The sequence below is a fragment of the Barbatula barbatula genome, assembly GCF_947034865.1.
Source record: "Barbatula barbatula genome assembly, chromosome: 18".
Taxonomy (NCBI): Eukaryota; Metazoa; Chordata; class Actinopteri; order Cypriniformes; family Nemacheilidae; genus Barbatula; species Barbatula barbatula.
The window spans coordinates 4,484,401-4,586,099 of NC_136781.1; the positions used below are offsets into that span (position 1 = coordinate 4,484,401).

General features: G+C 37.7%; 17 protein-coding genes across 33 annotated transcripts; 10 read left to right on the forward strand and 7 right to left on the reverse strand.

Moving 5' to 3' along the window:
- Nucleotides 1–1,104: 1,104 nt before the first annotated feature.
- Nucleotides 1,105–7,355, reverse strand: rmnd5b (required for meiotic nuclear division 5 homolog B). 4 transcript variants are annotated; one of them, XR_013787915.1, is made up of 11 exons: nucleotides 7,280–7,354; nucleotides 6,136–6,311; nucleotides 5,661–5,803; nucleotides 5,420–5,557; nucleotides 5,235–5,335; nucleotides 4,971–5,137; nucleotides 4,647–4,812; nucleotides 3,501–3,603; nucleotides 3,065–3,219; nucleotides 2,828–2,974; nucleotides 2,264–2,531 (listed from the first exon to the last, which is right to left on the reverse strand). XR_013787915.1 is itself a non-coding variant. In XM_079479796.1 (10 exons), the coding sequence occupies exons 2-10, from the start codon at nucleotides 6,272–6,274 to the stop codon at nucleotides 2,911–2,913; spliced, it is 1,176 nt and encodes a 391-aa protein (XP_079335922.1). In that variant the 5' UTR covers nucleotides 6,275–6,311; nucleotides 7,280–7,355; the 3' UTR covers nucleotides 1,105–2,910. The 4 variants fall into 4 exon arrangements, 2 of the variants coding, with proteins under 2 accessions (XP_079335922.1, XP_079335923.1); XR_013787916.1 differs by having other exon boundaries at nucleotides 2,265–2,531; nucleotides 6,136–6,330; XM_079479796.1 differs by having other exon boundaries at nucleotides 1,105–2,974; nucleotides 7,280–7,355.
- Nucleotides 7,356–7,715: 360 nt separating this feature from the next.
- On the reverse strand, nucleotides 7,716–23,676 carry nsd1a (nuclear receptor binding SET domain protein 1a). The gene is made up of 24 exons (XM_079480582.1): nucleotides 22,192–23,676; nucleotides 21,207–22,069; nucleotides 19,170–19,311; nucleotides 18,574–18,746; nucleotides 16,410–18,195; nucleotides 16,212–16,324; nucleotides 15,619–15,823; nucleotides 15,453–15,544; nucleotides 15,323–15,376; nucleotides 15,118–15,160; nucleotides 14,846–14,997; nucleotides 14,574–14,705; nucleotides 14,227–14,350; nucleotides 13,917–14,117; nucleotides 13,500–13,679; nucleotides 13,175–13,331; nucleotides 12,890–13,095; nucleotides 12,680–12,792; nucleotides 12,254–12,523; nucleotides 11,991–12,107; nucleotides 11,743–11,884; nucleotides 11,443–11,549; nucleotides 11,007–11,208; nucleotides 7,716–10,291 (listed from the first exon to the last, which is right to left on the reverse strand). The coding sequence occupies exons 1-24, from the start codon at nucleotides 22,250–22,252 to the stop codon at nucleotides 9,603–9,605; spliced, it is 6,324 nt and encodes a 2,107-aa protein (XP_079336708.1). The 5' UTR covers nucleotides 22,253–23,676; the 3' UTR covers nucleotides 7,716–9,602.
- Nucleotides 23,677–23,968: 292 nt separating this feature from the next.
- Nucleotides 23,969–26,596, reverse strand: LOC306907880 (UPF0461 protein C5orf24 homolog). Of its 2 annotated transcripts, none has more exons than XM_079480369.1 (2): nucleotides 26,541–26,596; nucleotides 23,969–25,358 (listed from the first exon to the last, which is right to left on the reverse strand). In XM_079480369.1, exon 2 carries the CDS (start codon nucleotides 25,353–25,355, stop codon nucleotides 24,756–24,758), a length of 600 nt encoding a protein of 199 aa, XP_079336495.1. In that variant the 5' UTR covers nucleotides 25,356–25,358; nucleotides 26,541–26,596; the 3' UTR covers nucleotides 23,969–24,755. The 2 variants fall into 2 exon arrangements, with proteins under 2 accessions (XP_079336495.1, XP_079336494.1); XM_079480368.1 differs by lacking the exon at nucleotides 26,541–26,596 and adding an exon at nucleotides 25,867–25,997 and having other exon boundaries at nucleotides 23,975–25,358.
- On the forward strand, nucleotides 26,565–30,434 carry ppp2caa (protein phosphatase 2 catalytic subunit alpha a). The gene is made up of 7 exons (XM_079480367.1): nucleotides 26,565–27,234; nucleotides 28,000–28,209; nucleotides 28,329–28,502; nucleotides 28,668–28,757; nucleotides 28,873–29,034; nucleotides 29,173–29,291; nucleotides 29,394–30,434. The coding sequence occupies exons 1-7, from the start codon at nucleotides 27,133–27,135 to the stop codon at nucleotides 29,464–29,466; spliced, it is 930 nt and encodes a 309-aa protein (XP_079336493.1). The 5' UTR covers nucleotides 26,565–27,132; the 3' UTR covers nucleotides 29,467–30,434.
- Nucleotides 30,435–32,584: 2,150 nt separating this feature from the next.
- On the forward strand, nucleotides 32,585–38,997 carry sfxn1 (sideroflexin 1). Its single transcript, XM_079480342.1, has 11 exons — nucleotides 32,585–32,707; nucleotides 34,284–34,453; nucleotides 34,848–35,018; nucleotides 35,208–35,306; nucleotides 35,395–35,470; nucleotides 35,676–35,761; nucleotides 35,866–35,993; nucleotides 36,302–36,351; nucleotides 36,507–36,556; nucleotides 36,656–36,703; nucleotides 36,820–38,997. The coding sequence occupies exons 2-11, from the start codon at nucleotides 34,290–34,292 to the stop codon at nucleotides 36,914–36,916; spliced, it is 969 nt and encodes a 322-aa protein (XP_079336468.1). The 5' UTR covers nucleotides 32,585–32,707; nucleotides 34,284–34,289; the 3' UTR covers nucleotides 36,917–38,997.
- An 836-nt stretch (nucleotides 38,998–39,833) lies between these two features.
- septin8b (septin 8b) lies at nucleotides 39,834–44,233 on the forward strand. Its single transcript, XM_079480341.1, has 10 exons — nucleotides 39,834–39,955; nucleotides 40,891–41,005; nucleotides 41,100–41,295; nucleotides 41,435–41,621; nucleotides 41,753–41,914; nucleotides 42,100–42,196; nucleotides 42,404–42,572; nucleotides 42,721–42,853; nucleotides 43,036–43,208; nucleotides 43,706–44,233. Exons 1-10 carry the CDS (start codon nucleotides 39,926–39,928, stop codon nucleotides 43,707–43,709), a joined length of 1,266 nt encoding a protein of 421 aa, XP_079336467.1. The 5' UTR covers nucleotides 39,834–39,925; the 3' UTR covers nucleotides 43,710–44,233.
- A 796-nt stretch (nucleotides 44,234–45,029) lies between these two features.
- On the reverse strand, nucleotides 45,030–56,599 carry zdhhc5b (zDHHC palmitoyltransferase 5b). Of its 2 annotated transcripts, none has more exons than XM_079480039.1 (12): nucleotides 56,265–56,599; nucleotides 53,577–54,812; nucleotides 53,370–53,491; nucleotides 53,085–53,242; nucleotides 52,808–52,980; nucleotides 52,272–52,374; nucleotides 51,098–51,189; nucleotides 50,894–51,008; nucleotides 50,510–50,618; nucleotides 50,300–50,406; nucleotides 49,042–49,790; nucleotides 45,030–47,886 (listed from the first exon to the last, which is right to left on the reverse strand). In XM_079480039.1, the coding sequence occupies exons 2-12, from the start codon at nucleotides 53,711–53,713 to the stop codon at nucleotides 47,775–47,777; spliced, it is 1,977 nt and encodes a 658-aa protein (XP_079336165.1). In that variant the 5' UTR covers nucleotides 53,714–54,812; nucleotides 56,265–56,599; the 3' UTR covers nucleotides 45,030–47,774. The 2 variants fall into 2 exon arrangements, 1 of the variants encoding a protein (XP_079336165.1); XR_013787930.1 differs by having other exon boundaries at nucleotides 45,764–47,886; nucleotides 48,735–49,790.
- Nucleotides 56,600–56,629: 30 nt separating this feature from the next.
- On the reverse strand, nucleotides 56,630–59,225 carry clp1 (cleavage factor polyribonucleotide kinase subunit 1). The gene is made up of 6 exons (XM_079480041.1): nucleotides 58,956–59,225; nucleotides 58,543–58,820; nucleotides 58,342–58,449; nucleotides 57,990–58,109; nucleotides 57,750–57,887; nucleotides 56,630–57,624 (listed from the first exon to the last, which is right to left on the reverse strand). Exons 2-6 carry the CDS (start codon nucleotides 58,816–58,818, stop codon nucleotides 56,929–56,931), a joined length of 1,338 nt encoding a protein of 445 aa, XP_079336167.1. The 5' UTR covers nucleotides 58,819–58,820; nucleotides 58,956–59,225; the 3' UTR covers nucleotides 56,630–56,928.
- selenoh (selenoprotein H) lies at nucleotides 58,789–61,519 on the forward strand. Its single transcript, XM_079480042.1, has 6 exons — nucleotides 58,789–59,225; nucleotides 59,746–59,856; nucleotides 59,996–60,113; nucleotides 60,487–60,629; nucleotides 60,776–60,899; nucleotides 60,984–61,519. Exons 2-5 carry the CDS (start codon nucleotides 59,835–59,837, stop codon nucleotides 60,880–60,882), a joined length of 390 nt encoding a protein of 129 aa, XP_079336168.1. The 5' UTR covers nucleotides 58,789–59,225; nucleotides 59,746–59,834; the 3' UTR covers nucleotides 60,883–60,899; nucleotides 60,984–61,519.
- Nucleotides 61,507–63,136, reverse strand: mif (macrophage migration inhibitory factor). The gene is made up of 3 exons (XM_079480043.1): nucleotides 62,176–63,136; nucleotides 61,752–61,924; nucleotides 61,507–61,644 (listed from the first exon to the last, which is right to left on the reverse strand). Exons 1-3 carry the CDS (start codon nucleotides 62,281–62,283, stop codon nucleotides 61,578–61,580), a joined length of 348 nt encoding a protein of 115 aa, XP_079336169.1. The 5' UTR covers nucleotides 62,284–63,136; the 3' UTR covers nucleotides 61,507–61,577.
- Nucleotides 63,122–67,047, forward strand: LOC306907719 (uncharacterized protein). Its single transcript, XM_079480040.1, has 4 exons — nucleotides 63,122–63,880; nucleotides 64,056–64,237; nucleotides 64,592–64,691; nucleotides 65,328–67,047. The coding sequence occupies exons 1-4, from the start codon at nucleotides 63,586–63,588 to the stop codon at nucleotides 66,185–66,187; spliced, it is 1,437 nt and encodes a 478-aa protein (XP_079336166.1). The 5' UTR covers nucleotides 63,122–63,585; the 3' UTR covers nucleotides 66,188–67,047.
- A 622-nt stretch (nucleotides 67,048–67,669) lies between these two features.
- scocb (short coiled-coil protein b) lies at nucleotides 67,670–69,658 on the forward strand. 2 transcript variants are annotated; one of them, XM_079479375.1, is made up of 4 exons: nucleotides 67,670–67,764; nucleotides 68,087–68,185; nucleotides 68,487–68,567; nucleotides 68,906–69,624. In XM_079479375.1, exons 2-4 carry the CDS (start codon nucleotides 68,167–68,169, stop codon nucleotides 69,046–69,048), a joined length of 243 nt encoding a protein of 80 aa, XP_079335501.1. In that variant the 5' UTR covers nucleotides 67,670–67,764; nucleotides 68,087–68,166; the 3' UTR covers nucleotides 69,049–69,624. The 2 variants fall into 2 exon arrangements, with proteins under 2 accessions (XP_079335501.1, XP_079335500.1); XM_079479374.1 differs by having other exon boundaries at nucleotides 67,685–67,764; nucleotides 68,091–68,185; nucleotides 68,906–69,658.
- Nucleotides 69,659–69,975: 317 nt separating this feature from the next.
- Nucleotides 69,976–81,432, reverse strand: LOC306907729 (alpha-1,3-mannosyl-glycoprotein 4-beta-N-acetylglucosaminyltransferase B). 11 transcript variants are annotated; one of them, XM_079480058.1, is made up of 16 exons: nucleotides 80,070–80,097; nucleotides 79,671–79,767; nucleotides 78,655–78,804; nucleotides 78,453–78,578; nucleotides 78,155–78,288; nucleotides 77,871–77,917; nucleotides 77,660–77,773; nucleotides 77,333–77,408; nucleotides 76,593–76,707; nucleotides 75,799–75,929; nucleotides 75,615–75,722; nucleotides 75,274–75,467; nucleotides 73,968–74,046; nucleotides 73,450–73,525; nucleotides 72,547–72,659; nucleotides 69,976–70,629 (listed from the first exon to the last, which is right to left on the reverse strand). In XM_079480058.1, exons 2-16 carry the CDS (start codon nucleotides 79,756–79,758, stop codon nucleotides 70,612–70,614), a joined length of 1,569 nt encoding a protein of 522 aa, XP_079336184.1. In that variant the 5' UTR covers nucleotides 79,759–79,767; nucleotides 80,070–80,097; the 3' UTR covers nucleotides 69,976–70,611. The 11 variants fall into 11 exon arrangements, with proteins under 11 accessions (XP_079336184.1, XP_079336187.1, XP_079336186.1 ...); XM_079480061.1 differs by lacking the exon at nucleotides 80,070–80,097 and adding an exon at nucleotides 79,939–80,044; XM_079480060.1 differs by lacking the exon at nucleotides 80,070–80,097 and adding an exon at nucleotides 79,935–80,029.
- A 150-nt stretch (nucleotides 81,433–81,582) lies between these two features.
- Nucleotides 81,583–82,964, forward strand: LOC306907334 (saxitoxin and tetrodotoxin-binding protein 2-like). The gene is made up of 6 exons (XM_079479385.1): nucleotides 81,583–81,749; nucleotides 81,851–81,993; nucleotides 82,084–82,148; nucleotides 82,222–82,332; nucleotides 82,656–82,760; nucleotides 82,857–82,964. The coding sequence occupies exons 1-6, from the start codon at nucleotides 81,633–81,635 to the stop codon at nucleotides 82,907–82,909; spliced, it is 594 nt and encodes a 197-aa protein (XP_079335511.1). The 5' UTR covers nucleotides 81,583–81,632; the 3' UTR covers nucleotides 82,910–82,964.
- A 2,342-nt stretch (nucleotides 82,965–85,306) lies between these two features.
- Nucleotides 85,307–87,775, forward strand: LOC306908032 (saxitoxin and tetrodotoxin-binding protein 2-like). The gene is made up of 6 exons (XM_079480613.1): nucleotides 85,307–85,473; nucleotides 85,587–85,729; nucleotides 85,820–85,884; nucleotides 85,959–86,069; nucleotides 86,410–86,514; nucleotides 86,611–87,775. The coding sequence occupies exons 1-6, from the start codon at nucleotides 85,357–85,359 to the stop codon at nucleotides 86,619–86,621; spliced, it is 552 nt and encodes a 183-aa protein (XP_079336739.1). The 5' UTR covers nucleotides 85,307–85,356; the 3' UTR covers nucleotides 86,622–87,775.
- A 1,200-nt stretch (nucleotides 87,776–88,975) lies between these two features.
- On the forward strand, nucleotides 88,976–91,566 carry LOC306907892 (saxitoxin and tetrodotoxin-binding protein 2-like). Its single transcript, XM_079480384.1, has 6 exons — nucleotides 88,976–89,238; nucleotides 89,351–89,493; nucleotides 89,584–89,648; nucleotides 89,723–89,833; nucleotides 90,162–90,266; nucleotides 90,396–91,566. Exons 1-6 carry the CDS (start codon nucleotides 89,122–89,124, stop codon nucleotides 90,446–90,448), a joined length of 594 nt encoding a protein of 197 aa, XP_079336510.1. The 5' UTR covers nucleotides 88,976–89,121; the 3' UTR covers nucleotides 90,449–91,566.
- A 3,534-nt stretch (nucleotides 91,567–95,100) lies between these two features.
- Nucleotides 95,101–97,816, forward strand: LOC306907893 (saxitoxin and tetrodotoxin-binding protein 2-like). The gene is made up of 6 exons (XM_079480385.1): nucleotides 95,101–95,268; nucleotides 95,351–95,493; nucleotides 95,596–95,657; nucleotides 95,732–95,842; nucleotides 96,181–96,285; nucleotides 96,382–97,816. The coding sequence occupies exons 1-6, from the start codon at nucleotides 95,152–95,154 to the stop codon at nucleotides 96,432–96,434; spliced, it is 591 nt and encodes a 196-aa protein (XP_079336511.1). The 5' UTR covers nucleotides 95,101–95,151; the 3' UTR covers nucleotides 96,435–97,816.
- The last annotated feature ends 3,883 nt before the right edge of the window (nucleotides 97,817–101,699 follow it).

Below are 101,699 nucleotides of genomic sequence, written 5' to 3' on the forward strand. Positions count from 1 at the left end.
AAGTGGTTTCTTGTCACAAAGTTAATTGACCCACCAGTATAAAAAGCTGTTGATACAAGTTACTTGTAAAAAAAACATTTTATATCAACCTCTGGGTGAAAAAAAACTGAAATATACACATCTTATTTCAACCTTTGGGTAAAAAGTTTTCTAGGTATGAGTTTTATTCCTTTTTTAGACAGACAAGGTCAACGGGATTGAAGTCCTTGCTTTGCCTCATAGGTTTCATTATCTGGTCACGCTTTTTTTACCGCCCGCTAGAATGCAGGGGTCACAGGTCATTAAACTTTGTGTGCAAAAATAGACTGGACTCCAGTTGTGCAAGGAGCAGGTGTATCAATGGAAACTCTCAATGGCCCGACACATATGTCCATACCACAAGTGAAGTAGGTACCTGTAAAGGTTTGTGAGATACAGAATGAGATCCTCAATGAAAAGACAAATTAGCGTTGTACTATACGCTGTCAAAAGCTGAAGTTGAAATGATAGTCATAGATAAACTACCAATCATTATTCAGCACGAAGATCTTTTAAATCTGTCATATATGGAATAAACAGGAAAAACTGACAAATATCAACACTGTCATTCATAAGAAACCTACGAGCTCAGTTTTTGAACTGAGGTTTCCCTCTTGTGGGGGTAAATTTCAACATTTCATTTAAATTATTTTTGGTTTCCTGCTGTTCCAAGTCTATGAGTCCTAAAATATACAGATCATTCCAAATAGTTATTTAATCGGCTTTAGATGTGGCCGTTCCAGTCCAGTGTCTGTTGAATTTCAACAAAATCAAACCTCAGGAGTGACAAAGTCATCCAACAGCAATGTGAAAGACTGACAGCATAAGACACATAGAAACTGCAGGTTATCATATCAATAATGTTTTTACTTTACCTAAATGCACGCACAGATATTACTGTTGTATTGCATCAAAGTGAATAGTAACTTGTTTTCTTTGAAGAGGTCTGAAAAAAATGCAGAGCATCTTTTCTGTTGTTTCGGACGGTTTTCATTTTCTGCAAATAGAAACAATATTTTTATAAAAAATTATTACATTTTATTGTTTATATTTTATGTGGGAAAAATACTGATAGTTCACAGAATTAAACAAAAATGATCACTTTATTTTACTTTATTTTACCTAACCCACCTAAACACATACTATCTATATATCCATCACATTGGATTTTTCAATGTCATCCAACATTGGATTTTCTTATGTCATATTTAGCTTCAGTCTGTCAATAAAAACCTCAGTATAGATTTCCATACACCTTCGGTGGACAGAAAACCCAAATAACAATTGTGTATAAATCTTTTTTATTATTTAGATGCAAGTATAATAAACATACTGTCAGGAGATAAATATGTACAATAGTTGCCTTGCAGTTGTTAGTACAGAAAGCAGAGTCGTTGTCACTAAATGAAATCAGGATCTAACACACAGTACTCAGCTTTGATCTGAAACATTTCAGGTGATAAGAAGTCATAAATGATTGTCTGCTAATGCAAAGAACAATTATCAGCACACACATGGCAGCTGCCACATTAGCACTCCTACGCGTGTTCTTAAAATAAAAGGCCTCAAAATTAAGAAATGCTTTCTTTGCTTTTATCAAATTGTGTAGCATATTAAGACAAACAAAAAAAGTTTAGTGAAAAACAAATGCAGACATTTTTAAACTCTGTTGCTTTGCTGGTACATTCTCTAAATCTGACAATGTTAACAGGTTTAGGTTTTCTCTCTCTCCACTGGGTCTCTGGATCACACCTGTCAGAGACACTTCAGCTGTGCAGGGCTTTGAATTATACTTTCATTCAATCAGTCCAAAACTGTATAGACAAATATACACATTTTGACTCATCATGCATGTTTGAAGATATCGATCCTAAGAGTGAACAGTATTTTAAAGGATAAAATATTCCACGTCTCCTTTCACCTAGATAAACTTCTCCATTTGAAGGGCAACACTCTGTGCATTAACGGACACAGTTACAGTACACTGTATGTTATATGCTGGCAAGGGATCAATAGTCCCCATTTTGCGTGCAGCCCGTTTTGCAACATATGCAAATTTGCTCATGGAAAATTATATTTGTACACAAATCACTGCAGTATACCTGTAATAATAAGATTTTTTCATTGCTCGCAAACAGAGCAAAACACGTGGCTCGGACACGGAGGTTTCTTTTGACATCAGACCGCCGCAAGGAACAAGATCGTCACGAACATATCATCAAATCTCAGAAAACTCAAACTGATGCACCGTTCAATCCAATTACAAGCTTTATTATATTGGAAAGCGAGACTTCATTCGTTTACAATCAACATCTTGTTCAAAACACGCATCAACCAGCCCTCCACCAATCCACCAACCTTCATTCTGTAATTTTTAATATACATTTTGAAAAATCGTTTCTATTGTACACGTGCAATAAGTCTCCGTTCAGTTATTTATACGCTAGCTTTAGAGAGGAAACTGTGGATATATTCTGGCTCACCCACGCAGACGCATTACGCCAAATCGCTTGCTAAAAGTCACAAAAAAAGAAAAGAAAGATGTTAAACCCGGGAAACTTAAAAATACTCCGCTATTAAATCTGTAATAAATGGAGAGAAACGCGCACACACGTACATACTTATAAAAGCCTGTTTATACTAGACCGTGTTAACAAATAAAGGATTCGGTCAGATCTGTCCCTCGTAAGGTACGCTTACAGGTTCTATGGGTATGTTGCCGTGACCACAGGCCTCTGTGAATTAAAAGCTTTGGAGAGGGAGGTGGCGTTGCGGGTGGGGAGGGGCCGGCACGGAAGGCCCATAATACCTGCGAATGAGGATCATTCTAACTGCGGCTGGAGGCCTTCAATGTTTCATTCGGATTTGCTCCAAAAAGACATCAGAAGTAGATCAGAAGAAGATCTGTTTGGCATCTGTGGGATTCTGCTCCATTGGACAATATGGGCATTTGAGCCTGAGAAAAGAGTTTTGAAGTTGCATTAAGTTCATTCATCAAAGTGATTTCAATGGATTTGTATGTGTGACTTGTGAGTTAGATTCTTACTTCCCGGCGTTGGTGAGTTTGTTAAGGGCATCTCTGGATATGACATGCCCACAGATAAGCTTCATGGGTGGATTACTTTCTGATGTCTGCTGTCTCAGGATTGGACAGGCAAACACTGAGTGATACCAGCACTTTTTTCCCAGGTCTATTTCAATCTGCGAGCGAACACACACAATGTTTATGCATTAATATTTCCAATTATGTAATAAAGTTTTTCATCATCAATTATGGATGAACCAATACTGCATAATCATTCTGAGACTTCATGTTGGAAAGGATTTCAACCAATCTTTAAAAGCATCCGAGCCATAAAATAGATTGTACTGAAATAGTTAAAAAATGTAGATTAAAAAAAAATTAATCTATTAACATGAATTGCCGAGGTACATTCTTAGCACTCAGCTCAAGACAGGGAGAGGGAGAGAGAGGGACTTACTGGCAATTCATCCTTATGTGTCCAAACACCATTGTACTGTCTCTGTTCGATAACCTGTTTGATGTTCATGAGCACAGGCAGCGCCATACAACCAGACGCAAAACTGTCGGAAAACAAAAACAAAAATGTAAAAGTATCACATCAATCCCTCTGGTTTTAAAGGAGTCATATGACACGATTTTGTGTTTCCTCTATCTTTGGTGTGTTCATGCATATATTAGACATGTAAAATAACAAAAATGAAAGTGTCAAACAAAAAGAAATGTTTTATTTAAAGGCTCCTCAAAACCTGCCTAAAACGCCTCTATTAAGCATGCCCCCACACTTCTACGTCAGTTTATGAGAAGCGTTGAAGAACACCGCCCACAATTGATACGCAAAGGAAGAACTCGTGACTATTCCCGCTGTAGTTTTGTTGTTGTGGAGACGCTGTTTGTTTCATCAGAAAAGAAAAATTACTTAGTTATGTCTTCCGAACGAGGAAACAATTATAAATTAGTGGTTACGTTTTATTTACAAGGCTGTTCCAAAACAGACTCCGAAATCCGAGTGTGTGCATCACATTAACAACTGGTGCACAAAGGCTGTTTCTACGAGTGTGGCAAATCCAACTTTGTAAGGACGGTCTGCCGTTTCTCACTCATAGCCTGCAAGTACGTTTTCATTATTGAAGAATTTGCAACTGACTATGGCTAGAAGTTAGCTAATTGTTAAACCTTATCTTATTTTTTTATAAAACCTTACCGATCTGTTACACTCTGCTGGCAAAGTCGTGCTAGCAAAGTTGATTAATCCGCTTGGTCAAATGTATTTTCCGGATCATATTCGGGCTTCAACTCACACGGTACCTGTGACATTATTAGCTGTTCAAGGTTGAGCTTCCAAATATGGTAAGGGGTGTTACAGTTTTAATCGAGGCGTTTCAGAAAGGCGGGGCACAGAGGAGCAACAGTAATGCACGGTATGTGAAAAGTAATGCTTTTTTTTTAAGGTAAACCACGTCAACACACTGTATCACACCAAATACACACAATAATGTTATTTTCGACCCCTTTATGATTACAGTGCGCATCGCAAAACATATTTACAAAAGCTTCAGAATTGTAGAGGGCAGACAGCAGACATGCATTAAATATAACGTCTGACCTGACACTAAGTGGCGACTCCACAGACAGTCCGAGCAGTGCGCATGCGTCTCGTGTGAAGATGTTACAGATCTCTGCCCACTGATCCGTCTCCAGCAGATCACGATAAGGCGAGTTCTCAATCCCGTGGCGGAGGTACACCAGACTGCCCATTAAGATTTGAATATCTAGTGAGCACACAAAATACATCAGAGTCAGTTTAATATAGCAGCCAATCCATCAAGTGCTATTGATGTACAATATAATCGCTTTTATGGGCCCAAATGGTAGCCCGGTGGACTCCAATTTTAGCTGCGCCTACGCTTACAAAAGTCATAAACTTTACCTCTCTGGTGCTGTGAGGCAAACGGTTGAAAATGTCGGGCGTACTGTAAAGCCTCCTGCTGTTTGCTGATGCCCCCATTGAGGAGGCTAATGAAATAGAGTCTGTGCAGCTTAAACTCCAGGGTGCTGTTGAGATCCAGCAGACGCTGACGGTTCGTCACTGCCCACCTGCAATCATACAAAGAAATAAATGTACTCCACTGAATACATACTTCACAGACAGTGTTCTAAATTTAACGTGTTTGAAAGAGAACATGGTGCTTACTCCAGTGCTGGTCGCAGATCTTGTGTTCTCAAAGCCTCTAGAATGCGATTGAGCTCCAGAAAAGGCTGCTTCATGCTCATGTCAATTACTACACCAGACTCCTGTGATGTCAGAAAAAAGACAACGATGTTAGTGCTGACTCAATGCTGTCAACAAACTTTAGTACTTCTCTACAAAAACTGTACCTGACACAGGTCTTCAGCAACACTTAGCATGCCTTGTCGATACAAGTGCTCTACGATTGTTTCACTGAGGTATTTTTGTCTCTCTGGAGAGTCCCAGACATGCTCGGCTATAACTGCGCTCACCTCCGCATCAAAGTTCTGCACACGACATTGGAGCATTTAAGAGAGACAAATCCAGGTATATATTTTAAACAGCCTCTTATATTATACAACATATAAAATGAAGATCTCTCGAACGTACTCTGTCAATAGCTTTGCCCACTTTCGAAACGCTGCCGTGGATGTCCTTGTGCCGCGAGGCGAGCACCTGTACGGTTTCTTTGATCTCCTTGCAGCATTGCGCCATCGTTTGATGCAACACTGACAAATCTGCATCTTGCACACCTAGAATGAAAAACAAGAGGATGGTGAAATGACACTTGGATTTAAATAGGCATATACTACTGTGATTCATTGTTGTTACAGAGTTAGGCTTATTTAACCATCTACAAACCTAACGTGTGGGATGGGGTCATAAACACAGTATTTCTGCTTTGGAGTGTTTGTTTGCTCCGCGGGCTATTATTGACACAGGAATCTGAAGTACACCTATTGTCCATTCAATAAATAAATAACACCTGGTTGACTTCGTTCTCTTTTCTTAAGACCCAGGTGTGCTCTCAAATATATAATAAGCAGATGATTATGTATACAAGTAGATTTATTTTGTTACTCACCGTAAGCAACCAAACGACTCCGCAGCTCGCAGACGTTCCTGAGCAGTTCGTCCAACCGTTCCTCTGACTGGTGTCCGTATGTCACGAACCTGTGCAGCACCTTCTCCAGCTCTCGCTCCACACACGCACACTGCTCCATCAGAACAGCTCTATAGCTTCACACACAACACTACTTCCTGCAAAAAATAAGAACATCTATCTTATATTGTTATTTTGGCATTGGTACAAAAATTATTATTGGGCGCTGAATCAAAGAACTATGGATTGTGTTTAGAGAAATATTACGGATCAATTATGTCAAACTGTTTAAATGAACAATACCACAGTTGTATACTTCAGAATACAGATAAGACAAGCCGGCCTGTCAGGTTTTGTTTGTGTCATATGACATCTGAATGGTCTTCATGTTTGTATGAGTTAATTCAATTGATTAAATCAAGCCAATAGGTCAGTGAGTGCTCTCCAACACCACATGTCAATCCATCTGCCACCTTGGGTCAAATCTAAAAGGATTTCGGTCAATCGGGATTTTATCTGATATTTTATATATACACTCAGGTCTCCTGAACAAAACTTCAGCAATGTATGCTGACAGGCCTGTCCCTATTACAACAAAATCTATAAACACTGTCATGCCGAGTGTTTGCTTACAATTTATTAAAATAATAATATAAAAAAAATAAAAATATACCACAACATAATAAAGACACATGAATCAAAAAACGCAAAAATGTATATATATTATAAATGCATCCGTGTAACAGTGAATTATCAGGCAGGGTCATTGGCTATGCAGCCCAAACATTGTCTTATTATGTAATAAAACAACCAACAGCTCCCATTTTCACGACGTACAAACTATTTTGAGAATGTCTGTGAAATGACATTAATGTTTATATAAAGATGCATGCAAAACCGTTAATATGGTTTATGTATACGAGGTACTGTTTCATCAAAACAACCAGTTAGCCTGTTAGCATAACCGGGGCAACATATATTCATCTGTACGGCTATCAAACCCATAATTTAAACCTGAACGTTGACACTTAAGATGATTAAAACTCTGCTAATTTAGTATTTAAATGTAATACATTTCAGGTGGCAAAATCGTAAAAATATATTAAATAAAACATAATGTTCTTGCCTGTTTTGACAGCACTCTTCCAGCAGACGTCCCTGAAGCGATGCAGTCACCGAGTGCTCGTCGCGCTTCCGCCCCCTGTGGCCTGGCGGTGTCAGTGCTTATACCTCAATTCGTAAGATTACGCTGAAATAAACTATTTACAGTTCTGAGTTTATCACCCCAAAGGAATTAAATACCCATTTTTAATTAAAAAATAATAATTGATATGATTAAGTGACTTCAATGCAATTTTATACTGTATATGTTACATGATTTAATCCTTATATTATAATATTTTTCCTGTTATTTCATTCACTTTGAAAACATTGAACGGAAAGAAGTTATTGCTGCATGCTGTATTTATTTTATCACTTCAATAACTTTGTAAGTTAAATGTTACTTAAGATCTATCCTTTTCCTTCATACAAGGCCTCGATAAAAACCAGAGGAGAATGTTGTGTCTATTGTAAAATTTTACTTATAATATTTATTATGCACAAGGTACAGTACAAAATCATGGGGTCTCTAACATTGCAGCAAACATTTCGCCCAAATGTCCTCAGGAAGCTATCATCTGCATTTCTATCTCTTCGTGGTATCGAGGGGCCAAAGCGTGCCGACACACAGCAGCAGACTTGCCAAACACGAGAAACACAAAACCAAGAGTAGAAGATTACATGAGTTCCATAAATACAAAAGAAAAGCATGACTTTGAAAGAAACACAGAGCTATGAACAGAAGTACAAAGGCTGTTGATGTAATGAAAGAAAGTACTTTAAAAAAAGCATTCACGTGATTAACGTTTGAAAAACATCATTAGAAATTGTAGGGTAAGGCCAAAAGGCATTGAAACAGCCCCAGTAACGGTGAGACAAAATCTACTTTTCAATGTTTTACACATGATTCCGCTTTTTAAAAAAGGATTTGTATCTGGTGCAGAATACTAAAATGGGATTGACATTTCTGAGAGCATATGATGGTGAGAGATGTTTAAGTTATAAGTAACTTGTAACAAAGATAGTCTTTGTATGAAGAAAATGGGAGGAATTTTTGCATATTTTTAGTAAAATATGCAGGTTTAACTTGAGTCTAAATAGAAAATGACTTGAGAAGCCACGATTAGATGCTTTCTCTTATCAGATTGCATCTGTCACATAACTTTCAACTTTTAGACGCATTAGGATTTCAGTCGGTGCATAATAAAAAATAAAAAAACAGTATAAAAGGTGAATGGTTTTCCTTAAGGGTTTTATGAAAACATGATCAAGACTCCTCATTAACTCTGAAAGAGTGCAAAACATTCATACATGCCTTTTAAAGACACAGACACACAAACATAAAACATACACAGGTTTATAATGGGGCTAGAATTTTCGGATCTTAATAGTTACTACAGTGAGGCACCTGATCAAATTTCAAGATGGAGACTGAAATTCAATAACTGCGCAAAGCAGAAATGTAAACTTCCTGTAACATCAAGCTTATCTAAGAAGCACAAACTCATCATTCCTATAAGTCTCAAGCCCAGACGATTATCATTACTTCTCTAGAATTAACAAAAACATACAAATTACTAAGTTTCTTGACCCTTTCTTCATTTATGATATTAGCTTTTGCTGAGAAATTGGAATGTGATATTTCCTTTTCTTTGACTCTTTAACACAACTCAATCATTTCATGTTGATACTCCGGCATATTAACAGACAGGTCCAGTTGAACAGAGAAAAACCAATTTAAGTGACATGATAACCCTTGGTGAAATTTAGAGCCATACTGTTGTGACTAGGTCATTTAAATCCTCAACTTGGTGGAAGGCCAAAATGTCAATTTCCCGATACATAGCTTGTTTCAGTTTTATAGAAACATACTTTTTTTTTTAAATGGACAAGTTACAAGGTTGCTCAACAGCATGATCAAACATCTGTGTTTCTTAAGACACTGCACGAGAGTTCCTGGCATGATGCTTCCCATTTCTGCCCAATGTGAGGTCATCCAATCTGTTTAGATCAGAGTTTGAGAGAATGTAAACAGTTTGAGGAGGAAATTAAATGCACAAAAGAGCACCAGACATGAATTATATACCAACAACAGGACTGAGCCAGACACAGTCACACAGCACCATGTCCAACCCTCTAAAAGTACATTTCAAAGAGGACTTGGACTGAGAAGGCAAGCCGATACCAACAATCTTGCACATGTGCATTGTTTTCAAAGTTGCAGTCGGGCAGTTTCTGCTCTCTGCTCTGCCGTTACCGGATGTTCGCTGTGCTCGGACAGCTTTGAAGCTTTCCTCATCATAGTTTTTTTGTGCATGAGATGTATGTTTAACAAAACCGAGGCGAGTTCACTTTTCTCCTTCGATGACCTCGTCCCATGATGTTTCCTGGTCATCCCCCTCCACTTCTCCCAAGTCCTCTTGATCTTCAAATTCCTCGTCCACGCATTCATCTCCCCAGTCCTCCTCCTCCTCCTCCTCCTCATCCTCAAACCCCAACGTGCCACAGTCCATATCTTCCTCATCATCATCATCATCATCTACCACCTCAAGGCCTTCGTCGTCTCCCTCGTCTCCTATGACCCCTTCCACCACCTCCCCCTCATCGCTGACATCTTCTTCCTTGATGTCTTTACAAGGGGATGAGGATGGCAAAACTACACTGTCCATCTCGACACTGTCTGTGTATGGTTCGCTTTGGGCTTTGAATACAGGTCTGTTCGGGGCGGGGATGAATAGGGGTGCTGCAGGTGGAAGGGCGGGTTGGGGACTCCTGACTGCGGAGAGGCCCGCACCTGCCAAGTTGGGAGGTGTGTGTAAGATGGGAGTGCCGGGCATGAATTCTCGAATCTCCCCAGGCTCAAGAGGATCGGGGCCACACGGATCATGTTCGCTACAGGACAGTTTGCCATCTAGTTTGGAGATGAAAAGCATTCCCTCACAATGCTGTTTACAGTAGGAGATGGGACACATCTCGCAGAAGGACGCTGCCTCTCTTCCGCACTCATTACACTGATGCCAAGGACACTCCCAGCGACCTGATAAAAAAAATGCAGCAGGTAGTTTGAGACATGACTGCTTATGAATTACAAACTAAAAACTTTACGTTCAGCTTTAAAATAATAAAATCTCATTGAGGTTCCAATGAACCTGTGAGGTCCTTTGAGGTAAATATAAAATCAAAAATTGACCGTTGTCTGAATTCTTGTTCCAGGGCATGTGTATAATCTTACAGTGTTATATGTTATATATGTTATAAATCACACCACCTCCAAAACAAGGATACAAAAGAAAATGCAATTTATTTGGGTCTTTAAGGGATAGTTAAATGAAAATGAAAATTCTGATATCATTAACTCAACCTCTTGTCATTTCAAACCTGTATGGTTTTCTTTCATCCACACTGCGCAGTACACAAATTAAGCTATTTTGAAGAAAGTTGGTAAACCAAACAGCGACGCTACCCATTCACCTGTATTGTATGGGCACTAAAACAATGCAAGTCAATGGGTGCCGGGTAACAACAATCTTCAAAATATCTCCTTTTGTATTCTGCGGAAGAAAGAATGCCATACAGGTTTGAAATGACAGGAGGGTGAGTACATGATGACAGAATTTTCATTTTAGGGTTCACTTTAAAAGTGGACCATCTTGAATGGATCTTTATCAAACAAACACATTGCAGTAGAACTTCAAGGCATCGCAAAACAATGTAAAAAGAAACAAACCATATGACAATAAAATCTTATTTACCTGCAGGTCTCTTGGACAAATTCAGACAGTCAGCATGGTAAACCTTGGGACAGCCGGGCTTCTTACAAGATACAATCTGCCCTCCATCTCCACAGTAGAAACATTCATCTTCTCTTTCCTTGGTGACCTCCAACTGACTCTTCCGCTTTATTGCAACCTTCTTCTTCAGTTTCCGGTTCTTATCATCAGATGGAGGCTGATTCTGAAGAGAAAGTTTGTCATATGACAAATGAATTTAAAAGCAGTCACAGAATAAAGTTGACCTTCCCTTATACAAATGTATATTCTACATCAGGAATATGAACATAATTAATCATTTAGTCTCTGACTTCCCTTGGAATAAACAGAAATCGTGTATAAAACCATATACAGCTAAACTTGTATTTAACTTGCCATGTTCCTTAAAAAACAAAAATATGTGTGCAACCCATCATACCTTTGGTCTTACACCAAGGAATCCACTACAGTTAGGGGCTCCACATTTACAAACGGTCTTCCCGTTTCCCAGACACTCCAAGTTATAGTTAAAAGTAAGCTCCACACCTGACAACAGTTGACAAGAATATTAAAAAAATTCACTCATTTTTTACAACCACATTACTTTTGCATTCATGCATTTGCAAGATTCTTTCATCCAAAGCAACTTAATGCACTAAATACACATTTTATCAATTTGTGTTTCCCAGGTATCAAACCTATGACCTTCATCATCATTGAGCTAAAGGTCTGAGCCCACCTGTGGGGATGTCCTCTAAGGCAAACAGCCCGACTCTAGTGTCTCCATTCACCGTCCACTTTTGCGTCTCGCAGTTCGGCTGGCAGCAGTGGTTCATAAAACGGGCTTGGTTTCCCTTCGGCCCGGCATCGATGATACGATCCTGCACATACATAGATAACACATGTTACTGCACATACATAGATAACACATGTTAATTGAGATCAACTATTTGCAAAGATTTGTGACACGACCCAAGTGATACCGACCTTATCCAGAGTAAGCATGTAATAGTTGCATATGTCATTTTCCTGCGCGTGTTTGATTCTGGCACGACACTCCTCTTCGTCAATCACCTCACCGACATACTCACTCACAAAGGCTCCCTATATTAAATAGAAGAATGAATTCCCAGGGCAAGACGCTTGTTGATGAAATGCCAAATACCTTTGTTTTAATTCTAGGCTTTCTAAGGATGGCTCCTATGAAGATGCAGTGATGATAATATTGGTGATAAATGAAACAAGCTTACCTTTTTAATGTCAGACACACTGCGTAAGCCCCACCCACGTGACAGCGTCCTGAATATCTCCACCTCAGTGTACTGCCGTTTGTTGAAGCACTGGTTCTGACAGCGTTCCCCTGCTGGACACACTTGTGGATGACACTCGTACATCAGCATGCGATTAATGCACTCGGAGTCAATGCCGCACGGACTCTCATCCGTGGCCTTGCAGTTGCACCGAGGTATCTCGGACAGATCGGCTGTGATAATCTGTACTTTCCCAATAGGGCGGTTCACCTGGAAATCAATGGATGTACAGAGATGACAGCATGAGATAAAAGAACTAACAGAACTAAACGTTTAAAATGAAAGATTTACAGAACAGATATAAACCAAACAATACAGATCAAACACATGGCTTGTCTTGAAATGGAAGGATTTACACCGTCGTACCTTGATGTGTTTGTACGGAGGAGGTTTTTTGTCGTTCTTTCTGTCTTCTTGGAGTTGTCTCATCTCCTTTTCTGCCAGAAGTTCCCTGAATCTATCAGCTGCTTCATTTAAAGCTGAGAGAAAGTTGAGAACATAGTTCCACTTTTTTAATATCATACAGTTTTCTCTTTTGTTACTTTTAATTTGTAAAAGAATATATTTTTAGTGCACCTTTTTTATAGATGGCATCTGCGCCCTTTCCCATTTTCTCTTTATTGTTGGCATCGCCCTCCATGTAGGGGAAGCAGCGGGCCTGGTACGTCCACACGTAGTCTTTGGAGCCAAAGAAGTGCACAGGAAACTCACCCACCTCGTGCCTCATGCGGTGGATGTTCTCAGGGACGCTTTTCGGTTGAGTAACTTCAGCGGGCCACCACCTGCAACAAAGAATCAGAAACTTGAAAACTCCTATTTGTGATTTTGGTACAGCTTGTACTGGTGAATCAGCACACAAACCTGTAGCGCCCCACTTTCACCCACAGAACATCTTTGTAGTGGGGTTTCTTTCCGGCCCGGCAGTCATTACAAAACCAGCTTCCTTGAGGCATGTCGATATTCAGACATTCACGGTGGAAAGCAGCAGGACAGGATTCACAGCAGAGCAGACTTCCTCCTGTAGAGAGAAGATGTACATTTTAATCCAAAGACTATGATGACAGGGTCATGCTGGTTTTAAGAAGTTGCTAAGGCATTGCTAGGCGGGTGCTAAGGGTGGCTTCTTACTTGACAAGTCAAAATAATTAATGCATCAAAATTATTAATATTAAAAATGAGTACAAACCTTCAGAACACACAAAACACCAGCTGACATTAATGTGCTCGTGGTTTTTGCACCCTTTGCGTGGAGTGAAGTGGTTGGGACACAGGAAGCTGTTATTGGCCAATGGGACGCTTCCGGCAGCCATACAGTAGTCATTGGCATGGTAGGCCACAGGGCAGCGAACACAGCGTGTTAAACGGCCTACGAAATAGACATGTTATGAACAACAAATCAGTTTGTAATGTTCCCGACAAATTTATTTGATCATACTTTGACATCCCTGAGCTTTAATTGCATTTCATTTCTATAGCGCTTTTCACAATGTGCATTGTTCCAAAGCAGCAACATTTACTGACTGACAGTGAATTGAGGCTTTACATCCTTGCTATCAAACCCCTTAAAAAACAGGTGGATGACTTGGAAGTGAATGACGGTCACCTTTTGAGATGCCAGGGTTGGCGGGGTTGGTGATGTAGCAGGCGAGGCAGACGTGTAGGGAACAGCGGAAGCCGCGGTTCTGAGCGACGGTGGGGGAATGTTTCATAATGCAATCCATGTGGTAAAACTTCCCACACACAGGGATCATGCACCTCCGCACCTCTTTATCAGGCTTATTACACACAAAACACGTGTGCACACCTGGAATGGAAAGACGCTTCAAAATATTGCAAACGTGCGAGAGTTCACTGTTCATGCAAGTTTGCCTTGTTAAATCGAGTGGGCAGGTGTCACAGGAACGGTAACTTACCCGTCTTGCACTCGTGGCAGATAAAGCGCCCTTTAGGTGTCTCAGTGAGGCCAATGCACTGCAGGTGGAAGGCACCACAGCACTGCCCCTCACAGAGGAGCAGCTCACCTGTCTTCTCACAAACCTAAAAGTATACACAAGAATGTATTTACACAGTAAGCAAAGGAGCTTCATAAAAAAATGGTCAAGCGATGAGCTGTAATAGATTAGATTAGATTCAACTTTATTGTCATTACACATATACAAGTACAGTGTAACGAAATGTAGTTTAGGTCTAACCAGAAGTGCAATTAGCAAGTGCAGGATGGAAGCACATGCATGTGGCACTTGATCCAGATTGGATTTACCTGGCAAACATTCTCCTTCAACGACGCACCTCCGCCCCTTTCCACTGACTTTTTACTGGTTGAGAGTCCCAAATCACCCGATAAAGAATCTCTGCTTGAAAAAGCACTGTCATTGAGTCCCGCACCAAAAACCTGAAAGAAAAATATAACAGAGAAGCAGGTTAATCAGTGAAATATGATGGATCAGACTGCTTTATGTTTGGGCTTATGTGTTGTGTACTTGTCTAACTGTTCATAAGTCACTGGGGTGATGAGAAACTTGTAATACTGACTTCGGCGATCGGACTGTCCTCGCCGTTGGTGTGAGGCTCTTTTGTTTGGGGCTTGGATGGGCTGAACGGTTCCTCATCCAGCTGGATCTGACAGGCAATGGGGGTGTCGTTCTGAACTGGAGACGATGTTTCAGCTTCACTTTGTGCCACTGCTGTAGACAGAAGTGATGTTATCATAGACATATTGAAATGGAAGTAGAATATTCAAAACATACACAAATGACAACAAAAAAGTAAACAAGAGTCAAACACATGGATAAAAACAGGCTTACCTGATGCACCAACTGGGCTTGATGTCATTGGTTCAGGCACTTCCTGTTTCAAAAAACAAAACAAAAAATGATAGCACTGAAGAAACAGGTTGTTCAAAAAACTATATCATTGAATATTCAAGTATACTAGTAGTTCAGGCCACCCACTTACTAGTCCATTCTGTATTTTTGCACATCTCTAACACAGCACAGACAAGAGTGTTACCTGCAAATCTTTGACAGCCGCGTCCTCTTGGGTGTCACCTTGTTGTTTACTCTCCTGGTATAACAAAGTTAAAAATAAGTTAAAAAAAACAACTGTAATTCAAATGAAGACCCCTTTTTTTATCACCTACCCTTTTCTTTGGGATCTTTGCAGATTCCCTCTCAAAAGTCCAGTCCAGAATCCTATGTAAAGGCTTACGTGGTCTCCTTCGTTCAGAGGATGCTGTAAAATAATAATAAAATGGTTATAAATATTAAACCGCAATGCGTACACCATCCTAAACAACATACTCTTACCAGGCTTCTTCTCAATCGATTCTCTGTCTGGTGAGGTGTCTCCACAGGATGCAGATACTGGTGTTGAAGTTTGGACATGACTATCTGATGGTTTTAACTCTTCTGGTGTGGACTTCTCTGGTGGGTCTTCGGGTGGTGAGTCGAAAGCATCAACTGCATCCATCTGTTCTGATGGCGGCTGTGCGGTGGTAGTGATCCAGGGGCCCTTCAGAAAACACATGAGGAAACTGTTTACTCTCTGTTCAAGTGACATCGTTTTGTACCCTATACAGTTCACCCATAAATTGTAATTCTGAACTTGTTTATTCATGTTATGTGAAACACAAAACATGTTTAGCATATTAGTAAAAAGTAATATAGCTGTATGTTATGTATTTGAAGCCTTTAAGAAAAAAAAATATTTCAAGGATTATTTATTGGAAATCTTGCCCTCTTTTGTGTTTCAAGGCATATATGATCTTGATTTCAAGACATGATGTTGAATAAATTATGATTTATGTAATTCCTGGTTAAACCAACCTTAAATACAGAAATAAGATATTATGAGCAGTGTCTATAAAACATTTATAGAAACTGATTCTGAAATAACTTACTGTTTTACAGGATTCTTTGAAGGGCTTCATTTTCTTCTTCGTAGTAAATACTTGTTCATATTCTTCGCTAGATTCAATCAACCTCTTACTTGGTTTTCGAAGTCTTTTGTTTTCTGAGACAAAAAAATCTAGATTAATTTAATTCACAATAAAACATCATCTGATTTTAAACTTCACATAATATTTGAGTGGACTTACCTGAACTATCTTTTTTATCTGGGATGTCTAAATGTGGAGTCTCATTACTTTCTTTGAAGACTCCATTGAGCTCTGCGGACACCTGCATTACATCTTGATTCAAACCGACCGTATCGCTTTTTGGCTTCAGGCTGTTGTCAACGGTGCACTCAAACGTTTGCCATCGTTTCTTGGGCGCGACTTTAGATATCGTGCCCTTGCCACAGACATCATGAACAGCATCGAGATGAGAGTTAGAGAGTCCTCCTAACTGTGGCAACACCTTCTTGTGTGTATCAAAAACTCCTGATGTGTTGTGCTTCTTCACTTGAGAGACTAAATTGCTCACATCCTCCAGTTTTGGAGCCTCTTTTTTCACAAATTTCGGCTTGGACTTGATTTGCTTGGAGCTGTTTGGTGTTGACGTCTTCACCTGCCGACCATTCTGATCCCCAATAGTCTTCCATTCTTTTTCGCAAAGTAACTTAGCCGTTGCGTTTTCACCGGTGGGGATGAGAGAGGGTTCATCCCTAATGAGAGAGGATGGAGAAGTTGGGGGGAGCGTTAAAGGTTTCCCTTCCTTCTCACGGCTGTCATGCAGGTCCTTCAGCAGCATTAAGAAAGTGCTGAATTTATAATTCGAGTCTGCACGGAGCGAAGGCTCTCCTGAGTTGCATTCCTCTTTGACTAGAGACCTGAAAGAAAGCTCCTTAGTATCATGGAAGACATCCATGGGGGAGATGGAGGGAGAGGGGGCAGACAAAGACGATGCGTCTGAGAACATGTTCTCGTTGTTAAGCTGGGTTCCATTGTTGATGCCATTTTTCTCTGCGCGTATTCTGGTCAATTTGATCAGTGTTGGGTTTGGGGGTGTGTGGCACAGCGATTCATCGGTGGAATCTTCACCAGTCTCAGTTTTTACCAGCCATTGTTGTTTTGAGGACTCCGATCGATCATTGGGTGACGTACACTTACTATGAGGATCGAGGCGGTTGCCTCCAGCACACGGCGAGTGAGACTTCGGCTCTTCAGGCTCCTGATTTAAGTGTTCAATGTCCTCGGTTTCTTCGCTGGCTGCAAGCGCTCTTGACATTAAACCACTGCTGGCGGGCAAATAGAAAGAGTGCATGGCGAAAGATCCGTCTGACCCGGGGGAACTGCTTTCCTTCTGTCTGGAGTTTGTAACCTTAAGTGTTTTGTCTTTGGGCGTTGACTTTTTCTGCTTACTGTTCGGTGTGCATTTCGAACCAGACTCTGTCTTCTTAACCGGCTTTTCCGTGCAAGCTCTTTTAGTCTTTTTACTGGGCTGATTTTTCATGGGTTTAGTGCTAGATTCTTGCGCCACCTCTTTATGGGGCGATCCCTCTGAACGTTTGGGACAAAGAATCCTCGGAACGGAGTCAATATCTGAATACGGGCTATCCACAGGGTCTGATTTGCACTTTGCGTTTTTGTAGGCGTCTGAAGCATTTGACAATAATTTTGAGAAAGAGCTGCTGTTCGACTTAACAGGAGTTTTTACAACGGAGTTATTTTTCTTATTTGAACACTTCTTTTTGTTTGCAGTGCTAGGTTTGGCTATGCTTTTAACAGATGGATCTAATCCATTACTCAAAGATGTGCTTGATGATGTGGATATTGTAGTAGACGCTGGGCAAGTAGGGCTTTTTGGTGCCTTGTCTTCTGAAACAGTTGTGTGTACATCTCGAACCAAGGTCAACGGTGCCTCACTGTTTAACCGTTTGGACAGCGCTGCTTCTGCCTCCAAGACGCTAGCTTTCCATGATGGAATGAGACGCTTAGGAACCTGTAGAGAACAAATATCATGAGTCTGATAAGAACCATTTATTGTTTAACATTTTATATAACAAAGTTAAAGGGACAGTTAACCCAAAATTTAAATTGTTCCGAATCTGTATACATTTCTTAGCTGTGATGAAGACTGAGAAACATATTTTGGAGAATGCTTGTAACCAAACCGTTCTAGCCACCATCGACTACCATAGTAAGAAAATTATAAAGGTAGTCAAAAAGTATACCAGAATTGTTTCTACGTGCTTCAAAATATCTTCAACAGAAAATAAAATTACGAAGTCATTTTTCCTTTGATGGAATTTTCCTTTTTGGGTGTACTGTTCCTATAAATGTAAGACAAACGCCACAATCATTTGTATACATTCCTTACCGTGTATTTGTAATCTTTATCCTTCTGTCTTCCTCTCCGTCTCAACACCGGCAGTTTTTCAAACTGATGACCTCCTTCAAAAGGAAACGTGGCTTTTGCTGGCACCCATGCTTGGTCTACTATCTCCCCAAACATCTTGATAAAATAAAGGCGACACGGCCGACGACTGGGATCTGTAAAATGTATATGAGATCATCTAAGAACCTCCAGATATTTGCAACAAACCTCTTACGTTAGGAAAAGACATATCATTAATAATAATACCATAATAATTCCCCTAAAACTGAATCTAAACTTTGGAACTTGGGCACTGACCTCCAGCATCATTCTATCACAATAGGACAACAGTAGAAGCTTAAGGTCTAAATTATTTCATGGGATCTTTTTTTCTTTAAAACATACACAAATGTTTTTAAAATGAAATCAAAAGATCTTCAAGATTTGTGTAGTCTCTGTCAACAGTGACGGGAGAGGAAAATTAAGTGCATAAACAAAAACAAAGATTTTGCAACCAAAACAATAACCAGTATATCACATCAGAAAACAAAGAAAAGCCTGAAATTATAACTGGTTCTCATCATTTCAAAAGTAATCACCTTTCATTTTGGTATGGACCTCAATCTGTGGATCATTCGAAACTTGACAGGGCCACCATGGTCTGCGGTTGAATTTGGCCCACACGACCTCTCCAATGGAGTACCTTACACTTGGAAGTGGCCTCTTCTTTGGGCTGTTGGACTGGAGTAAAAAAAGGAATGGCATTAAAATGTTATATACATGAGTGAAGTGTGCTTTCATCAGAAGTTGGGTTGTTTGTGCTACTGTTTCAACATTTCAAACAGTCTTATGGTTACAAAGGCCTGTTTGTGGGCAGAAGCCCAACTGCAACCCACACGAGCGAGTTAACTAAATGCGCAGTGCATGCAATGCTTACCCATATAAACCAGGTAGCACTATGCCCATTGACACTGGGAAAATGAAGCCTAGGTCGAAAAGTCAAAGAGCTATGCTGTTTTGTGGTTAAAGAAGAGCAACTCTCAAACATCCGTGACAACAGCTTTTATGTTACGAAGCATTGTTACTGCTGTAAATAACTACGCTACATTGAGTGTTCATCAGATCCGATTTTCAGTTTGTGTAAATGTTTTATCAAGTCATTGTTCTTTTGAATTAATAGGAGGAATAGTTCACCCAAATATGATGAAAGGGTACATTTGTGAGAGAAAACAAGTAATATTTTATGCTTATTTAGCGCAGTTTACATCACATATAAATGTAAACAGACCTCCAAAAAGTAAGTTCAGATATGGTGGCACGCCAATAACATCCAATATCACTGGTTCGTGTGCGTCTCGTGAACAGTCATCATAAATTAAAAACATCTATCAATTTCTCCCACAATTTATTTCAGTTCAGAGGACGTTTATTAACCAAATAAAATCTTAGGGATTCTTTTTTTATAATAGATTTATAATAAAACCTAAACCACATTCAATGGCATTAAAAAGATAGGATATTGTTTTTATGAGATGGAAAATAAAGGAATCCTATACGATCATATATATCAGGGATGATATCAGAGTGAGCAAATTATGAAAGATTTTATCATTTAGATTTATCATATTTGGGTAAACTATTCCTTTGATACAATAGGGTTTTCAATGTTATTTATGTTACATATATACACTACCAGTGTAGAGTTTGGACACACATAATATTTGTTAATTTTAACATTCTATAATAATAGTGAAGTCACAAAAATGACGCAACTGCCAAACAAATGCTAAACAAACATTTTGCCTTGTATAAAGTAGAAAGCCTTTGCCCAGGGTGGGCATGACTTCAAGGGATAGTTCACGCAAAAATTAAAATTCTGCCATGAATCACTCACTCCAAACCTGTTTAAATGGCTTTGTTTGGTTGAACACGCAGAAAGATATTTGGACAAATGCTTGTATTCAAACAGTTCTTTGACCCCATTGACTACCATAGTAGAAAAAATGACAATGGTTATCAAGAGTTCCCCGATACCGTTTGCGGTCCTACACTCTTAAAGAAATCTGCTTTTGTGTTCAACAAAACCAAAAAAATATATAAACTGATTTTTCCTACTATGATAGTAAATGGTGTCGAAGAACTGTTTGGCTATAAGCATTCTTCCAAATAACTTTCTCTGTGTTCATCAGAACAAGGAAATGTATACAGATTTGGAACAACTCGAATGTGAGTAAATGATGACAGAATTGTTATTTTGGGGTGAACTATACCTTTCATCCAACTTCATGAGCCTGCAGGTACTGAAGGGGGGTGTTCTCTGTATGCAGGGCCCTATCTGGCCCATTACATTTTTCATTTCAATTTGTAGCTTTCAGTTAAGTAGTTCTTCCATAATACAAAAAAAATAAGTATAACTTTGGAAGATGAAAAACAGTGTGCCCAACGTTTCACAGGTAGTGCAACATCTATATATAGGCTAGTAAATAACACTTTGTAATGAAATAAATCCCCATTTCATTTTGCTATTTAGTTAAAGGTAACATGTTGCCATGTTATTAAACTCCCACATCAGTAAGGACGCTGAATGCAAAACAGGCAACATTACAATAAACCTTCTTAATATATAAAGATCTTACAGGATTTGAATGGGAGTCACTGGGTGAATGTGATCTTTTACAGAGGCCAGAGTTGAATATTGAAGCACTGTTCGCAGTACTGGGCAAATCACAATCGCTGTCTGAATAGTCATCCATACTGTCAAAATCCTCCATCATGACCTCAACAGGCAAATGTGAGGGACTGGCCGAAGGCCCGACCCGCACCATATTTTTAGCAACAGGGTTACAACTTCCATGTTTGTTTGTACTTAGGTCCAGTTTCTTGCTGTTGAGGGCTTTCGTAACGGCCAGACCTCTTTTCTGGCACTTGGTTGGTGTACCTTTAAACACCGCCACTTTATCTCCCCTCTCATCCTCATCTTTGCTATCCCCGCTGTCAAACAGCGTCGACTCAAAATGCAAAAATCCATTTGAGATGGACGGAAAGTGTTCCAAGCTATCCGAGCTTACGGGAGAGAACCCATTCTTGTCCAGCTCCTGAATGGTAGTCCTGTCAGCATTTCCTTGGGAACTGGAGGTGTGGTAGAGACCTATTCCGAACTCACTACTTCCAATGGGATTGTGAACGTGCAATTTATTCCTCCCGTCCTGCAAACTCACGTCTACGTGGTTCACCATAGTGGTCAGGTCCTGAAGTCTTCTCAGTGGACTGTAGTTGGGGGTGGACTCTCTTTGGGCGTACGAAAACGGGGATGCGGAGAGTTTGTAGCCCGAGTTTAAGAAATGCATGGCAGACCCCTGGTCCCCCTGTCGCTTTGTGCCTTGGTGTCCACAGGAGCTGATGCGGCTATCAAGTGCCTTGGTCTCCTGCGGATCACGACACTCCGAGCCATCCTTGCCAGCCACTTTGTATGACTGATTCATGTTGTCATGGCTCCATCCTGGGACAAAATAGAGAGGGAAATGGTCTTAAAAGATCTGACAGGCTTTGAGAGGAAAATGAAGTGCATTGAAGTAACGGTGATTTCATGGAAAATAACAAATGCATCTATGAATTACACACCGTAAACAGTCGAAATGTAATGTTGTAACAGCGACACGCTGTAGCGTTGTATCATGCACATGCTATGTTGTGTTATGGCTACCAGGTTTGAGCCGCAAGCCGTCTTGTCAAGAATCCGTCAAGACAAAGCTTGAGAGCCAGAAAAACTCCACACAAATCGCTTAGCCCAGCACAGGCACATCGACATGCCCCCACTGGACTGTTTTAAATGACCTTTGGTGCTATATCAGTGCGAAAACGCCGGCAAAGTAGGTTACATTATCCTCATGTGCCATCAACAGTTACCATAGTCGCAAGGCAGTAAAGTCACCCATTAAAAACCCCACGACGAATAACGCACCAAATACAAAAGGTACGGCAGAAAGATCGCCGGATTCTTACCATTTACGGCTCGGTCACGACAAAACCACCGGAGAGCCCCTCAAACTCGAGCACGAAGCGCTACTTTTTCTCAATTTTTGAAAGAGGATCTGCAAAATCCCAGCAGCATTTGCAGCAGTAGGCCAGGCCTCGGCACTCATTTCTCTCCCTCTCTCCCTCTCCACTCTTCACCATGAATAAATACACGAGAACGAAACGCCTGTCACTCTCCCCGAAGCACCACGTCAAGTCATCGAAAGCACGTTTTTTCATCGGCCACGATTCTATTTAAATGCATGATTGTTTGCCCCGCTTGCCGAGTGCCCCTGGTTGTGTGTATGTGTGTTAAAACAAGCCCTGATCTGACTGCATGTGTGTGTGTCTGCTGGCGAGAGCGACCAATCGGCACAGCACACCCAACCCCCAGTCTGTATACGTTCACATCCACTTAACCCGACTCACTATGTCTCAGGTAGATCTCGCGCTAAAAAGAATCTAAACGAAGCGAGCGCGAGTCGTTAAATGCATCGTGCGTGCACTTTAACATTCGACGCCTTGCGCGTTTAATGCCGAGAAGTACACGACCGTGATCGTTTGCTTTTTAACCCTCACGCCATTTGTTTCCTTGTCCTAACAAAGGCGTAACTTCCTCCATTTTAGAGAGACGGCTCGTGCTCGGCAAGGTAGCCGATGCGAGTCTTGTCGGGGAAACACTTTTCGATGGTTTCTATTAAAAAGTCACAGGCTGTGACATGCTTGCTTTCCTTTAGCGCATTTCGGGGGTGGTTGGAAATTAGGCCATGCCACGCGCGTATGCGTAATGTGTCAGACATGCTGCAACCTCCATTGTGCCATCCGATCAAATGTAATGCGGTTGTCGGCCTACCTTACGATTTCTCTCAGGAAACTGATATAGCGACGACGCGGTTGGATTAAAGACACTGTTTGTTCGGTTGACATTAACTGTTTCAGAATTGAATCATTTGTTGAGTCTTATCGGCGTTCAGTGTTTGTATAGAAAGTGTTTTGAAAGCAGAACAATGAGGGGTCATTATTTGCGTTTTTGTAAAGTTGCGACACGCATTCATTCGCGGATACGCGCGCCCCTGTCAATTCCACTGTAACGCATTGGCTTTATACTAAGCTTTTTTTAATCAAATGCATCTGACAGTCCCTCTATAGGTGAAACGAGGGGACAGCAGACATCTAAAATTTAAACACCCTCGTGGTAACCTTCTGGTCATTGCAAAAACACTATCTATGTTTATACGTATTACTCCAAAACAGTTACAGTTTTATAATCATTCTTAAATTACATTATGATGGAGGAATGAACCGCTCACAACACATGATATACAAATAATTAAGTTCATGATAGTAATTTCAACATTTTCCCCACACAACATTTATGTTTTTTGGAGTGACACTTGTTTATTTTTTGCAGATCAGGTGTATTTAATAACACAAAACTGTGATACTTAAAAACAGAACAAAGTCAAAACGTGTAGGAATGTTTTTTTAGGTTCAGTCATTCATTGGCTCGATTCTTTAGATTGGAACACAACACGTTGCCTAATATAAGTGAACAGTTATATTTACTGCCTAAAATCGGACCTCATATAAAAACACAATTTTCTGTTTCAAAAGGGCACCAGACATTCCGTAAATACAACACAACAACAAAAAAGATAAACATACCAGTAGGACAATACAAACTTAGCACTTACACATACACATCAGCTGAAAGGTGTCATTATTACTAGGTAAAGTCAAATGTGTCCCAGAATCTGAAGTGAAATAGGTCATGTGTTGATCCCATTGAAGAGTTCACATCAAAAACATTAAAACAAAAGATTAGTTAAATGTAAACAACACAATTGCAGTTCTTTCTACACTTCACTTGAACAAAGTCTAATGACCGAAAAGATTAATATTTGATTTGATACTGTAACATTATTTCACAATACTACCATCATGCACATCTGTACAATAAGTTAACATGGCAGTAATGCTAAAGGTCTTTGGAAAAAGATACACAAAAGGATCAAATGAATAACACTGGCACATACACATACTTTTAAGTATCAAAATCTCTCATTTTTCTTTGCAAAAGTTTGGCTGTGCAAACACAATTCACTGTGACTTTGGACATGCACCCACATCCCGAGTCCCCCCCCCCCCTAAATAAATAGAAAAGACCTTTTTTACTCAGTATCTTTTTCTTTCACAGTGGCTTCGCACAAGGCTCTCTTCTGCATCATGGTATATGGAAACGGAGCACCATTGCAGCCACTATAGTCCAGTTTGTTAAGTCTTGCCAGTGTCTTGATACTGCCTGGAGGCCTACCTGGGCTCACTTTGTAGCCTGCAGCTTTGGTGGTGCCCAGCGGCCTTCCAGGGCTGGTTTTAAAGCCCGCTGCTCTGGTGGTCCCGGGTGGCCGTCCTGTGCTTGTCCTGTAGCCAGCGGACTTAGTTGTACCCGAGGGCCTGCCTCGTCGTCCGGACTTGCCAAGACCCTTTTTCTTCTTGGATGCCTCTGGTGCCTCTGCAGCCCTCATTCGAACGGTTTGGGAGTGAAATTCATTTTGGGAGTCCTGCATCTGGCAAGACATAGGCTTGATCAACCCCTGTGGCAAGGGAGGCAAATTAGGGAGTGGTAGCTGATGCGAGGAAGGTGGGGCAGAGGGGTAGAATTTGTTGGATTGTGAGCTGCAAAGCTCAAAGTGACTGACTTGGTGTTGACCATCATCACCTATGCTACCCAAACCGTAGTCACTGCTGTTGCTTGCTACTTGGTGCATCATTTTCTGTTGAAATAAAATACATTTAAAAATATAAATTTACAAATGGATGTCTGATGCATATTGAATTGTATTGCAATTCATAAACGGGATATACAAACATTTAATATCATATTTATTTATATAAGTATTGTATATACCCCAAAAGTCTGACTGCTCAAAAACGGGCCTGCAAAAATAACTACAGTGAACGCAGAGGGAGAGAAAGCCCACAATGACACTCGCAAACTACGCAAACAATTACATTTAATGTAGATCGCATCGCTTTACCATTAAATAAAAAAAGCATTAAGTCTTATAATAAAATGAAAATCGACCGAAGAATTTCGTTTATGTGCGTCCATCGTTGTTCTGTCATTCAATATCTTTAGTAACGTTATGTCTTCTCGCCCCGCGTGATGCCTAAATGCGGTTTAGAAATAACTGCAAATAAAACCCGAGGTGAAAAAATAAGAATGTCCCCTAAATATCTGAATGAAGCTGCATATTATGAAGGATAAATAACGTACTGTACCTCATCTAGAACGCGGATCACGGAAGGTGAAGGGTTAAAAATAAAACAGACATTTCTTCCATCCCTGAAACCAAAAGCATAATGCTATTTAACGCAAAAACAAGGACATCCTTGAATCGCGTGGGATTTCCTTATTAAAAAATAGTGATAATTGTGGTTTGTGTAATGAATATTCCCCCCCTGAACCGTTTAGGTTTAAAGCTGAAAGGCAGCCATTTTCGCTAGAAAAAAATAATAAAATAGTACAATGGCTTTTACGCATGCGTCGGATGATGGTGGGAATTTATTTTAATTCTATACCCCTATATTACATAAACTACCACAAAAGTTGGGTGTTAGATAAAAAAGCTGCAATTTAATTATAATTTAATAGTATTTTATAAAGAAGGTAATCATTTATTATTATGATTAGCGTTATTGTTTTATTTATTGCTAACATTCGAACGTGTTTATACACGGACATTCTATTGCATGTTCAATTCTTATTATTGTGAAAAAATCATGTAAGTATCAGGTATGTCTAAGTAAACTGCCCTCTTAATAAAACCCTCTAGACTGCCCTAAATAACGCACTCTTTATAATAACATATCTATAGGCAACAATCTGCCCCAAAACACCTCAAATGTAGCGGTTCTCAAATATGAAAGCATACTAATTGCTGTTTCACTCTTACATCAGATGGCGGCACCAAAAGCACAGAAAACAAAGCAACGCGTCTGCCATGATTTCTACCGTGGTTGGGCGAGAGGGTGTAGCCTATTAATATTAATTAAACCTTTCTGACGTTGTTCCTAATCCGAAAGCCTGCTTTTGAATACTTGTTGGCTAATGAAGCTTCTCATCGATTATCTACCAATGGCTAGCCTCGACTCATGAATAGTAAAAAGGCCTTATCAATTGTAGCCTTCGTCATTTTGAATGCGGATTAGGTGACGTCAACGTACATGAAAAGAGTCTTCATCGCTGCTGCGCACCATAAGCAGACCGCGAGCGAGCACGTGAAAGGAGATTTCGAGCTTCATTTGAACCGTGTCGTGTTTACAGAGGACAATATTATCGTTTTCATAATCAAGGAGTAAGCTAGCAACGCGTCATTTCGTTTTGGTCCCATTCTCAACGTGTTTTAAGGAGAGTCAACAGTTTTATTTCAAACAAATCCGAACTGCGCTTGCTCACTTTGACGCATGACGCCAGACCCAAATAAAGCATCTGAGTAATAGGCGATTCTTTTGATCATTACTTTAATGCTTAGATAGTTAACAAACATGGACGAGAAGACATTTACGAAAGACTTGGACCAATGGATCGAGCAACTGAACGAGTGCAAGCAACTGTCGGAAAACCAAGTGAAGATTTTATGTGAGAAGGTGAGTAACGTGTGACGGCCATCATCACTGTCATTGTTTCATCAAATGTACAAACACGTGTTATGGTGGGCGCATTAGCAGATTGTCTATATTTGTTAGAAGCTCAAATACAGTTGCGGTGCGCTCTTCCCACTGGCCGCGGATCAGAAGATGGCGGTGCCGAATTATTCTATTATTGGCCCTCTGTGCCCCATGGATGTGACTATTGGTTGTTGGCAGCGAAACGCAGTTAGCAACCAGAGCACGGGTTATGCCCACTTTAGTGTTATTCGTTGTCAGGCAGAGAGTCTTAGATGGGGCAGATGCGCCTTTTGGTAAAAACGCATCAGTGAATACAGATGGAAAACTAACTAGCCAGAATTAGGGTTTCAACAACAACAAAAAACTATTTGTTTTTAAATTGCGTAATGGGAGTATGATTGCTCAGACCAATATGTCCCCATTCTGTTTTTCTTCGTTGCTATTTATATCTTTTCCTCCTCACAGTGTACAGCAGTGAAAATAAGTGATTTGACACTTGAAATGACTTTATAGGTGTACTCAAACGTGGTTGTATCATCTACAATATTGTTTACTTGAATGAACAAAATTTACCATTGATGTGACTGTGCAATTGTCCCTTCTTCTAAGGAAGAAGTTTAGCCATTAACCACATGCTTCACCGGTCGAGTCAACATCTGTGCCTTCCTCATCCTGTTAGAGGTTCAGATCGGTTTAATGGCTGAGGCTGTTGTTTAAGTGCGTCTGTCTGTTTATCTTTTGTAGGCGAAAGAAATTTTGTCCAAGGAGTCAAATGTCCAGGAAGTGCGTTGCCCAGTGACAGTATGTGGAGATGTACATGGCCAATTTCACGATCTAATGGAGCTGTTTAAGATTGGGGGTAAATCACCAGATACAAATTACCTCTTCATGGGAGACTACGTGGATAGAGGTTACTATTCAGTAGAAACAGTCACACTTCTGGTGTCTTTAAAGGTACGTGCCGTCAGCTCAGAAGACACAATAGACTTTTGTAATATAGTCTACGTGGCGTTTGGGTCAGAGTGTTGATCAATATGACTGACACGACAACTTGTTTTGAACAAATCTTTCAGGTTCGATATCGAGAGAGAATCACCATCTTGCGTGGCAATCACGAAAGCAGACAGATCACACAAGTCTATGGCTTCTATGACGAATGCCTGAGAAAATATGGAAATGCAAATGTTTGGAAATATTTCACAGACCTCTTTGACTACCTTCCGCTTACAGCCCTTGTAGACACACAGGTAAATTGCTTTGTAGATAACTTAAATAACAGTTAATCATGCTATCCGTTTTTTTTTCATTTATGTCAAAGAAGAAAAAAATTGCACATTAGATTGATGAAAAATCTGTTGCATCTGGTGCACAAACTTTCAGATAAATTCTATGGTTTATTTTTGTGTACACAGATATTCTGTCTCCATGGAGGATTATCACCTTCAATTGATACTCTGGATCACATTCGCGCGTTGGACCGTATCCAAGAAGTTCCCCATGAGGTATAAATTCCACCTGTTAATATCGAACAGATGGCTAGTGTTATTATTTTATTGAAAATCGTTAAGAGCACCAGCTGGAATATAACTGACTAGCTTTACAAAATCGTATTGGCAGGGTCCCATGTGTGATTTGCTGTGGTCAGATCCGGATGACCGCGGTGGCTGGGGAATTTCCCCCAGAGGGGCAGGGTACACATTTGGCCAGGACATATCAGAAACTTTTAATCATGCCAACTGCTTGACTCTGGTCTCACGTGCCCACCAGTTAGTGATGGAGGTAAGAAAAAGGAGGAATTTCTATGCTCTATTTAGAAAAGAACACATTTGTTTAGTCAATGATAAATAAATATATAGACATGAAATGATCAACTCTTTTAATACGATGACAATCATATTTTTTCAAATTATTTTACAGGGTTATAACTGGTGTCATGAACGCAATGTTGTTACGATCTTCAGCGCACCCAATTACTGCTACCGATGTGGAAACCAGGCTGCCATCATGGAACTTGATGACACGCTCAAGTATTCCTTGTACGTTTATGAGCAAAAACAAATAGTGTGACTATGTAATCACATTTATCTAAATCTCACTTTTCGATGTGATTTGTTACTTAAAAAAATGTTTTGTTACAGTTTACAGTTTGACCCTGCGCCACGTCGAGGAGAGCCCCATGTCACTCGTCGCACTCCAGACTATTTCCTGTAGGACGGGAAGGCTTTTTAGAACAGTATTACAGCACTGCCTGGCCAGTGGACAATGATCATTCATAGAAGACATTACATTACATGTATGCATTTGGCAGACGCTTTTATCCAAAGCGACTTGCATTGCATTATACTATACATTGTGTCTGAGCATGTGCAATCCCCTGGGATCGAACCACTGAGCCACAGGAAAGGACCAAAACGTGTGCCATATATGTCATGCAATAAGATGACAATACATGCAGTCATCTCACAAAGTACACAATTACATAATATACAGTAGTACACTCCCATCGGCACAATGTGTTTTTCACTAGAAATGTGTCACTCTACTTAAAAGCTGTTGTTTTTTCAAAGCGCCGTGTGTTTTAGTTGTAAAAATATTTGAATATACACTATAAATGCGTTTTGCTGGACAATGTACAATTTGTGGTGAGCTTCAAATAGTGCTGAGTATTTTAACTGCATTTCCATGCTGCATGGCCTCGGGTACACAGTGAGCTGTCATCAGGCACATTTCCGACTGCTGTTTAAACGAATGCCTCCTGCAGCTTTTTGTGCAGATGGGTGCGAGACGCTTTAGTTTTACTCCTTTTTGAATATTCTTAGTACTTTTTCAATACGTTATTCTTAGTGCCAGGTTACAGAGCATCGGTTTTATTTGTGTCCGCTTTTGTAAATGTTTGCATAATTTCCCTGTAATTGGTAAATGAGAGCACAATTAAAAGGGATGTGGGGATGGGCAATAAAGACCTGTGATATTTATATTAAAATGTAAAGACTGTTTGTTGGACATGGGGCACTTTGGGTATTCTGGGGCTACATTAAGGTCCCAGTGGAATTTGTACTTCCAGGAACTCTGGTTTCTTAAAGATGTGTGTGTGCCATGTGACTGTTTTGTCTGCATTTGGCCTGTGATAGGCTCCATTGACCCGGATAAGGATGCTTCTTAAAGGGATATTTCACCCCAAAATAAGATTCTGTCATAATTTATTCACTCTCATGTCGTTAAAACCTGTAGCCTATGTGACTTTCTATTTGTGGAACACAACATTTATTTTGAGAAATGTCAATGGGAGCCATGTTGTTGTTTGGGTACCAACGTTCTTCAAAATGTATTTTGCGTCCTATAGAACAAAGAAATCCATACGAGGATAAGTAAATCATGATTTCCATCATGAACTATCTCTTTACGAATATAACTGTAATCTTTAGCTCTTCCTCTGCCATAGGGTGGTGCAAAAGAGTCATCGTAAATGATGATTGATTTTTATTATCGTTGTGAAAAAGTTTCCAAAAGATGGCGCTATATTCATAAACAGTTATCTGTTCAATGTTTTTTTTTTGCTTTGGCACCCTGTGAATGAACCTCTCAGAAATTTTAACTCCTAGAAACTGGGATCAGAAAAGGTTTCTTAAAGATTTATTCCAGGAAGCATGGTTAATTTACCGTCAGCTAAACCCTGAACCCCGGGTTGATTAACCCAAACCTTGCTTACTCCAGATGTTATTGTCAAAGATTTCGCTGTCTGCGTTTAGGTTTATTTTAACGTTTATTTTATACATGTACTATACATTTAGTTTTAAAATATATCACTTTATTTGCTCAAATGTCACACAAAGTATAGACATATGCGTCTAGAAATCATTGAAGGACATTTAATAACAAATAACAAAATCTCAAATAAACATCAAATCTAAAAAAAATGACAAAATCTCAAATAAATGACAAAATCTCAAATAAATTACAAAATCTCAAATAAATTACAAAATCTCATATAAATAACAAAATCTCAAATAACAAAATCTCAAATAACTAACAAAATCTGAAATAAATAACAAAATCTCAAATAAATAACAAAATCTCAAATAAATAACAAAATCTCAAATAAATAACAAAATCTCAAATAAATTACAAAATCTCAAATAAATAACAAAATCTCAAATAAAGAACAAAATCTCAAATAACAAAATCTCAAATAACAAAATCTCAAATAAATAACAAAATCTCAAATAAATTACAAAATCTCAAATAAATAACAAAATCTCAAATAACAAAATCTCAAATAAATAACAAAATCTCAAATAACAAAATCTCAAATAAATAACAAAATCTCAAATAAATAACAAAATCTCAAATAAATAACAAAATCTCAAATAAATAACAAAATCTCAAATAAATTACAAAATCTCAAATAACAAAATCTCAAATAAATAACAAAATCTCAAATAACAAAATCTCAAATAAATAACAAAATCTCAAATAACAAAATCTCAAATAACAAAATCTCAAATAAATAACAAAATCTCAAATAAATAACAAAATCTCAAATAAATAACAAAATCTCAAATAAATAACAAAATCTCAAATAACAAAATCTCAAATAACAAAATCTCAAATAAATAACAAAATCTCAAATAAATAACAAAATCTCAAATAAATTACAAAATCTCAAATAACAAAATCTCAAATAAATAACAAAATCTCAAATAACAAAATCTCAAATAAATAACAAAATCTCAAATAAATAACAAAATCTCAAATAACAAAATCTCAAATAAATAACAAAATCTCAAATAAATAACAAAATCTCAAATAAATAACAAAATCTCAAATAACAAAATCTCAAATAAATAACAAAATCTCAAATAAATAACAAAATCTCAAATAACAAAATCTCAAATAAATAACAAAATCTCAAATAAATAACAAAATCTCAAATAACAAAATCTCAAATAAATAACAAAATCTCAAATAAATAACAAAATCTCAAATAAATAACAAAATCTCAAATAACAAAATCTCAAATAACAAAATCTCAAATAAATAACAAAATCTCAAATAAATAACAAAATCTCAAATAAATAACAAAATCTCAAATAAATAACAAAATCTCAAATAAATAACAACATCTGCATTCCTTTCTTTTTAAAACAATTGTCTCCGTTGATAACACTACGTTTTACCAGTTAGTGGACGTAAGCAGCAAAGATCTGTAGAGGAGTATATGTGCTTGTGTCTTTGGTTTATACGTTGTCACATTTCCCAATTCCTTACGAAGATGTTCTGAACTTTTAATTTGAAATCTCATAAATCGGTTGGTTCGTCGCATAGGGGTAGCGTGCGTTGCGGCTTACTTCACATTCATTCGTAAATACCAAATTAGCCCTAGTGAGCGAGACTGATATCTACTGCGGAGAGCTGTGATCGTGTCTGACGGCGGGCTTTGCACTGTTGCACTGTAAGTATAAGAACCTTTATTTATATATTTTTTCCAGATGGCATTAAAAAAACATCTTTTTTTATAAGCACAGTTTAGATTGTCAATCCCATGTTGTCAGTAAGTGGATTTGTGATGTGGCATCCAGGGGTTGACATGGAGGTGCACAGCTGCAGCTGCACAGATGTTTTTTTTGAAGATATAACTGTCACATAATGCTTGGCATCCGCAGTATCACTCCATTTTTCATAAACACGAGATTTAAGCATGGTACAATTTATATTTGTCTTACACAAAACCTAGTGGAGCCAGCCAACCGGTACTGACTGGTTCTGGACCCTATTTGGCTATAAGGTAACAATGATAATATTTCAACAAATAATCCTCAGAACGAGACGCGTCCTAATCACAGCGCAATACATAAGAATAACATTTACAATGCATCTCAGAAAATATTTTCCTTTGTTTTTTCTTTAAAACGAACCAATGCAAAAGGTTGTAATAGAAACTATTCAATCTAATCCAAACATTTAACACAAATATTATTGAAATAATAGCGAATTTGTAGGGATCAAATGAGGCAGATGAATAAACAAAAAAAGCGAAAGTGTCACATCATCTGTGTTCAAAGTTCAGATCAAGGTTCCTGTGGATCCTTGAATATCTTATCACCGCGATCGACAGAAAGCATAACATTGTTACTTTTACTTTAATGATTAAACTTGACATCAAAGGCATGCGGTCTCGTGCCTTCTTTCGTTTTAAAGAGACACGCACCCAGCGATGTAAAATGCTTGATTTTCTCTCCCTCCTTCTACAGCCATCTTTGGTGCATTGTCAAGACGAAAATCCGAACATTTAATGCATGCACGTCATTACATTTAAATCATTCTGCCTCGTGAATGAATGTCTCGGCAACACGCAAATGCGTTTAAATGGTTAAATACGGCTTCGTCGTCTTTGGGTTTTATCTGCAACCTCGGTGAAACCTTTCATACAGAAATCGCTTTTCTATTGGTCACTGTAGAAGAAACGTATCCGCCCAGTGCTATAAAGATGGATTATCACTGCTTCTGCCCTGCTCGTGAATTCAATGAATCGACCAACCCTCCATTCACACGAACTTTCAGATCATTATTTGCACAGAGCAAAGCGATTATGTGAATGCACGTGTTCAAGCATGCAACAGCGTTTATGCATAGAAGATGCGGAGACACAGCAGCACATGATGTAATGTTCAATCAGACAGATTTTCGAGCAGGTCTCTGGATGACTGGACAGATGGGACAAGTGCATGCTGATCCAGCACTGGCTGAGAGGAATTTCATGTCCAAGCATTGTTCAGTTTTCAGGGGGGGATGTTTGTGGACATAGTTTTGTCCATATAAAGGGGAAAACTGGAAAGGAATCATACGTTGTAGTTACACAATATTAGACAGGTCATTTTGAACCTTTTAGACCATTCAAGTCAAAAAGTGTTGTGGTCCATGACATTCTCAATACTGTGTGCGGACATCTTTAAACTATTAAGTGCATAGCCAGAATGATTTGTTCTGTTTAGATAAGATCAAGTTTTAACAGAGGAATATGTTCACAGAGTACCATGGCGGCCGAGCTCTCCACCTCCATAAATGTAAAAGAGCCTCGCTGGGATCAGGGAACATTTGTGGGTCGAGCAAAGCATTTCTTTACCGTCACAGACCCCAGAAATATCCTCCTGTCAAATGAACATCTTGAAAAAGCACGTCAAATCATTCAGGATTACAGGTAAACGAAAAAGACAGTCTCATTTTATACTACACCTACGATATTAAAATGTGAGCAAAAGGTCTGGGACCCCTTAGAGCTTCCACTGAGATATGCATGTATTTTGTATGATTTGCCTAAATTATCATAAAAAATATATAATTTGTCCAACCAAACGTAAAAATTCTGTCATGATTTTGTGGTATTGATTCAAACCTATGTGACAATTGTTTTCCCGTGAAACGTGAAAAGATGACATTTTGAAGAATTTCTCTGTAACAAATACTGTACGACTTTGACTTGATTTTCAATATATGATGACTTAGATTTACAGCTCCAATCCTCATTCACTTTCGTTCTACGAAAAAGAGTTTGCTAGATAACAAAATACATTATCACCATCTTCCACTTGAAGACAGGGGGTAGTAGCACCAGGTCTAACAGAAGATGAGCTCTGGAGGGCCAAGTATATTTTTGACTCGGCATTCCATCCGGACACAGGCGAGAAAATGCTCCTGATTGGTCGCATGTCTGCTCAGGTCCCCATGAACATGACCATCACTGGATGCATGATGACTTTCTACAGGTGCATTATGGTCTAGTTTCTAGTCTGGTTCATGTACCGTATGTAACCCATGTGTTTATATTATGTAACTTTTAACTCAAGTACAATTTGTTTTCCACATATGCATATTAATGTGCTGTGTTGTCATCATTTAAAATACACTTTTTTTATTACGACATTGCATAATAATGAATTTATTCTTGCTTTCAGGACAACTCCAGCAGTTTTGTTTTGGCAGTGGATCAATCAGTCTTTCAATGCAATTGTCAATTACACCAACAGGAGTGGAGACGCTCCCATCACAGTAAAGTAAGAGTTAAGATCTTACGATTTTTCTTCTGTGCGAGTTAAAGTGACCGAATTTGCGTTATTCATACATCATATTGTTTCCTTACAGCCAGCTCGGCACAGCATATGTATCAGCCACCACAGGTGCAGTGGCTACTGCTTTAGGACTAAATGCTTTGGCAAAGGTAAAGATCTATTGTTATTTACTATAGATCTTAATAATAATTCTGTTCCCTTTATAGAATTATAACACAATTCAGTTCAACTTGTTATGTGATCATGACATTTGTCACAGCAGTTATGCTATGATTTCATAATGTAAAATGTATTTATGTACATCCATATGTGTGTTTATTCCGTTAATAAATCTTCAAATGTTGTCTGTTTCAGCACGTTTCTCCGCTCATAGGACGGTTTGTACCGTTCGCTGCTGTAGCTGCTGCTAACTGTATCAATATTCCACTTATGAGACAACGGTATATAATGATGAATACTAAAGAACTTCATGTCTGTTTCACGTTATTTGTGTTATGATGGACATAAACAGTTTACATGAGTGCTTCTCTTGTGTTTATATTAGGGAACTCAAACATGGCATTCCAGTAACAGATGAGAATGACAACAGGTTAGGAGAATCTTCAAAGGCAGCTGAACAGGCCATCACACAGGTGGTGGTGTCCAGAATCCTCATGGCCTCTCCTGGAATGGGTTTGTTCTACACTTCTTGTGTAGAAGATTCATTAATTTTAACTGTTGGCATGCAATGAATTAGGCTATAGACTGTTTCACCGAACACAGGCCCCAGGCCCAAAGTAAAATTCTGGTCTGTGTTTGGTTATAACATCATTTATTTTATATTTAATTTATATCAGTGTTAGTTTGTATTTTAAACATTAAATGTATCTAATATTTATATAATATTGTATATTCATTGTATTAAATTAAATTAAATTATTCTATACACTAAATTTACGAAAGACCTTCACCACACATATATTTTGCTTTTTTCCTTGTAGCTATTCCTCCCTTTTTAATGAATGCTTTGGAAAAGAAGGCATTCCTCAAGGTATTTTCAATCATCTCTTTACATCTTGCTTACTTTCCCAAGAACTCCTCAATCGGTTTGGTGCAAACTGCAACGCATACATTAGACTTTACAATGACCCCATAGAATCATCTGCTTTGTTCTGATGTTGCTTTTACCCCTCCTCACCTTTTCAGAGGTTTCCGTGGATGAGTGCACCCATTCAAGTCGGCTTGGTTGGATTTTGGTGAGTTTCCAGTTTGGTGATGTTCAAAAAAACTGTTATTTTTGGAACAAACCGAGACATTGATGATTCATTAAATTGTGTACACCTCTTTTTTCCTAGTCTTGTGTTTGCAACCCCATTGTGCTGTGCGTTATTCCCGCAAAAGAGGTGAGCAAACTTTCACAATTTTGCCTGTTAACCTTTACTAACGTTATCTTGCACATCAGTTTGTAGCAATTCTGTAGCGCATAATCGTTGCAAATCTTCTGATTAAACACGTGCAGCTCAATGGCAGTGAGCCGCTTGGAACCAGAACTGCAAGAGAAAATTCGAGCCAGTCATCCTGGTGTAGAGATTGTCTATTTCAACAAAGGACTGTAAGACCAACTTCGGTAAACCTTCACTCTACTGTAATGATTTCATTTCCCGTGAATTTAAGACATCTCCTTTTGTGCCAAAGTCTTCTCCAGGACATTAGTCATTTTGTAAGATGCTTTACATTTTTGACTGTTTTAGTGATTTAAAATGAAATGGATTTTGTCATTAGCTGTGTTAGTCAATTGTCTTACGGTGCTCATCCAGACTACTGTGTGTACATGTAATTATTTTCCACATTCCTGAAATAATCGTGTTTGCTGCCATTCAATGTTATTTTAAGGATCAAAGATTATTGTCTTGTTCTCTTTGTTAGCATTGCAATCAGTATTTCGTGTTAATCTTTTCACGAGGGTTGCTGTTTATACAGTACTGCCAAATTTGAACTTCAGTTTAAAGTTACGTGACCTCTTTGACAATAGTGCAATCTGTCGAACACATTGCCAAATACAAACCTCTGCTGCACATTTCCTTAAAAACAGGTTCAATAAACAGAGAAACGATCGCATGGTTTTAAAGAAGAGTATTATATTTTACTATCCTAAGTATTTTGAGTTTAAAAACCCCTTTAGATGTGATCATAGTGTGTATGTTCATCAAATTTTTTCTGCTTGCCAGTCGTGCATGAACAAATGTAAAGTGAAAACAGAGTGAGGTTAAAGTTCAAAGTGTTCTCATTGACTGTTCCAAAGTTCACTCCACTCTCAGTTTAAAAAAATTTTGTTGCATAAATGAATTCTGCCTGTTTTTGTCATATATATGTCATATTTTCATGCTCAATGTTAATTTGTTTATACATTTGTTAATAAACACAACAGTAACATAGAACAAGAACAATATTAACAATAATAACAAAGACTAATCTAAGCTTATGTGCTAGAAGACATAAGCTAGTTATCGTCTTCTAGATCTTTTTCTACAAATTGTAAGTCTGTACAATCCAAACAGTATTTTTAAGTTCTTGCTAGAGTACCGGTTTATATTTCTGAAGTATTACTTTGCCTTTCCTTAGACATCATGTATTCTATCCATCTATTTCTTAATGTTTTTAATGGTGTTAAACTGTGCACATTCCGTTTTATTGACAGTCTTCATGTGTTGAGATATTTTATATGTTTAATGTTTAATATGTTGGCTTGAAACTGTATAACAATAAGAACTCTTGGTTAGCTGTGTGTTGACCGCTCAGACCTTGATGTTGTGAGATTGTTGATGTGCCACATTAGTTCAGTTAATGAATGTCTTGGAAGTTATGAAATCAAACTTATCTTCCTATGAGTACAGAGGTTGGTTTGTTGAATTGTGACAAAAGCACAACAGCTGTTATTTAAGTTTTTCAGTTTTCAACCGGTTTCATAACTGTATGTTTCACACTTCTCAGTGGATGTTTATGAATGAGTAATTCAGTTTTTTAAATAATGTACTGAATATTATTTTGTAGCTAGATCAGGACTCACAGGGGCTCTTTCATGGGTGGGGCCCTTCTCTCCCCGACCCAATGAGTTGTCTATACCACACAGGACCTTAGTGGAGCCCCATCATTAGTCAGGACAATGCTCCTGGTAGTGTTCCCATGACGACGGCCCTTGCCAGATAGGTGCTATATGGCCAGATTTTATTTGAGATTCGTGACCTATGTATTTTATAACTGATTTCAAAGGAGTCGTCATCTTTTAGTTACAGTATTGATAATACACTTTTATTTAAAGCTTCTTTATGAGGTTGTTGAATTCATTGATTATATACTAAGTAAAATCCACTGAATACAATGATTTCTTGACAAGAAAGCATCCATGAATTAAACATTTACTTTCCGATCTTATAATTTATATGATCAACTATTTAACAAGGCATCTTGGTAACAAAGCAAATGAGAATATTCGTGTGAATAGGTGTCAGTCAACTCTCTTAACCGAACAAGTTCCTCAAAATCACAAATAATTTGTTTACAATAAATGAGATGGGGTTTTGTTTTCAAGATGACTATTTAATTTTTTTTATTTTACAGTGAATGGGGATATTGTACTGTGTAGATTACACTGTACTGTGTTGATTACCTAAATTAAATAAAGACTTCAAAGCAACTTATATTTATTTATTCTACTGTATGAAATGCACGCATCAATACGTATTTATTTCAGACTTTAAGACTTATTCAAGCGGATGAGAAGACTTTGATCTGGTGGTGGAACATGCTCGTATTTATTAATGGTATTTATACATTTTTTAATGGTATATAATTGTTCCAAAGCTGTTTTAATTTATTTGTTCTGATGAACTCATAGAAAGATATTTGAAATTTTCATTTTTGTGTGGAGTATCCCTTTAATGTCATGCAGTACACCTGCTGTCACTGAGCTGCAAAAATAAAAATATAAAGAAGCTACATTTTAAATATATAAGAAATTCATAGGAGTTTAAATATGAGTATAGAAATACTTTACATTGCTTGTAGGATGAACATAAAGCTTGCGAAAGGCGACGACTAGTGGCCATATATATGAAGCTCTTCGTGTTTTTCGGTTACTAGGCAACAATTTCATGAGTAAAAGTTCACGTTCAAAACATTAGACTAAAATAAATATTAAAATTGTTTAATAGTATGACAATTACGATACAATCGTATAAAACTAATTTTACTAAACGAAGGGAAATTTCCTTATTTCAAAACGTGTCTAAAAGGAAATAACAAAGTTAAACGACTTTTTCTTGTTTACAGCCAACGGCTGAAACAGAAAACGATTAATGGGCTAAATTGGACGCCGTACTTTAGACTTGAACAAAACAGTTTACTATTTTTATTAAAAAATAAATAAATGCAGCTTCTCACTAGCAGAATCATATATTTAAGTATGTAGTAGTCATATATTTAACAGCGTCATCTGCTATTTCTTCTGACATGAGGCGTTCCCGTCAAATGAGTAAGTGAGTGAGTGAGTTAGAGAGAGAGAGAGAGAGAGAGAGAGAGAGCTCAATAAATGAAACCATGTCGTCAGTACTATCCTTTATATCTGCATGGCTGCCACCGATGTAACTATATATCCAGTAAGATATAACTCTCTTTTATTTACGTTGCATTCTTATTATCAGTACGAAATGCGAATAGCTTAATCATTTATGAAATGTTCATAAACATTCGTTTGTAAACGGAACAGATGCGGTAATTTATCTGGTTGCAATAATGTATGCAATGCATTTGATGGATTTAGGATTAAGGGAGCTTTAGATTTATACTTAAACACGTCACTTTTAGTCCTGCACGAAACTTTGCAATGCTGCAGTGACGTTACCTAATGCATGTCATATTGGTACCATGAGAAACTTTTCTGAAAGTGTAATTTTCTTAATAATTTATATATCAGTATAGTTCAATTTCACTATTTATAGTTGTTCTATTGTTATATGTATAGTAGGGTCTTTCTGCGGGTAACTTCACTCTTAACCATCACATACTTATAAGCAGATAAGAAGCTCTTGGTTGTTTCTTCAGTCAGCATGTCCCAAACACTTTAATGTTTACCTTTCTGCATTATAAATGGGGGTTTAGACTAACATTCTACTTTTGGAGTATGTGAACACCACACTTGAAATATATTTCTGAGGGCGAGGGCTGTGAAAATCTTCAATTACTTAGAAACACAGGCTCAATAAAGAGCTCTTTGTGTCCCAGTGTGTGTGTTCAGAATACTGGGGCAGTAGAACAGATGAAGACTGTGTGAAACACTTCCTGGTGTTTGTATAAAGTCAGCAGCTCTGAATACCACAGCATGCTGTTTTTCTCTGTGATCAACACTCGTACCAGGATCCATGCATACCAATGTTCAAGTGCGTCTGAAAGTCTGTTTAGATGATGACATTTCTTCTCTGGACTTCAAATGCAGAACCATTAGCATTTGCATTTATATCCTGATCCCCTAAATGTGATGCTTTGAGTTCTTAAGCCAAGGTTTCACCGTTGTATCAATGTCATCATATTTCAGTGTGAGGAGATGAGGTCTCTCGCCCTCAGTGGTCATGTTGGTTTTGACAGTCTACCTGATCAGCTGGTGAGTAAAACAGTGAGCCAGGGATTCAGCTTCAACATTCTCTGTGCAGGTGAGCATGAACATCTTTAATACAACCCCCATAAAAATGTTTGAATTGTTGCAAAATATTGTGAAACCAACTTCATTTTGTATGGCTTTTACAGGTGAAACCGGAATTGGCAAGTCAACCTTAATGAACACCCTATTTAACACCACTTTTGAGAATGAAGAGGTCAGCCATTTCCAGAACGGCGTGTACTTACGGCCCAGAACGTATAACATGCAGGAAAGCAATGTGGATTTAAAGCTGACTATTGTGGACACTGTGGGATTTGGGGACCAGGTTAATAAAGAAGAAAGGTGATGCATTCCATGTTTGGAGAGGGATTCCTTTGATCGCGTTGAATTACATTTTTTTATTATACATTTTGAAGACTTCTTCGATTTTTTTGTGTGGGTCTAGGTGTGTCTAGAATTTGTTTTGTCTCATTTTCTGCAGTTATAAACCTGTTGTGGACTACATTGATGCCCAGTTTGAAAGCTTCCTAGAGGAGGAGCTTAAAATCAAACGTTCTCTTTACGACTATCAAGATTCACGCATCCACATCTGCCTCTACTTCATTTCTCCTACCGGGCACTCATTGAAATCTCTAGATCTGGTCACTATGAAGAAACTAGATTGTAAGGTATTGTTTTCCAAGCACTCATGTCATTCATGATGTATTCTGTAGTATGCATGCTATGTTCACTGAAAAAGCTGATGCTATCGACCACACATTGTTTCTAATGAATGTGTCTATTTTTACTACATATCTAGGTCAACATTATCCCCATCATCGCAAAGGCAGACACTGTTTCCAAAAGTGAACTTCAGAAATTCAAGATGAAGATCATGAGCGAACTGGTCAGCAATGGTGTTCAGATATACCAGTTTCCAACAGACGATGAAGCTGTTGCGGAAATTAACTCTTCTATGAATGTAAGAGAAGCTTCAGACAAAATACTGAGTATGATGTTAGGGGAGCATTACTTGTTCCGACTTGTTGATGATGATGTGGTCACAATGTTTTGCAACAATTCTGTCATCGATTGAAAAGGATAAACACCATGTGTACCTTAGAAACTCCCGTCAGACAGGTCAGACATGTGTTTGTGTTGCTGCAGGCACATCTGCCGTTTGCTGTGGTTGGAAGCAGTGAAGAGGTTAAAATTGGAAACAAAATGGTGCGAGCCAGACAGTACCCATGGGGAGTGGTGCAAGGTATGTTTTGCACAAGCCTTTCGTCGTATAAACAAGCCTCTTGTTATATATCATAGCTTCGTTTTCAATACACAACAGAATGCAAAATGCAAACAAACTACTTCTAAAGTGAACACGCAAAATGAAAGCTTTTTTATTGCAAAATTATCTTAACACAATCATATCCTAACTATGGGAGATTATCACATTCTAATGTTTTCTCCTCAGTGGAGAACGAGAGTCATTGTGATTTTGTGAAGCTCCGAGAGATGCTAATTCGTGTCAACATGTTGGATCTGAGGGAACAGACCCATGCAAGACACTATGAGCTGTACCGTCGCTGCAAACTAGAGGAGATGGGCTTCAAAGATACAGACGCTGACAGCGAGCCTTTTAGGTTCTAATGATGCATCTGTGCTACATCATCTAACATAATGCTAATTTCTTTCAAGTACATTATGTAACAATGTATCACGTAATTGTCATGAAACAGTTAATTTCCAATGAGGTCATTTGAGGATCTGTTAATGCTGTTCAATCTCTAGTCTGCAGGAGACATATGTGGCCAAGAGGAAAGAATTTATTGGGGAGCTACAACTCAAAGAAGAGCAGATGAGACAGATGTTTGTCAACAAAGTGAAAGAGACAGAGGCGGAGCTTAAGGAGAAAGAAAGAGAGGTAATGTAACATTTATATCATTTTCTTTGGTAGAAAATAATATTTGTAACCGAACAACAGCGGTACCCATTCACTGTATGGACAAAAAAAACCATATATTTTGTGTTCTATGAAATAATGTCATACTTGTTTGAAATGACAAGGGGTGAGTAAATTATGCTTGTCACTATACATTTTCCCAGCTTCATGAAAGGTTTGAGCTGCTTAAACGTACTCATCAGGAAGAAAAGAGGAATCTGGAGGAGAAGCGCAGAGATTTAGAAGTTGAGATAAACGCCTTCAACAGGAGGAAAGTGGCTGCTGAAACCCTACAGTCTCTTCAATGTTCCTCTGCCATCAAAAAGGACAAGAAAACGTAAGTCTCTAATGATTCTCCTGCTTTATGTGAGGCTGTCTGTTCCTATCACTGGTGGTCACTTTCTGCCTCTCTTTGGTGAATGCAGACCGATCTGATTTCTGTCAGTGGTGCTCTCTGTGATTCACTGTGGGCCTTTTTGTTTGTCTGTGTCGACTACTGAAGCCACAGTAGAGCATTCTGGGACAGTAAAGCTCAATGGCAGACATTTGGCAGGGATGCAGAGATAGATGATGGCATGTGGACTCAGACTTGGCAGGAGGCAGTGGTTGCCTGGTACCACTAGATGCCTTCATCAGTGTTGCGTGTTTGTTAGCACACTTTGTTGGTTAAACATTTAACTAGCAATACTTTAAAGCTGTGATGAAAAGGGATTTGTCCATTTTAAAATAAAGGGCAATACCACCCTAACACTTGTTTTAAAAGGAACTATGTAAACACCAGAACCATTGCATGCACCATTTTATTCATATTTTATCTCCTCTCTTTCTTTCCAGTTGATTGGACACCCAAAGGAAATATCAGTAACTACAACATGTAACTGACCAGTTATCTACCAGCTTTTTATATGTGAAAGAAGACTTTCACTGGTCACTACAACCTTAAGGCTATGTGAACATTCATTGATACTTCTCTTGGTTTACATTACACTTCCAGAAACATGAAACACTGTATACAAAGTACCAGAGAGGAGCATTAATTCCATATAAATAGCATCACATTAGAGACATTTTTATTTGAAACGTTGTTAATAGCCGTGCTTTAGTATGGTAACTGGACTGCAATTCTAAATGTGTTGTAGATATTCGTTCATTAACAGTTTTACTAGTTTACAAAGTATTTAGCATATTAACTAGAATAGTGTCACATTATTTTCAAGTTTAAATATGTCCTGTTGGTTTTTGGCTTTTTTATCCATATGTATATTTTGAAATAAAAATAACTTCCTAATTATTTTGAGTACATCCTATATGTAACAGTCACTGAAATTAAAATGTATATTTTTTGCATATTCCTGTAACCTTAAAAAGACTCTCAAGTTGTTATTCCAATAGTGACCCAGCTAACACAGTTACGTTGTGACGACTTACCTGGACCTGACCATATGCAACCATAATAACGTTCCAGCGACGTAACTTTGTGATTCCCATATTCGTCGAGACGACGTAACATTGCAAGTTGTTGGGACATGCATGGTGATGACCTCCCGAAGACATACCTGGAACGTACCATTTTCGTCGCAGCCACGTACCAAATAACGTTTCTTGGACGTGGTGAGCATGTCCTAACGACCAAACAGTCACGTGGTTAACGTTATTAAAATGTAATTTAAACAATTATCATTCCTCACATGGAGGATGACATTAATTTGTGATTTCATCTATTGGTAAAATATACATAATTGAAATGATTATTTATTGAAATAAATAAATCTATATTTTATTTATTCTATAGTACATGACATAAACAATCAAAGACTTCAACACAATATAGAGGATTTAAAGCAGATGTTTATTTACAAAGATTAATAAACATTATTTTAAGCTTAACATTATATTGGTGTTTTGCCGCATAAGTTTAGCAGGTCTTCCGTTTTTAGAAACACAATCAAAAGGTGGAATCGTGAAAAATCGATCGAAAATCGCTCAAGTATGTGTTTACTCTCACATATGAAAGGTACAAATTAAAGAAAGAATATTAATAAACCGCTAAGGTAATATCAGGCAGTGACGTAAAAATGACCGTTAACGTATGATGCAAGCCCGCGCATATATCAGAGGCGCGCACTAAATAAACAGAAACGCCGTTTTAATTGTGGTATCGAATTAAACTCCTGTTTATTTGCTGTCAGAAGTCGTATTTATTGCATTCTTCTTGACATTATAACAGATTTGACTCAGATCATACATTTTCCATACATTAACATAATAAATAGAAATGACTAGATTCGTTAATCAAATGACCAGTGTCCAGGTTATCTGAAGACCAGTACATCACGTCTCTACCACGTTCACCATGGGATTAATTCACGACGTTATTTGAGGACGTGGCTAGGACATCTCTGGAATGTATGCAAAAATTCTTGCAGAACAGAGCAAGGGGTGCATTTGTGTTTATAAAGCATATACATTTGAATTTCTTTTCGAAAATGACTGATTGTTTCGCTAGATAAGATCCTCAATCATCGTGTATCATTTAAAGCCATTTGAAGCTGCACTGAAACTGTAATTTTGACCTTCAACCGTTTGGAGTCCATTGAAGTCCACTATATGGAAAGTAGTCCTGGAATGTTTTCATCAAAAACCTTCATTTCTTTTCGACAAAAGAAGAAAATACATAAAAATCTTGGATGACAACAGGGGTGGGTAAATTATCATGAAAATAAATGTTGAAAGTGAACAATTCCTTTGAGAGTTGTTCTACCACTTAAATAATTATCCTTTATAAATAGACATTATTTTAAGGTCGAAAAACTACAAAGTGTTGCTTTAAGTTTAAGGTGTTAACAAATGCCATTGTGCTAATACCAAATAATTTCAAGCTGTTTTCAGATTCAAGATGTGACAGTAACACTCCGGTTTATTTATTGTTGAAAATGTGTTGCTCATGACTCAAGACTGGATTATACTACACAACGGTTTAAATGGAAACGACTTTAAAACAATACACATCATACACTTGGGCAGCTTTACAAAAAGCAACAGGAAAAAGGAGAATCACTAAATCACAAAGCATCAAACTCTTGACCTTTACTTTCATTACCCACACATTGCATTTCAATTGGGTGTTAAGGGGATTCGATTTTTGTACCATCATACAAATTGATTCTGTTCAAAATATTAATATATTTGATATTCACTGATTTTATGGGGGGAAAAATCTGAATTGTCTGATTTGGTTGCCGTGATTCAACCTCTACAGCAATTTAGGGGCAAAAATTGGGATTCAAGTTGTGTAGTGTAATCTAACCATTAGAGCCATTAGAATAAAAAAGGAATACACAAGGGTGTAAACAGTCTGCATTCTGTCCATTGCACAACTAAGCATCATTACAGATCACAGCCAGTGTGCAGACTAAATCATACCCATGTTGGAAATGACAAACATTAAAAGGTCTAGGGGGATTTAAGGGAAAATGGGGCCCCTTTTGGATATTTTTCTCAATGAAAAGGGTCCCAAAAGAATCCAGCCTGTGTTTACATTCAACAATGAAGCAAATACGGACGCCTCTTAGCTGAACCAAAAAGGTTGTTGAAACCTGCTCATGTTAAACAGTCAGATAAGAACACAAACATAAATCTTTAACTGTGATTCTTGTTGTCTGTACTTTGGCTGTTTATTTGAACCAATGTCCAGTTTAAAACAAAACATGAAAGGATAAATTTCAATATCAACACTATTGTGCATCCATGAACTTGCAGGCGACCAGAACAATGACATCATCTGGCTCAATAAATAAACTCTCTTTTGATTGGCGGACCTAGTGTCAAGAGAATATGGTTCTCGAATGGACACTACGTTAAATTTAGCATAAAATCTCTTTAGTATAAGATAACAAAACAAACATTTTGTGCTATAATAACATAAATGATGCGTCTTTGTAAATACATTCACCCCATCTGTCGAATGTGCTGTCAGGTCCCTGACCCGGCTTGTCTCTTTGGAATTCCATCAGGCTGATGCAGCCATATCAATCTGACAAACACCATCCACCTATCATAACAATCATACATCCTATGCCTGCATGTCATTACTATTATCTTAATAAACTTAATACTCATGATAATACATCTGTACCTGTATAAAATAATATTTTAAAAAAGTTAAAAAAAGTTAAAAGGAATAATTCACCCAAAAATGAAATCAAAATAGATACATGAATATATGCACAGAGATCCGAGAGAGAAACTCAAATTGACACACAAAGGTATTTTAAGGACATCAGATAATAATATAGCACATGAGTGTTTTGGACTACTTTTTAAGCAGCTCAAACGGTTATTTAAAACATTTTACGCAACATTGAAAATACAATTGGGTTTTGTAAAAACGAGAGATTTAAAACAATATTCATCGTGGGTGAAGTATCCCTTTAAGACAAAAAAAAAAACTGTGAAATATGCAAGAATGAACAGTGATTCATGTAGTAAGTATTTCAAACGCCTATTGGCTATCTGTTGAGAGGCCTGTGGTTTCTGGTTTCTGTTGAAGTCAATGAGACATCAGACATTAGTCATGACAGCACGTCTCATGTTGTCCCGCCTACTAAGGCTGAATATCCGTATACCATTGGACAGTCCTGTGTATAAACTGATGATACATTTTATTACCAAATGATTCTTTAAATTAGAAATTTTGTGTACCCTTGATGTTCAGAAAACAAAACGTAGACCAGTCACTGGTCCATGTTATCACATGATGTCCTCCACAGTGACTGATGAAGTTTGAGAGTAAATCACTTAAGAAGTCTTGAATGCTTTTTTTGCATGTGGTCGAGCAGCCCTACATCCATCCGATCGGAATTAAAGGTTGAAAAAGGAGAGGATCCTGATTCTCATCTGTCATTCACACTGAAATCTCATAAGTTGTTCCTCCAACCCCAGTCACTTTCTTCACCCCTCCTGCGGGTTTGTGCGCGTATGAGTTATGATTGTCTGTGTTTTGTCTAAGAGTCGAGCTGATTGGTTGGAGTGGAGGAGAAAGAGCGAAATGTAAGTAAATTTATGCACACGAAACATTCATTAAAATTAAAGGGATAGTTCACCCAAAAATGTACATTCTGTCATCCTTTACTTACCATCTTGTATACATTCTTTCCTCTGCGGAACACAAAAAAAATATTTTGAAGAAAGTTGGTAACCGAACAACAGCGGAACCCATTCACTTCAACTGTATGGACACAAAACTAATGCAAGTTAATCGGTGCTGGTTTACAACATTCTTTAAAATATCTTCTTTTGTGTTCTGCAAAAAGAAAAGGTCAAGACAGGTTGGAAATGACAAGAATTTTCTTTTTTGGGTGAACTGTTCTTTTTATACCACACTTACATTAATGCATTAAAGCTTTGTGATATTTTATGAATTATAGAGATTTATCACAATTCTATGTAATCAAACACCAGAAAAATAAGGCCACCAACCAAAATAATTTATGTCCCAGCATTGTATAACTGAATATGTTTTTTGTTAAATTATATTTCTAAGTTTAAGCAATGCACACTACACAAAGGGGAGCCTTACAAAGAAAAAAGTTTGAGAACCTCTCCATTAAAGGTTTGGCAGTATATTAAATGCAACAAAGACAATGCGAGCACATGATGTATTTTCATACACTAGGTTTAAAGCCATCGTTACCTATTCGTAAACCAAATTTAGTTCCATTAAGTGTGTTATTTCTGAGTGCATGGATGAATAATTTACAATAAGAACGGATTTGTATTTTGAACTGATTCATTTTAAGGAAGAAAATAGAATTTACTTTCATGTTGGCTTTAAGACATTAAAATTATGAAGAAAGAGACAAACCTTAGCACAGAGACAAAGTCATCCTTATGGCCACAAGGCAGGAGGGGGAGAGAAGAGAGGACAAACGTAATGGAAAGAAGAGGAAAAAGGACAGAAAAAGATGGACGGGGGTGTACAGTAATTAAAGGTAAAAACAGCCATGGGTTGCAAGAAGAGAGAGACAGTGTTACTGGACACAAAAAGAACAAACCAAAAGAATACAAACACGAACACCGAACCTCTTAGATCTACTTGATCATCACACACGTGCAGGTTTTTTTAGGGGGGGGTAAAAAGGAGAAGACTACAATCTGCAGGCACTACTCACTTTTGCATTGGAGTCCCGCCCCCTGAGCTAGCTGGGCGGTGTTGTAATTCGGCGCCACCTGCATAGGACACTGATTTGCCAAAAGGTTTATGGCCAGGGGCGGGGCCAGGAGGAGGGGAGCCCAATGAGCGAGCGCGAGGTGAAAGGGGCGGAGCCCGTGAAGGGGGTGAGCTTGTTGGGTGCAGGAAAGCTCTGTTGGGGGAGGGCCTTAGGGGGGCAGGGCAGGCCTGGAGAGACCCCTCCCTCTGCTGAGCAGACAGGTACGGGGAGGTGTAGCCCAGAAGAGGCGGGGCCCCTGGTGCTGTGCTAAGAGAGTGTGGAGGGTGTGGTCTGGGTGGGGACAGTTCATGAGCAGCAGACTCGAACTCCGGGCTTTCGGAGGGCGTCAGCAGACTTTCGTATGACAGGCTACCGTTGCGCGTCTGATTGGCTAGGCTCTTATAGCTAGTGGACGTCGTACCCTCAGAAATGAGTGGTCCGAGGGCATTGTGCGCTGTGTGGGCGGATCGAAGGCTGGAGGAGCACGAGGCTGCAGCCGATTGGAGGAAGGTGTCGGTGAAAGAAGGATAAGAACGCCCTCCAAACGCGGAGGCCCCACCCAGTCCCCCCGAGCCTGCTCTACCCCCCTCCCCTCCCCCACGGCACCCTGCACCACCCCGGCTTGACAGACTGGGGTCTGAGCGGTAGCTGGGCTGCCCCGTGGGGACAGGGACTGAGGGAGATTCGGTCATACTGTTCCCTCGGGTCATCTGAGAGGAAAAACAAAGACAGAGAGAGTACACCAAACGGTCCCAACAGCTGAAGCATCACCAGAGAGATGAAGCACAAGCACACCACATCGTATAAAAGGATAAAGCATGTATGAAAGCACAAGAATAGTGTTTAATTCAACTCAAAGGTGGACTTGACACCAGATTCATGCCATCTTTGAGGTATGGGTGAAAGAAAGGGGAGAGGTATTCGAGAGGGGCAGACAACAGGAACGAGTCCAGCTTGAACCAAACGCAACAATTGAAGAGCTTAGATGAAAACACACAGCATTGTGCACAGTACACCATAAGAAAACAGATGGCTCACATCTAAACTTACTCGCTGACTGCCTGCCATTGATTTGAGATATTCAAGCAAAATAATAAAAGAAAGGAATCAATGCATTTACACAATAATTAATGCACACAACAAATCTAGTGGATAATGGTTGTCTCCCAAAAGATTCTTGTAAGCAAGCAAGTGTAGGTGGCGCTGGAGAAAAGCATACCTTGCTGGAATGTGCTGAGGCCGTGTGGTTTTTTCCTGGGCTGCTGTAGGCCTGCTTGTATTTATACAATGAGGGTGTGGGAGGAGCATCTGTCAGCAAGCTGCACTCTGATTGGAAGAGAAGAGTGAAATGAATATGTTACTTTATATTAGACATAAAGTTGTGTGTAATGTGTTTGTGTGTAAAATTGTGTGTAATGTGTACACTAACCTTCATTTTGTGTGTGGGGCAGCCCGGGATATCTGTGCTCTGGTTTTGGGGGTGGAGGGGGGTCGGCATCAGTGGACTGGCTCTGCATGAGTTCCAGACTACTTTTTGACTGTGATACACACAAAGTGAAAATGTCTTACTCACGTAGAGGTTTCATGAGCCTACTATTAATATATTTACAGTCAGATGCATAACACAGCAGCTGCTTCAAATGTCTGTTTAGATTTTTTAGAATGCGCAATACAAATAAAAGTGACTTTGCTAAATAATCATTTATTTAAACAATATATCAGTATATATAACTAGGTATATTTGGAAAGCATTGTGGCTGCTTACCACGTATATTTTCACAATGAAAGCCAGTATGAAAGTGTGTTTTTGTACCTGCCGGATGCCATTATCCAAGACTTTAGCTTCTAGTTGGGCTTCAGATAAAGGTGGACGCAGAAACGGAGGCTGGACCTGAATGGAATGAGACTTTCTCAACCGTCCCATATACCTTCACACAAAAACCCGTTCACTGACAATTAGGACAGTATCAAAGGGACAAACCACATCACTCTTTGTAAGGAAAATAAGATTGTGAACCTGGGAATCTGCGAGCTGCAAAGAACGTTTGCAATGTTTTTCATACATCCGTGCGTGAAAGGGTTAACGCCACCCCTGAACTTTCCAGTCACCTGAGGGTGAAAAGATGACAATTGAATAATATACGCATTGACCTTTATCACAGAGGAATTGAACACCGGAAGTGCTCGATGGGTGCATCGATTTTTCCTGTTGTTTTTATTTGATTAAATGCCTCTTGTAATCAATGTCCGCAAAATTATTTAAAAATCCAGAATGTTTTTTTGCAACGACTGACAATACTCTTTATGTAAATACGTTTTTCTCTAAATAAACCATCAATAATATCTTAAATAATTGAATAAAGGTTTGGAAATAAATAGAGTGGTATATTAGTTAAAATAATATATACAATATTTTAAATAATACATAAAGAATTGACACTTTTCAAATATTAAGATGCACTTAAATGAATGTATTATGTAATTTATATATTTTCGTTTCATAATGGAAGGAATTTCATAATGGATAATAAATCTGTATTATAGGCAGTTTAACAAAGGGTACCCATTTTGCTTAATTTTTGTTTGATTTTTCTTTTGTGCTCTATGTTCATTTGTATGCAAACAATGACTCAACTATATATACAAAATTGTATACAAGATATACAAACCACACCAGACTGATTTATTTAACTTAAAAAATAAATATTTTTTACTGGGAAGAAGATTCATGTATCAATCAGATGCTCAGTGTTTTAAATTTAATTCTCGCAAGGATTGGTGCAATGTTTTGAATACGCATAAGAAATATTCTCTATAATATTGCTTTTGATTTATGTATTTGTACGTATAGGACATGTTTCTGTGTGTTGTGCACACTGTGCCCCCTTAAAATAAATGGGTGCATGACACGCCGGTACTTCCGCATGTTATTTGAAAAGAACGGCACTTAATTTCGCAGCATCAATCTCACGCATGCTTTCCTCAATTATTTTGGGTCAAGAAATTATGAAAACTGGGGTAAGGAGGTTGTAGTTTGGCCGGGTGCTGCAGTAACACCACTGGTAAGCGGATTCAGCCATTGGTTTTAACTGTGTTGCTATGCTGCTGGAAAAAGTGACACAATGCTTTGCTAACCGGATACAGGAAAGGTGATTAAGTTCATTAACATAATTGTACACGCACACACACACCTGTTCGTTGGTTGTTCTCCCTCTTGCTACAAGGACAACATGGAACCCAGTGAGTCCTGCAACTGGAACTAAGAATAAACCAGATACACACATTACTGCCACACTGAGGGAAGTATTAAGGATACCAACAAAGCTGAACAGATGAACTTTTAATGTATGCGTCAATGACGTATACGGACATATCAAATAATGCTGCTCGTTCCAAGGCAATGAAATGGGCCTTTAGAGGCAATGAAATGGGACTTTAGCATATTGTCTCAGAGATTCATATTTTAGCATATATTGTCGCTCTACTTCCAAAACCTTGTATGTATAAATTAGCTGTTTTTCAAGAAATGGAAAAACTGCACTGTACTTTTAATGACTAAATGCTGTGTTGACAAAGTTGACAAGCACTTTTTATTACTATTTATTGATTCGATTTTTGCAAAATTCGGGAAAAACATAAAAGATGACTAATAATAATGATTAATGACAAAAAAATGTAAACACAAATAAATTGAGTTTTCAAAAAGACAACAGCGTGTAAAGGATACGTGACACCCGCATTAACCTGGTCCAATAGTTTAGTGTGATGTAGGATGTATAGCAGACTGAAGCCAAACACATCCATAATGTGAATAGTGAGCGAGAGCAGAAACAGAAAAAAATAACGATAGTTCCGCCTCCCGATGCAATTGTTCACCCATGGGCAGTGATGGTCGAAGTCCTAAACACGACACACACAAGCACAGTTTAAAAAATAATATAATAACAAAAAAAGCATACAAATGAAACATTCAAGACTGTGGGTATGTGTAGGTTTGTGTGTACCTCTACACAATTGTCACACACGGAGCAGTGCGAACAGCGTGGTGGTCTGTAAAACCGACATGTCGAGCACCACTTCATGCGCACTTGAATGCCCCTCACATCCACGGTCTTATAAAGGGGAGCTCGGAAATCATCGTCTTTATCCTCATCTTCTTCCGCTGCAAAACACACATTAAAATATCTGCTTAATTGTTATGAAAATCACAATACACCAAATGTTAAATGTCACTCAAACAAGATAGTAAGGTGGGTTTACTTATCTCCTGGTAAATGTGAATAAAATACCTCTGGGAAAAACGCCTGGGTCCATGAATGTGGCCATACAGAAGTTGGCCAGCGTAAAGAGGAAGACCACCGCATTATAGAGAGGAATGCAGTAGGAAAATTTCTCTGATAGCCACGGACACCTGCAGAGAGTTGACTGCCTTACACTTAATTTAACACTAATGCATTCATACAAAACAAATCTAAATTTATGAAAGTTCTCCTTACGTGAAACAGAGAAACAGAGTTGTGGCTCCCACAAGGAAGGCTGTTGCTGCAGACACAGGCACATATCGACTGGGCCGAAATGGGTGCGATGGGGAGGGGTCTCCAAGAGCCCCGCCCACACTGAGACCCACAGGCATTTGTAGGCGTCACAAAAACAGGGAATGGGGGAGGGGTCAGAGAGAAAAGGAAATCTGTCTCCCACCTGAGTGAGGATGGTCGGTAGCCATAGTAACAATAATTTTCACAGCATATGTGCAGGATTGTGTTCCTAAGAAAAGAGGTGCATTTCTTTCCTTATTTAAAGATGTGGTGAAGCATAAAAAAATAGACAACAAATTTATATACACGTAATGTATGATCCTATGACTTCATGGTAATACAAAAATAGGTCTAGTCTCATCAAAAATAAGTTCATAAGGTTTGGATGTAACAAGATTTGGTCAATAAAAGGAAAATCAAGTGACGACAAAGCTCTTTTAGTGCAATCTCTGGTAAGCCTGTGTTACACAGAAAAGAGCTCAAGGGAAGCAGCAGTTGAGAAATATTCATTCAGTATTCATACATAACTTGCTTACAGACAGATCTCAAATCTTTTAAAGCATCACCAGATGATAGCATGTGATCATGATGTCAGACTACAAAAAAAGTAGATAACAGCGTTTTGTTGAGAGGGATACAATAACCATAAAACAAAAAGCATGTGGGAATAAAACTATAGAAAATATGACTTTTCTATCAATGGGAGTCCTGATTCCTCCAGAACAGTTTCAGTCTAAAAAAAGACTAGAAATATAAAATACAAAACAGAGCTCTTAATGTCTTGTGCCCTACATGAGAGCTTATTCTCCACTCCAAAGTGATCTATGGTTGGACTTTGATACTGGCCAAAAAGTGAGCAGAAGAATTGGTTTCCTAAGACACAATCTTGAATCTTGCGAGGGGGGAATTCCACATGGTAATGTGGCAGAGTTGGTTTTTAAATGTTCATACACAGAAATACTGCGCCTGCACGCAAGCGCGTATCCAGCATCGTAAATGCACTCGATCAATCTGCGTCCAGGCTCGAAAACTCCAAATCATGGTGACAAATCAGCGCCCAAGACCATTTTAAGCCTGCATAGTGTCTCCAGAGGCCGTTCTTCTTCCTTCGAGGTGCATGGATGACATAGATGCGCGTGCGTTTTTAGAACATTGCCGTTCCCCTTTCCGAGCCCCGTTCACAGGCCTGAGCGCTTTCTAGGAGATAATTATAAACATAAGATATGAACTTATAACCTGACCTTAACCTGTTATTTACAAAAAGCTCCATAACAGTCCCATATCTGTCTTTACAAGGTAAAACATACACGTTAAAATGTGGACAAGACGACTGTATTGTGCAACCTACATCTGTGTACATCAGTGTACACATATTATGTCGAAACATCATGCTTTAGCCGTCTGTGTCACAACTCCTGACTCAAAGGGTGTGCATTTATCACACTTTTCTGTATTCTTTCAAACAAGGTTTTCTGTATACCATTTCTTAAACGTATCCATCTACAACCCCCCATTTTCTCTGTCACACTGACCAAACAGTGACCTTGCGACACAATCCTTCTTACACGGGTCATAATCTTCTTTTCTTGCAGCTACATCTGCTGTCTATGTTTTCATTCACAATCCAACCTGATTGTTGAATCCACATTTACACATTTAGCAGACTCTTCTAACAAAAGCGACTTACGGTGCATTATAGTTAGAAACTAATCAGTTCGTGTGTTTCTTGGGATTTAAACCCCTGACCTCTGCGTTTTTAATGCACCACCAATTGAGCTATAGAAACTCGATCTCGACACCCATTGACTCCCATGGTAGTCAAAAGTGCCCCAGACCTGTTTGCTGTCCTACATTCTTCAAAATGACTTATTTTGTGTTCAACAGAACAAAAGAAAAAGCCAGCCGGTCTATGCCTTGGTTGAATTTATATATTTATGTCGCTTTTATACAAATGCCTTGGAAAAAAACATTACTGGTGTGCATCTCAAAACAAAGGCACAGACATATTTTAAGAGATTTCTGGGCAAGTTATAATCAGTTAAGACAGGTCACACTTTCATTTTAGTCTGGGACTAGCCTTCTTAAACCATGTCTGTGAAACCAGGCCTACAAGTCTAGATTACTGTAATAATAAGCAGGTTGAATACTGTCTTATATACATTCACCTTAAAGGATCACTAGGTATACGTCTCACTATCTTTTTGAGATACATTCATAACCTAAAGTCACAAACTTACGTTAAACATTCAACGACATGAGTTTTACCATTTATATCAGAACACAAACATTGTAATCTGTCTAAAATGCAAAGACCTACATATATAACGTTACTCACACATTCGTTATCAACTTATCTTAAGACATCGCACTTTAAAACACAACCACATTTTTTCCACAATAAAAATGTTATTTGTACTCTAGTACACACGAAAGGGATAAAAGTATTGAATGTTATGGTAAATTGCGTATTAATTACGCCAAAATACGACAGTTGAACTCTTCGTTTCTGTTTAGTAGGCCGCCGAGTGAAGCCTGGGACTCGCGTTATCACTCCCGGGCTGAAGGGAACTCAAACTCGCATAGCACTACGCAACGCTTTCACGGTAAATTACGAAGCAATATTAATGTAATCCGCTGATGTATACTTACTCAGCCTGCGTTTATTTATATATCCCGTAGTCTGGAGCCTCGGCTTCTCTTCTGTATCTCGACCCGGGCCAGTGGTATTATCTGATGGCAGAGGAGCTTCAGCTCTCTCAATCCTCTCTTCCTTAATCTCTAACTCTGTCCTCGGCTCGGGAAACAGCTTTTGATCTGTGTACGCCCGAGGCTGAAATCTCCCGATGTCGTTTATGCGATGCTGTGTGTGATAAGCCAAAAATAAAGCCGTCTAACGAGGCACCAACATCATTTTCGACCCCAGCATCGTTTAAGGACACCGGTATAGGACATTCAAGGCTGAGATCCGGAAGAGCTTCGTGTGTACACAACATACCATCAGTGTGAAATGTCTTAACAATAACAATATTTGTTTATTTTCATTTATAAGTAATGACATTGAATTGCAATGAAATTTAAAAACATGCAGTCAAACTGGTTTGGGATTGTTTTATTTTGTTCAAAGGGACAGATGGAAATCTGACTTAATACAAAACTATAATACAGTAGCTTTTAGAAATGTACAAAATTAAAATTTGCGTTATGAAATACAGCAATTAATACTCAATCTTACAATAGAGATCTTCAACTGACCTTATTGAACACAATGTCTCTGTTTGTTAACATACAATCCCCATTAAAATTTGAGATTAAATTACTTGAGATCAATGAAACGAATATCCATAATGAGCAGAGTGTGTCGTGGCAGTGGTCTGGGCGCTGGTGAGAGAACAGTCATCACTTGAGCCTGTGTGTCTACCGCTGTCACAACTATAAACCCACAGACAGGACTCTCGAGGATCCCTCTACTCTCACCGTCCCCTGGCTCGGCATCATCATCCACAGAACTGACACTCAGAACGTGGTGGGTCAGATCCCGACCTGGACTAACTGGGACAAGTTTTAGCTGGGTGTCATCTTGGGACATGCCCAATGGTAGACATGAGTCTGGGATGGATGGTGCTCCGATCTTGAATATGCGCACGTCTGAAAAGCGCACATCATAGGCGTGAGGGTAAAAGCTAATACCACGGAATCCGTAGAAGTATTCCCGGATTTTTTCATCCCGTGACTCTCGTCGGCAGTCCTTGGAGCGTTCAACCACGCCACCGGACTTTGGCAGAAGGACTACACGTACAAAGTGTGGCAGGTCACGTTTAAGCTCATTGTAGAGACGCTCCTGGTCCAGGACGAGAACAACATCCACCTCAAAGGCAGAAGCGCAGTGGACCAGAGCCTGGTAGCCTGAACCTTTGACCCAGCCGCAGCTGTTGATAATACAGCCACCCACACTCGCTTTTCGGTTCACCTCACAGCGCTGGGAAAACACTTCTGCGAGGCATGAAGTCAGCTACACATCACCCAAAAAGAGATATTAATGATACATTATTTAAATGATTGATTAAAAGTGATCTCAATGACCTCCATCTTAGGCCCAGCTTTAAACTCAATCATTGAGAGATATTTTGTTATCACCTTGTTGTAAAGTTTGATGTTGGTTCCTGGTGTTGTGGATCCAAAGTGAAAGACAAGCGGAGCCTGGACAGAGAAGCCTTCTTCTACATCAGCAGGACGTTCAATACACAGACCTGACATAGTGCCAGGTATAGACACCTACAGATGAGAACGATTACATTAACAGAAAGCATTCAATTTATTGTAAGTGTCCAATGTTAAACAGATGTTGCATTGATTGTTTAGGCATTATTTACTTACACTGCTTTGGCCAACATCCAGTTCTACCAGGGTAGGCCTTCGTCCCAGTCGCACAGCATAGTTCAGCAACACCCGACATACTGTTGACTTTCCTACATCAGTTGGACCAACAACCATTACCTAACAAACAGCAAAATAACTCATGTTTACAATAATGCATTTGGCAGACACCAATTTTCTAAACAATTTTGGAGTCCATGGAAACCCCTGTAAAAACAAATCATTGACTCTTAAGTTAAGCCACATCGGTGTTTGTGATTATTTGCTCATCATTCACTTTCCATGTTCTTCTAAATTTCTCCTCTTGATCTCCACAGAAGAAATTTTATGAGATTTATTTCTGTTAACATACCCTTGGACCTCTTTCATTTTCTCTCTCCGCTTGACGTCTCATCTGCTCTAGTGCTGCATGGGTGTTAAGGTATAACATCATAGGTGTGTCTTTTGAGATATACGCCACCTGTATTCAATAGAAGCGTTAACTTTGAACAGCACCTTTTTCTTTTATGAGCCACAGACTATTCAAGACTATTATCTATTCAAGCTCACTCACCTCTGTTTTGCCTGTGAGCGACACGCTGCAGCAATGCCAGGTGAACACAGCGATCTTAGAACCTGGTCCGAATGTGTATTTCTTATTTTTGTTGAGCTCGGATCCGAACACCTCTGCCATACCAGATAACAGCTCAAGCTGGACTCGTTCTCCTGCTTCGACCTCGAAACGCAGTTCTGTCTCTTTCTCCAGGTCGAAACGTGTACCCGAAGTCCCAGCACCACCCGCCGAGCTCAGGCCCTCCTCGGCTGACTTTTCTGGGGCTTCTGCAGTCATGGCTTCGATAGGCAAAAGACAAGAACGGTCCACGTGAAATGTATTTAAACGACTTAAACCGCTTGTTATTACGTTTTGGTTATGTAAAACAATGTAAGATTTGAAATTTTAAAAAAAAATTATTTATTGCACTATACCTTTCGGAATTCGTCCCCGTGTGGTGTAAACAATCCTTTATATGGAGGGTTAGCTTGCTACTGTTAGCCCACAGATACAATTCAGTTGTCTGTGCTTTTGATCTCTTAATAAGTATGTTTTAAATATAACATAACACAACAAGAACTTCTCAAACATAAGCTGATTTCAACACCTCTAGTGTTTTTTTTACAAATAACCTATAATTTTCACAAACATGCGCTGTGTTTTCAAAGCACCACACAGCAACGACGATGCGGGTGTGTCGCGGGGTAAGTGACGTTACGCAATGCTATTGGTTAACCATCAATTCTTCCTGTCACGCTTTCCATGACTGATGAAGAAATTGTAATCATAAATTCATATTATAAATCTTATTATTTTTGATACTATAGCATACGAACTATAGCATGTTATGGTCTTATGTAGCATTAACTATTGTAAATATAAATGGTAGTAAACACCATATTATACTTTAATTTTTACTATGTTCTATATTGTTGAGGAATTTTACTACAGCTTACTATGATGAATACTACAGTGTACTACAGTATTATTCATTTGATAATCGGCATTTCCCTGGTTTGATGTAGGCTTGCGCCCTCTAGTGTATATATTTTTTCTTACTATTATTAAGTATTTGTTTCATGACTTTTTTAATTTAAAAATAAAAATCGACGATGCAAGTTGATAGTGTGTCCACCAGAATTGTTGGATCTTTGATACGAACAAGCCACATGAGTGAACACATTTAATCAAATGTCGACTTGGTTTGTGTTGCGTGCACTTTAGTGTCCACACCAATAGGGGTCAGTGTCTGCTAGACTTTTCAACCCCTCCTCAATATAACACGCCAAACTTGTGTAATAAATCGCTGCGCAATGGCGTCTCGAGCCAAGTCAGGTATGTAAAATGTTCTGTAATTCTTAAAAAGTACATTAATAATAAAAACACACAATTATGCAAGAAATGCACTTAATGTCGGTTCTATAAAAGTAAGTAATGCAAGACTAAAACGCTGTGATGGAATTGTAATGTGCAGGTCGGAAGCGCAAGGCTGTGGATGCAGTAGCAGCAACAGTGGAGGAGAAGAAAGAAAAGCTCGATGAAGTTGAAAACGAAGAGCAAGAAACAGCACAAAGGGTGGTCATCGAGCACTGGTAGGGCATGAAGAAATAAAAACACATAAAAGAGAGTGCGAAGTTTCTTAACAGGCGGAATCAGATCTTTCCTTTTAGTAACCTTTTAAGATACAAGATTGTCTAGATCATATTTGGTTCATCAATCAGAAATGAACACAGATTTAAAGCAACAATTCCAAAAATGTGGCACCGCACCAGTTAAAAGATACACAATATTTCATTCTAAGTTAGGTCTTTGTACTTTTGGGTTTAGTGACCTGTAGCTGCCAGGTCTCTCTGATCATTATTACAACAGGTGTTTAATCGTTGGTTTTAAAATGAAGTGATTTTTGGAGAAATAAAATAACTTTGATGATTTACAATACATCATATTGTCTTTGCATTTTTACAGTAAAAGCTGACGAGTGTATGGGCGGAATGCTGAAGGCGTGCGTGAGGCACTTGGGGCTTCACACCCTGAACTTCGCATTGTACTCAATCCACAAAAACCAAGACGTAACAGCTTTGAGGTCACACTAATGCAGGGGGGCAAAGGTAACATGGCCATTTCAAACAACCATGGCTTGTCCCAGAAAGTATTTATTGTGCACATAAAAGAGGATATGAGAACATTTGATAGATGATTCATTTATTATTTTCATACTGCCTCATTTTTTCTTTCTGTCTATGCTTTGTTATAGAGGTTGTTTTGTGGACTGGTATTAAAAAGGGTCCTCCACGCAAGTTAAAGTTTCCAGATCCTGCTGAAGTGGTGTCTGCGCTGGAGGAAACACTGAAGACCAAGTGAAGCTTATAAGGGGACAGGTAGTATATTATCATTTTGTTTTAAAAATACATTTAGTTTAAAGGAGACATTGTGTATTTATTTTGTTTTCTCTCTCCCTTTAGTCAGTTTTCTGGTTCCTGGACATTGGATGCACAATGATTTTAATGGACTCATGGGAAAAACCTCCCAGTCTGTTTTCTGATGGCCAGCTCTGTTGTCCTGGACAGATATTTGACATTCCCTTTTTTGTTCTGTTAAGTGCTCAATCTCATGTGTTAATGTTGCTTATTTTGCTATTGTGTTTTTCTATAGATGAATTAAAGTCTACTATTTTCATTGTTTGACTGATGCAAATAAAGCCAACATGTTTCTCAGTCTTGGCACTGCTACAGTGAGGGCGTCGTAGTTCTGTCTATCCAATCCAACTTTAAGGATAGTTGGAAATTGTTTTTAAGTAACACGAGGGGGACTATCACCCATACTAGTTTCTGTTATAAGGGTGTCTTACACTAGCAAAATCAATACCATGCAAGGCAACATGTGCACTGGTACTGGTACAATTTGTTACACTACAAACAAATACTACAAACATTTATTTGATTTTTTACTACATTTATTGTGAAAGCAAGTTGGTGTCTGCTGCAAGCAGTGCTGAGTCTTAATACTCAATCTTGTGGAAACTGCAGCCTTTTCAGGCAGCCATAAATACTAATTCTTTATCCAAAGGTGGTGCTGTTCCATGCCACATTAGCTGCATCCATATCAACAAAGTTTATATAGATCCTGAAAAGCAATGAGAGTTTCTTAAATCATTGTGGCATTTACAACAAAGCAAACACCACTAATATCAATAGTAGAAACGCATAATACGTCAAATATGTTGGTTCTACCTGTCAGGTGAAATGCCAAGGTGTTTATTGAGAAAGCCCATAATAAGTTTGGAGTATTGCTTATTTTGCGGGTCCCCAATCTTGCCAATACTGGTGAGAGAGCAGAGCGCGCACGGGTCTGCTTTGCCCCCGAACATCATCATCTGATCCGGGACAATGTGCACGGCGACGTACTAACACAAACAAGCACAAAAAGTGTTCAAAAGAACCAAAAAGGTTAAAGATTTATCAGGACAAAAATGATACATTATATATTTTACAGACTAGATCCTCCTAACCGTAACGTCACTGACATCATGTTAAAGTGTTTAGAGTATGTGCGCTGTATATGCAGGTCACATTTAAAACCTCCATTTCATGCACAATAAAACGTAAAGCATGGAAGTATATAAGATAGTGTTTTAAATATACATAGCACGCTCACCTGCGCGGGTTTGCCCATCGCTTTAGAGAGTTCCTGCGTGGCCTCCGACAGCAGTGCAGCAGGAACCGCTTCCTTTGCCACATTTGTGTTTACCACGAACATCGGCATGATCACAACACTCAAGGCAGAAAGAGGGCCACGAAGAAAAGTCAATCGTTTCGGGAATGTGATGCAGATAAGTGAACCTGAGCACTCGAACAAAACAGTGCAAGTAAACGCCGTGCCAGTGCTTCTTCTGGCTTACCGTAAAGACTCCTCATATGGCTCCAATACAATTTTATAGCACATACTGGTTAGCTTTACTAAATGGCACATAGCCCCTTTTTTAAAATATATTTTAGAAAACGTTTTGACCACCAACACTTGATAGTTTAGTTGATTGATAACACATTGATTGATTTGTTTATTCAAACATTGTAGGAGCATGAAGTAAACAAAAAAAGCTATTTATATAGGTTAACAATGTGCAACATATTTTACAGTTTGCAGTATCAAGTGTGTGTTAATGTTAGTTAACGTTTGATTTTAAATGAGCACTAGTAAATGTTAAAACGAACATTTAGTAAGATTAAGATATGCTGTAGAAGTACTATTTATTTTCATTGTTGATGTTTAATTATCTAGGCCTAGTTCACTTATGGTAACAAATTGAAATGTACTGCGAACTGTGACCCAAGTAAATGTGTGACGACTGCATACATGGTAATACAATGCTTAAGTTTTAAAATTAAACCACAACTATAATTAACCAAAAGTATTATTATTACCACTAGCATGTTACTAGCACTCCAAAACAGGCTCTGGGGAAAGAAAATATGCTCTCTAAAAGAGTAATGCTGATTTCTAATGGTGGTGGTGTCCTATTCTACCATTTGTTATTTCTGGTGCTTGGTTATTACGGTAGCCCCGCGCATGCGCATAACGCGACATCCGGAAATGATATTGTAGGCGAGAATTGAAAGCTCATGAGTTGAGAGGGTGGTCGAGACGCGGTACGTGTACTGCAGCCTAAAATGAATAAAGACCACGAACACGAATTTATATTTAAGAGGACAGTACCGTCGCTGTTATCTGGTGGAGATATCCCAATTTTTTGAAGATTTGAATTAAGGGATGTCCGCGTAAAAAGGGTCGATTTGGATAGAGGAACAGAACACGGTTTGATCCATCGGCTGTGTATAAAGTTGGGTTACTTTGGGTGACAGCTGATGTCATAATTCAAAATTGTATTTCACATTATTTTAACCAGATACTCTTGGCGTTTGAGCTGAAAGGATGGTGAAGACATAACGTTTGACTAGTGGTGTCTGAAATCAAAAGAGAGCTTTGTTACTTAAGTGATCTGTTTATTAGAAAACTACGCTCCTTGTAAAACTTAGTGTATGTGTGAAATCTAACGGCAATAAAGCCATGGCGGAATCGGTGAAGACCTTTCAAGCCCACCTGACAGCTGTCATGGATAGTTTGGTTCGCGCATCAGTGTGCGAGATCACCAAACTCTTCCAGGACACGGTGAACGACTACCTGGTGGAAATCTCTCTGAACAGGAAAGAAAACGAAGCACTGAAATTGAGACTCAGACTAACGGAGAATAAGCTGAGAAATGAACGCAAATACGGCATGTGTTGGGCAGCCTGTCGGCGCGCTGCCGGTCTACTTGGCACGGAGGAAACATCGCGCAAGACGCGCAGGATGGATCTCCAAAGTAAGTCACTCGGGTTGTTTTGTTTTGTCGTGTAGTCAAAATGGAAAGAGGAACCATGATGGCGACCTGCTCCTCAGTTTCAGGTTTCTGTTTCCCTCCTCTCCTCCTCTTTTCCATTCCTCCCTCCCCCTCCTGTTCTCCTCTCTTCCCTCTCCCTTCTTTCTCTCTCTCTCAGGAGGCAAGCAGGGGAAGGAGTGGAGTGGTGATGCGTGGGAGGAGGGGACTGCAGGAGCGAGGGATGAGAGGAGGGACGTGTTCTGTGTCCATCTACCAACTGGAGCAGTTGGAGGGGGGGAGGAGGAGGAAAGGATACGTGTTTCTGGGGAGAGGAAGGAGGTGGCCAGCATTAAAGAGGAGGTGAGCAACCAATCAGATGTTAGCAAACAGCTGCAGGGAGTGAAGGGGAGAGAGAGGAGATGTATGTTAGGAGATTAATTTGAACCCAGAGAACCTTGAAAGAGCACAAACTTTGCACCAATAAGACTTAATTCACAACAATGATTATAACCGTAATACAGTTTTAGTGCAGATCTGTTTTTTATACAGTCTTGTCTCTTTGAAAGCATCTGGTAACATTGTCTCTGTAGTGTAAATGCACGTGTGTCCTGACATGCAGGGCTAGTTAAAAAAAAGCTCAATTATTTGGCAAAAGGTAATACATTTCACACGTTGTTCTTGTTTTATTCTGTTGTTGTGGGATGATGGATGAAGGTGGAGAGCTACAGACCTACTGACTCGTTGAGGCTGTTGCAAGAGGCTCTACAGATGAACCAAAGCGAAACCAGCCCTCGCACATCCAGTCCCACCCACGGTAAGCTCCGCAAAGCCTTGTTCGGGACAACTGGCTATATTTAAAGGTATAGTGCACCTAAAAATGAAATTTCTATCATTTACATACCCTTCTGTTATTTCAAACCTGTATGGCTTTCTTTCTTATGGGGAACAGAAACATAGATATTCTAAACAGAGTTATTAACTGGCACCCATTCCCTTGCATTGGTTTTTGAAGTAAATGGGTGCCGGCACTGTTCGGTTACCAACTTTCATTTTTGGGTGAACTATTGCTTTCATGTCAGATTTTTTCAATTCAATAAAAATTCATAATGATCATGACTTTTAAGCTCCAAAGAGTGGAAAATCATCCATAAAAGCACTATGGGAGTCTTTACATCCAGTGACTTCCAGATATTTATTATAAATCATATTAGACAACTTTCTACCTACTTTTACACATAATAATTTTTAGTGCTTTCCAGCCATGGTCTCTAAAATGTCATTGTTTGAAATATAAGCATTTACACAAGTCTCTCCCTTTGGGTTTCACGAAAAAGCAACAGCACACCAGTTTAAAATGACATGAGAGTGAGTAAAGAATATCAGAAATGATTGGGTGTATACATTTTTTAATGTGCAAGGGATTAGTATACCTGTCTGTGTATGTCTGCAGGTGAAGTGGGTCCCGCCTCTACTTGTCCTGAATCTGCTCCCGTTGGAGTGTCGAAGGAGCAGCCGCCTATGTCCGAGGAGCAAATAACCAGTGGAGATGAGCTCAGCGGACTAGAGACCGCTCTCAAAGCGGAACGTGAAAGGGAGGAGGCAGAGTCTGGCTTAGGCAGCCCCTCTCAAGAGGTGAGTGGAACCGGGATTGCGTTCATCGGACTAGACGGCATGTGCAGCTCACAGCAGGGTATGTCCTCCTCATCGCATAGAACTGACCCTCCTGAACTACAACTCCCATTAGCCCCTGTGAACAAGGAAGAGGAAGATGGGTCCGGAGGAGACTGTGGGGACATCCTGAACTTTTGCTCACGGTGCGGCTGTGGCTTCAATTCCGCCTCTGATCTGGCAGATCACACGTGCCCTGGTGTCGAGGAGCGCCCGTATCAGTGCTCGGTATGCGGGAGAGCGTTCAGCCATGCCTGGAGCCTCAAGAGCCACGAATGCGTGCAGGTGGGAGAACAGCCGCATCGCTGTGAGCTTTGTGGTAAGCGGTTCACGCACTCACGCTCCCTCGAGCGCCACCAGCTGGTTCACACGGGTGAGCGCCCTCATAGATGCCCACAGTGCGGCCGCAGCTTCAGCCGTCTTGGCAACCTGGAGAGGCACCAGCGCATTCACACGGGAGAACGACCATATGAGTGCAGGGCGTGTGGCAAACGGTTCAGTCGAGTGGAGTACCTGAAACGGCATCAGCAGATCCACGCCGGAGAACGAGCTGAGCAAAACTCCCATCACTGCTCTCAATGCAACCAGACATTCAGCGACACCGAGCAGCTAAAGCAGCATCAGTGTCCCTACAGCGTTTGATGTTTTCAGTGCACAGACCTCATTTATGTAACACGTCCTATATATTCCCCTCACAGAAAGCGGAAACTAGACCGTGCTAGTCAAACCTAAAGCTTTTATAATAGCTCCAGAATACTCTCTCTGTTAAAAGGCTTGTTTGATGAAGAAATGCTATCATCATTCACTCACTTTTCTACTGCTTTTCTTCTTCAATGAAAAACATTGACACTGACATGGCTCTTTTTCCATTTGTTTAAATAAATGGGGACTGGGGTTGTCCATCATTATCGTTCTGCAGATGATAAAGAGTCTGGGGAAATTATGGTTGTTAAATTGTTGAGGTTTTCTCTTAACAAATTTTCTTTTAACACACTGTAGACAAAGATTTACTGACCTTTACTGTCTCCAAACATGAAACTTTTAACGTTAAAAACAAAGCACACTTACTGGTATTTCAAACCAGTGCTTGAATGACCTAAATATTATTAATATTTATAAAATGTCTGCAATAATCTGTTAAGTGATTTCTCAGATTATATTTTATTACCTACATAACAGGCACATCTGTTGCAACTCTCAAGAATGTAATAATACGAATAACTTTATATCTGTTAAATCTTGGGTTTTTGTTTAAATATTTGTACATTGTGTACTTTTAGTTTTAGTTTTTGTTTAGTCTTGAGATGTTTATTCATACGTTCTCCTAAATTCTTATTTTAAACTGAACATGTTTTTGCTTTCTCACTAGACAGAATAGAAGTGAAATATTTGTTTTGTATTTTATGTATATGTTATATATTATTTTCCTATTTTCTTATACCAATTTCATACCATATTAAGAAATGTGGTAAATGTGAAATAAAAATCCTCCCAAAGTGCTTCTATACACAGTTTTGACCTAAGGTTGATTGTACAAAATTAAGTGTTGCACATTTAAGCGAACTGCATTTCGAAATTTGTATTCTGCTTATTGTGTTATCAAATGCGATTATCCCTCTACATCCATCATATACAAATATGTGCTAACAAAATGTTCTTCAGCAACTACATTTATGTCTAACGTGAATATGTTTTTCTCTCAGCTGTTGTTATACAGCCCTTACATCTATAGTGGAGGTGTTTGAAAAGAGTAAATAACATTGATGAGCATTATGCCAATAATCAGTTAAACCCATCTGAAAAAGCCATAAAACCATCATAGAAATTCTAATAGATTCAACATTTACAAAAGGAATTATTTTGGTTTTAATGGGAGCTAATGGTCCCTGTGGATTTTGTAATGAGTTGTGTTCTGTTGGTGGGATGTTATCTGGTGGATGGGGACCAAATGAACACTTTCAAATGCTTACACTTCATAAAGGAGTTTTGTAATGATATTAATTGTAAACAACGGATGGTTCATATATTTGTAAAGACAACCATTAACGTTTCTATTGCGTTTTCAATAGGCACATGTTTAATACCAGCACAGTTAAACTCTATTACACGATTTAAACGCGTGGCATGTAAAGGGTGCATAGTCCATGATGACGTAAGCCTCCGGACATCGCTGTGGTAGAGAAACACCTCTTTTGCCGGCCTATTTAAGCATTTCAAAGGTTAGAATATGACATTTTATTTTTTATAACATACATACCTATAAGGGAATTACATGAATTGTAGTTTTAAACACGACTGCAAAAGGCGTATTGGTTTGTTTATCTGATCAGCTGTGGGTCAGCTAACGGCAGCTGAACCGCTATACGCATTATTTTGTGCACTATTCCTTAGATGTTACAAAATATATAATTGTAATAGTCTACAAATGAATATAAAAGCTATGCATTAATTAATTTTCAAATGCATACGCTATTCAGTGTTAGCAATTGATGGATAAGCTTCCATATCATGATTGTAATCTCATTGTTTGTGTTTTAATAGATAGATCAGGTTTGGCATCCTGAAGAGTGTCTTCTTGAGTCGCAGCCGTGCATTTGAAAGACGAAGACACGTATTTCACCATGAACTGTGACATGGACGGTAAGAAACTGAGGCAATGCTGCTAAATATCTATATATATTATGTTTTAAAAGTGGGAATCCGATATTGTAATGGATTTCATTAGTTGTATTGGTTTTAAAGGGGAATTATAATGGTTTTTTACTGGTAATGTTGGTTGTTCTGTTGGTGAGATGTTATCTGGGAAGTCTCCAAATACACTATTTAAAAATTATAATGGTTTATTGATGAACAGCTGATGGTCCATGTGTTGGTAAGGGGGATCATTATAATTTGTTTTATTATTATTATTATTAATAATAATATTTTCTTTGTTTTACAGGTGACATGGAAAATCAGGTAGAGCTGGAGGAGAAGTCCAGACTTATAAACCAGGTCCTTGAGCTGCAAAATACTCTTGAGGGTAACATAACCATGACACATATAATACTGACGTTCATTTGCTCCAAAAACTATTCGGGATCTTAGGCCACACTAAAAAAATCAACCACACCTGTGGTTTCTCAGCTTGGACACCTGTGTGAACTTGTGGGAATCTTATTCATGCATCCACCAAAAGGATCCTGAGACTGATCTTGTTTAAAAATTATTGCAAAAATGATTCATTCAATGATGAATCATTCTATTTTTTAAGCATCAAAATACATTTTAAATCCAGTGATTGCTTGTCACTCTGTTTATTAGGTCATTTTACATATTGACTGTAAGAGCATGTGCTAAACTTCTCTTTCCATCTGGTAGACCTCTCAGCGCGAGTGGATGCAGTTAAAGAAGAAAATCTCAAGTTAAAATCAGAGAATCAGGTTCTTGGGCAGTATATTGAGAACCTCATGTCAGCATCCAGTGTGTTTCAGACGACTGACTCCAAGAGCAAACGAAAATAAGAGAGTACCCCCAAGCCTTCTACTGTAGGTCCATGAATAAACCCTTGCCATGTCAGCTGTTTTCCTTTGGGATTCAGTTTATAGACGCCACTACAATAGCTTACATTGTTTGTATTATCGGTATTTGTGTTTGTTTTATTTTAGTCTTAAGTTGCTTTGTAATACATTTTTAAAAGTATTTAACTAAAAAGATTGTGTGTAAAAAAACATTATAGGTACATTATGATGCATGCGATATTTAGGCAGGTTTTAAACAATACTTTTTAATGTCTCATGATTTAACACACTCATAATTGTTTCAAAATATATATTTATATTTTAAATATTGAATTTATTGTTGCGTTGTAGATCAGAGCACAGCTGTAATGACATAACAGTTGCTCTCTGTTGAACTGTTTGTCTTTATCAGCACTGGATATATTGACATTGGGAGAAAATAATTCAGGTAAAACCTATAAGAGCCTTCTGCTACCAAAGGGAGTTTTCTAAAATGCATTACATCTGGGCTTCTGAGTATTTTAAACTTTGTGTTTTTGTAGAATTTTACCATTGTGTGGCATTGGAAATGCCTGTTTTAATAAAGAATAAATATACATTCGCTGTGCAAGCCCTTCTGCTTTTTAGGACCCTGTGTTTTTGTTCTTCATTTGGTCACATCACTTCCTCTAGGATTCTGGGTTTGCATGTATTCCACCAGTTGAATTAGGCAATAAGGAACTTCAGGCCTTATCGCCAACCCTCTATCTATCTGCTCTCTTCACAGGAGTGAGGAACTGAGTTTAATAGTATTATTATCCACCTGCCTTCCTTTCCTGTGGTTATGTTTTTGAATTTAATCTGAATATCTATTTCTCTGTATCGCAGGGATAACAAAGTGTTCGGAAGGACGACTGAGACAAACACGTGCAATAATGAGAGCTCAGAGTCCCAGCTCAGAATATTTTTTATGTCACATATGGATCTTTCACTTTATAATGTCATACCAAATACAATATTTGACACAGTATTGGTTACTTCAATATAAAATATTTTCAAACCATGTTGGATATATTTTTGAATCACCAATACAGATGATAAATATCATATCTATTAGGTGCGAAACCATTGGACATAAAAATAAAAACAGCATTTAAAATGATTACATGACAAGCTTGCATTACAAACGGCTGGTATTATTGTCATTTGTTGGAATGAGGTATTCTCTGACATTAGCACGAATGCCAAATGTTTTCATACTTAAATGGTATATAAAACGGTCACATTTCTTTATTGCATGCTTTGCCATTGTTGTAATATAATGACAATTATCACCAAGAAATGATAACACAACAGAATAAGTTAGACAACAAATAGAATAACAGCTTTCATGGACTGTAAAACAATCAAATGACCACGTAAACACATTTACATTCACTTCATGAGGAAAGAATCCTGCTATGCAGCATTTGTGTTTGTCCTTCAACAAGAAAGTTCTTTCCCAGAACAACAGGGTGCACTGTTGCCCACATCACGAGATATGACGTGTTACCATGCAGCTCCTATTTCTCTTCTCTCTCCTCGTCATCAAACTTTAATCAGGATCTGTCAGAGAGAAGTAACTTTTAAGCAAACCTTAGATACTGTGTCACAGCTGCACAATTGAATGAGGTTTTAACTAAATGGAGAATGTGTGTCACCCGTGTTAAAATACATTAAACCCTTGTTTAATGTATTAAACAAGACTTAAAAATGAAAAGGACTTTCAAACAGAAATCGTTAGCAGTGTTTAAATAGAAGGAGTGTTCTGAGGATCGTTTCAAACCGCCTTTGTTGATAGTTTTTCCTTGAATGAATTTGAATGAATGGAGTCGACAAGGATTTTGCATGGCAAACACATGCAAACTGGACATTGGCTATGACTACGATTGGCTTATCAGAGGCTTTCGGCCTATTTGAGGTTTATCACTTCATTAAAGAAAATAAACAGCTTCAAACTTTTAAGATTACAGATGCAAACATTTACAGAAGCTTGGTCATGTGTCGTTAGAAGCTTGGTCATGTTTTGTTAGAAGCTTGGTCATGTTTCGTTAGAAGCTTGGTCATGTTTCGTTATTTAAAACACAAGCCGCAATGACTAAACTACATCTTTCGTTTAGCCTATGGTTACATTTACATTAAATGTGTTAAAGAAACGAACCACCAAGTTTTAACCGAATACTTCGGCAAAATACCCTGATAGCACAATCCATCTGTCTTATGTCTATTTGACATCTGCATTTACATCTTTAAGACATCTACAATACATAGTTTGCTCATCTGCAATACGTCTCGGAGATGTCTGCTGTCATAGACATCTAGATGTCTGTAAGATGTTTAACAACTACTCTTTCTAAGATGTTTAGCAGATGTTTTTACTCAGCGGATGTTTTTAGATCTCCAGATCTTAAGCAGACGTATTACAGACGTCCAGACATCTCCGAGACGTATAGCAGATGAACAAACTATTGCAGATGCAAATGCAGAAGTCAAATAGACATAAGCCAGATGGATTGTGCAATCTGGGTAGAAGGTGTAAAAACGTCCCTGATATATAAAATAATAGAAAACGTTGATTTAATGTTGATTTAAACAACAATATCGTTTTATTATAAAACTGGCTGTCACTATTTGAGTTTAGCTGCACACTACACGTTTTAAACAACAAACTGCCCTAACACGCTCTATAAATGTAGGTGTTTGTTTTGAATAGGACGATGACATTCTCCTTACTTTTGGTTTATTCAAGAGACAATGCTTTGCTAACAAGCAGGTGCATCGTGTTTTTATGTTGATCGCTTCCTGTCTGGTTTCATTAACCCTCAAGTGTTGTTAATTACAACTGCTCTAATCTGCTGTTAGTGGACACATTTGTCCACTTTGTGGTTCCATTTATATTTTTCATAAATGTCATACACCTATCTTTTTACTTTTTATAAAATGTAAAATCTTATACATCTTGGTGATTTTCATGTTATTTTCTACCTCAATTATTCAATTTATTTGAATGTAAAATAAGCAGTTTAAGTTTTTCACCCACAATTCACCCGAAAACATTCTTTTCTTAACATTGTTAAATCAAGTCCAATTTTTTGGGGGGTATGCTTTGGCAAAAGGAAAAGTAGCAGAGTTTTGAACCGATCAGATTAAGAGAAAAAAGTTATTTAAGAAAACTAAATAATTTTGCCCACATTGGTCCCCAACTATTATCAACAAGACAGGTCATCTAATTGTCACATTTTTCTGAACCAGGACTGGTTTAGTTAAATGGGAAAACTGTTCCCTGCATCCTGCAAAACTGCAAAAACTTCATAAAGGCCAACAAACGACAAAGGCCAGTGAATCATGACATAACTCTTTTCAACTCTATAGCAAACAATTTACTTTCAAGAGTTTCAGCTCCTCCTGGAAAAGGCTTGGTTAGTTACATAAAGGACAGTCAAAGATATACTGTGGCTGTCTGCTACGAACAGAGCAACTCACCTCGCTGAGAAGAACCCAGACATCAGAATCAGAATGAACCAGGAGCCGTATGGCAGATAACTTCTGTAGTTCTACGTCTACCTCGCCTGTAGCCACTCCATTCTTAAAATAACCTACAAACAATACCATTAAACTCTTTACACATCATATCAACATTAAACCACTTATTAATTTCCACTTCTGATCCCACTCTGTTTTCTTCACAGAAAAACCCAACTAAAACGAAAAGTGACAAAAAATGTATCATCTAAAATTGTATTTTGCATTATTGCTGTTGCTTGTTGTACGGTAGGCAACTGGCTACATGTGATATCCAGCTTTGGACATTGACGTCTTAACCCATGTGTAGCAAACTAGAAATCAACTTTGAAAAGAATTTAAGGAGGTTTGGCAAAAATTACATGAACCATTATGCACAAATTTAACTCAGACCACAATAATGACTTTTAAATAAAAAACAAGAGAGAACAACTGAAAAATGTATGCTTTATTTCCTATAAGCTTTTTGTTTTTCTGTGTACTCTCTTCATTGTATTTTATAATATAGCCAATATTCTGCGTTATGCTCTAGTCAAATATCTAAACCATAATTACGGTTTTCTCCATTTTGTACCATACACCTCATATTTTTATGGTTTCATCGAAACTGAGGGGTCATTAAAAAGAAATAAGTCTGTAAGAGTGAAAATATGCCCTTCTGACATCACTTTTGGACATGTATATTGTAACATACACACGTAAAATGAACCAGCTCATACCTCTCAATGAAATCATGCTCACCACAAATGTTCTTCTTCATATTTAAATTTTATACGTTTATCTTGCACCCTGCATACACATGCCTGTGTACTCACACCCAGTCAGTCAATGAAAAACAGACAAGAGAGATAAATGCTTGCGTACCCATCACAACAAAGCCATTAGCTGAAGGTTTACAGCAGGGAAGTTCCCCTCTTTCCACCTTCTCCTTCACAGTGCTCTGTAAAAACACACAGACATGTGCATCTGAGACCTTCGATGCAAATAAGAGTAAAAGATAAACTACCTTGGTGAAAAAATGTCATCTACCCTTTGAGGTAAGGGTAGGCATGGGTAGATCAAGGACAAGATTTTTGAAGAAGCAAAAGCTACAGGCTTTACCAATATTTGTTTCTTAGATGTGATTTCTAACAAGGCAAGCAACTACAGTAAAACAGAAATAAAGAGGACAGAATGGGTGTAGTCTCATAAAAACACACCCGAATTTGTTTTATTGTTATTGAACCATGAATCACATTTTTAAAACCCTGGAACAAAGTTTCACAATATTTGACTGATAGCCAACTTTATGACATGTGATGATTATTGTAGTTCGTGATCGTGCTAACGTACTGCCTAAAATAAAAAATTGCTTACCGGCATAACAAGAGCATTTCACTTACGTAAACAGGTAGTCCTTCCACTGTTGTGTTGTAAAACCTGTCACCATTTGTTTCAATATTACCACTTCGAAAAAGGAACCTGTAAATACATGGGACAAAAAAATTTACATGCTTACACTCAACATTCAGTTTACAACATACAAAGAGATAGATGAACAAGAATACATAGCCTAATAGAAAGTCTGTTTCTGTCATTGTTCGGTTTTGTTTTTTACATTTTTAGATAAGACAAGTTGAAATTAGTTATAGGTAACCCATAAATGGCCACGCTCTTCTCATTTCTAACCTGTATGAATTTCTATCTTCTGCAGGACACAAAAGAAGATCATTTGAAGAATGTTGGTAAAGGAAAACTGTTGGTCCCCAATGACTTTGATTTTGTGTCCATACAATAGAATTAAATGGGGACCAAAGTTGTTTTGTTACAAACATTTTTCAAAATATCTTCTTTTGTGTTTTGCAGAAGAAAGAAAGTCATACATTTAAAATGTCAAGAAAGTGAGTAAATGATGACAGGATTTTAGTTCTACTGAACGTAAACAACACTGTTTCCAAAGCACTTCCTGTTTCACACACACGTTAGAACAAAATGCAAACAACAAAACATTTACAACTTATTTGAAATGTTAATCTGTCTGATCTGGGATGGAGACATCGATCATGTTTGATAATCATAATGTTCAGTTTCTTCAAAAGACTACGTCATCTTTTTCTAAAACACCACTAATATATCCTGTATATGTTTGATTTAGGGAATTTAAATGACAGAGCTAAAGCGGTGTATTCAGTTCCTAAACAAACAGGGTCCATATAGAATATCCTGCTCAAAGGAAGTGAATCAGAAACCACTGGTTCACATTAAAACTCAGTCTTATAACTAAGGACTGAAGCTTGTTTATATGTAAATTTACACTGCTTATGGGTTTTCCTTTTTACATAGATTTCTACACAAACAATGCGATATTTAGCAACAAAAGCCCTGGCTTTAGGCTTAGAGAACGAAAAGGTCTTAACCAAATTAGGGTTTATGAATTTCGTATTGAATGTTTAGGTTAAGATTTTAAATATTAAATGAAGCAACGAGCCACCATCGGCTGACATTTACAATGGCTTTACATGCAGCTCATTCATTCAACACCTTCCGTTTCTAAATCAAAAGTGATCCGTGTTTCAATTTCTTGAAGTACATTATTTCCTTCGATTCTAAGCTTAAATGCATTACTCATCCATAATGACATTTTGAAGGAAAATGTAGATAAGCAAGCTTGTGTACTCAGCAAATACATCACTTGTTGTGTTGCCTCACCCTTTGACTGTTTGAGGATTAGAAAACTTGATGACAATGTAATCTCCCTTTTTGGGTGTGAGACCCCAGAAGAAGTCCTCTCCTCTGTACGCCCCCTCTAGAGAGTGCGTCTGATAGTGCTTCAAACTGCTGCTGAGCTCTGCAGGTGGGTTGTGATGGGATTTGAACAACACCTGCTTCACAAAGTCTTTATCCTACACATCACATGTACAAACACACAGATATGCACTTAATCCCAAAACCTGAAAAACTGCTTTATTGTCTGCTGTGTATTCTGAATCAGCATCACAAGTTAAACGCAACCTCATGGATGGCTCACCGAAAGAGGCCATTTTACTTACTTTTAGGTTTTGCATTTTTCCTTGGAGGGACGAATGCAAACCAACATGTTGAAACAAAGATGGCTTGTGGGTTCTTTTTAGTTTGGCCTTCTCGGTATTGCAGTGCGCCTGTGCAAATACCATCATAACGATGAACAATGAAGTGTGAACAAACAACAAGACAAAACTTCATAACATCACATACAGAACTTTTCTCTGGGTTGCATGCTTTGACCCACAGGATGTGATCGAGCAGCCAATCAATAGGCTTGTCGTTGTGGAACATCAGAATGAACTCCACAATCATTTGCAGATCCGATGACCGGAAAAGCTTTCCTGAAATATAAAAAAACCCACTCAATTGCATGCTAGGTCACAAGTTTATACAACAATTGGTAATAGTATGTGGATTATATGTAAACTGAGAGTAAACTCATTCAGACAAAGGTTCTTAAAAGAACCATCTCTTTCTTGTTTTTTTTATAATCCGAAGAACCTTCAGATGTTTTTTGAAGAGCCTTGTGTAAACACAAAAATATAATGGGTGTTGTTTTAAATTCCTTGGCTCTGCATAAAGATAAATGATGTTGATTATGATCATGCTATATCTATAATCTATAATGAGGAAACACATTATGGATATTCTTGCAGAACAGGTTTTGGTTTTCCAACCATGAAAGCTCATGTATCATTCCTTTCGGTTCTTGCTCCAGCATACAAAACAATAAGAAAAACTTAGAGATAGTTCACCAGAAACTTCTCGTGTCAACCTCATGCCATTCTTAACCTGTATATGACTCTTTTGTCTGGGGAGCACAAAAGAGACATTTCTAGAAATGGAAGTCAAAGGCTCTACGCTCTTGCAAACTATACAGCTGACATTACACAATAGCCACAATTTAACAATAAGGTATAAAAGTGTAAAAGAAACTGCCCCAATGAAACTCCTGAAAAGGAAAATGGGAGAGGTTTGCAAACAGGTCTCATCCAGACACTGACCAATGAATCCCAGCTGCGAAAACTCCAGGTAAAGCCACTCCTGGGAAAGAACCTGCTGTGTAAACGTTTTTATGTCCTCTAAATATCCTTGCTTCGCAATGATATCATCCTCCAGCTGAAAGACATTTACACAAACAAAGTTTTATAAAGATAAAAGCAATAAACCATTTAAGCGATAGTCCACCCAAAATGTAAAATTCTGTTATGATTTGCTCGTCCTCACGTTGTTCCCGACCTGTATACATTTCTTTGTACGGTTGAACACAAAGTATATTTGGAAAAATGTAAGGAACATTTCTGGGGCATCATTGACTACCATAGTCGGAAAAATAATCTGGTGCAAATCTCAGTGGCAAGCATTTTTCTAAAGATTTTTCTTTGTGTTCAACAGGAAAAAAGAAATGTATACTGCTCTACAAAGTCAAAAAGCAGTACACATTTGGTCAAATTTAAGATAAGGTTTGAAATGTGCTTTGTCTTTCGACCAGTCTACTGGTTAAATTTCAGTGCAACAAGAGTGTCAAAATTGCAGTAACTGTTTGCAATGACTGAGAAAAATTACTTAAAAGTTTTCACACCAGCCAGTTTAGTGTTTGTGTAGTTACTGCACTTTGCCTTTGTAGGGCATTATACAGGTTTGGTTAGGCTGAGGTTAAGTCATTCATGACAGAATGTTAATTTTTGGTGCAGTAACCCTTTAAGAGTTGATATCTGTGACATCACAACGTTCAGGTCCTCACCTGGACGTACAATTTCCCCTTATTTTGGGCATACAGCATGAGAAAACTGTAGTCCAGGTTCTGCTTGGTCCTCCATCTAAAGCCCAAAAAAAAATTCTTTAAAAGTTAAAATTATTATCAATTATCCTTAAAATTATTTGAAAATTACCATTCTAAGGCTCAATATTTAATATCTTCATTAACCATTGCTGAAAATGCATAGCAACACACAACACATAAACCTCCAAAATGTTACATTATAATAATGTTAATCAAAGACTATTTAATGTGTTCATTGCATTGGGAAAGGAAACATGCATTAACGTTTTAGAAAAGTTAAAGTCTGACCTGACTCGCTCTTTGGAATCCCCAAAAGTTTCCTTGAGGTCAGTGAAGTCTGGGTAATAGTGAAGAGAGGGTGAGATAACTTCTATTGTCCCGGATCTGACATCATCAGGGAGACTGCACAGACAGAAATACACTTATTGAACACCTTTTTACATAATGATGTTGAGCTTTCAGAACCCATAACCAAAGCAGAGATGAACAAACAACTCACTTGTTCTGAACATTCTGTACAACACTATTCACAAAAGTTGCATTAGTCTAAAAAAAAAAGAGCAAAAATGCAAGTTAAAAATGAATCGCAACAGTTTAGTTTGATCATTTAAAAAGCTCTTTTAGTTAACAAGATGTTCAGTCTAAATAGTTGGAACTTTGACCGCCAACATTAAGTATCATAGTTCACGAGTGTGAATAAAGGCTGTTGAATATTAAAAAAGTAATTAAACAGATTTGGCAGGGGAACATATGAGAGGACAAAGAATCCAAGGACAGGGTTACCTCGGCAACAAACACTATAATGACAATATCCCTCCTCTCGGCAGGTGAGAGGTCATATAAGAGAGATTGGAGCGTGTTCACGAGATAACTCTGTTTCTGCCTTTGCACGGTAGGAACTCCTAACACCAGGGACACTGTGTAAACATTTGACATTGTGTTTTAGTATCTGTATAACAATGACAATCACAAGCAAGACAGATGTTATCGTACAAGAAACTAAATAATTGAGTAAAAATAAACACATCACATTAATCTGAAACAGTGAAAAGAACAGTATAAAGCAATCTGTAAAGTTTACCTGCAGAGCGTCCTTGCCCCAGGTGAATGATGGGTGTCAGACTGTCCGGGTACTGATTCAGGTGGGGTAAGTAGAGAAGGGCATTAGACTGTAAAGAGCCTGGAAGTGCCCTCTTATCCCTTGTAGCTGAAAGACAGATCATAGTTGTACTGAATAACCAAGGGGACGTAATTTTACTCCGAAAATGTGGTTGTTGGCTCACCTGTGGTTTGGCTGCATGTGAGATTAAAAGATGCGCTGTGGCTTCGAAGTTGAACCATTACTTTACGCAACTCACGCGATAAGGCCTCCCCGCGTTGTTCTGCCTGTAGTAATCTCTCATACACCACACTGAGCTGAAACAGTTCGTTATCTGAAACACAGTACCAACAGGTGTTCAATGTCCTACCAACATCCTTCAACAGCATATGTGGCATGTTGAAAATAACCTCACAAACAAGAATACCTTTCAAAAGCTGAAATTCCCAAGTTTTAGTTTTTGTATTTATTTAAATAATCCTTTTATTTAATTTGACTGCAATAAGTACTTAAGTGGCCAAAGTCAAGGAAAAAGGTTTTAAAAGTTTCCTCCATCTAAAGTCAAATTAATTTTAAGTAATTATTTAAGAATTACTCAAAAAGCAATACATCATTAGACATATCAAAATATTAAATAATTTAATTTAAGTTTAATAAGAAATTTGCATGGTTATGGAAATTGTCCATGGTTACGTTTTGCCATTGTAACCAATGGAAACCACAAATGAACCACGGTTTTAACTAGATCAACCATTGTATTTATAGTAAAATAATGATCATTCAAATTGTAATCAATCCACCAAAAACATGGTTTCTTTACATTTACTATAATAAACCATGGCAAGGTGTCCTGTTCCAATGCTTTCAATATTTCAGCAGGCAGCTGTGTACATTTTAGGCTCATTAACTCACACCAAATATTAAAAATAAAATGTTTTTTTCTCAAAACTAACCATTGGGAACTCTCTTATCTGAGAGGAAGCATGTCTTTTTGCTCCAAGCTTAAAACTGTCAAAACTCACGGACGCAAAATCCACAGGCTACATTTAAAACAAAACCATCAACATTCACAGACGTGTCTGTCACTGAAGTTGGTTTTAGACCTTTCACCAAATATCAATTCACATACTTTAAAACTTTTCCTGACAATAAATGCCACATCATCCACCGCAGTTCATTCATCAGAATAATCGCACTCACCTGGTTGCGCTCCGTGCCAGGAGGTAAACATAAAGAAACATCCAAAAAAAAATAAAACGAGTACAATAATGCCATTCCTGGGCCACATCTCATTTATCTGGAATACAAAACACTACAGGTATACTTTGGCACGTAAACACCTCAAAAGAAACGTCTGTTTCCTGGCGTTTGGGTGCGATGGAATATATTTTTACAATGTGGCAAAGTCATTATAAAAAGGTAACGCTCATCTCTCCAAACCACACCGACTACATTCATTCCTACCTACGTGTTGTGTGACTGATGCCAAAGCGTGAACAAAATAATCCGATCACACCTTTAGACAGTAAATCGCACCACCCTCCACCTGTCCGGTTCATGCATATTTATAGGTTGAATGCGTATTTATGAGAAATGTACCTGCTGGTTCAAACTCTTGTTAGTTGTGAACTGGGAAGATGGACAGTAAAACACCCACATATATGCAATTTACAATAATGCGTGCTGTTGTTATTGGCCATTAAAGAATGATTTAAAGTGAACACAATACCAGATGAAATTTGTGGATTTCCCATTTGCTCAATTTGAGGACTTTTGATGTTGAAGTTTGATCAGTTAAAAAAGTAAAACATTTGCGCATCAACACAGAACATTGTGAAAGTTATTAATGGTACATGACATTCTAAAGGCAATCGACCATTCATATCCGCAGTTTTCCAGCAGATTATATTATGTATTGCACAGCTTTGTATTACTCTTTTCTATTTTACCATTAGGCAGATTAAATTTGTATTATTTTAACATGAATCATTTGCTTGCTTGTTGTGATTTTAGTTTCTTACATATCCGTTTGGCTGCTTATAAGACCATAAGAAATGCCTTCGAAGGAAAAAATAAAAAATAAGACATTTTGATGAATATAGCACAGCAAACAGTTCTAGGGCACTTCTGATATTTTTCCTACAGTGGTAGTCAATAGGGGATGACATAATTTTCACTTTTGGCTAAACTATTCCTTTAAGTATATATATTTGAAGAGACAGCGACCCCTGGTGGTTTCCTAAGGTAAACGTAAACGTCTTTTTAAGTGTTCTTTTTTAGTATAACGTTTTTAGTTTCTAATAATAACTTCATTTTTATACACATTTAAAAAAAATAAACCTTCGTACTGAATTAAAAAAGTAGATATGTAAGTATTATCAATACTGTATGGTCTTACAGTACACCGGTGAAAGCCACGATAACTAGACCAACGACGTCATGGATGACGTTTGAAGGCCAAGTGGTTCTGTAGCGGTTCGAAATCTTCCCGCAACATTTTGACAGCTATATAAAAAATACAGACACATTCACTGCCCTCTGCCCAGTTTAGCCGAGACACTTTCCAGTTTTAGAATAATAATATTGCCCCTTATGCCTATTATGACCAAATCATTGTTTTGCACACATTTGATAGCCCCTTTCATTTCAAGTCAATACATTCATTATATACGACCAGAAAATACACATTCTATTCACATAAAAAGTTATACAAGTAATCTTCACCGTTATTCCTAAACCTTAACTTTCGTAAAATACAGATAAGCATCACAGACCACATCAGGCACATCTGTAATTGTGAGCAAATTAAGGCCCGAGAAAAGAACCGATTGGCCAAAAAGGGTCAATGCTTCATGGGTCATCACCTCGCCACTTCTATTCTTTCCCGAACCAGAGCACTACCGCTTTTCCTGGGTGAGGGCTCCGATATCGGTGTTTGTAGGCTACTGAAAAAATGTAGAGTGAACGTCGATTTAACTATTTAAAGAGTTTGCTCTGAGTTGGTCGGACGGGGGACGTGATTGCTAATGACAGGCAGCTGCGTAATTATGTGCACGTGCTCCTCCCAAACTTTGTTAATAAAACATCATGCCTACATAAGGCACCTGTACCGCACTGGCAATACGACAACATTATCTGAATTGGTCTTTTAGAAACGCTGCAATGTCTAACTGGTTTGTCTCAGCGGCCCTTCTGTGCCTTTTCTGTAGAAGTCAGGCCACGGTGTCGGAGTGTGAAGAGGTCACAAAACCACTCGACCTGAAAGATGACTACAAAAGTGTAAGTGACCTAATTTTTTGTCCATTAGGACACTTGTCTATTGGTTAGCCATATCACAATTTTCAGACTGTTATTGCATTGATGTATTTTCTTTTACCCAGATCATGGGGGAATGGATCTTCCTTGAGGGCATAGCTGATCACCATTTCTACACAAGCATTCTGAAAACAGTGACCAGCGCCTGGATAGTTTTTGGTCCCAGTTCTCATGAAGACACTGTGACCCTCAGTGAGGCGATTATGCAGTAAGAGTTTAAAACGTTACGTTCCTTGTCATGCGTGTTCTGGTTAAGTCAATATGACAAATGTTCTAATATTTGATTGGTCACTTTTAGAGGAGGAAGGTGTGCTTATGAGACCATTAACATGACTATTGAAGACAGTACAGGTTATTTTATTGGTAAGTTAAGAATCTTTTTATTTAAGAGTCTGTTCTGAGCTTTAATACATTTTATGCTGTTTTTGGTTTATAGAGAATGATGCATCAAGAGAGGGAAGATTGTTGCCGTCGTGTCATAACTGCCTCACCATTAGCATGAACGACACAATAGAAAATGAGACCATGAAGTCGCTCTACTTTTTCAGTAAGTAACTTATGGCATGTAGACTGTTCGTTACATAAGACTGATGAATCTGGACAAATCTAAAGGCTAGACTAAAATGAATGTTTGAACTGTCTACCAATATCTTGCCCTGACACACCTTAAAACATGTCAGTGCCCTTGTTTTGTCAAGATGCACACTAGCAATGTCTCATGCATTTTTATAAATGCCATACATCTCTTGGTTTAGCTTTAGCTATGACTAGACCCAAGTTAAACAATGTCTGTCGGGCCATTGTCCAGTAAGTTAATATTATATGCAGTGATTGACTGTTGTCTATTGACTTTCTCATTTGGTGCTACAGCGAGAAAAGGTCACCAAAATGAAACTGATTTGTCCTTGTACTGGAAACAAGCTCAGTGTCTTGGCTTCAGAAGAGAACCCAAGTACTCGTATGATGGTGTATCAGGTTTGGCCAAAATAAAGCCTAATTCACTTTAGAAATTGTTCAAAATATAAACTGAATTGCAATGTAAATTACATGTTTTTCTTTGACTTTCTGCAGACTTATGTTATATGGAAGAGACTGACCAGGAGAATGTGGACAAATTGGGTTGACTATAAATGCTGGAATCTTTTTGACATTACAAAAATAAAATGATTAAGAAAATGCTTTGGTTTTGTCCTTGTTTTAATAAGCTGTTTAAAGTAATGAGTTGTCTCAAACTTGCCGCTCATCACAGGTTCGTCTAAAAAAATTGTCATTTCAGAAAGGGAAACTCATAATTTATAGATTCATTACACATTTCCTAGAAGATGGCTGAGACACTGGTCTTGAACACCGTGGACTAACTCCAGCAGATGACCAGGCAGCCCAAATCATCACTGACTGAACTTCACACTGGACTTAAAGCAACATTGATTCTGTGCCTCTCCACTCAAGACTCTGGGACCTTGATTTCCAAATGAAATGCAAAATTCCTTTCATCTGATAAGAGGACTTTGGTCCAGTGTTTTCTAAAGTATATATTGTATATGGGTTTCACTTTCTGTATTGAGTGACAAAAAATATTGACCTTCACTATTTTTGGATATTTGGAATTTCACTTATGCTTCTCATAGTCAGATGGTTTAATATATGAATGCCATTCAAACATTATTCAAAGTGAAAACAAAATGTACTATTATGTAGGGTGGATTTCCCATGTGCTCAATTTGACAACTTTATTATGAAGTTTAATCCGTTAAAGTAAAACCTTTGTGAATCAACATAGACAATAGCGACTCTACAAAACCTCAGTCGCTATTAGATTATTAATGATAATTTTAAAGTAACTTTTTTATTTTGCCTTGTTGTGAAAGCACTGTCGAGCTTGTGCAGAGGCAGCAGTTTTTGCCAGAGGGGAACTGGAATCCCCTGGTTAGGCCTGGTTTCCCTCTGAGGTTTTTTTTCTCCAATGGAGTTTTGGGTTCCTCGCCACCGTTTGCATACTGTTTTGCACTGTTTGCCTGGCCGGGGGGGCTGCTAGAAATTTTAGTGTCTTATTTAATTAACACTGCATAATTTATTGTGTGTCTGATATTTGACATGTGTTTTCACTTCCATAACCTTTTGTTTTACTTGTAGTCAATGTTTTCTCGTACAGCTGCTTTGTAACAATGAAAATTGTAAAAAGCGCTATATAAATAAAGCTGATTTGACTTGACATTGTGAGTAATACATTCAACGGGCAATGTGACATTCCAAGGGCAATAGACTATTGACGGTATTTTATATCCACAGTTTAGCAGCAGATGTTATGCATTGCAATACAAAAGACAACAGCATGCTATTTATACTTTTATACTTTACTCTCTATTTTATTTTTAGGCAGATTTTTTTTATAATCATTTGCTTGCTGATTGTGAATTATTTTTTTTACATGTACTAAAATAAATGTAAGAGCTGTCCATATGGAAAACAACTTGCACTGACAAATCTTAAAATACATAATTGTCTTGTCTCAAAATGCACACATGTAATGTTTTTAGGAAGGGATGTTTTGTATTAATCATTTAAATTTCCTAGTTAAACTAAGACCTAGTCTTGGTTTAAGATAATCCACCCCGTTATGAATGGAATCACTTTTTGTGCAAGAGATCTTTTGATCTCAACGTATAACACAATAAAAAATTTAAAATGTAATATTATTTACATGTGTTATTGCCACTTTATTTGGCACAATAAAGACAGACGCACTTAACTGTTAATCATTAACATTGGGTCATTTGGTAGTATACAAAACCAGAGGAAAATCCTGCAGGATTGACCTATCCTCAAACTTCCCAAACCATCTGACCACTGTATATTTTCATGACTTTGTCATTGAAAAATCAGTTTCCAGCTGACAATGTAGTTTTAATCTGAGCATAACTAGAACACAATATGCTCATAAAATGCAAATTCCATGACTTGTCAATGACTTTCAAGAACTGTTTTCAACTTTCATTACATTTGTAGTGAAATTTACTCACTTACTCACTTCAATGAGGCTTCCACTGAATTGTCAGAGGAGAAGAGAGTGTCAGGGTTAAAGGTTATTCCACGAATACGAATGCTGAGGCATGTAATGACCTCAAAGATCTCACAGGTTCAAAATGAGACAGCTTTGCAATTGGGCAAATTATGGAATCAACACACTTTTAGATGATGTTCATCAAGGTTTTTTACTTTATAGCAAACAGAAAAATCACAGATGTGACACAAAAAGGTTTTTGTTAAATTGCTTTACATTCTGGCTTCATTGAACATGCCTTCAACAAAATAACTAATATATGTTTAATTAATGGCTTATGTTTTTACAGATCAAGTCGAGGAAAAAGTATAGAATCACTAAATGTTGAGTAAAAATTGTGGAACGTAGCACCGCCTGTACTGCTGTGATTGCTAATGACAGGCAGCTGCGTAATTATGTGCACGTGCTCCTCCCAAACTTTGTTAATAAAACATCATGCCTACATAAGGCACCTGTACCGCACTGGCAATACGACAACATTATCTGAATTGGTCTTTTAGAAACGCTGCAATGTCTAACTGGTTTGTCTCAGCGGCCCTTCTGTGCATTTTCTGTAGAAGTCAGGCCACGGTGTCAGAGTGCGAAGAGGTCACAAAACCACTCGACCTGAAAGATGACTACAAAAGTGTAAGTGACCTAATGTTTTTGTACATTTTAAATTCCTTTGGACACTTGTCTATTGGTTAGCCATATCACAATTTTCAGACTGTTATTGCATTGCTGTATTTTCTTTTACCCAGATCATGGGGGAATGGATCTTCCTTGAGGGCATAGCTGATCACCATTTCTACACAAGCATTCTGAAAACAGTGACCAGCGCCTGGATAGTTTTTGGTCCCAGTTCTCATGAAGACACTGTGACCCTCAGTGAGGCGATTATGCTGTAAGAGTTTAAAACGTTACGTTACTTGTCATGTGTGTTCTGGTTAAGTCAGTATGACAAATGTTCTAATATTTGATTGGTCACTTTTAGAGGAGGAAGGTGTGCTTATAAGACCATTAACATGACTATTGAAGACAGTACAGGTTATTTTATTGGTAAGTTAAGAATCTTTTTAATTTAAGAGTCTGTTCTGAGCTTTAATACATTTTATGTTGTTTTTGGTTTATAGAGAATGACGCATCAAGAGAGGGAAGATTGTTGCCGTCGTGTCATAACTGCCTCACCATTAGCATGAACGACACAATAGAAAATGAGACCATGAAGTCGCTCTACTTTTTCAGTAAGTAACTTATGTCATGTAGACCGTTCGTTACATAAGACTCATGAATCTGGACAAATCTAAAGGCTAGACTAAAATGAATGTTTGAACTGTCTACCAATATCTTGCCCTGACACACCTTAAAACATGTCAGTGCCCTTGTTTTGTCAAGATGCACACTAGCAATGTCTCATGCATTTTTATAAATGCCATACATCTCTTGGTTTAGCTTTAGCTAGGACTAGACCCAAGTTAAACAATGTCTGTAAAATCGGGCCATTGTCCTGTAAGTTAATATTATATAGTGATTGACTGTTTTTGAAAAACATTTGCATATGATATTTCTCATTTGGTGCTACAGCGAGAAAAGGTCACCAAAATGAAACCGATTTGGCCTTGTACTGGAAACAAGCTCAGTGTCTTGGCTTCAGAAGAGAACCCAAGTACTCGTATGATGGTGTATCAGGTTTGGCCAAAATAAAGACTAATTCACTTTGCAATTCAGTTTATATTTTGAACAATTTCTAATGTAAATTACATGTTTTTCTTTGACTTTCTGCAGACTTCTGTTAAATGGAAGAGACTGACCAGAAAAATGTGGACAAATTGGGTTGACTATAAATGCTGGAATCTTTTTGACATTACAAAAATAAAATTATTAAGAAAATGCTTTGGTTCTGTCCTTGTTTTAATAAGCTGTTTAAAGTAATAAGTTGTGTCAAACTTGCCGCTCATCACAGGTTCATCTAAAAATTGTCTCTTGAAAGGCCAATATTTTGTCATTTCAGAAAGGGAAACTCATAATTTATAGATTCATTACACATTTCCTGGAAGATGGCTGAGACACTGGTCTTGAACACCGTGGACTAACTCCAGCAGATGACAAGGCAGCCCAAATCATCACTGACTGAACTTCACACTGGACTTAAAGCAACATTGATTCTGTGCCTCTCCACTCAAGACTCTGGGACCTTGATTTCCAAATGAAATGCAAAATTCCTTTCATCTGAAAAGAGGACTTTGGTCCAGTGTTTTCTAAAGTATATATTGTATATGGGTTTCACTTTCTGTATTGAGACAAAAAATATTGATTTTCACTATTTTTGGATATTTGGAATTTCACTTATGCTTCTCATAGTCAGATGGTTTAATATATGAATGCCATTCAAACATTATTTAAAGTGAAAACAAAATGTACTATTACGTAGGGTGGATTTCCCATGCGCTCAATTTGACAACTTTATTTTGAAGTTTAATCCGTTAAAGTAAAACCTTTGTGAATCAACATAGACAATAGCGACTCTACAAAACCTCAGTCGCTATTAGATTATTAATTATAATTTTAAAACTCACTTTTTTTATTTTGCCTTGTTGTGAAAGCACTGTCGAGCTTGTGCAGATGCAGCAGTTTTTGCCAGAGGGGAACTGGAATCCCCTGGTTAGGCCTGGTTTCCCTCTGAGGTTTTTTTTCTCCAATGGAGTTTTGGGTTCCTCGCCACCGTTTGCATACTGTTTTGCACTGTTTGCCTGGCCGGGGGGGCTGCTAGAATTTGATAGTCTTATTTAATTAACACTGCATATAGGAATTTATTGTGTGTCTGATATTTGACCTGTTTTTTCACTTCCATAACCTTTTGTTTTACTTGTAGTCAATGTTTTCTCGTACAGCTGCTTTGTAACAATGAAAATTGTAAAAAGCGCTATATAAATAAAGCTGATTTGACTTGACATTGTGAGTAATACATTCAACGGGCAATGTGACATTCCAAGGGCAATAGACTATTGACGGTATTTTATATCCACAGTTTAGCAGCAGATGTTATGCATTGCAATACAAAAGACAACAGTGTGCTTTTTATACTTTTATTCTTTACTCTCTATTTTATTTATACGCAGATTTTTGTATAATCATTTGCTTACTGATTGTGAATAATTTTTTTTACATGTACTAAAATAAATGTAAGAGCTGTCCATATGGAAAACAACTTGCACTGACAAATCTTAAAATACATAATTGTCTTGTCTCAAAATGCACACATGTAATGTTTTTAGGAAGGGATGTTTTGTATTAATCATTTAAATTTCCTAGTTAAACTAAGACCTAGTCTTGGTTTAAGATAATCCACCCCGTTATGAATGGAATCACTTTTTGTGCAAGAGATCTTTTGATCTCAACGTATAACACAATAAAAAAATTTAAATGTAATATTATTTACATGTGTTATTGCCATTTTATTTGGCACGATAAAGACAGACGCACTTAACTGTTAATCATTAACATTGGGTCATTTGGTAGTATACAAAACCAGAGGAAAATCCTGCAGGATTGACCTATCCTCAAACTTCCCAAACCTTCTGACCACTGAATTTTCATGACTTTGTCATTGAAAAATCAATTTCCAGCTGACAATGTAGTTTTAATCTGAGCATAACTAGAACACAATATGCTCATAAAATGCAAATTCCATGACTTTCAAGAACTGTATTCAATTTTCATCACATTTGTAGTGAAATTTACTCACTTACTCACTTCAATGAGGCTTCCACTGAATTGTCAGAGGAGAAGAGAGTGTCAGGGTTAAAGGTTATTCCACTAATACAAATGCTGAGGCATGCAATGACCTCAAAGATCTCACAGGTTCAAAATGAGACAGCTTTGCAATTGGGCAAATTATGGAATCAACACACTTTTAGATGATGTTCATCAAGGTTTTTTACTTTATAGCAAACAGAAAAATCACAGATATTACACAAAAAGGTTTTTGTTAAATTGCTTTACATTCTGGCTTCATTGAACATGCCTTCAACAAAATAACTAATATATGTTTAATTAATGGCTTATGTTTTTACAGATCAAGTCGAGGAAAAAGTATAGAATCACTAAATGTTGAGTAAAAATTGTGGAACGTATCACCGCCTGTACTGCTGTGATTGCTAATGACAGGCAGCTGCGTAATTATGTGCACGTGCTCCTCCCAAACTTTGTTAATAAAACATCATGCCTACATAAGGCACCTGTACCGCACTGGCAATACGACAACATTATCTGAATTGGTCTTTTAGAAACGCTGCAATGTCTAACTGGTTTGTCTCAGCGGCTCTTCTGTGCCTTTTCTGTAGAAGTCAGGCCACGGTGTCAGAGTGTGAAGAGGTCACAAAGCCACTCGACCTGAAAGATGACTACAAAAGTGTAAGTGACCTAATTTTTTGTACATTTTAAATTCCTTTGGACACTTGTCTATTGGTTAGCCATATCACAATTTTCAGACTGTTATTGCATTGATGTATTTTCTTTTACCCAGATCATGGGGGAATGGATCTTCCTTGAGGGCATAGCTGATCACCATTTCTACACAAGCATTCTGAAAACAGTGACCAGCGCCTGGATAGTTTTTGGTCCCAGTTCTCATGAAGACACTGTGACCCTCAGTGAGGTGATTATGCTGTAAGAGTTTAAAACGTTACGTTCCTTGTCATGCGTGTTCTGGTTAAGTCAATATGACAAATGTTCTAATATTTGATTGGTCACTTTTAGAGGAGGAAGGTGTGCTTATAAGACCATTAACATGACTATTGAAGACAGTACAGGTTATTTTATTGGTAAGTTAAGAATCTTTTTAATTTAAGAGTCTGTTCTGAGCTTTAATACATTTTATGCTGTTTTTGGTTTATAGAGAATGACGCATCAAGAGAGGGAAGATTGTTGCCGTCGTGTCATAACTGCCTCACCATTAGCATGAACGACACAATAGAAAATGAGACCATGAAGTCGCTCTACTTTTTCAGTAAGTAACTTATGGCATGTAGACTGTTCGTTACATAAGACTGATGAATCTGGACAAATCTAAAGGCTAGACTAAAATGAATGTTTGAACTGTCTACCAATATCTTGCCCTGACACACCTTAAAACATGTCAGTGCCCTTGTTTTGTCAAGATGCACACTAGCAATGTCTCATGCATTTTTATAAATGCCATACATCTCTTGGTTTAGCTTTAGCTAGGACTAGACCAAAGTTAAACAATGTCTGTAAAATCGGGCCATTGTCCAGTAAGTTAATATTATATGCAGTGATTGACTGTTGTCTATTGACTTTCTCATTTGGTGCTACAGCGCGAAAAGGTCACCAAAATGAAACCGATTTGTCCTTGTACTGGAAACAAGCTCAGTGTCTTGGCTTCAGAAGAGAACCCAAGTACTCGTATGATGGTGTATCAGGTTTGGCCAAAATAAAGACTAATTCACTTTGCAATTCAGTTTATATTTTGAACAATTTCTAATGCAATTCAGTTTATATTTTGAACAATTTCTAATGTAAATTACATGTTTTTCTTTGACTTTCTGCAGACTTGTGTTATATGGAAGAGACTGACCAGAAAAATGTGGACAAATTGGGTTGACTATAAATGCTGGAATCTTTTTGACATTACAAAAATAAAATGATTAAGAAAATGCTTTGGTTCTGTCCTTGTTTTAATAAGCTGTTTAAAATAATGAGTTGTATCAAACTTGCCGCTCATCACAAGTTCATCTAAAAAAAATTGTCTCTTGAAAGGCCGCTATTTTGTCATTTCAGAAAGGGAAACTCATAATTTATAGATTCATTACACATTTCCTGGAAGATGGCTGAGACACTGGTCTTGAACACCGTGGACTAACTCCAGCAGATGACAAGGCAGCCCAAATCATCACTGACTGAACTTCACACTGGACTTAAAGCAACATTGATTCTGTGCCTCTCCACTCAAGACTCTGGGACCTTGATTTCCAAATGGAATGCAAAATTCCTTTCATCTGAAAAGAGGACTTTGGTCCAGTGTTTTCTAAAGTATATATTGTATATGGGTTTCACTTTCTGTATTGAGTGACAAAAAATATGACCTTCACTATTTTTGGATATTTGGAATTTCACTTATGCTTCTCATAGTCAGATGGTTTAATATATGAATGCCATTCAAACATTATTTAAAGTAAAAAAACAAAATGTACTATTACGTAGGGTGGATTTCCCATGCGCTCAATTTGACAACTATATTATGAAATTTAATCCGTTAAAGTAAAACCTTTGTGAATCAACATAGACAATAGCGACTCTACAAAACTTCAGTCGCTATTAGATTATTAATTATAATTTTAAAGTAACTTTTTTTATTTTGCCTTGTTGTGCAAGCAATGACGAACTTGTGCAGATGCAGCAGTTTTTGCCAGAGGGGAACTGGAATCCCCTGGTTAGGCCTGGTTTCCCTCCGAGGTTTTTTTTTCTCCAATGCATTTTTGGGTTCCTCGCCACCGTTTGCATACTGTTTTGCACTGTTTGCCTGGCCGGGGGGGCTGCTAGAATTTGATAGTCTTATTTAATTAACACTGCATATAGGAATTTATTGTGTGTCTGATATTTGACATGTGTTTTGACTTCCATAACCTTTTGTTTTACTTGTAGTCAATGTTTTCTTGTACAGCTGCTTTGTAACAATGAAAATTGTAAAAAGCGCTATATAAATAAAGCTGATTTGACTTGACATTGTGAGTAATACATTCAACGGGCAGTGACATTCCAAGGGCAATAGACTATTGACGGTATTTTATATCCACAGTTTAGCAGCAGATGTTATGCATTGCAATACAAAAGACAACAGCATGCTATTTATACTTTTATAATTTACTCTCTAGTTTATTATTAGGCAGATTTTTTTATAATCATTTGCTTGCTGATTGTGAATTATTTTTCTTACATGTACTAAAATGTAAGAGCTGTCCATATGGAAAACAACTTGCACTGACAAATCTTAAAATACATAATTGTCTTGTCGCAAAATGCACACATGTAATACTTTTAGGAAGGGATGTTTTGTATTAATCACTTAAATTTCCTAGTTAAACTAAGACCTAGTCTTGGTTTAAGGTAATCCACCCCGTTATGAATTGAATCACTTTTTGTGCAAGAAATCTTTTGATCTCACCGTATAACACAATAAAACCCGCCACCTGTCCGGTTCATGCATATTTATAGGTTGAATGCGTATTTATGAGAAATGTACCTGCTGGTTCAAACTCTTGTTAGTTGTGAGCTTGGAAGATTGACAGTTAAACACCCACATTTATGCAATTTACAATAATGCGTGCTGTTGTTATTGGCCATTAAAGAATGATTTAAAGTGAACAATACAATATGAGATTTCTATTTTAAGCACAGTGAGTGTGGATTTCCCATGTGCTCAATTTGAGGACTTTTGATGTTGAAGTTGAATCAGTTAAAAAAGTAAAACATTTGCGCATCAACACAGAACATTGTGAAAGTTATTAATGGTACATGACATTCTAAGGGCAATCGACCATTCATATCCCCAGTTTACCAGCAGATGATATTATGCATTGCATCAGTTTTGTATTACTCTTTTGTATTTTACCATTAGGCAGATTATTTTTCACTTTTGGTGTTAACTATCCCTAAGTATAAGTATATATATATTTGAAGAGACAGCGACCCCTGGTGGGTTTCCTAAGGTAAACGTCTTTTTAAGGGTTCTTTTTTAGTATAACGTTTTTAGTCTGTAATAATAACTTCAGTTATTGTAATTTTTTATTCATTTTAAAAAATAAACCTTAGGAATAAATAAAAAAGTAGATATGTAAGTATTATCAATACTGTATGGTATTACATTACACTGTTTTTTTTTTTTTTTACATTACACTGATGAAAGCCACAATAACTAGACCAATGACGTCATGGATGACGTTTGAAGGCTCACTTAAACTTGGATTGTGACTTTGACACCAAATGCATTTTTTGTCAGAATGACACTAAATCACTTTTTCACTTGTTTTGGTCGTGCAACGGTATTCAGCAACTTTGGAAACATGTTGGTTTGTTTATTTCAAATACTATTTTGAAGGTTTTTTATGAACCCAAAAACTTATTTTGGGATTTTTTGAAGGTGACCAAAATGCTTGTTTTATAATCAACCCAATTCTTTCTCCATGTAAATTTTCTAATAGCAAACTATAAAACTGCATTTATAAACAATTATGTTTTCTTCCAATATGAAAGCGCAAAGGACTTGTAAAATTTGCTCGGTTTATAAGCTTTTCAACCTATTTAATTTGTAAGAGAAAATTATTTGTGTAACTCCTTCTCCTTCTCCTGTTTTTGTGTTGTTTTTTTGTCTTGTCTGTTTCGAGCCATGGTAATGTTTTATTTTCTCTCTTTCATTAATCTAAGTGTTTCTTTGTTAACTTTCTGTTGTAACATTGTTTTCTTATAACAAAATGTTCAATAAAGCATTTTTAAAAATAAAAGGTTAAGTAAGCGATTCGAATCTTGCCTATTATGAGCAGATCATTGATTTGCACACATTTGATAGCCCCTTTCATTTCAAGTCAATACACGTATTACACAGTTATGTTATACAATCATTATATACCACCAGGAAATACACATTCTATCATATAAATAGTTATACAAATTGTTTAAAAATAATCTTCACCGTTATTTCTAAGCCTTAACTTTCGCAAATAACAGATTAGCATCTAGTGATGTTACGTATGACACTGAAGCTTCGACGTGCGTATCGCAAATGTGACACAATTTCTAGCGAAGCCCCGTATCGGGGTGTGTATTGGTTTCCGAGAGTCACGTGATCTATGACAAATGAAGCCTCACTTTCTGTCCAATCACGTGTGCGAAGGGTTCGTGAGGAGAGTACTATACTTTGAAAGTTAATCAATACATTACATTTAAATAACCAGCATTTTTTTTCACTACTGTTAGATTTAATTTCTGCATAAATTAATACAATCCCGCAAAATAATGGACTGTGAAGTAGTTAAGCTCACTGAATACATTCCTGGCTAAATAGTTGGAGGAAGGGATTCCTATCTGGTTATCTTTGTGGAGAAGGGGATCCCCTCTAAGCTAAACATTCTTAATTTTACAATGCTGTACCTTATTGGCAGGGCCAGACGGAATCCGCGGTTATCCGCGGAATAGTACCGTGTATTTGATTGAGTCGCTTTAAGTACTCTGCTGTTTAGTGTTGCAATCTGATGATTTTATGGCTTGATCGATTCCAAAGACATCCACAGTCTACTTCTCATGCGAATCTTATAGATCGTGATCGTTTCTAAAGTAGGCTGCAGAACAAGCGAATTTTACCTCACGCAAAGCAAAAGTAAAAACCACTCATTAAGCAGCCTGTCTATATAAATGTCCACACGATATGGTTGTCGTGTTCGTATTGCATCACGTGTTTTTGTTGATAAAAGCAAGCTTAGCCTACACATTATACTTTAAGAAGCGCTGCGTAGTCAGACGCAGCAAACTCACACATGCAATGAGCGAACAAGTTTGTTAAAGCGCTTATGTTTTTTTCCACATTAATTCCTTCTTCATCTCATGTGCTGAAACAGTATCACTGAAAGATCCATTAAAGTAGTCAAAAACAAGACTGAGATCGTCATAGTTTAAAGCTGTGAACAGCTCATATCATCATTATAAAAAGATGTCATTCTGCATGTAAAATGTAGGCCTATATTATAAATAAACAAGTAGGTATATTCAATAGTGGTGTTTATAAAACATGTCCATAACGTTTTTATTTAGGTTTAATTGCAATTTTGACAGCTGATTTGTAAATGTTTTTATTTTGTTTTTTAGGTAATTTGGTGTTGGTATTTGGTGAAGGGTTTGTAAGGCAGCAATGGCAGCAGCCAAAAAAGAAAGATTTCTCCAATCTAGGAATATTTTGAGTTTACAGCTTCCAATGTTTGTATGCGTTAAAAAAAGATTACAATTTGAAAAAAAACTATATATATACTATATAAAATGTATGTATGTATTAATTTATTATTTAATATTTAACTTAATCTTTTCCCGGAACATTCACTTCATTTGCCCATCCCTATATGAACGTCGATTTAAGTATTTAAAGAGTTTGCTCTGAGTTGGTAGGACGGGGGACGTGATTGCTAATGACCGGCAGCTGCCTAATTATGTGCACGTGCTCCTCCCAAACTTTGTTAATAAAACATCATGCCTACATAAGGCACCTGTACCGCACTGGCAATACGACAACATTATCTGAATTGGTCTTTTAGAAACGCTGCAATGTCTAACTGGTTTGTCTCAGCGGCTCTTCTGTGCCTTTTCTGTAGAAGTCAGGCCACGGTGTCAGAGTGCGAAGAGGTCACAAAACCACTCGACCTGAAAGATGACTACAAAAGTGTAAGTGACCTAATTTCTTTGTCCATTAGGACACTGATTTATTGGTTAGCCATATCACAATTTAGTATTTTCTTTTACCCAGATCATGGGGGAATGGATCTTCCTTGAGGGCATAGCTGATCACCATTTCTACACAAGCATTCTGAAAACCGTGACCAGCGCCTGGATAGTTTTTGGTCTCAGTTCTCATGAAGACACTGTGACCCTCAGTGAGGCGATTATGCTGTAAGAGTTTAAAGCGTTACGTTCCATGTCATGTGTGTTCTGGTTAAGTCAGTATGACAATTGTTTTGATAAATGTTCTAATATTTGATTCGTCACTTTTAGAGGAAGGTGTGCTTATAAGACCATTAACATGACTATTGAAGACAGTACAGGTTATTTTATTGGTAAGTTAAGAATCTTTTTAATTTAAGAGTCTGTTCTGAGCTTTAATACATTTTATGCTGTTTTTGGTTTATAGAGAATGACGCATCAAGAGAGGGAAGATTGTTGCCGTCGTGTCATAACTGCCTCACCATTAGCATGAACGACACAGTAGAAAATGAGACCATGAAGTCGCTCTACTTTTTCAGTAAGTTACTTATGGCATGTAGACCGTTCGTTACATAAAACTCATGAATCTAGACAAATCTAAAGGCTAGACTAAAATGAATGTTTGAACTGTCTTCTAATATCTTGCCCTGACACACCTTAAAACATGTCAGTGCCCTTGTTTTGTCTCAAGATGCACACTAGCAATGTCTCATGCATTTTTATAAATGCCACATCTCTTGGTTTAGCTTTAGCCAGGACTAAACCCAAGTTAAACTGTCTGTAAACTGGACAATGGTCTGTTTAAGTTAATATTATATAGTGATTGACTGTCTTTGAAAAACACGTGCACATGATATTTCTCATTTGGTGCTACAGCGAGAAAAGGTTTCCAAAATGAAACTGATTTGTCCTTGTACTGGAAACAAGCTCAGTGTCTTGGCTTCAGAAGAGAACCCAAGTACTCGTATGATGGTGTATCAGGTTTGGCCAAAATAAAGACTAATTCACTTTAGAAATTGTTCAAAATATAAACTGAATTGCAGTGTAAATTACATGTTTTTCTTTGACTCTCTGCAGACTTGTGTTATATGGAGAAGACTGACCAGGAGAATGTGGACAAATTGGGTTGATGATAAATGCTGGTATCTTTTAGAAATGATGGAAAATAAAATTATTATAAAAAATTGCTTGTTTTAAAAAGCTATTTGAGTATCTTAAACTTGCCCCTCATCACCACATATAGTGGTACATCTCAAATTTGAATATTGTGAAAGGTCAATATTTCAGAAAGTGAAACTCATATAATGTATAGATTTATTACATGTAGGGAAATATCTGTAAACCAGCGCAATTCCAAGAAGTAATGTGAACCCCAAATTCTGTCTCCAATTACATTCTATTTTAAACAGAAATGTAAGTCTTCTGAAAAGTGTTCATATCACTCATTATTTGGTTGGGCCTCATTTTGCTTGAATTTTGCACTCTTCAAGACAAAATTACTTTTATCTGAAAAATGGACTTTGGTCCAGTGTTGTCCAAAGTATATATCATATATGGGTTTCACTTTCTGTATTGAGACAAAAAATATTGACCTTTTTCACCATATACAATTTTTTTTAGATGTACCTGTAAGTCTAAGCACTTGTGCAGATGGTTTGAAATCTGAATGCCATTTCAAGCATTATTTAAAGTGAAAATAATATGTTAAGTAGGGTGGATTTGTGATGTGCTAAATTTGAAGACTTTTGATTTTGAAGTATCATATCCACAGTTTAGCAGCAGATGATGTTATGCATTGCTATACAAAAGACAACAGTGTGCTTTGTATGATTCAACTTTACTCTCTTCTATTTTATTCTTAGCCAGATTTTCTTTTAATAATAATTTGCTTGCTGATTGTGCTTTTAGTTTCTTACATATGCTAAAATAAATGTAAGAGCTGTCCATATGGAAAACCACTTGTACGGACAAATCTTAAAATACATAATTGTCTTGTCTCAAAATGCACATGTAATGTTTTTAGGAAGTCATGTCTGTTAAAATCAAAATATCCCAATTAAACTAAAGCCTAGTCTTGGTTTAAGATAATCCACCCCGTTATGAATTAAATCACATTTGTGCAAGAGATCTTTTGATCTCAACGTATAACACAATAAAAATCTCACAAATATTAAAATGTAATATTATGTACATGTGTTATTGCCACTTTATTTGGCACAATAAAGACAGACGCACTTAACTGTTAATCATTAGAATTGGGTCATTTGGTAGTATACAAAACCAGAGGAAAATCCTGCAGGATTGACCTATCCTCAAACTTCCCAAACCATCTGACCACTGTATTTTCATGACTTTGTCTGTCATTTAAAAATCTGTTTCCACCAGACAAAATAGTTTTAATCTGAGCATAACTAGAACACAATGTGCTCATAATATGCAACATTCCATGACTTGTCAATGACCTGTAAGAATTGTATTAAATTTTCATAACTTTTCCACATCTGGAAATCCCAGTTTTATAAACGGACCATTCCAGGTTTTACATGTCCTATTAAAAGGACACTGTACATAAATACAACTTTGTAACTTTTAAAGTTGTCTTGCTTTGATCAGAAACTGAATGCCAAGTTCCTAAAGTTGTTGTGTTAAAGTGACAGTTAAAAAGTCATAGTGAGCAGAAATAAAACAAACAGTAGTAACAGAAAGTGTCCAGTTGGGATCACTGCAGTGTTCAGACATGGACAGTCCCAGTGATGATGTTTATCTCGGTCCGATCGTCCGATCTGATTTACATAACAAACATAAAAGTAGCATAAACTAGATGTTAAAGGGTGTTGGACTACTGACCACTAATAAAGATGATGGCATGATCTGCGTGTCTCTCCAGAACAGCTCGCAGAGGAAGAGACTCTGCTCACACCCCACATACTCTGCCCTGAAGAAAGAATGAGAGAGAGAAACTAAGTTTATATTAATCTAACCGTTAATTTTTTAACGCTGCAATCTCAAACTGTGGCTGTATATCGTAATCTTGGGTTGAAACGTAAAATTGCATGTTTTTATTGAGAGATGTATTCAGCGACACATGAGCGCAAATGTAAACAAAAATAACTTTTTTCTTATAAGCCTTGGAAAGGTTCAGATCGGGCCTTTCCACAGTAGGAACATTACTGTAGCTCCAAAACATAGTTTTTCAGTATACTGCCTAAATAGGCAGCTCATGAAGTGGTACACTGAAAAATATACAAAGAGAACACAGAAATATTGGGTCAGTATCTATTGATCAACGTAATGAACATTTGGACATAAAATATATTTTACAGGGTTAAAGAATGTGTGATGGTGATTTATTTATCCAAAATGGATCATCATAAAGCCAACAAAAGGAGGTTCCTTCTCAATATTAGAGGACAACATCTGTAAATGAGTTAAAGGAATAGTTCACCTTCAAAATGAAAATTCTGTCATTATTTACACGCCCTCTTGTCATTTCATACCTGTATGACTTTCTATCTTCTTTAGAACACAAAAGAAGATATTAAAAAAATATGTTGGTAACAGAAAACCGTTGGTCCTCATTGACTGGCATTGTTTTGTGGCCATACAATAGAAGTCAATGAGGACCAACAGTTTTTGGTTACAAACATTTTCCAAAATATCTTTCAGAAGAAAGAAAATCACACAGGTTCAAAATGACAACAGGGCGAGTAAATGATGACAGAAACCCCTTTCAGAAGATCAGCGTACCCGCTTCCGGTTCTTTCTCTTACAGCTATCTTAGTAGTGGTTTGTATGCAGAAATGATTGATCACGGAATAATACAATCGACCAATAAGAAGCAAGTAGCCGAGAAAGCTGTGCATCAAATAAATGTATATAAGGGTATACAACAACACCATCACAAGTTGATAATCTGAAAGTCCAAAATGACATTGCATGCTGTACATGTACTTCAAATTGAACTTGAACACTCTTAAAAAAGTATTATCAATGTGACACCGTTATTTTAGGTCTAATATTAATAACAATACACAAAAATGTGCTGTGGAATAGGAAATGTAAGCAAAAAAAACCTACATCAAATCAATTATTTGCAACAGAATTCAAACTAAGGCTATTATCTACAGCGATAAGCATTAATGAATGCTTATCTGAATCCTTTTAGACTACCAGAATGAAAGCAGATGAATTCATCTTCAACTGTTTTGCACTGTTTGCCTGGCCGGGGGGGGGGGGCTGCTAGAATTTGATAGTCTAATTTAATTAACACTGCATATAGGAATTTATTGTGTGTCTGATATTTGACCTGTGTTTTGACTTCCATAACCTTTTATGTTTTACTTATTATAGTCAATGTTTTCTTGTACAGCTGCTTTGTAACAATGAAAATTGTAAAAAGCGCTATATAAATAAAGCTGACTTGACTTGTGTTTATCTGTAAACCAGCGCAATTCCAAGAAGTAAAGCGAACCCCAAATTTTGTGTCTCAAATTACAATATTACATGGGATCAATAAACAATTCTATTTAAACAGAAATGTAAGGCATCTGAAAAGTGTTCATATCACTCATTATTTGGTTGGGCCTCATTTTGCATGAATTTTGCGCTCTTCAAGACTCTGGGACCTTGATTTCCAAATGAAATGCAAAATTACTTTCATCTGAAAAAAGGACTTTGGTCCAATGTTTTCCAAAGTATATATCATATATGGGTTTCACTTTCTGTATTGAGACAAAAAATATTGACCTTTTTCACCATATACATTTTTTTAGATGTACCTGTAAGTATATAAGCATTTGTGCAGATGGTTTGAAATGTGAAGATGAAAAGTTTAAAATCTGAATGCCATTCAAGCATTATTTAAAGTGAAAGTAATAAAATATATGTTAAGTAGGGTGGATTTCCGATGTTAAATTTGAAAACTTTTGATTTTGAAGTATCATATCCACAGTTTAGCAGCAGATGATGTTATGCATTGCAATACAAAAGACAACAGTGTGCTTTGTATGATTCAACTTTACTCTCTTCTATTTTATTCTTAGGCAGATTTTCTTTTAATAATAATTTGCTTGCTGATTGTGATTTTAGTTTCTTACATATACTTAAATAAATGTAAGAGCTGTCCATATGGAAAACAACTTGTACGGACAAATCTTAAAATACATAATTGTCTTGTCTCAAAATGCACACATGTAATGTTTTTAGGAAGTCGTGTCTGTTAAAATCACTTAAATATCCCAATTAAACTAAAGCCTAGTCTTGGTTTAAGATAATCCACCCCGTTATGAATTAAATCACATTTGTGCAAGAGATCTTTTGATCTCAACGTATAACACAATAAAAATCTCACAAATATTAAAATGTAATATTTACATGTGTTATTGCCACTTTATTTGGCACAATAAAGACAGACGCACTTAACTGTTAATCATTAGAATTGGGTCATTTGGTAGTATACAAAACCAAAGGAAAATCCTGCAGGATTGACCTATCCTCAAACTTCCCAAACCATCTGACCACTGTATTTTCATGACTTTGTCATTTAAAAATCTGTTTCCACCAGACAAAAGAGTTTTAATCTGAGCATAACTAGAACACAATGTGCTCATAATATGCAACATTCCATGACTTGTCAATGACCTGTAAGAATTGTATTAAATTTTCATAACTTTTCCACATCTGGAAATCCCAGTTTTATAAACGGACCATTCCAGGTTTTACATGTCCTATTAAAAGGACACTGTACATAAATAAAACTTTGTAACTTTTAAAGTTGTCTTGCTTTGATCAGAAACTGAATGCCAAGTTCCTAAAGTTGTTGTGTTAAAGTGACAGTTAAAAAGTCAAAGTGAGCAGAAATAAAACAAACAGTAGTAACAGAAAGTGTCCAGTAGGGATCACTGCAGTGTTCAGACATGGACAGTCCCAGTGATGATGTTTATCTCGGGATCGTCCGATCTGATTTACATAACAAACATAAAAGTAGCATAAACTAGATGTTAAAGGGTGTTGGACTACTGACCACTAATAAAGATGATGGCATGATCTGCGTGTCTCTCCAGAACAGCTCGCAGAGGAAGAGACTCTGCTCACACCCCACATACTCTGCCCTGAAGAAAGAATGAGAAAGAGAAACTAAGTTTATATTAATCTAACCGTTAATTTTTTAACGCTGCAATCTCAAACTTTGGCTGTATATCGTAATCTTGGGTTGAAACGTAAAATTGCAGGTTATTTTATGAATTTATCTTTACTTGGATTAAAATCACATTTTCCAAAAAATTTTGCCCCGACAGCTCAATTTATGAATCATAAATATAAGCCTACCAATGAGAATATTATAAGATAAGGAAAATGTATGACCCTGTGCCAGGAGGTTAACATCAACATACATC

Coding starts and splice junctions, on each gene's coding strand:
- rmnd5b (XM_079479796.1), bottom strand. CDS start 6,274: ATGGAGCAGTGTGCGTGTGTGGAGCGAGAGCTGGAGAAGGTGCTGCAC. Junction 5,558..5,660: donor TGGGCAAAGCTATTGACAGA/GTACGTTCGAGA, acceptor TGTCGTGTGCAG/AACTTTGATGCGGAGGTGAG. Junction 4,813..4,970: donor TGCCTCACAGCACCAGAGAG/GTAAAGTTTATG, acceptor TGTGCTCACTAG/ATATTCAAATCTTAATGGGC.
- nsd1a (XM_079480582.1), bottom strand. CDS start 22,252: ATGTGCATGATACAACGCTACAGCGTGTCGCTGTTACAACATTACATT. Junction 18,196..18,573: donor ATAAAGATTACAAATACACG/GTAAGGAATGTA, acceptor TGTTCTCTACAG/GTTCCTAAGCGTCTCATTCC. Junction 11,209..11,442: donor TCCTTGGTGTAAGACCAAAG/GTATGATGGGTT, acceptor CTTTCTCTTCAG/AATCAGCCTCCATCTGATGA.
- LOC306907880 (XM_079480369.1), bottom strand. CDS start 25,355: ATGATGCACCAAGTAGCAAGCAACAGCAGTGACTACGGTTTGGGTAGC.
- ppp2caa (XM_079480367.1), top strand. CDS start 27,133: ATGGACGAGAAGACATTTACGAAAGACTTGGACCAATGGATCGAGCAA. Junction 27,235..27,999: donor TGAAGATTTTATGTGAGAAG/GTGAGTAACGTG, acceptor TATCTTTTGTAG/GCGAAAGAAATTTTGTCCAA. Junction 28,758..28,872: donor TCCAAGAAGTTCCCCATGAG/GTATAAATTCCA, acceptor TCGTATTGGCAG/GGTCCCATGTGTGATTTGCT.
- sfxn1 (XM_079480342.1), top strand. CDS start 34,290: ATGGCGGCCGAGCTCTCCACCTCCATAAATGTAAAAGAGCCTCGCTGG. Junction 35,019..35,207: donor TGCATGATGACTTTCTACAG/GTGCATTATGGT, acceptor TCTTGCTTTCAG/GACAACTCCAGCAGTTTTGT. Junction 35,307..35,394: donor GACGCTCCCATCACAGTAAA/GTAAGAGTTAAG, acceptor GTTTCCTTACAG/CCAGCTCGGCACAGCATATG.
- septin8b (XM_079480341.1), top strand. CDS start 39,926: ATGGCTGCCACCGATGTAACTATATATCCA. Junction 41,622..41,752: donor TGAAGAAACTAGATTGTAAG/GTATTGTTTTCC, acceptor CTACATATCTAG/GTCAACATTATCCCCATCAT. Junction 41,915..42,099: donor AAATTAACTCTTCTATGAAT/GTAAGAGAAGCT, acceptor GTGTTGCTGCAG/GCACATCTGCCGTTTGCTGT.
- zdhhc5b (XM_079480039.1), bottom strand. CDS start 53,713: ATGCCTGTGGGTCTCAGTGTGGGCGGGGCTCTTGGAGACCCCTCCCCA. Junction 52,375..52,807: donor CAGGTTAATGCGGGTGTCAC/GTATCCTTTACA, acceptor TACTTCCCTCAG/TGTGGCAGTAATGTGTGTAT. Junction 51,009..51,097: donor TGCAGCTCGCAGATTCCCAG/GTTCACAATCTT, acceptor TTTTGTGTGAAG/GTATATGGGACGGTTGAGAA.
- clp1 (XM_079480041.1), bottom strand. CDS start 58,818: ATGACTGCAGAAGCCCCAGAAAAGTCAGCCGAGGAGGGCCTGAGCTCG. Junction 58,450..58,542: donor CGCTCACAGGCAAAACAGAG/GTGAGTGAGCTT, acceptor TATTGAATACAG/GTGGCGTATATCTCAAAAGA. Junction 57,888..57,989: donor TGGATGTTGGCCAAAGCAGT/GTAAGTAAATAA, acceptor TCTCATCTGTAG/GTGTCTATACCTGGCACTAT.
- mif (XM_079480043.1), bottom strand. CDS start 62,283: ATGCCGATGTTCGTGGTAAACACAAATGTGGCAAAGGAAGCGGTTCCT. Junction 61,925..62,175: donor CGATGGGCAAACCCGCGCAG/GTGAGCGTGCTA, acceptor TGTTTGTGTTAG/TACGTCGCCGTGCACATTGT. Junction 61,645..61,751: donor CTTGGCATTTCACCTGACAG/GTAGAACCAACA, acceptor ATTGCTTTTCAG/GATCTATATAAACTTTGTTG.
- LOC306907719 (XM_079480040.1), top strand. CDS start 63,586: ATGGCGGAATCGGTGAAGACCTTTCAAGCCCACCTGACAGCTGTCATG. Junction 63,881..64,055: donor GCGCAGGATGGATCTCCAAA/GTAAGTCACTCG, acceptor TCTCTCTCTCAG/GAGGCAAGCAGGGGAAGGAG. Junction 64,692..65,327: donor CACATCCAGTCCCACCCACG/GTAAGCTCCGCA, acceptor GTATGTCTGCAG/GTGAAGTGGGTCCCGCCTCT.
- scocb (XM_079479375.1), top strand. Junction 68,568..68,905: donor GCTGCAAAATACTCTTGAGG/GTAACATAACCA, acceptor TCCATCTGGTAG/ACCTCTCAGCGCGAGTGGAT.
- LOC306907729 (XM_079480055.1), bottom strand. CDS start 80,029: ATGAACCGGACAGGTGGAGGGTGGTGCGATTTACTGTCTAAAGGTGTG. Junction 77,774..77,870: donor GTACAGAATGTTCAGAACAA/GTGAGTTGTTTG, acceptor CTGTCTGTGCAG/TCTCCCTGATGATGTCAGAT. Junction 72,660..73,449: donor TAATGGCTTTGTTGTGATGG/GTACGCAAGCAT, acceptor TATTGTTTGTAG/GTTATTTTAAGAATGGAGTG.
- LOC306907334 (XM_079479385.1), top strand. CDS start 81,633: ATGTCTAACTGGTTTGTCTCAGCGGCCCTTCTGTGCCTTTTCTGTAGA. Junction 81,994..82,083: donor CTCAGTGAGGCGATTATGCA/GTAAGAGTTTAA, acceptor GGTCACTTTTAG/AGGAGGAAGGTGTGCTTATG. Junction 82,149..82,221: donor CAGTACAGGTTATTTTATTG/GTAAGTTAAGAA, acceptor TTTGGTTTATAG/AGAATGATGCATCAAGAGAG.
- LOC306908032 (XM_079480613.1), top strand. CDS start 85,357: ATGTCTAACTGGTTTGTCTCAGCGGCCCTTCTGTGCATTTTCTGTAGA. Junction 85,474..85,586: donor TGAAAGATGACTACAAAAGT/GTAAGTGACCTA, acceptor TCTTTTACCCAG/ATCATGGGGGAATGGATCTT. Junction 86,070..86,409: donor GAAGTCGCTCTACTTTTTCA/GTAAGTAACTTA, acceptor TTGGTGCTACAG/CGAGAAAAGGTCACCAAAAT.
- LOC306907892 (XM_079480384.1), top strand. CDS start 89,122: ATGTCTAACTGGTTTGTCTCAGCGGCTCTTCTGTGCCTTTTCTGTAGA. Junction 89,494..89,583: donor CTCAGTGAGGTGATTATGCT/GTAAGAGTTTAA, acceptor GGTCACTTTTAG/AGGAGGAAGGTGTGCTTATA. Junction 89,649..89,722: donor CAGTACAGGTTATTTTATTG/GTAAGTTAAGAA, acceptor TTTGGTTTATAG/AGAATGACGCATCAAGAGAG.
- LOC306907893 (XM_079480385.1), top strand. CDS start 95,152: ATGTCTAACTGGTTTGTCTCAGCGGCTCTTCTGTGCCTTTTCTGTAGA. Junction 95,494..95,595: donor CTCAGTGAGGCGATTATGCT/GTAAGAGTTTAA, acceptor CGTCACTTTTAG/AGGAAGGTGTGCTTATAAGA. Junction 95,658..95,731: donor CAGTACAGGTTATTTTATTG/GTAAGTTAAGAA, acceptor TTTGGTTTATAG/AGAATGACGCATCAAGAGAG.